Source organism: Ahaetulla prasina, chromosome 10 (assembly GCF_028640845.1).
Source record: "Ahaetulla prasina isolate Xishuangbanna chromosome 10, ASM2864084v1, whole genome shotgun sequence".
Classification (NCBI taxonomy): domain Eukaryota; kingdom Metazoa; phylum Chordata; class Lepidosauria; order Squamata; family Colubridae; genus Ahaetulla; species Ahaetulla prasina.
In genome coordinates, this window is record NC_080548.1 from 1,500,318 (window position 1) to 1,644,496 (window position 144,179).

The 144,179-nt window shown below is 44.4% G+C and overlaps 1 long non-coding RNA gene across 2 annotated transcripts; it reads right to left on the reverse strand.

Annotated features, from left to right (window-relative positions):
- Nucleotides 1-3,192: 3,192 nt before the first annotated feature.
- On the reverse strand, nt 3,193-114,711 carry LOC131204690 (uncharacterized). 2 transcript variants are annotated; one of them, XR_009156621.1, is made up of 3 exons: nt 114,614-114,711; nt 98,900-99,005; nt 3,193-3,346 (listed from the first exon to the last, which is right to left on the reverse strand). It is a non-coding gene; the product is annotated as an uncharacterized LOC131204690 (long non-coding RNA). The 2 variants fall into 2 exon arrangements; XR_009156622.1 differs by lacking the exon at nt 3,193-3,346 and adding an exon at nt 32,435-32,977.
- Nucleotides 114,712-144,179: the final 29,468 nt, after the last annotated feature.

Sequence of the window (144,179 nt, forward strand, 5' to 3'; positions counted from 1 at the left end):
ATAGCTCCGAGTTGCCAGGACCCAGGCTCTGCCTGCCCACCTCAAATGGCTGTTCCTGCAAGATAACCTAGCACTGCAATATTCGTATTTTGGGGGAGAAAACGAGGGGGAAGTAGGCAAAGGACAGAGGATGTATACGAATCTTCCTCTTGGGGAATGTCTGAGGCTGAATATTTCTCAGTCAACAGACATGAATAAGAAACGAGCAGAGTTTCTTGGGATGAAATGGACCTGGAGCTCATCCAACAGCCTCTCCGTAACATTGGTGGGATGTCTTTCAAATTTCAGCTTTTTCCTAAGGGATGGGACTCAGTGCCTTGGGTCTCCTGCTCAAGCAGGGGATTGGACCTCCAAGAGCTCCGAGGCCCTTTCCAGCCCTCTTCTAGGTCTTATCAGAAGCCAAATATTTTAATATTTTAAGCCATGTAATAATAGCTTCCAATGTACATGTTTCTTCTTTATATCAGTCATATTTACAGCAATTGTCATTCACAGCAACAATGACTCTAACTGTGAGCAAAAGAACATGACCTCTGGAACAGGCACTGGACAGGAGGCAGACAAAATTTGCATGCATTTTTAGAAAATTAAACATTTAGATGAACATCAGTATACAGAGGTAGCAACTAAAACCATCCCAAAGAAAAAGAAAGGCAAGAAAGCAAAATGGCTGTCTGAGGAAGTTTTGCAAATAGCTGAGGAAAGAAGGGAAGCAAAAAGCAAGGGAGAAAGAGAAAGATACACCCAACTGAATGTAGAATTCCAGAGAATAGCTAGAAGAGATAAGAATACATTCTTAAATGAACAGTGCGAAGAAATAAAGAAAACAATACAATAGGAAGGACTAGAGATCTCTTCAAGAAAATTGGAGATATGAAGGAAACGTTTCATGCAAAGATGGGCATGATAAAGGACTAAAATGGCAGTGACCTAACAGAGGCAGAAGAGATTAAGAAGAGGTGGCAAAATTACACAAAAGATACAAGAACTATACAAGAATGAGCTTAACATTCCTGATAACCACGATGGGGTGGTCACCGACCTCGAGCCCGACATCCTAGAATGTGAAGTCAAATGGGCCTTAGGAAATCTGAGCAACAGCAAAGCTAGCGGAGGTGACAGTATTCCAGCTGAGCTATTCAAAATCTTAAAGGATGGTGCCGTAAAAGTGCTACACTCAATTTGCCAGCAAACTTGGAAAACTCAACAGTGGCCACAGGATTGGAAAAGGTCAGTTTACATTCCAATTCCAAAGAAAGGCAATGCCAAAGAATGTTCAAACTATCGCACCATTGCACTCATTTCACATGCTAGTGAGCTTATGCTTAAAATCCTACAAGCTAGGCTCCAGCAGTATGTGGATTGAGAACTACCAGAAGTACAGGCAGGATTTTGAAGAGGCAGAGGAACTAGAGATCAAATTGCCAACATACGCTGGATCATGGAGAAAGCTAGGGAGTTCCAGAAAAACATCTACTTCTGCTTCATTGACTATGTTAAAGCCTTTGATTGTGTGGATCACAACAAATTGTGGCAAGTTCTTAAAGAGATGGGAGTACCAGACCATCTTATTTGTCTCTTGAGAAACCTGTATGCGGGTCAAGAAGCAACAGTGAGAACTGGACACTTCACTGATTGGTTCAAAATTGGGAAAGGAGTCCAGCAAGGCTGTATATTTAACTTATATGCAGAGTACATTATGAGAAAGGCGGGGCTAGATGAATCAAAAGTTGGAATTAAGATTGCCGGGAGAAATATCAACAACCTCAGATATGCAGATGATACCACTCTAATGGCAGAAAGCAAAGAGGAACTAAAAAGCCTCTTGATGCGGGTGAAGGAGGAGAGTGCAAAAATTGCCTTGAAACTCAACATTAAGAAAACTAAGATCATGGAATCCAGCCCTCTCAATTCCTGGTAAATACATGGGGAAGAAATGGAGGTAGTGACAGATTTTATTTTCCTGGGCTCCAAAATCACCGCAGATGGGGACTGCATCCAAGAAATTAAAAGACGCTTGCTCCTGGGGAGGAAAGCTACAGCAAATCTAGACAGCGTACTAAAAAGCAGAGACATCACCCTGCCAACAAAAGTGCGTATAGTCAAGGCGATGGTTTTCCCAGTTGCAATAGATGGCTGTGAAGGTTGGACCATAAGAAAGGCTGAGCGCCAAAGAATGGAGGCCTTTGAACTCTGGTGCTGGAGAAGACTCCTGCAAGTCCCTTGGACTTCAAGGCGAACAAACAAGTCAGTCCTAGAGGAGATCAACCCTGACTGCTCTTTAGAAGGCCAGATCCTGAAGATGAAACTGAAATACTTTGGCCACCTAATGAGAAAGAAGGACTCACTGGAGAAGAGCCTAATTCTGGGAAAGATTGAGGGCAAAAGAAGAAGGGGACGACAGAGAACGAGGTGGCTGGATGGAGTCACTGAAGCAGTCAGCGTGAGCTTAAATGGACTCCAGAGGATGGTAGAGGACAGGAAGGCCTGGAGGAATGTTGTCCATGGGGTCGCGATGGGTCGGACATGACTTCACAACTAACAACAACAAATGTTAATTGTGATGCTTCTGATAGAAACAAACAAACAATACTATTTAAAAAATCAACGTAGCTAAAAAGATGGGGAGGGAGAGAGGGAGTATGATGAGAAGGTGGCTGTGGCATAATTCACACTCACACCAGTTAAATAGCAATGTGTCCAAAAAAAGAGGGAGGGAAGCAAATATATCTTGAACTTTCAAACTTTTCGCATGTATGTCAGAATCTGAGTTTCAAGGGGCAACTCTTCATACAGGGACAGGAGAATCTTGAGGACCGTCAACTGGTGGACAGAGCCAGTCCCCACTGTGTTCCCCATCAATGTATGTTCCCAGCGCTATCCTTGTTCCTCCTTACTTCAAGGGGGGATTCACTCTGATGAGGATCAGAGCCCCACAATGATTAGCAGGAGGGAGAGACAGCAGGAGGGAGAGACGTCTCAGTTGACTGTGGAGATGGTTTCCAATTCCTCTCTGCAGAAAGTATCCCAGAATGAAGGGAAAATATTGATTGCCCATTTTGGGACAGTGACACTTGTTTAATTAGTACATTATTTCTTTTTGCACAACATGAAGCAATGATTTATTAGGCTGTAACTAGTTACAGAATTTAGTACTTTGGAGGTTAAAAAAATGTAAACAGTTTCTTTGTGTTCATGTAACTTTTCACTGTGAAAGTTTGGTGATGTGATCTTTTAATCCAATTGAAACTCACTCGTAAGAGCTCTTTGGGACCCAGAGTTCCTAAGGCTGCTCCTCAACATCCAGATCTTTGGTGAGGCAGAGTAGAATCATGGAATCATAGGGCTGTAAATAAGGAATGTAGAATTATAATGGCTGAATCCTTCATACATCAAAAAAAAAAAAAATACAAAGCTAAGGGATAAACAAATAAAAAACAGATTTGAAAAAAGAAAAGGCTCAGGAAAGAAAAAGAGTGAAAGTGTAAGAAAGAAAGAGGAAAAGAAGGAAACCTGAAAAAGAATGACTTCCAACTTTCTTTGGTACAGATATAAGTACAAAATATATCAAACTCTTACTCTAAGATTAACATTTGTCTACATTATTTCCATAACCCCATATCTAAACATCAAAGCCTTACTGGGCCGGAATAGCTCAGGCTGTAAGGAGCCTGTTATTAGAACACAGCAGCCTGCAATTACTGCAGGTTCGAGCCCGGCCCAAGGTTGACTCAGCCTTCCATCCTTTATAAGGTAGGTAAAATGAGGACCCAGATTGTTGGGGGGGCAATAAGTTGACTTTGTAAAAATATACAAATAGAATGAGACTATTGCCTTATACACTGTAAGCCGCCCTGAGTCTTCGGAGAAGGGCGGGATATAAATGTAAATTAAAAAAAAAAAAGCCTCAGATCAACTTTTAATTTCAGTTTCTCACAAAAAGTTCAGTAATGGTTCATATCTCTTTAATCACTATTTGTTAAGGAAAACATAACTTACTTATTTAATTGCACCAAACTCTAAAATCCTAAAATTTAGGAATATCCTAAATTCTAGTTTGGACCCATGCTTTTCAACTTTGCCAATTTTATAGTGCAATGGAGTTCAATTCCCAGAATTCCCCAGGCAGCATGAAGTTAGTCCATCTTTAACTTGCCACGACTGAGAAATGCTTTTCTACAGGTGAGGATTTTTCCATTCCTCTTTTACTGGTTCTTACTTACTTATAAGCAATCATCATGCAAAATCCTCACTCCCACTCCATCCCAAAGCAAAGAATGAATCAAGCAGTTCAGCTTATCACCGTTTTTGCCACCTTCTCCCATTAGTGGACCGATTATTTCCTTGATTTTTTTTCTTGTTTTTTACATGTTGAAAGAAGCTTGTTTTATTATTTTTGACATTTGTTACAAGTTTGTTCTGTTTTGACATTTGTTAGTTTGTTCTGTGCCTGTTAGGTTCATCGGGAATCTGTTCGAATTCCCATTTGTTGCAGAGTTTGTCTCCCAGTTGAGGTCAGCATAGTTAACTCCACCTGCTCTTTTATTAGGTCTGAGGTTCTTTCAGTGGTGGGATTCAAACAGTTCGCACCACTTCTGGAGAACCAGTTGTTAACTTTCTGAGCAGTTTGGCAGACTGGTTGTTGGAAGAAATCATTAGGGCAGAGAACCGGTTGTTAAATTACCTGAATCCTATCACTGGGTTCTTTGAATAGTTTAAATCCCTCTACTTGTACATTTCAGTCATGGATTTCATCCCACCAAGTTTCAGGAATGGCAATGATGTTGCATCTGCCCTCATATACAAGAGTGATTTCAAATTCTCCCTGTTAATTCCTCATACTTTGGGCACTGGCGTATAGTCACTGGAGTCCCTTCTGACTGACCATGTATTTGGTTTCTACATCTCCTGCTTTATATATGAGCTCCTTCCTTCCTTCCTTCCTTCCTTCCTTCCTTCCTTCCTTCCTTCCTTCCTTCCTTCCTTCCTTCCTTCCTTCCTTCCTTCCCATTTGGTTGATTGCTCTGATGTTTGTGCTTGTGCTCCAGCAAGTCTCATTTAAAAATGCTTCATGTTTACTCTCGGAAGTGAATTCTTTAAAATAAATAATGTCCCACTTCAGTTTTTTCTTTCTAAGTAGTTGCCAAGTCTCAGATGCATTCAGCTTCTTCATTTGCAGCAGGTACATTTCAATTTCATCGATGAGATCAAGCTTTCTCCTTGCTAGACCTTGACTGAGTCAGGCAGTTCTGCCTGTCTTCTCTAATTTCTGCTGCTTTCATGCAGAGGAATTTGGGAGGTGCTGGAAAGCAGGTTGAAGCCTCCTCTAAGCTGCTGGAAGCTCAGAGTGTTGCTTTGAGAATGGACTCCTTATTCAGAATCAGTGAGCAGCTGATGCAGCCTGAGAAACTGGCTGCATCAGGAAAACTGATGGCAGAAAAAGACGAGCGGTCCATCAAGTCTGCCCTTTGAGGTTTTTTGATTAATTGATATATTTATTCTTTTATTTAGTTTCCTTTCCCACAAAGAGCTTCCAGCCTCTCCCCATAAATAGGTCAGACTTCTAAAGCAGCTCCCAGGTTTCTCTTGCTTACTTTAACAGAGCCTGGAAAGACCCTGAAACACGGACAACAACTACCCAATTTCAGACTGACCAAGATCTTGGCAATATAAGAGTCCAGCGTAACTCACCCTCCAAGCAGCCCCCTGGCTACTGAGTACCAGAGAGTCCAAAGCTGTGGGGATGCTGCACGCCTCCACTCCATGACAGTGATATTGGAAACAGTCATTTGATTTATGCCTTCATACAAACTTCCCCTGTTTTGCAGATTCAAATCTATGCATGAACTGAAACTTAAGATTGTTGGACGAGCAGGCTCAAAAACAGCCAGGGAAGTGATTGAAGCCTGAGAAATAGGCCCCTTGTCAGTCAACAGGAGTTGATAGCTCAGCGTCTTAGCCACCTCTTCAAATTTTACAAAGTTTCTACCAACTAATCAAAAAGCAAACAAAAAACAAATCACAATAGAAAAATGCTGCATAAGAAAGTATACCATTCATTTCCTTTTCATTCTATTCCTACTATGGAGCTAGTGGAATTTATATTAAAAAATGCAACGTGTTAGAGAAATTGCTTTAAAATATGTAGGGAGAAGAGAAACAAAAATGCATGGCAGCAAAAAAATGTACATAAATATAATAACAATTTATTATAAAATCACCCGCCATTCTTTGGAACCCTGATGTATTCGTCAGCGGAACTTCTTGGTCTGCGAGACTCCCCCTTCTCGCAGATGTGGCCCTCCACTCTATCGAGGGCCTACCTCGATGATGGAATTTGGAATCCCGAGAGATGGCATGTTGCAAAGAAGGGACTTAGGGGTTTTTTAAAATCGTTTTTTATTATTCTTTCAAATGATTTAAGTAAAGGATTTTTAAGGGGAGGGAGGGTTAGGATGGGCTTTGGGGAAACCCATTAGGGCCAAGGCTGGACCCTGCGAGGGCTCACGGTATAGACGCTACAGGTTCGGAGGCGAAGAAGGAGGCTGGAGCTCAACTCTATGAGGGCTATTCCATCTGCACGGTAAATGGGAGGGGCAGATATGGCGGAAGCGGGGGCCCGCACCATGTTCGGGGAGCACGCGCTCGCTGTTTGCGAGCGTCATGCACTCCGGTCCCCCTGACTTTCCTCGTTCCCCGAGTAGCTTGAATCCCCAGAGCCTGGACCTTCGGTTGATGTTATGTAATGCCAGGTCCGTGGTAAATAAAGCCCCCCTTATTTTCGATCTTATACAAGAAGGGGGTGCGGACCTGATGGGCATCTTGGAGACCTGGTTAGGCACGGAAGGGGGGATGCCCCTTGTTGAAATGTGCCCACCGGGCTTCCTTGCATTCCATCAGCCGAGGGCCCAGGGTAGGGGTGGGGGGATGGCGGTTATTATTAACGAAGGTCTAGAACCGAGGGAGGTCACTGTACCACAGATAGCCGGATGTGAGTCCCTCTTTGTGAAGTGGGGCCAGGGGATACAGGTGGGCTTGCTGATTACGTACCTGGCTCCTTGCTGTGTGACAGCAGCCCTGCCCGAGCTGCTGGATGTGATAGCCGGGATGGCAGTTGACACCCCCAGACTTATAGTTATGGGGGATTTCAACTTGCCATCGGTCGGTGAAACATCAGCAGCGGCTGAGGAGTTCATGGCTTCCATGAGGGCCTTGGACCTGACCCAGTTAGTTAATGGTCCCACTCACAACGGGGGAAACACTCTGGACCTGATTTTTGTCTCTGGGCAGTGGTTGAATGATCTAGAATTAGGGGATTTAGTCATCAAACCCCTGTCATGGTCAGATCATTCGCTCCTTCGACTTGACTTTCGAACCACCAACCCACACCGCAGGGAGACGGGGCCGATTTGTTGGTTCCATCCCAGGCGCCTTATGGACCCGGAAAGGTTCCTGATGGAGCTTGGGCCATTTCCTGAGGATCTAGCTCACAGCTCATCTGAAGAACTAGTGGCCGCCTGGGAAAGGGCGGCGGCAGGGGCTTTGGACCGTGTTGTGCCTTTGCGGCCTCTGACCCGGCACCGATCTCAACTGGCTCCTTGGTATTCTGAGGAGCTGAGAGAGATGAAGCGCCGGAAAAGATGCCTAGAGAATGGTTGGAGGGCCAGTCGTTCTGAATCTGACTGAACACTAGTAATGTTGTGTCTTGCCCGCCCTCAGAGCAGCCGGGGCCTTCTTACCTGCTCCCGAACACTGAGGAATGTATGCCTCCCGGCTCAAGTCCTGGCTCCATGCCCACACAAACTGCAGAAGAAGGAGCATCTCCCTCCACCAGCCCTGACTCCATGCCCAGGCAAACGGAGCAGCTAGACCCCGACCCCTCCTCCACAGCAGGTGAGCCTGAGGAGGGTTTACTCCCAACAACAGCTGATTGGAGTGACCCTCGCATCAGAAGATTGGAGAGGCGGAGGCAACAGAAGGAAGGGAGGGGCAGGCCTTAATGAGTGCTGAGTCATGGAGCCACACCCCATGGCCTATATAAAGGATCTACTTTCTGGCAGTCTCTGAGTCAGGCAAAAGTCGAACTTATCTTGCTGAAGTCACTTACTGGTCTCCTGCCTGCTCTGAGGACTTTGCTAGGACTTTGGGCAGAGCTGCAGAGGCAAGCCTGATTCGGATTTCCCTGACCCAGCCGTCAGCGGAGGAGTGGGACACGACAAGTAAGGTCTCATATTTAGACCTATCTAGTGGTGATAAGAACGGCAAAACGTGAGTATTTTTCCACTCTTATTGCATCGGCAGATAACCGCCCAGCCACCCTGTTTAGAGTAACCCGCTCCCTCTTCCATCAGGGAGCACGGTAGGACCCCTTGCAAGGGCGTGCTGAGGATTTTGGACAATATCTGCACAATAAAATCGCTCAGATCCGGGATGGTCTTGAGGACGTTATCTGGGAAGAGTTTGATACTGTGGCTCCTGAGGACATGGACAGGATACTCGGGAGGCTGAATGCGACCACATGTTTATTGGACCCGTGTCCCTCCTGGCTGGTACTGGCCACCCGGGAGGTTACACGAGGCTGGCTTCAGGGAATTGTCAACGCTTCTTTGATGGAGGATGTCTTCCCTACCGCCTTGAAAGAGGCGGTGGTGAGGCCCCTCCTCAAGAAGCCCTCCCTGGATCCAGCCGTTTTAGCGAACTATTGTCCTGTCTCCAACCTTCGTTTTGTGGCGAAGGTTGTTGAGAGTGTGGTGGCGTGACAGCTCCCCCAGTACCTGGATGAAACTGTCTATCTTGACCCATCCCAGTCCAGCTTCCATCCTGGGTACAGCACACAGACAGCATTGGTCGCATTGGTAGATGATCTCTGGAGGGCTCAGGACATGGGTTGTTCCTCTGCCCTGGTCCTATTAGATCTCTCAGCGGCTTTTGATACCATTGACCATGGTATCTTGCTGTGACGGCTGGAGGGTTTAGGAGTGGGGGGCACCGTTTTCTGGTGGTTCTCCTCCTATCTTTCTGACCGGTCGCAGACAGTGTTGGCAGGAGGGCAGAGATCGGCCGCAAGGTGCCTCATGTGTGGGGTGCCACAGGGGTTGGTTCTCTCGCCCCTTCTGTTCAATGTCTACATGAAGCCGCTAGGTGAGATCATCCATGGTTTGGGGATGCGATGTCATCTGTACGCTGATGATACTCAGCTGTACATTTCCACCACTAACCACCCCAATGAGGCCGTTGAAGTGATGTCCCGGTGTCTGGAGGCCATGTGGGTCTGGATGGGGAAGAACAGGCTTTGACTCAACCCTTCCAAGACTGAGTGGCTGTGGATGCTGGCATCCCGGTACAGCCAGCTGACTCCATCGCTGACTGTTGGGGGCGAGTCATTGGCCCCCATGGAGAGGGTTCACCATTTAGGCATCCTCATGGATGTACGGTTGTCCTTAGAAGAGCATATGACGGCCGTCGCCAGGGGAGCTTTTTATCAGGTTTGCCTGATACACCAGTTGCGTCCCTTCCTAGACTGGGCTTCCCTATGCACAGTCACTCACACCCTCGTCACTTCCCGCCTGGACTACTGTAACGTTCTCTACATGGGGCTCCCTTTGAAGAGCACCCAGAGGCTCCAACTGGTCCAGAATGTGGCTGCGTGGGTAATAGAGGGAGTACCTCGAGGCTCCCATGTAATAACTCTCCCGCGCAAGTTGCACTGGCTTCCGGTGGTCTTCCGGGTGCAATTCAAGGTGTTGGTTACTACCTTTAAAGCGCTCCATGGCATAGGACCGGGTTATTTACGGGACCGCCTGCTGCTACCAATAGCCTCCCACCGACCCGTGCACTCCCATAGGGAGGGTCTCCTCAGGGTGCCATCGGTCAGACAATGTCGACTGGCGGCCCCCAGGGAGAGGGCCTTCTCTGTGGGGGCTCCTGTCCTCTGGAATGAGCTGCCTCCAGGGATACGTCAACTCCCTGACCTCCGGACCTTTTGAAGCGAGCGAAAGACCTTTTTCTTTCATTGCGCGGGGCTGGCTTAATGTAGTTTAATGTGGGTTTTATTATAGTTTTAATCTGTTTCGGCCTAATTGAATTAGCTTTTTAAAATGTTTTTAAATTTTTGTGAAATCTGTCTTTTATTTGGTTGTAAACGGCCCTGAGTCCTTCGGGAGAAGGGCGGTATATAAAATAAATAAATAAATAAATAAATAAATAAATAAATAAATAAATAAATAAATAAATAAATAAATAAATAAATAAATAAATAAATTTCAAAGTTTTTATTAACCTCACCACCCTGACACTAAAGAAATAGGATGCACTACATTTAAGGATGGAAAAAAAGAAAAGGAGAGCTATTGAAACAGAGCTGGTCATCTTCTTTAATCTCCTTTTGCTGAACTGTCCAGATTTTCTTCTCAGCAACGTGCAGACCCCTAAGCCCCCCCAGAGCCCCCAATTTGCCTCAACTGTCAGACATTGTGGGTTTAATCTGGGTTGGTCACCGGGACCAGAGGTTTTGTCTTCCGAGCTTTCAGACATTATGATTTCTTTTGTGGGGAGTCAAAATATATTGGATTTGGCAATATATTTGCCGTATCGTAACCTCACCCACCCCCAAAGGATTTTGTATTAAAGGAATTTGTAGCTTTGCGTCTACATTGTTCTTCCTGCCAGCTTTTAAGCTGGCTTTTCAGTGTGAAAAATGAGGAACAGGGGAAAACCAAGATAGCCGTCTATTTACATTTAATTTGAGCCCGAAGCTCTTAGCTTGAGAAGGTTGGAAGTTGGCATCTATCTCTCAGGAGTGAAAAGCAAAGTACATAAGCGGTGGTAATTATAAACCAAAGGTTTGGTGTAATATCAGACTTTTATGCTCCCTTCCTTAGTCATTAAGGTACACAAACATTTCTGAGGGCTTGGCTGATTTCAATAAAATTATGGGTTGAAAGTTTATTGAAAGAGGATGCTTGACAAACCGTACACCAACTGTAACTTTATATGAGAAGAATTATTTGGGGCTCTTCAGTGTGAATACAGATTGTGTAGCCTCCCGCCCGCCTGCCCGCCCGCCACCTCCGTCCCCTCCCCAATATTCTCCGGCTGCTCTAGTGTGGTTGTGGAGCAGGGGCTTCAACACAAATTGAGCTGCCTGATTTGGCATAGAATACCCTGAGTAAAAACTAAAAGGAAGATGCTTGTTCATAGGAGACATTGTACATCTAAAGGCCACGGACTGGAATATTTCATTGTGCCAAAGAGAAACCATTCCTCTTCAGACACAGGTGCGTAGAAGCCCAAGCACCACTCTGGGAGATGCAGAATCATTGTGTGCTGGATCACTGCTGACACCTTGCCCCAGTGGATTTTTTTCATTGATGGGGGTTTGTCAGAGGTCATGTTGGAAGGATGGTTGAGGGGCCACAGCTGGCTGCCAGGCTAGCCGGGTTGGTGGAGGGAGGCCTGGGCATTTCTTGCAGTTGCTCAGGGATGCTGAGAAATTCTCAGGAATCTTGGGGGCAATCATGGGGGAAGGAGTGGGGCTCAGGATGGAGTAGCTGCAATTTGCCATTTTTATGGGCCCTTGGATTTTAAAAGTTTTTAAAAGAACTGCTGCATGTTTAATTGTAGGCAGGAAGTTTGCTGCTTGAGATCTTTTCCAGCCTTGCCCAGCCTGTAATCTCTAACCGGTGGGCCTTTCTCCCTGTCCAGTGGGCACTTTCCTTGGTCTCCCAGTCAGAACCGAGGAGCGAGAGAGCCATTGAGAAAAGGAGTGAGGAGATGGAGGGGCTGCTACTGATTTACAGAGTTCTCTCTACTCAATCCACAAGTATTTGCTGGAGGAAAGTAATCGGATGAAGTGCCCCAGCAGGACCCATAAACTTTATGCACAGAGCTTTAACTCAGAGGAAAAGAGACTCAAAGGATGGAGCAACAACCAGGGCGGAAACTGCAAAGCCAAAGCTGTGGGCCCCAGGGCCACCTTTGCTCCATGGTGTCGTCTGCACTTGGGATATTTGGTAAACCAAAAAGGGCCTTTTTCCCACGATGCCCTGGATGCTCAACAGACAGTTCAGCTTTTATATGTAATATCCTTTTCCCTGCTACCAACAGAACAGAGAAGGGTCAAAAAGTCAAATATAGAGATGATGTGGAAGAATTCAGCAATGTTAATAAATGTTTTGGCCCAGGGCTCCTGAGCATAGCAAGAGGTTCAAGCAGTGCAGCTCTTGTTTCGCAACCAATCAAGCTTTTAGCAGAGTGTCTTGAGAGGAAGTTGATCAGGCAGCTGAAGCAGTCTGAGATTCAGTGGGTGAAACCAGCAGAATTAGGGAATCTACTTGGGTCTTTTGCCTTTTTATAACCAATTTGCCACCAGTTGTGCCTCTGGGAGTCAGTAGCCTGTTTCTCTTATTCCACTCTAGAGCTGCCTATTGTTGTTGCCTGAGATCAGAAGGGCCAATGTTAGAGAGAATTCAAAGATAAAGGTTTTCTGTCCGGTTGTGTCCGACTCTCAGGAGCGGGACTCATCTCTGTTTCTTATCTGAGGGAGTCCGCATTGTTTGAAGGCGCTTCCGTGGTCATGTGGCCAGCATGACTATATGCCGAGGAACACAGAATGCTGTTACCTTCCCCCCCAAATGGCACCTATTAATCTATTCACATTGGCATGCTTTTAGACTGCTGGGTGGGGAGGAGCTGGTACAAGGAACATGAGTTCACCCCATTGCCCAGCGCTCAGGTCTTGAACCTGGTCTGTCAGCTTTTCAGCTGGCAAGCTTAGTGTCTTTCACCGCTGAGCCATCCCAGTTAAATATCAGTAATAAAATTACCGCATGCCGGGCTTAAGTCTTGGAAATCAGTTTGGGATAACCCACCACAATTTTATGATCTAGATGAAGAATGGCAGTTTAAAAAAGGCACCTGCAATCACTAGAACCAAACAGATCCAACAAAACCACTTCCAGGAACAAAAAATATGGAGCCACTTGAATAGAATCGGGACAGGCCGTGCCAAAACTAAGGCGAAGATCTTGAAGTGGGGAATGGCGGAGAGCCCACAATGGGACTGTGGTGCATCAGAACAAACTATAACACCCGTAGCTCAAGACGGGAAATTTCCTCAGGAAATTTCAAGGCACCTGGGATGATCCCACCACAGCTACTCCAGAGTCAATGACAGATTTTCCTCCCACAATAGCAACCGCAACCACGTCCTCAAAGCCTTGACCTTTTTTTATAATGCATGTTATGATGACTCCCTTGTTGCAGACACAGCTGGAGGTAATACCAATAAACACAGTGTGTTTGTCTTCAACAATGGAATCAGAGTTGCACTTTAGCTTTAGTTTTATTTTTCCCATTTGGGCAAGGGAATTCATGTGCTAAAGTGTGTACAAAAATCTTGGGAAATTCCTTCCTTCCTTCTGACTTTTCCTAGACTTTCAGGAAAGTCTGTTCCTCCATTTTGTTCAGCAGACCACGTTTTTAAACATAACTTTCTCTTTAATGACAGATATTGAGGCTCCTAGATTTTTAAAAAATCATCTCCATCTGGCACTATCAATAATACCTAGGACCGGGATACCTACGGGACCGTCTACTGCCAACGTCTATCTCCCAACGACCGGTGCGCTCTCACAGAGAGGGGCTCCTCAGGGTGCCGTCAGCCAAGCAATGTCGGCTGGCGGCCCCCAGGGGAAGGGCCTTCTCTGTGGGGGCTCCTACCCTATGGAACGAGCTTCCCCCTGGACTCAGACAAATACCTGATCTTAGGACCTTCCGCCGCGAACTCAAAACCTACTTATTTCGTCTTGCTGGACTCGCTTAAATTTTATATTATTAAATTGATTTATGGGTTTTTAAAATTTTTTAGTAAATTTTAGTGGGATTATTTTTTATCTATAAGTAGCCAAATTAAATAGGTTTTTTAAGGGTTGTTTTTAGTTTTGTATTGTTGTTTTCTTTCTGTATTTTACTTGTGGCTGTACACCGCCCTGAGTCCTTCGGGAGAAGGGCGGTCTATAAATAAAATTATTATTATTATTATTATTATTATTATTATTATTATTATTATTATTATTATTATTATTATTATTATTATTAATTTGGTTCATTCAGCACCATGTTTTATTGCTGTTCTTTCTTGAATTAAAAAGACTGCAGCAAAGGTCAGTGACTTGGCCTGGGAAAAATAGCTTCCCAGAGGCTTTGTGCGTCAAACAGTGAACATGAAAACGTGTAAATTAATCAAATGACTTAACACAATACACCCATTTAATATTTAATTTTTGTCAGGTTAACAAAATTCCACTGCTTTGTTCCCATAAAGAATATGGCCAAGCAAAAAAAACCAAAGTATTGTTTAATGTGATGATATGGTACACCTAAAGTGCTAAGAAGAGGGATGACTTCCCAAGACATAAGCTGAGCCATATGCTGCACCACCCTGTTTTAACCTGAACTGACATGTTGTGTGAACCTGGCCATATTGTTGACATACACGAGGCCTGAGCCCCTATGCTTATGGAGATCTCAGCAGCCCAATAGGAGGAGCTAAAATAGAGCACAACATGAATGAGATATGGAGAGCGAAAGACTTTTCTCATTGTACACAAAGAAATGTCTAATTTCTAGCCTGGCCTGTTTATGGCAGCAAAGAGAAGAAACAGCAAGAATAATTCCTGGCCTTCGGCTATAAATACAACTATGTGTTTGTGGAGGTCCTGGATTCACGGATATCTGCTTATTACTTCATTGAAAATATAATGTTGAAAAGTGATGGAAAGAAGAAATGCCAGGAGAGAAGAGGGAATAAAGGTCACAAGAACAAAAGAATAATGGCAGCAGGGAGAACAAAGAATTAAAATAACATTTTAGTTTTGAACCATCAAATGGTAGTTTTAAAAAAAGTCAGAAATCTGAAATTACATTTTTTTTTAAAAAAAATGTTCCTGGTGATTCCATTTATGCATGAACCCTAAGTCTTTTCCCATCATGTTTAAAGCAACCTTGAGAGACACCTCCTCCTCCTCCTCCCTAGGGGTAGTGGATTTTACGCTTTCTGTTCCTGAAGTGTTTCCTTTTTCTTTCCCTGCCCTGAAAAAGGACGATAAGCTATTGATTGGACTTGCTGAGAGACGATGAAGCCTCTTTAATTACTTCATTAGTTCTCTGCATGTTGAGAGGTGGATTAATGAACAATTAAGTCCAGGCTAATCACAAGAGTTTATTCCTTGCCAAAAGTTTGCCAACCAGAGTAAACCACAATCAAACCAGTTTTTAGAGTTCAGGATGAGAAGCCGGACAAATTTTTAGAAGAAAAGGAAAGAAATAGTTCCAAGATCTGCTGCTGATTGCTTAATGCTCAGCAAGGGCCCTTCATATTCTGCTAAACAACTATAGTTGCAGTCAATTTACGACCACAATTGAGCCCAATTGAATCAAAATTTCTTTTGCTAAGCGAGACAGTTGTTAAGTGAGTGTTGCTCCATCGGTAGGTGAATCTGGCATCCCTAATGCTTGTCAGAAGGTTGGATGACCCCAGGATACAGCAACCATCATAAATATGAGTCATCTGAATTTTGGTCACTTGACCATGGAAATGCCACAAAGGTTGTAAGAATAAAAAATATTCATGTCACGTTTTTTCAGTTCCACTGTAACTTTGAACAGTCATTAAACAAATTGTGCTAAGTCGAGGACTACCCGTAACACAACACGGGAAGGACTTCAAGCTACTGTATAACTGTCTATGATCTTCTGATGAGAACTTCCTGGCCTTCTTCCTACAAGCCAAAGTATTTCCTTCCTCACACCCAGGACTTTTGCAACTGGCCCAGCACCAGAAGCCCAGCAGCAGGATCCTGCTTTTCTGGTCATCAGACTGGAGGACTGGAATCATACTGGAGCATGGTTGGAGCTGGAGGTAGGGCTCTGCCTGGCAATGACTCAGAAACCGTGGAAAAAAAAGTGGTTTCTATAGATCATCTTCCTGCCAGCCCCAGTTGAGTGGGGCAAACAGAGGGGAGAACTGTGGGGAGACGCAGAGGGCAGTGGATAGGCTGGGGGAGAGTGGGAACACAGCAGAGTGCCAGGACTGAGATAAGGGCAGAAGAAGAGAAGCATCATGGATACATGGGAATGTGGGTGTGGCAGGCAGAAACGCTGGGCTCACCTAAATGCCAGGTTCTTAAACACAGGTTCACACATCATGCACTACCCAAGAAATCATGGTAAACTTTCTCAGGAGGGCTTGGTTCACCCAAGATGCCAAGACCAAGGCTGGATTCCCACCCTCCCTGAATCACAGCCTTCTCAGACCAATGTCAGCAAACTCAAGCTTTGGGTGGGGGGTAGTGTGTGGGCAACAGAAAGAGAATCCAGTTGGAGGGTTCCCCCTATGCAAAAAAATGAAGAGGGAGGATCCTGGCGGGGCGGGGCGGAGAAAAGCCAGCAAAACAACATTTGGGAGGGGATTGGTTGGCTATCTAAGCAGAGACAAAAGAACAGACTGGGGAAATCAAATATTCTCAAACAAAGGGAGAGAGAAATAATGTAGTTTGGTTGGATTGGCAAGAGAAGACACTAAATTAATTGAGTTTTCAAGCAAAACCGTTTTCTAATAATTGAATAAATATGCAAAATTTGCAGGAATATATTTACTGGTGATGTGAAGAAAATTAATGATTTGCTTTTTATGAAATTAGCATACTGTTGGAGCACTCATTCAAGAGTGGCAGTGTGTTGTGAGGCTGAGACCACACCTTCCTACTCTGCTCTGTTTCCATAGCAAGTCAGCAGTCTTGCCCTGGGACCAGTCTCTTCTGTAAAAATGTCATTTCTGCAGAATGTGGGTTCAAAATATTCGGTCTTTGGGGCTCAGACCACCCTCTGCCTTGTATTCAGTTATCACTCAATCCTTGATCTGACAGGTCAATAGTAGTCATTTTAACTTATTAGTGTCCAGGAGATGCCAATCCCCCTAAAACAAGGCCTACATACCTCCTCAAGTTTCTACGGTTCCTATCAGTGGGAGGGAATCCCCACAATGACTGCCTGGCAGAGTGGAGCCATCATGGAGCATCTAGGACCGTGATAGTGAACGTATGGCATGCATGCCACAGTGTTCTGTCCCCCTTGCCTCAGTCCGAGTGATGACTTAATTAGCCGGCAACTATCAGCTTCTGGCAGCAAACTAGGGAGCGTCTGCCAAGTGTCTCTGTTATCTCTCTTGATGCCGATGAGTCAACCAGGAACAAACAGTACTTCAGCTCTAGTTAAGCAGTTGATTTGCTCGCCACGAAGTGGTATAGCAGCCCTTGCTGTTTTTATATCCTGTGGGGTGTAGCTCCATGACTCAGCACTTCCTAGGCCTGCCCCACTCCTGCTTCTGTTGTTCCCGCATCTCCTGCCTACGAAACCTAGGGTCCAGCCAGGCCTGATTGTCATCAGCTGGGTCTGGAGGCGTGGCCTGGGAGGGGAAAGAGTCAGGGGACAGAGGCCTTGTTATCTCCTCCACCTGGCCTGCCTCTGGCTCCTGGAGCTGAGCCAGGGAAGCCGGTGCTCCAGAGGTAAGTCCTGATGGCCCTTCCCCCTCACTTTCCAAGTCACTTTCTGGCAGGGAGCCTGGCTCGGGGGGCGCAGATACAACACTTTGATTCTAGAAAACATAGGGGAAAAGTACAGTATTTGGTGGCCTGGAAACATTTCCCTTGCCCTAGTTCAGCTCCAGTGTGTGCCAGATGATTTTTGGGCTTTCCAGGCCCACCGGAAGTTGAGAAACAGGCTGTTTCCGGTCTCAGGAGGGCCTCTGGGGGTATGGGGGGGGAAGGCCGTTTTCACCCTGCCCAGGTTCCTAGAAAGGCTCTGGAGTCTGGGGAGAGCAAAAAATGGGTCTTCCGATCCCACTGTGCCAACACGTGCCAAAAGCAGGGGGAGCAGGGGGTGTCATGCAGGGGGGCGCATTGAATTATTGGTGTGGACATGCGCACACACAGCACCCCCATGCTCCCCACACTTTTGTCATGCGACGGAAAAAGGTTCAGCATCACTGATCTAGGATCTTGTGTATGAAGAACAAGTACTTTGCCATGAACTGAAGAAACTTCTTGAACGAGAAATGAAACATTTTCAAGGGAAAAAAACAAGAAAGCCTTTTTGAAAAAGCATCTTTGGGACAACCACAACCTGGATGATTGAGAATTTCCATAGACTCTGAGTCTCACATTTATTCAGTCAGATCTGGACAAAGGTGGGTCCTCCCATAGAGCTGTAAAAGATTCTGAGTGAATTCTTTGCCAGACATTTATACTGTACCTAAGCCGGAAATTCACATTTGTATGGAAATAGATAAAGTAAAATGGTTAGTAAAATATCTGTGCCCTCATCCTATAGCAATGATATTTTGAGCAAGCCTTATTTTAAGGACCTTTTGTCGTGTCCCACCCCCACTCCGATGAACAAGTCAAGGAAGTCCGTAACAAACTTGGCAACAAAGCCGCTGCAGCTTGCCAAGTGCCTTCGAGGTTTATCAGGGCAGGCAGGAGTCCAAGTTGTGACTTCAGCGATAGGGTCCGGTATCAGCAAACTAGATAAGACTTTGCTTGACTCAAGGTTGGAATGCCAAAAGCAAGTCCTTTATATAGGCTGTGGGGTGCGGCTCCATGACTCAGCATTTATCCAGGCCTGCCCCACCCTTCCTTCTGCTGGCGTCGCCTCTCAGATCTCCGGAAGCAAGGGTCCACCCACTCTGAATTGTCTTCAGCTGGATCTGCTGTCAGCGTCTAGGAAAGGGAGGGGTCAGAGGGAGTAGGCCCGGGTAATTCCACCACCTGGTTGGCTTCCTGCTCTGAAGGCTGAGCCAAAGGAACAAACGCTGTATGAGTGAGGTTTATTGGGCTTCTCCTTTCACTCCTGGAATCCTCTCCGGGCATGGGGCCAGGGCCGGGGGCTGGAGTCATGACAGGCCGTTCATCTTCATTAACAGACTCGGAGTCTGATAAAAGGCCCGGTTGGAGATGGGAGGGGCCCAGCTGAGGAGAGGACGGAGGACAAGTCACAACACCTTTGTGGTTTCCCTATCATCCTTCCCCATTCTAGAACGTGTGTTTATTACTGCATCTACTCTGCAACAAGCAGGAAAGCTAATTAAAGCACCCATGAGGAGCAGCTCTCCACCTTAGCAGTCTCATCTGCTGCCATGGTTGTGTCTGCACATACTTTGCAGAGGATGAAGGGCCGAGATCGCACATCTCTCAATTCTTACCACGTCTTCTCTTTCACCCGCTCCACTTCTGACCCTGTGCAGAAATGCATTGCTTTAGCCAGGAACAGCTCTTTCTTTCTTTTGTTTTTCTGGGGCCCCCCCTGCAGGGTTTTGCTTTTGGAAAATTAATTTGGCATCCTGCGACAACGTCTGCCTCTTTCTCGCCTTGCTTTTTGCAGGCTGAAGTAATCCAGCCAAGAGCAGGACTGGTAAATCTCAAGTGTCATTAGGTGGGTAAAAGTTTAATAATGTCTCTTAGCGTTTTTTCTGCCTCCAGCCATCGTGTAAATTATGGAGTAATAAACCAGCAGGAAAGCTCTAATCAAAGGCCCGGCAAAGGGAGCCCAGATTAAAACTCCCACCCCCACCTGGGAGGCCCAGATCCGTCTTTTCTCTCCTGTCAAGCTCAGCTCCTCTCCCAGCTCCTGGTAGGGCTCTTTTCATCTGATCGTTTGAGATTCATCTGCTCCTTCGCCCTGCCTTTCTTTTCCAAGGAAAACCCAGCACAGTGAGTCTGCAGCAGTTAGTCTCAGCCTTGGGGGAACCCACCTTCAAAGACCTGTCAGTCACAAAGCTTCCTGCTGCCCTTGGTTGAGTCAGCCTCACCTTTTGCAAGGATAAATGAGGATGGTGGGAGCAGAACTTCAAATTGAAGACCCCCTTCCCCGACAAAGGGCAGAATCCCCAGACGTGCAGGTAAAGGCCACGTGCCAAAGAAAGCGTTCTGAGTTTTCACCGCAACAAGAAAAATAAAATAGCTGAGTGGCTAATCAGCATGGTCCCTCCATGCATAATATTTTTCTGCATTATCCAGCCTTTCAGCAAAGAAGGCAGCCCTGAATGTCACAACAGGGGGGCTCTCATTTTCACACCCCTCAGCCCTGGCACCAATGTGCTCCACTGATATTTTTGGAGGAGATTTTTCTCATCTTCTCAGCCCACAGTGGAGGCAGCTTAGTGTTGTCTTTCATACCTGTTTTGTCACGGACACAACCTGCCATGCTTAATCAACGATGTGACTGATCACAGGTAAGGGGCTGGGATCAGCTGCCCAGCTTTTATTTATTTAGATTCATTTATTAAATTTATTTTTTTTAATTTGCATTTATATCCCGCCCTTCTCCGAAGACTCAGGGTGGCTTACAGTGTGTAAGGCAATAGTCTCATTCTATTTGTATATTTATATACAAAGTCAACTTATTGCCCTCCCAACAATCTGGGTCCTCATTTTACCTACCTTATAAAGGATGGAAGGCTGAGTCAACCTTGGGCTGGTGGGACTAGAACCTGCAGTAATTGCAAGCAGCTGTGTTAATAACAGACTTGTCTTAGCAGTCTGAGCCACCAGACTTGCCACCCATATGTTATCAAAATGACAATAAAACCAAACTTTTATTGGTTGCTTAAATCAGCTGCTGCCACGCACATTCCTCCCCTCCCAGGTCTGGGTATCTACAGAGTATCTGGGAGCTTTCAAAATGCATTAGCCTATTTTTAAAACATGGGTTTGGCACTCTTTTGAAAGGACACCAGATCTGCAGTGTGTGTGTGTGTAAATCCTGTGCCTCACAGAAGCTTAATTTTCTAAACTGAGAAAGAGGGCTGGGTTCTGTGGCTGGTTGCTGATTCGATCAAGATGCGCATGGCAGATTTTTGGCTTGTTTTGCCACAAAGTGTTTCCTGTGGCAGACATTTTGGCATGGAAGAGAGGTACATATATGTTGAAACAGGAGCCGCACTCCCAGAACAGCTTTCAAAAAAGAGCTTAGCCACCAAAAAATTGCTGGAAGAATAAAATCAGGCCTCAAAAACAGGAGATTAAGAGAACAACAGAAGTCGAAATGCCTCGGAGAGTCAAGCCCACCTGCTAGTCCACCTATATAAATGTCTAGATGTTAGATGTGACATAAAGCAAATAAAACAGGTGGTAAACTGGGTGCAGAACTTCAAAGAAACAGTTCTAATTCAAAAATGGGAAGAACTGTGGAACAAATCTATAAAATTTATCACATGCTATGGTTTGAGAGAGGACTGGTATAAAATATTTTACACAGGGTATACAGTTAGTCGATTTTTATTTCAGTCACAGATCACCATATAGCTAATAGATAACAATTACACTGTTCACCGCCCTGAGTCCTTCGGGAGAAGGCGGTATACAAATTAAAACATTATTATTATTATTATTATTATTATTATTATTATTATTATTATTATTATTATTATTATTATTATTATTAAATAGAAATAAAAATGAAAAGTCGTATTGATTGAGTAAATAAGATACATATAAAACAATGTTTTAAAATTACAATTAAATTTTACAATGAATAAAGTAAATGCTATAAAGGATGTAAATAATATTAGAAGATATAAAAAACTATAAGAATGTAAGGTTGTGCTAACTTATTCAGGTAACCCTTGACATATGACCACAGTTGGGACTGAAACTTCTGTTGCTGAGCAAAGTAATTGTTAAGTGAGACAGGCACAATTTTATGACTTTTTTGCTTCAGTCATTAAGTGAATCACCATAATTGTTAAGTGGACCAAATGGCTGTTAAACAAATCCAGCTTCCCCCATTGACTTTGCTTGTTGTAGAAAAGTCACAAATGGCAATCACATGCAACCATCATAGCTACATGCTTGTTGCCAAGCCCCCAATTTTGATCATGAAACTGTGCTGGTGCTGTGGCAGTTGTAAGTCAAGGTTGTAAGTCACTTTTTTTAGTACTGTTGAGACTTCAGATGGCCACTAAAGGAATGGTTTTAAGTCAAGAACAACCTGCATTAAGTCTAGAGCCTGTTGGAATCAAGAGCATTATGTTTCAACCAATTATAACAAAGAAATAGCAAAATGAAGCAAAGAGTGATATATGCGTATTTAAAATGAGAAATAGGGAGAAGAGAGGGAGGAGAAAAAATATATTTAGTTATAGAAGCCTAGTTAAGGCTCAGCATCACCTCACTTGGAGGAGTTTTTCATGTTTAATCATAGCTGTCATAAAACTGGCATCAAAAATCCTTGCTGCCCAATCCGCTATTAAGAGACCAAGGCAGCCTCTGGTGTGTCTGGATGTTGTCTGGATACATGGGGAACTATACAGTTCTTGCAGATTCCTATTTTTTTTAAAAAGGCAATGCAGTGAGACACATGGCCCACCGTTTCCATCTCCCCCTCCCCAGGAGTACTGAGCTGCAGCTCTCTTCATATTTTTCACAGAGAAGAGGGAAGGACATTCTCGCAAGCAAGAGCAAAAGCTCTTCAGGTGTTTTGGGTGAGAACATTGTAGATATTATAACACTCAAGAAAAAAATTTTTATATGGGTTCACTGAATTAATATATGATGGAGCCTGTCTGAGATAATTTTGCAGTCATATCTCTGTGTCACGTTGCTTGATAGATGCCCTGGCCTGCTCAGATCCTGTTGGAATCAATACATTGCTGGGGAATACACAATGGCTTAGGCTGACACCAAGTAATTTTCACCAAGAAACCTGGAATTTGTCTTGAAAAATCAAAGAAGCCAATAATGCAACAATCCAAGCCAATAACTAACTTATACCGTTCAGGTAGGAGCATTACAGAATAATAAGAGTGTGAAGGGACCTTGGAGGTCTTCTAATCCAGGGGTCTCCAACCTTGTTCCCTTTAAGACTTGTGGACTTAAAGCTGGCTGAGGGACTCTGGGAGTTGAAATCCACAAGTCTTAAAGGGAACAAGGTTGGAGACCCCGCTTCTAATCCAATCCCCTGCTCAAACCATTAATTCAGTTAATGGTTAATTTTATTAATTTTTACATTAATGTTTCCATTTATTGAATTAAGTTAGGACACAAGCAACCAAATACAGATTCCTTAAGCCCGATTCTCATTGTTCTTATTATATGCACATATTTGGAAGTCATTGGACAACGGTGACATGATTTTAGGTCCAAAAATAGTATATAGTATATAATATCATGCCAAAAACTCTTAATATGTCAGCTTTATTTCTTCTGAACTTCTCTATTAGGGCCTGAGCATGGAGCCTTCATGAGCTGGTGGCATGAAAAATAATTTCTAGGTATCTGAAAGTCTCAACTTGTTCAATATCATTACTGTTTATTTGCCACCTCTGGTTGGGTCTAGAACAGAGTTCCTCAACGTTTCTGGCTTTGTGAACCGGCGGGGGAGGGGGGGAGGGGATGGTTCCGTGCAAGCGGCCAGCAAGCGCGCACACACACACACACAGAGAGAGAGAGAGAGAGAGAGAGAGCTTCATTTGCACAAGCAGCGTGCACCTGGGCCTGCTAGTCACACAACTGGAGCACACTCACCCACTGCTCGCGCAAGTGAGGATGTGTGTGCGCACACACTTCCCAGCTGTTTCCACAGCCTGATTGCAATGCCCTTACAGCCCACTAGTGGGCGCAGCCCACAGGTTGGGGACCCCTGGTCTAGAAGGCGTCTTTGAAAAGACTATTTTTCATTATTAATAATTAAATCATTATTTATACAATAGAAGGCACCTTATTTTAGCTGAAGTAGAAATGGCGGCCTATAGCTCCCTCAATAACTGCCAAAAGGGAGATGTTATATAGCAGTAACTGGCAGCAATACCACAAAAACAAAATCCAAAGGTGTTGGAAACACTACAAGCAAGGTCACCAAGGATGAAGGTCATTCCAGCTAAAGCAAGCCGGCACCTATATCAGGTAGCAGTAATATAGGCAGGCACCAGAGACATTTTACCACTTTATTGACAATGGCAACAGTTCACCTTGGCAAACCACTCCTGTATTTTTACCAAGAAAACCACATGGATGGAAAATACAAAATGACTGATGATGTAGCACCACTTGATGGATCCCTTGGGAAGATGGTGCTCAAGCTGCTACTGCAGAAGAATTGAGGATCTTTTGGACTAGTAATGGTCTTTATGACATGGTTAGATGAAAACCCCTTGCTCAAGCAGGAGACCCTATACCATTTCAGGGAAATGGTTTTCCTGTCTCTTCTTAAAAACCTCCAGTGATGGAGCACCCACAACTTCTGGAGGGAAGCCGTTCCCCTGATTAATTGTTCTTACTGTCAGGAAGTTTCTCCATAGTTCTAGATTGCTTCTCTCCTTGATCAGTTTCCATTCATTGCTTCTTGTCCTACCCTCAGTGCTTTGGAAAATAAATTGACCCCCTCTTCCTTGTGGCAGCCCCTCAAATATTGGAAGAGTGCTATCATGTCACCTCTAGTCCTTCTTTTCACCAAACTAAATATATCCAATGTCTAGTTGCTGATACTAATTGCCATACAAGAAAAGTACTGGTAAATCCAAAGCTGCAAAATTAGAATTGCAGTCGGAATGCGGCATGTAACAGACATAGGACAACTCAACACAGTGAAAGATGAAATGAAATGACTACAAATTGACACTTAGACATCAGCAAATTGAGATGGACTGGCCAATTTCACTCAGAAGATCACACAATGTATTACTCAGGACATGGAAAACAAAGAAGGAGTTTTGTTGCTTTTAAGGATATAGCAAGAACAATCACACGGTTACCATGCAATCAACGACCAAATGATATCAATTAGACTTTGTGGACAATCCTTTGATCATCCACATTTACATTCCTATCACTGATATAGAAAAAGAGGAGATCAATGAATTTTATGATCTAGTTCAATTTGAAATTGGCCAGACATGCAAGGAAGAGATGCTACTTGGGACTGAAAAATGGAATGTCAAAGTTAGAAACCTTCACAAGGAAAATGTAGTTTGAATGAATGGCTTAGGAACCTGAAATGAAGCAAGATAGTGATTTATCAGTTTCTGCCACTTTCAATGACTTTTTTCAGAGCTAAGACTGTTTTCAAACAGCCAAAACAAGGCTTCGACACATGGACATTGCCAGGTGGGGTATAAAGAAATCAAACTAAATAATAATCAAAAAAATCAAAAAAAATCAAAAAAATCAAAATAATAATAATAATAATAAACTGACTGTTTTATTGGTAAGAAGAGTTGGAGGAGCTCAGCTCTAGCATCAAAGACATGACCAAGTGCTGACTGTGTAGCAGGTCATGAACTGATCAGCTGCAGGTTCCAAGTTAAGCCAAATGTCTACGGAGATTCTCAGTCATCCAGTTCATGTTTGTCTCAAAGGAGCTTTTTTAAAAGGCAACTGGACTTTGGTGTTGTTTTTTTTTCTGTTTTTTTCCTTGAGAAGAAAACAACTTTTCGCTTCTTGGATGAGAAGCGAAATGTCTTCAAAGAAGAAGTTTTATGGTTAGCAAAGGCACATAACAAGAGTGTCTGTTCTTCTATTTAGTATTTCTGATTGCTCTGGAGGTCTTAGACAACAAGATCCATAATTATCAAATGCTGATGGTCCTCGCTTAATGATCACTTTTCGGTGACTGTTCAGACTTAGGGTCGTCCCTATTTGCAACCTTCGTGCCAGCCTCTGGCAAGTAAAGTCAAAGCCATTGGGAGGCTGCAAATAGTGGCCACATGCACTTGTGTGCTTAACAAAGGGTGAGATTTGTTTAATGACGGCAAAAGCTACTGCTAGGTGGTATGGTCATGTGTTGCTTAGCAATGGAAATGCTGGATCTAATTTCCTTTGTTAACTGAGGAGTGCCTGCAATCAAGATCAAAATTCAGGAATATAAAATGAAGCCTTAGTAGCTGATACTGCCTTTTCAAAAACAAATGATGTCAGACTGATTAGTGTGTAATTTTCTCCATCTATTTTTTTCTTATTTTTTGAAGGCTCTGCTTTTGATAGGTTGGGCTATTTTTTTCCCTTTCGTGTAAAGACAGATGCAAAGAATGAATTAAGCAATTCCGCTTTCTCTCTACTGCCATCAGTTCCTTGCCATCTTATTGCATTAGTGAACTGATCTTTTCATTGACTTTTTTTGTTTTTGCTTTTTCATGTTGAAAGAAACTTTTTTATTATTTTTGACATTTGGTGCATGTTTTGAGCCTTAGTTTTCCTGACTTCATTTTTTCAAATGCGGGTTATTTGCTGATATGCTGCTTTGCTCTTTTTCCTTCCTTTGAATCAGTTACTATATTTCCATTGGCATCCTTTAGCAATAGTACCAATCTGAGGTTGGAATCTCCTTCTGAATTCAGAGATATTTTGAAAGGCTTTCCTTGGTTTTCAGTGTCTGTTTCCTTCTTCAGTGTTATTGTAATACTGTTTCTTGCCTTTTGTCATTTCTACAGATTGAAAAATAATCTGATCTCCCTACCTTCATAGGCTGGCTCAGGCAACTTGACATGTAGCTAAACCTTTCTTTAAGCAACTACCTCCCCACCCCCCAGACACACACTTTGCCCGTCCTTCCCCCAAAGCACGGTTGCTTTTCTTACGGGCAGAGGATGTTCCTTGAGCCCATCTTCTGTTCTTTGTCTGTCCTGCTCAAATGGGTCAGAACAGCCTGCCTGGCTCTTGGGGCAGGGAGGGTCCAGCCGCTTCTGCCGATGGTCCTTCTACACAGCCTGGTAGCTCTAATAGCCCATTAAAGGTTTTATGCTCTTCTCCGCCAAGCATTGAGATGCAGGGGAAACATATTATCTTCCCAGGCCCTGCTTAAAACCAAGATTCAGCTCTTTGGTGACAGTTTGAGATAATTGTTTCAAAGGAGGAAGGAAATAGTTTAAAACAACTTTAGAATCAATAACTGTTTTAATTTGCACCATACAGCTCGTATGCTGACAAATATCCTAGCAGGGTGACTGAATAATATGGCTTCAATTATATTTCTTATTTTGTGCCATGGTGCTGCCAAGCTAATTCAGTTTTCTGCTGCTAAAGCCAGTGCTTGGTCCTTTTTACCTGCAATCTATAAAATTATGAAAAAGCCTAAAACTCGCTGGGTGCGAATGGCATCTCTTCCGAGACAATGAAGGAGGATCGGTCTTGCCTTCCCTAGGCAAAACCTAACAGATTAACAGAGTTGGAAGGGACCTTGTAGGTTATCTAGTCCAACCCTCCCCCTCAAACAGGAGACCCTACACCATTTCTGATAAGTGGCAGTCCAATCTTTCCTTGAAAGTCTCCAGTGATGAATCTCCCACAACTTCCAAAGGCAAATTCTGTTTCATGGGTTGATTGTTCTCACATCAGAAAGTTCCTCCTCATTTCTAGGTTGAATCTCTCCTTGGTCAGTTTCCATCCAGTATTCCTTGTCTGACCTTCAGGTGCCTTGGAAAATAGCTTGACTCCCTCCTCTCTGTGGCAGCCCCTCAAGTATTGGAACACTGCTATCCTGTCTCCCCTGGTCCTTCTCTTCACTAGACTAGCCATGCCCAGTTCCTGCAACATTCATCGTATGTTTTAGCCTCCAGTCCCCTCATCATCCTGGTTGCTCTCCTCTGTACTTTTTTTAGAGTCTCAACATCTTTTTTAGTGTGGTGACCAAAACTGGATGCAGTATTCTAGGTGTGGTCTTACTAGGGCTTTACAGAGTGGTATTAGTACCACACTTGATCTTGATTGTATCCCTCTGTTAATGCAATTTAGGATTGCACTGGCTTTTTTAGCTGCCACTGCACACTGCTGGCTCATATTTAGCTGATTGTCCACTAATGCTCCAAGATCCCTCTCACAGTCACTGCTATTAAGCCTGGTTTCCCCCAGTTTATATGTGTACTTTGGGTTTTCTTATCTAAGTGTAAGATCTTACTTTTCTCTACATTGAATTTTATTTTGTAAGATATGGCCCAGTGTTCAAGTCTGTCAAGATCCATCTGGATCTTGAGCCTATTTTCTAGGGTGTTAGCTATTCCTGCCAGCTAAACATCACTCTGCTAAACAAATAATTCCCTCAACACTGTCAAACTATTTACTAAATCTGCACTACTATTAATCTTCTCACAGTTCCCATCACCCATCTCTTTCCACTTATGACTGTACGACTGTAACTTTGTTGCTGGCAATCCTTATGATTTATATTGATATATTGACCATCAATTGTGTTGTAAATGTTGTACCTTGATGAACGTATCTTTTCTTTTATGTACACTGAGAGCATATGCACCAAGACAAATTCCTTGTGTGTCCAATCACACTTGGCCAATAAAAAATTCTATTCTACAAAAAATTCTATTCTGTTCTGTTCTTAGTATCATCTGCAAGTTTGGTAAGTTCCCCTTCTATTCCCTCATCCAAGTCATTTATGAAGATATTGAAGAGTCCTGGGCCTAAGACGGAACCTTGTGGCACCCCACTGCTTACTTCTCTCCATGTAGACTTAGACTTATTAAGGACGGTTGTATAGTTTGTCAGCCAAGTTGTGAATCCATCTGGTGGTGAAGCTATCTATCCCACTTTCTTTTAGCTTACCGAGAAGTAGGTTTTGGTCTACTTTTTTGAATGCATTACTAAGTCTATTATGTCCACAGTATTTCACTGGTCTACTAATTTAGTCACTATGTTGAAGAATGAGATAAGATTGATTTGACATGATCTGTTTTTAACAAACCCGTGCTGACTGCTAGTTATTACTTTACTCGTTTCTAGTACTTTACTCGTGTTGGCAGATCTGTTTTTTTATTATCTTTTCCAGTATCTTCCCAGGTATTGATGTTAGGCTGATTGGTCTGTAGTTTCCTGGGTCTGTTTTTTTCCCTTTTTTTTTTCCCCAGTCCTCTGGTAGTTTCCCACTGCTCCAGGATTTTTGAAAGATGTGGTGCAATGGTTCTGAGATGACATCTGCCAGCTCCTTTAGAACTCTGGGATGTAATCCATCAGGTTCTGGTAATTTGTATTCATCAAGATCAGGCAGGTGTTCTCTTACTATTTTTTTTTTTAGTTATTTTCACTTTTATTTCCAGTCTAGTTTCTTTTTGTGTGAAGACCAATGCAAACCCTGCAAAAACAGTCAAGAAATCAATATGGGAGACCCCAGGGAGAAAGGTAGAAGTGCCCGCATAGTAAGACATGGAGTGGAAGGATCTTGCAAGCAAACCTGCTCTCTCCTTCACTCTCCCCCTTCCCCACCATGGTACAAAGCCTTGTGAAGGGACAGAGAGAAGCAGGGAAATGCTCTCATTCACAAGTTATCTCCTTTCTTGATTTGGCAGCTGGTCAATACATGTGAACTGAATCTTCATGCTTCCTTTTTCCCCCTTTATTTGAATCTCATAAGCATCTTCAACTTGACATAATGTTCTCTTTGTCAATGTTCGTTTCATCAAGGAAATGACAAATTCAACCAAGTAACCAAGAGGAAGTAACAAGCAGCAGTGGCCCATAAAATATATAGTATATATGCTGACACATGCCTGTGCATACAACACACATATAAAAATAAGAAAACTAAATAAAGCCATAACTGGGATCAAAGCTTTCATATCGCAATTGTGGCATTATTTTAGGATGTAGAAGCTCCACAGTTGGAGGACAAATGGTTGGAAGCTTGCAATATTTGCCTGATTCAATTTTAATATGCCACTGGGAGCACATACATTTTATCTATATGTAAAGTTTTATTAAATGTAACAGGAAAAGGGACTGTAAATATATGGAAAACTAACATCCAGTCGAAGTCTCTGGCCCCTTATATTGGTTTATCATTCCTTCCCCACCACCACACACACAGCCTCACCCCAGATAAAAGTAAAGGTTCCCCTCGCACATATGAGCTAGCTGGAACGAACTTCCCCCTGGACTTCGACAATTACCTGACCTCCGGACCTTTCATCGCGAACTTAAAACTTATTTGTTTCGTCTTGCTGGACTGGCTTGAATTTTTAAAATTTTTAATTGATTTTATGGGTTTTAAATTTTATAAATCTTACAGGGTTGATATTGTATTTTAAATGGGGACAATTGAATAAGTTTTTTAAGGGTTGTTTTTAGCATTGTATGTGTTGTTTTTGTATTTTATTGTGGCTGTAAACCGCCCTGAGTAAATATTATTATTATTATTATTATTATTATTATTATTATTATTATTATTATTATTATTATTATTATTATTATTCCCGACTCTAGGGGGCAATGCCCATCTCCATTTCAAAGACAAAGAGCCAGCGCTGTCCAAAGACGTCTCCATGGTCATGTGGCCGGCATGACTAAACGCCAAAGGCACACAGAATGTTGTTACCTTCCCACCAAAGGTGGTCCCTATTTTTCTACTTGCATTTTTATGTGCTAGGTTGGCAGAAGCTGGGAGAAGTAAAAGGAGCTCACCCCATTAGGCAGCATTAGAAATTTGAACCGCTGGTGACCTTTTGATCGAAAAGCTCAGCGTCTTAGTCACCGCATTCCTAGTATAGGAATTGTGTGTGTGTGTGTGTGTGTGTGTGTGTGTGTGTGTGTGTGTAGGTCTTGGCGTATTCAGGTCTTTTCCCGTGTAAGGTTGAGAGTATCTTGGCGACGTTTCGATGAGGTCTCACTCGTCATCTTCAGGCTGGTGCGGCACAGCTGATCATTGGAAATACCAGTTTGGATGAACCGGTAGCTTCTTTTTACTAACGGTTCACCAAACCAGTAGCTTTTATTACTATCAGTTCGCCCAAACCAGTAGCTTTTATTACTACTGGTTCACCTGAACCGGTGCAAACCAGTAGCATTTCACCCATAGACTGGAGGCTAAAATATATGAAGAATGGTTGCACGAACTGGGGCTGTCTAGTCTAACAAAGAGACTTTCAATTTCAGACATTTTTCTTTGCCTCCCTCATTCTTAAAACCAGATTTCATCCTTCTAGCAGTTTTTAAATACATCAGCCATGGTGTATTCCAGCCTTCACTGAGTAATTCTTGCTGTGTCTTTAATCTGTTCATGGAGTCTGAATTAATCATATCTCCACACAATATGGAATTACAGTTTTCTTACAATAGTTATCTCCAACATGGAAAGCCTTTGAAGGCAAGACTAACAGTGGCATTGTAGAGCTTATTATTTCCCCTATGGCATTCCATGCTTTTATGAAACTTTGTGTAATAATATGTCCTTTCAGATTTTTGTCCTTTTTTGTATCTCTGAAACATAAATAAATCCATTGGTTAAGGAAGTATTAATGTTTTACTATTTGGGAATTTTATGTGTCCTATTAAACATGACAGGCAACTTTCTTTATGATGCAGTAAAAAGGCCAAGATCACATCTGTTTTAACAGAATAGCAGAATTAACAGAGCAACAGTATGGGAAAGGACTTTGGAGGTTTTCTAGTCCATACCATTCCAGACAAGTGGCTGTCCAGTCTCTTCTTAAAAGACTCCACTGACGGAGCAGTTTTCTGCATCTTGTAAATTTTTTAACTTAATTCTGACAACAAATTTACTGACAATTTGTTGCAATTCTTGCAAAGTTTTCTTTGAAAATGCATTTGGCACCATTTAAAATAAATAATTTATCTTAGGTAAAGCATTTTTTAATAATTGCAATTGGTCATAACCAAGATGGCTTTAGATTTTTCCACCTTTCAAGATCTCTTCTGAGTTCTTGCCAAAAGGTAGGGAAATATTTGGGCTTGTTTTCTGATTATTTCTCAGTGGATAAGACACTGAGCTTGTCGATCAAAAGGTCGGCAGTTCAGTGGTTCAAATCCCTAGTGCCGCGTAATGGGGTGAGCTCCAGTTACTTGTCCCAGCTTCTGCCAACCTAGCAGTTCAAAAGTGTTAAGTTCGGGCAATGATGAGGCAGGAGACGATACAAGTGACAACAGCTCTTTGGTTTATTGTGATCCCAGCAAAAACCAACAGGCAAAACCCCTCTTTAAATAGTATTTTGGCTGAGGCATCAGCCAATCAGCATCGTGCAATTTCCCGCCCAAATTTCCCTCCTGAAATTCAAATACATTACACTCTTCCCCTCCCAGAACACATTGTACCATATTTACATAGTTTTTTGCATAACATTTGCAAGCCCCAAAAATGCTTGTAATTCCGTTTTGTTTTTTGGGGTTGGGGCCTTTCTAATGGCTCGCACTTTGCTCTCAGTTGGGTGGATGCTTTCCTTATCTATCCGGTAACCCAAGAATTCTACAGATTCAACTCCTATCTGGCATTTGTTGAGTTTAACCTTAAGCCCCGCAGACCTGAAAATGCCCCAAACCCTCCGTAATTTGACCCCTAATTCTTCCAAGTTTTCTGCTGATACCAGTACATCGTCGAAATATGGAACTACTCCCAGTAGACCTTGTAGGAGTCGTTCCATTAGGTTTTGGAATAACCCGGGGGCTACACTAACTCCGAACTGAAGTCGAGTGCATTTAAAAGCGCCCCGATGTGTGACAATCGTCTGTGCTTTGGCCGTTTCGCCGTCAACTGGTAATTGTTGGTAGGCTTGGGCCAGATTGAGTTTGGCAAAAACCTGTCCCTGTCCTAACGAGTGCAACAGATGTTGCACTACGGGAACGGGGTAAGCACTCTTTTGCAATGCTTTGTTAAGCATTGCCTTATAGTCAGCGCAAATCCGGACTGATCCGTCCGGTTTGACTGGGGTCACTATTGGTGTCTCCCATTTTGCATGGTCGACGGGGACTAGTATTCCCTGGCTTACTAATTTGTCTAGTTCCGTGTCAATCTTGGGTTTTAGGGTGAACGGGACCCTCCTAGCTTTTAATCTAATGGGAGCCACCTGGGGGTCCAAATTGAATGAAATGGGGGTCCCCACGTACTTGCCCAGGCAGCCTTGGAAAACGTCCTCGAACTCTCTCAACAATTCGTCCTTTAGGTTGACTCCATGTCAGGCTGCCTCTGATTATATCTAGGAAAGAATACACCTTGACTTCATTTGCAAATAAAGAAAAGTACTTTTACTAGGTACATCCGGACAGCAGCAGTATAAAATTGAATCTGAGACAAAATATGGCTAACAATCTATATCCCCCCTGTTTCTCCCTCCTCTTCCCCAAGAGGTCATCAGGTCTGGTCCAATGCCAGCTCCTTCTCGGGGTCCCGTGGTAATCTTCTTTCGCAGGTCTCTGGCTGTCAATCATATCAGGAATGCAATGTCCGTTAGAGTTCGCGCTCAAACATTCCTGCTGAATTCAAAACATTAATCTCCCCTCCCCCCTTAATTATGTCAGACCGACACTCTTAAAGGGCCCTCTCTACTTAACTTGAATCTAAGAGCTATTTACATTAGAAATAAAATCCCATGCTATCTAACAACTGAATATAAGGAGTACAAAAAGATGTGAAGATTGGAGTGGAGGCTGACATTCGGCTCTCCTGCAACAAGGACGTCAGTCCTAGAAAGAAAAAGAGAAAAGTTAGGGTTTGTCAAGATATTTTTTATAGAATTGAGCTATTTTTTCTGAAGCACGAACATCTTCCTTGTTCACCCATTCGGCTTGGGACAAAGGGAAGTGCTTCCAAGCAATGAGATATTGAATTTTATTTCTATGTTTTCTTGAATCCAAGATTTCTTTTACTTCAAAATGTTGTTCGCCCTCTATGAGAATTGGTATAGGAGGGGGTGTATGGTTCGCACGGAAAGTAGACATGTGTTCTGGTTTCAACAAGCTTACATGGAAAACAGGGTGGATTCTTCTAAGTGTTTTTGGTAATTCTAGCTGTACAGTCAGGGGTTGATGATTTTCACTATGGGGAAAGGTCCCACATACTTAGGTCCCAGTTTTTTAGATTTTTGAGTGGTTTGTAAATATTTGGTGGAGAGATAAACTCTATCTCCAACTTGGTATTTGTTCTCAGGGGATCTTTTTTTATCCACTTGTTTTTTATGTGCACGGTGAGCGTCATCGATTGCCTTGCGAGACATTTTCCATGTGCTTTGTATTTGATCTATCCATTCTGACAAGGAAGAAACCGTGGTTTTTTCCTTTGGAAGTTCTGAGATGGGAACAAAGTCTTGGCCTGAAGCTATTTTAAAAGGAGTAAATCCCGTGCTACTATGAATTGTGTTATTGTAGGCTACTTCAGCAAAAGGTAGTAGGTCTGCCCAATTGTCTTGTTGATAGTTAATGTAACAATGTAAATATTGTTCTAGTACCGAGTTTGAGCGTTCACAACTTCCATTAGTCTGGGGATGATGGGAGGAGCTTAATCCTTGGGCAGAGCCAATCAGTCGCAAAAATTCTTTCTAAAATTGAGAAGTGAATTGAACTCCTCGATCTGAGATGATGCGTTCAGGAACTCCGTGGAGTCTATAAATGTGTTGTACAAACAACTTTGCCAGAGTCTTTGAGGAGGGTATTTTGGAACATGGAATAAAATGGACTTGTTTGGAGAAAAGGTCTGTGACTACCCAGATTACAGTATTGCCTGCACTTTCGGGTAGCTCCACTATGAAATCCATGGAGATTTTCTTCCACGGGGCTCTTGGCCAGGCTACTGTTTGAAGTAATCCAGAAGGTTTTCCTGGAGGCCTTTTAGGTGATGCGCAAACAGGGCAACTTGCTATATACGATTGAATGTCCTTTTTAAGACTTGGCCACCAAAATTGTCTTTTAAGAAGATGCAAGGTTTTCACAAATCCAAATGGCATTTTGGCATCATGGCATAGTTGTAGGATGGTTTCTCTGAGTGATAGAGGAACATATAGTTTTGTTCCAATCCAAGCCAGTCCATCACGGAGCGTGCATTCATGCGAATGCGCCAAGAACCAGTTATCGGAGTTCAAAGCTTCCTTAAACAACTTAGTTAGTTCATCTGGCAGTGATGTCTCGGTTTTGGTATGGCTTCGAGTTATAGCCGGAGCAACTAACTGCTGAATGGGAAGTATTGGGCGAACCACCTTGGAGCGTGTACCATTGTATTGGGGCAAACGTGAAAGAGCATCTGCCAAAAAGTTTTTTCCTCCAGGAATGTAATGTAAGGTGAAATTAAAGCGGTTAAAATATTGAGCCCAACAGGCTTGTTTAGGCGAAAGTTTTCTAGGAGTTTTTAGCGCTTCTAGGTTTTTGTGATCAGTCCAAACTTCAAAAGGATGATTAGAACCTTCTAAGAATTGTCTCCCAGTGCGAAGAGCCAAATGAACTGCAAATGCTTCTTTTTCCCAAATAGCCCACCATCTTTCAGTTTCAGTCAATTTTCAAGAAATGAAAGCACAAGGCTGTAGTTTACCATCGGCATTGTTTTGGAGTAAAACGGCTCTGACTGCTACATCACTAGCATCTGCTTGTATCACAAAAGGAACATCCATGTCGGGGTGTTTTAAAATAGGTTCAGCGGCAAACAGTCGTTTCGATTTCTCAAATGCTGTTTGATATTCCATTGTCCATTCGAGAAGTAATGATGGTTTGGGTTTTGTATCTCCTTTAGTTTTTAAAAGGTTGGTGATTGGCAAAGCAATTTGAGCAAAGGAGGGGATGAATTGACGATAAAAGTTCGCAAATCCCAAAAAACTTTGTAGCTGTTTGCGTGTGCATGGGGGGGCCCATTCCAAGACAGCTTTCACTTTCTCTGGGTCCATTTCTAATCCATCCGCCGATATGCGGTACCCTAAGTAGTCTATTTTTGTTTGATGGAAATCACATTTGGATAGCTTGCAATAAAGTTCTGCAGATAATAACTTTTTGAGAACAGCTCTTACTAGTTTAATATGTTCTTCCATTGTTTCTGTATAGATAAGTATGTTGTCAAGGTAGACAAGAACCCCTTTAAACAAATGCTGATGGAGTATTTCATTTATTAGTTGCATGAAAACTGCGGGGGCCCCCTGCAGTCCAAACGGCAGTACTCGAAACTGGAAACACCCTAGAAGACAGTTGAAAGCGGTTTTCCATTCATCCCCCTCCTTTATATGAACTCTGTAGTAAGCCTCTGGTAGGTCTAATTTGGTGAAAAACTTTCCTTTCGCTAGATGCGCTAACATATCTTTCATGAGCGGCATGGGGTATACGTTTTCGGCGCATACCGCGTTAAGATTTCTATAGTCAACAATAAGACGAAAAGAGCCATCTTTCTTTTCTCGGAACATCACTGGTGCGGCCACACGGGGCCTAGCCAGTTGGATAAACCCCCGCTCTAAGTTTTTGTCTATAAATTTACGTAGCTCCCCCAATTCTTTTTGGGTCATGGGATAAGCTTTTGGTTTTGGAAGCTTTACCCCTGGAAGTATGTCTATTGCACAGTCAGTAGGCCTATGGGGAGGTAGAACATCTGATGCTTTCTCACTAAAGACTTCTCGCAAGTCCCAGTATTCCTTAGGTATCCTCTCCTCCCCTTCTATTCGCTCTGTCATTGCCCCCATCACGTCATGGGACATGGCCACGGTAGATCCCTCCTTGGTTACTCTTTTCTCCCCTCTTAGTGTCCTAGGCGGCGTAAGACTCCGTCTTCCAGTTAATATGGGGTTCCACTTCCCTAGCCATGACAACTCTAGCAACAGGGGTTGGTCCATCCCCAGGGCTACTATGAAGTTTAGGACCTCACGATGGTCTCCTATTATCATTTCTATGGGTTCTGTTACAAAATGGGCGGGTCCTCCCCCTGCCACAGAGCCATCCAATTGGGGAAAGGCTATGGGCCTACGTAGGGTTCTCAGTTTTAGTTCCATTTTCTCTACTACCTCGGGACTAATGATGCACCTAGTACATCCAGAGTCTAGTAGCGCTAGCATTTCCCCCTTATTACCCGAAGAGGGGACATGCAGTTTGACTGGGATGTCCAAGGGACCCCGTGTCCAACTCACCAGAAGATCTTCATTTATTCTAAATTTTTAATCTCGGCCAATTGAATAAGTTTTTTAATTGTATTTTAATTGTATTTATTATTTCCACTGCTTTAGTGGACATCTCGTGTGCCCTGGCCTCATCCAGGGCTATCGCCAGGGTTAGGTTGCTTTTCGACAGCAGCTGCCTCTGTAGTCAGATGTCCCTGAACCCACAAATGAGTTGTTCTAATAAAGAGTCCTCCAAGTCTCTATATTCACAGTGGTTTGCGGCTTTCCTTAATGCGGCCATGTACACGCTTATCAATTCGCCCTCTCGCTGAACTCTTTGCCTCAACTCGAACCGTTGTACAAACTTCGATGGCACCGGCGCGTAGTGTGCTCGTAGCGTCGTCTGTAGCGTTTGCCATGGCACCGACTGTACCGGCGTTGGTTCCGACAGCGATTCAGCGGTATCGAAGACTTCTGGCCCACAGTGGCTCAGGAAGTATGCTCGCTTCCGATTATCCGATACTCCTTGCAGTTCGTTAGCTTCAAGGAAACACTCGAAACGAGCCATGTACGACCCCCATTTCTCCTTGGCTGGGTCGAATGGCGCTGGCGCGTATAGCTAGACATCGCTATGTATCCGCCCTTGATACTGGCTGGGTTTGAAGTTACGTTGCTCCTTCAGCTCTTTTCCTAGTCTCACTGCCTTCAAAATCCCACCCTTGTCGCCAATGTTAAGTTCGGGCAATGATGAGGCAGGAGACGATACAAGTGACAACAGCTCTTTGGTTTATTGTGATCCCAGCAAAAACCCCTCTTTAAATAGTATTTTGGCTGAGGCATCAGCCAATCAGCAACGTGCAATTTCCCGCCCAAATTTCCCTCCTGAAATTCAAATACATTACAGAAAGCATGTAAAAAATGTAAGTAGAAAAATAGGGACCACCTTTGGTGGGAAGGGAACAGCGTTCCGTGCACCTTCAGCATTTAGTCATGCCGGCCACATGACCACGGAGAAGTCTTCGGACAGCACTGGCTTTTCGGCTTTGAAACAGAGAGGAGTAGCACCTCCTAGAGTCAGGAATGACTAGCACATATGTGCGAGGGGAACCTTTACCTTTAAGCCTTTCCTAACTTTTTGTGATACTGGGCCAGTCGCTCATCTGAGCTGGTGCTACAACTGATTTTAATTTTCTTTATAGCTTTTTAATCTCTTGATAACATAGATAAATATTTATTTGATAAATATTTATTTAAGTTCTTCAGTATATTCTTTAGGCTCTAGTGTTTCAATATTTAGTTTCAATTTTTTAAATCAATTCTGAGCCTGGAATAGTATCCCTTTTAAAAAATTGCAAGTTCTTTTGTTATTTCCAGTACAGGTAGTCCTCAATTTACGACCACAACTGATCCCAAATTTTTTGTTGCTAAGTGAGAAATTTGTTAAGTGTGTTTTGCCCCATTTTATTTCTTGCCACATTTGTTAAGTGATTCACTGCAATTGTTAAATTAGTAACACAGTTGTTAAGTGAATCTGGCTTCCCTTGTCAGAAGTTTGCAAAAGGTGATCAGGTGCCCAAACACTGCAACTTTCATAAACCTGAGTCGGTTGTCAAGCATCTGCCTGTAAATCACGTGACCATGGGAGGCTGCAACGGTCATAAATGTGAAAAATGGTCATAAGTCCATTTTTTCAGTGCTATTGTAACTTCAAATGGTCACTAAGTGAACTGTTGTAAATCTAGGACTACTTGTATATAAGTTGTCTTTCTCTACTGTGTTTCCATACTTTTCTTTTTTCTTTTCTGATCTGATATACCAGGAGTTTCAGGACCAGGAGCTTGTTTGCATTTTCACTTATTTTATCTGATATCATAATTCTGCCATTTCCACTAAATCTAATTGTTATTTACTTTTATTAAACCTTTTCAGTGCTTTAACAGGGTTGGCTTTATGAATCTATTTTAATTCCTTTCTTTTCTCTTCTAATTGTAATTTATATTCAGTTTTTTCCATTTGTCATAGTTGAGCCATCTAGTCAACAATCTTCTAAAGACAATCTTAGAGCAAGAAATAAGATGTCACTAACCCAATTAAAGGATCAGACTTATCCTCCCTCTGAAGCATTCCTAAATCTTGTTTCTAAAGTCATGATCAAATGTGATCAAATCTTCTTGCTTTAATACTAGTCTTTCTGGTTGGCATGCAGTGATCTGGCAGTAGTGGGCATGACAGCTTCTGCTGAAGATATGATACACATTTGAGTTACGTTGCAATACAAGGTGTCTTTGATTCAACATCTGCTGGTTATTTACTGAAGCAGTGATCTTCCCATTGAGATTGGGAGTCCCTTTAAGGCAGTGTTTATTCTCAGGAATGCCAGCTATATTTCAACATCTCACGAGGCTCTTTGGAGACCAAACCAAAAAGAGGGGTCACTCAGTTTTGTAATGAATGTCAAAACTATTAACCTGAAAAAGAAGTGCAGATATAATCAGGAAATCATAATAAGAAATCCTGCATCCTGCAAAACTTTTAAAAAATATAACATTTTTTATAAGAAAATGATTTTCACAAGGTTTGCATATAGCCTGGAAGCAAATAGGACCTAGAATCATAGGCTACAGGTGGACCTCACAGATCTTCTAGTCTGGAAGACCTCATACAATCCCAGTCAAATGGCTGTCCAATCTCTTCTTAAAAGCTTCCATTGATGGAGCACTCACAGCTCCAGGAAGCAAGCTGTTCCACTGATTAATTGTTCTCACTGTCAGGAAATTTCTCATTTCTAGCCTAGACTTCTCTTTAACCATCTTCCACCTATTACTTCTTGTCCTGCCCTCAGATGCTTTGGAGAATAAGTCAGTGCCCTCTTGTTTGTGATAGCCCCACAAGTACTACAAGATAGTTTTCATCCCCCCCTCCACCAAGACTTCTCTTTGACAGGCTAGACCCATGATGGGGAACCTATGGCACGTGTTAGCAAAATGGCTCAAAAAATGGTCAAAAACCAGGCCTTTTTTGGGCCATTCTCAGGCCACTTTTCGGTCCATTTTCTGGGCCATTTTCAGGCTGTTTTTTTGGATCGTTTTCAGGCAGATTTCGGTGACATTTTTTGGGCCAAATACAGACTGAAAAAGAGCCTGGAATGTCCAGCTGATCTTCAAGTTTCCGGTGCTCTGGTGTGTGGCCGGCTCATATGCGCCTGCCAGAAACCTGAAGGCCAGTTGGCCAGCGCACGCATGCGCTCCGGGAGCTGGTCTCCAGCACACGCATATACACACTCATTCCAGTTTGGGCACTCGGTGCCAAAAAGGTTTGCCATCACTGGCCTAGACATACCTAGCTCCCTCAACAGTACATCATATAATTTAGCCTCCAGAACCTTTCCAGGGTCTCAGCATCTTTTTTGTGTTGTGGGGACCAGAACTGGACACAATAATGCAAGTGTGGTTTTACCAGTGCAGCGTAAAGCACTATTATCACTTCTCATGATCTTGATGTCATCTCTCTGTTGATGTCAGCCCTGGAGGCCATCTTTCTCTTTGGATCTTCAGGGCTGCCACATTCAGTGCCTACGCCTGACATAGGATTGGCGTTTTTGGCAGCTGCAGCAAACTGCTGGCTCATAGTATGAGGACATCTAGGACACGTAGCTCCTTCTCACAGTTACTACGGTTTGGTATTCTACCTGTGCGTGTGGTTCTTCCTGCCTAAGTGAATTACATCTTGTTGGATATGTCCTTGTGTTCAAGTTTGTCAAGGTCCCTTTGGATTTTGAGTCTATCTTCCAAAAAGTTAGCAATTCCCTCCCCTCCCAGTTTTGTATCATCTGCAAACTTGATGAGCTCCCTTTCTGTCCCCTTGTCTAGTTCAATTATGAATATGTTGAAGGGCACTGGGCCTGTGACACAACCTTGTGGTACCCCATTGCATGTTTCCCTCCATTCAGATGTAGCTCTATTGAGGACTACGTGCAGATGGTTAGCCATGTATAGAAAGTAATGAAAGCCACAAGATCCCATGAAATCCATGCCTGCACAGGCTTGTTTGTTGAGCTTGAAACAAATGGTGGGTTTTTTGGGGGGAGGGACTTTGTTGCTCAGCTCCCTCCTTTGATCAGAAGTGACTGGATTCAGTACCTCCCAGTCCGTCCAATGTTGGCAAGAAGAAAACCCCACCCATTCCACATCCTCAGAGAGGAGGAATAATAGAATAACAGAGTTGGAAAGGACCTGGGAGGTCTTCTAGTCCAACCCCTTGCTCAAGCAAGAGACCCTTTATCATTTCAGACAAATTTTACATTCTGTCGTGGTGTCAGACCCTCAAGGCCCCCATCTCCTCCATCCTGACACTCAGGCTACCTGGGATTTGAGGAGTTAGTCCAATACAGCCAGATGACCCGAGATCAATTCTGGGGAGGTCAATTTGCACTGACTAGGAGTAACTCTCCAAAGTCACAAGCAGAGATAATGCTAAAAAAAAAATAGATTCAATTCTGGGAATGCTGCACAGCATGAGCTCTGGCTTTTCCAGAAGAGAGCAATTTCCCCATAGTAATAAAATTTATTAAAGAAAACGGTCACAAATTTAATGCCATGCTATAAATCAATGAGGCAGATTCTGCAGCCAAAACGGAATGTCTGTTATACCTTGTTTTTAAATCTCCCTCTCTCCCTCCCCTCCCCCCCCATCTGTCCTCATCTGTCCTCTATTATAGCCAACTAAAAACTGAAAAAGTGTAGAAAAGATCTGGTGCAGTTCCTCCGTGTGGGATTTTTGTATGCACAGATACAGAGAGATCTTCAGATTCCCACAAAGGATGAATGGATGATGAAGTTAACAGGGCTGGCTGAGATGATGAAACTAACTACTTTGAGTAAAGAAAATACTTTTTTTTCTATTTTTGACTTTTTGCTTGAAAATGGAAGAAATGAAATTTTAATGTTGGGATTTGACAATTAGAATTGTTTATGAATATAGAAATACAGTATACTATTAATTTTAGAGCAAAAGGTTAACTTTTTTATATTTGTAACTGTATCGAAGAAAGTGGGAAATTATTTTTTCCATTTTCTGTACTTTTTATTCCTTGCACTTCTCCACCACCACTTCTTTCCTTTTAATTTTTTTTCTGTTTTATATTTTCTGTTCTGTAAAAATTCAATAAAATACATATTAAAACGAAGAGAGAGCATGAAGTGATGCAGCCAGGGTCATTTCAAAGGCCACATGGCAGGAGAGCAAAGGAAAGGGGTTGTTGTTTTTTAAATTATTATTTGCACATTATGGTATGTAGTAAGCACTAGTCGTTTAGGCAGTTGTAAAGTAAGTTTAGTGAAATAAAAAGTAAATAGCTATGAAATGAAAACTATCCCAGTAGGAGAGGGAGCAGCCTTTATAGCCATCCATAGCTGGAAACTGCTTGGCTTTATGTATATTTACTGCAGACATTTTAAACTGCTATGGAAGTTTTTGTTGATTATTTTGTAAAACTGCCACCAGTCTGTATTGATTTGGCAGTATACAAGTAGAATTACCATATTTTTTGGAGTATAGGACGCACTTCCCCTCCCCTAAAAGAGGCTCAAAATTTGGGTGCGTCTTATACGTCCAAAGGTAGCCCTGCCCACCCACCGGCCCCCGTCCTTCAGATGTTTTCGGCCTCTGTGCTTCATGTTTTCAGGCGGTTCCAGGCGTGGGGGGGGGATCGGCGGCATCCTCACTGCCACTTGGATTAAGATAACGAGCAGCACAGAACTTTTTATCCATTTAAAACAAACCCGATCACCTATGCGCATTTAACTGGAGGGGGTGAGGTGGGGTGGGGTATGATTTTCATGGAAGCAGAAGAGGGACTTGGCACCGATGGTTCCACTCCCAAGATGCCCCCGTCTTCCTATCTATAGCCATAGGCCTTAAAAGCCTGGCTTTCTCACAGCAAGGAGACTGCGCCCCGACAGAGACGCAGCTCTTCAGTCCTCCTGGACGCTGCCATCTCGTAAACATGGTGCTGGGCTTTCCGGCAAGCCCCCGGTGCCTTTGCTGCCTCAGTCGGAGCCTGATTCTGCAAAGGGCCTGGGAAGCGCAAAGGTTGGGACTCGTTTGGTGAAGTGGGGGCTTCTCTGTGAGAGGCGTAAAGCAAGTAGGCTCGCCACCCGGCCTGCCCATTCTCTAGATGACCCAGGGCTTCTGCTCCTGGCCCAGGAGATGGATCACCTTCTGCTCCTGGTCCGGGAGACAAATCTGACCAGGAGGCAAGAGAAGGTGAGTCTGTGGAAAAGGAGGAGGAGGGTGCACGGCTCTGTGAATTGCATCGGGGAATCGGGGAGGAAAATGCCAGAAAACGCGATGGAGGCAGTGCTCTTTTTCCTCCCTGGTAGGCAGAGGCAGAATTCTTTTTTTCTTAAGGTGCGTCTTACAGTCTGGTGTGTCTTATACTCTGAAAAATACGGTAATAAATGGACAAACCAAGATAATAACTGGTGGAAATAGAAGTATTCTGTGAAAAGCAAGGATAACAGACCTGATAACTATATTGAGAAATCAATTGATTTCCTGGATTGAATACATTAAGGGGTTAGGCCAGTGGTTCTCAACCTTTATAGTGCTGCGACCCCTTTAATACAATTCCCCACAATATGGCGACCCCAACCGTAAAATTATTATTTTTTAGGCAGAGATCTCAGCGTGCCTCAGCAGCCGCAGAAGGGGGGGAAAGCAGCAAACTGTTTTTTTTAATTTATCACTCCTGAATTTATCGCTAGTATTGGCTAGCGATCTGAACTGCTTGCGATTGCCTTGAGGACAGAGGCATTAAAGCGGAGACTCCTCCCCTATTAAGTTTATCGCACCTGAAGTCAGATTAGGCTAGCGATTGGGAGTGATTGCAGCTGGCTTGAGAGGGAGACATCAGAGCAAAGATTTCCCTCTTTTTTAATTCATCGCGCCTGAAGCCGAATTCACGATTCTTCGACTCGCAAGTATACTTCCCATATTTCCGATGGTCTTAGGTGACCCCTGGCAAATTGTCATTCAACCCCCAATGGAGTTGCGACCCACAGGTTGAGAACTGCTGGGTTAGGCAAACTGGTAACTATGCCTGGGAAAGGCCTTGTACACTATATACTGCCTTGGTAAAACCACACTTGGAGTATTGGATCCAGTTCTGGTCACCACAATACAGAAAAGATGCTGATAGTCTGAAAAGAATAGAGCAACAAATAAGATTAGGAAGCTGAAACATATGAAGAACGGTTGCAAAAATTGGGTATGTATAGCCTAACAAAGAGAAACGCTAACTATATTTGAGAGGCTGTCACAAAGAAAAGGGGGTCAATCTATTCTACAAAGTCCCTGAAGGCAAGACAAGAAGTAACAGATGGAAACTGATCAAAGAGAGTTCTAACCTAGAACCAAGAAATTTCCTGTCAGTGGAACGGCTTCCCTCCAGAAGTTGTGGGTCCTCCATCACTGGAGGCTTTCAAGAAGAGACTGGATAGCCACTTGTGAGAAATGGTACAGGGCAGGGGTCCCCAACCCCCGGGCTGCGGCCCACTACTGGACCATGAGCCATTCAGAACCAGGCAGGCGAGTGTGCACGTATCCCCACTTGTGCAAGCAATGGGCAACCTCGTGCACACGCTCCATTTACATGAGTGGTGGGCATGGATGCCTGCTGTTTGCACAAATGAAGCTGTGTGCACACACGCGCATACATGCCAGCCACTCACACAGAATCATCCCTTCCCCCCCTTCGGTTCGTCCACAAAGCCAGAAAGGTTGGGGAACTCCGGTATGGGGTCTCATGCTTGAACAGGAGGTTGGGTTAGAAGACCTCCAGGGCCTCTTCCGTGGTTAGCAGTCATAAAACAGACAGTGATAGCCAAAGAGGGGACAGAGTAAACTCCCCATCTATGCCCCCTTGTGAACATGAGGTATGGGGAGAACCAAGGAAAATGCTAGACTAGGAGTTGGGAGATGCACCCTCATCCCTTGGCATCTCTCTCTCCTCATTTCTACCCTTCAGGGTTTGTCGCTGGGGGAAAACCTGGCAGCTGGCAGGATGTCCTGGACAGTTTTAAGCACCTGGACAAAAAGAGGCCAATCAAGCCATTGGATTCGGACCCCTTTGAATAAGGAGACCCAGGAGGCGGGGTTGCCTTCCTGTCATTTGGACTGGGGAGAAGAGGGGGCTGCAGTCAGATCTTGCCAGGGTCATCTTTCTTTTCTTGATCCATCTTTTGAAAAAATAGTCAAGGTGACGGGATGAGCGAGCTGGGCAAGCTTCAGCCTGCAGTTCAGTGACTCCAATATGGTAAAAGAATCTGGAGAAATGCTCTAAGAAATGGCGCCACCACAGCTAGGACCAAGCATGACGTTAAGATACAGTTAATGACCACAATTCAGCCCAATTCTCTTGCACAGTAAAATGGTTATTAAGTGAGTTTTACCCCATTTTATGAACTTTCTTGCCACAATTGTTAAGTGAATTGCTGTAGTCATTAAGTTAGGGCCACGGTTGTTAAGTGAATTGACTTTGCTTGTCAGAAGGCCGGAAAAGACCCAGCAACTGTCATAAACACATGTCAGCTGGCAGGCGTTCAAATTTTGATCACGTGACCATAGGGATGCTGCAATGGTCATAAGTCACTTTTTTCAGTGCACTTTTAAACTGAAACAGTCACTAAATGAATGGTTGTAAGTCGAGGACAACCTAAACACCAGGATCAAATGGGAATAAGAAGAATTGTTGGCCTAGAAATGAGATGTATCAATCAGTCCAACATTTGGTTGGAGAAGAAAAGAGGAGATAAGGTCATTTAAGTTACTGCTCAGTTCATGCAGAAATTATTAAAAATGGAAAAACTGGTTAATGTTTTCAGAATCTATCTAGAAAGTGACTGTTTTTTGTTTAAAATAGCTGTCAGGGCAAAGGAGGAAAGCAACCCTATTGCTCGACCTCCCAGATGTAGCTGGGAGGACAGCCTTCCTAGGAGAGAAGTGATTTGAGGAAGCCCTTGAAGAAGAGATGGGAGTGTGTACACACACAGGTGCGTACCTGTATGCTCTGAAGGTAGACAGGTGATGACCAGCTCAAAGGGACAGATGGAGAGAGGGCTCTGGGCCATTTAGAAACCCAGCTATAAGGGTCTTTCTTTCGTCTGTGTGCTGGCACTGGCAGGCATCCCTTCTAGACCAGAGTATGGGACCCTCTCAGAGATGTCCTTGAACAGGGTTGCTCAACCTTGGCAACTTTTAAGATGTGTGGATTTCAGCTCCCAGAGTTCCCCAGCCAGCTCTGGGAGTTGAAGTCCACACATCTTAATGCTGCCAAGGTTGAGAAGCACAGTCCTTGAAAATTCTTTCCAAGATCACCAATCACTGCAAGGATTAAGGGGAACATAGTCCTGGAAGTACTCATTTAGAAATTCCCAATGTCCAAAATGAAGACAAGAAGCAGCACTGTCAGATGGATGAAGGCAGTGGCAGCCTCTTTGATGGATGACATGCTACAAGGGCTTCCGTATCTGAAGTTATTGCAAAAAAGAAAAACACAGGCTTTGGAGTATTATCCCATTTTACTCATCTCACAAAGCTGTTTCAAGTCTGTTGCATCGTCTTTATCACTGCATAGAACTTGCCAGCTGTGGGGACCTCCCCTTAGGAGGAAATTGAAGGTCAAATGCAGGGAGACAATACGGGGGAGGAGTAGCAGAGTGAAGGGATAGGGCAGGAGGCTGAGCTGGACCAGCAGCCGGTGCTTTGCAACCTGCTGTTTGAGATGGGGGGTCTCAATCAATCAATCAGTCAGTCAGTCAGTCAATCAAAATAGAGCTGGAAGGGACCTTGGAGGTCCAACCCCCTGCTCAAGCAGAAGACCCTATATCATTTCAGACAAGAGACTGTGCAGTTTCTTCTTAAAAGCCTCCAGTGATGAGCCCCCACAACTTCTGAAGGCAACTTCTGTTCCACTGGTTAATTGTTCTCACTGTTAGGAAGTTTATCCTTAATTCCAGGTTGCTTCTCTCCTTGACTAGCTTCCCTCCATTGTTTCTTGTCCTGCCTTTAGGTTCTTTGGAAAATAAGTTGACCCCCTCTTCTTTGTGGCAACCCCTTGAATACTGGAATACTGCTATCACGTCATCCCTAATTCTATTCTTCTCTAGACTAGCCAACCCCAAAGAAGAGTTGCAGGAACTGAGCCTGGCCAGTCTAGAGAAAAGAAGGACTAGGGGTGACATGAGAGATCCAGAATTTCAGGGGCTGCTCCAAGAAGACGGGATCAACCTATTTTCCAAAGCACTAGAAGGAAAGACAATGGATGGAAGCTAAGGGGGCGTGCATAAGCGCACTAGCGTGCCTATCGTCCTGTCCAACTGTTCCCATTTATATGTAATCATTTTATGTGTTTATAGCTATGTTTTGCCTATTTATATCCATTTGTGCCATTTTTTTCATGTGTCCATGTCTATGTCTATACTGATACTTGTTTCCTTGTACTTGTTGACAATCAATTAAATAAATAAATAAATAAAATATTTAAGGAGAGAAGCCACCTGGACTCAAGAACAAACTTCCTAACAGGGAGCACAATTAACCAGTGGAACAGAAGTTGCCTTCAGAAGTTGTGAGTGCTCTGTCACTGGAGGCTTTTAAGAAGAGACTGGACAGCCATTTGTCTGAAATAGTATAAGATCTCCTGTTTGAGCAAGGGGTTGGACTAGAAGACCACCAAGGTCCCTTCCAGTTCTATTCTGAATTGAAGTCCTTTCATACCCACAAGAGATCTAAGTCCAGCCCACCTTGATTCCACTGACTCTTATCTACTGCCAATTTTCCTATTAGTAGTTCAGATTCTTATTGAGGAATAGCATGAAATAAACTTGCACTCCTTTGAACAATCCTGGTTTTTTGCACCTGACACTTGCTCTGCAATCTGTGACCCAAAAGACAACATCAGCTCCAGTTTCAAAAGGCAAAGTTACAACAACCATTTTTAGAAGTTGCAGTGGTGCAGTAGTTAGAATGCACTATTGCAGGTTCACGGCCAGGAGTTTGATCCTGGCTGGGTCAAGGTCAAATAGAATGAGACTATTGCCTTATACACTGTAAGCCGCCCTGAGTCTTCGGAGAAGGGCGGGGTATAAATGTAAACAAAAAAAAAAAAAGGTCAATTCAGCCTTCCGTCCTTCAGAGGTTAATAAAATGAGGACCCAGATTGTTGGGGGCAAGAGGCTGTCTCTGTAAACCACTTAGAGAGGGCTGTAAAGCACTATGAAGCGGTATATAAGTCTAAGGGCTATTGCTATTGCTAAGTGAAAGGCAAGCTGATGTAGGAGATGACCAGACTGAACACAAAGGAGGGGTCAGGAGTGTCATCACACACTTCATGCCCACAAGAGTTTTAAGTCCAGCCTATCTTGAATGCTGTTGTTATCTACCCCAATTTGCTTTGATTGTTAGTAGTTCAGATTCTTGTAGAGAGTTAGCATGCAATAAACCTGTATTCATTTGAACTGCCTTGTTTCCTTATTTCCTGTGCTTGACAGATACTTTCAGACTTGCAAGATTCTATTAAGGTAACCTTACAGTAAAGGCAGAGTTTGAATTCACAGCTGTGCTTCTCTTGCAGGGCTGTCACTTGCTCCTTCAGGCTGCCAATATTTAGGGGTCAAGGATTGGCTCAGTGGGGTCTACAACAACTCACCATGGCCAACTGGCTAGGAGACAACTCGCCATGCCCCATATTACAATGTTACACAATATTATACAATATTGAAGAAATAGTGGAATAGAATCATTAAAGAAAAGATGCTGAAGGAGGGACAAAATGAAACGTGAATCACAAATATTAAAATACGTTTAAATTATTTTAAATAATTAAATTGAATTGTCCCACAGCGAGTTGTCCCATGGCAAGTTGCCCCGTGGTGAGTTGGCTCGGGCAAATTGGCTGCAGCGAGTTGCCCCATTCCAGACTCAATATAACCTTGGCCCAACTTCTCCCAACTGAGCTGCTGTTTTGCCACTCATTCAAGATCTCTGTAGAATTCCATTTTACAGCTAGTCTTTGATTAACGACTGCAACTGAGCCCAACATTTATGTCGCTAAGCGAAACAGCTTTAAGTGAGTTTTGCTCCATGTCTTGCCACAGTAGTTGAGTGAATCCCTGCAGTTGTTAAGTGAATCCGGCTTCCCCACTGACTTGGCTTGTCAGAAGGTGGCAAAGGCTCCTGGGTGCTGGAACTGTCATAAATATAAGCCGGTTACTGAGAGTCTGAATTTTGATCACATGACCGTGGGGATGATACAACAATTGTAAGCGAGACAAACAATCCTAAGTCACTTTTTCCAGCATCTTTGTAACTTCAGCCACTAACCGAATGGTTGTAAATCGAGGACTGCTTGTATTCTGATGTCTCAAAAAAACAGCAAGGAAGTTCAAGGGCCTGTTTTTTTTCTCCGGAGAGCCGGAATCTGACTGAAGCAAGGACTGGGAACCAGATTTTATCACCTTAACGGAAAGGAGATCTGTTTACAGGAAACTGATGATGTATGTAGAGAAAGGCCATTCCTCCAGGAAGAGAGCCCCAAAACAGGGAAGAAGGGCTGAAGGGATCAGCAGCCTCTTGGACACAGAGCAGGCAGAGGAATCGGCAAGGAAGTGATCTGCTGCTTGCTTGGGATGAGAAGGGCCTGAGGTCCCAGGAGCCCCTCCTTTTCCTCACAAAAGTCCTGAGATACAAGTAAGCTCAGGTAATGTCGTTCTCTGAGCCTGTTTGGTGTTGGGGTAAAGGTGCTGATCTAAAAACCAAGAGACTGTGAGTTCTAGTTCTGCCTTGGGCATGAAAGCCAGCTGGATGATTCTGTGTCAGTCTCTTTCTCTAGGCCCAACCCACCTTGCAGGGTGGTGGTTGTTGTTGTGGGGAAAATTGGAGGACGGAGAAGTACCATATTAGATATTGCTGCTTTTATTCATAAAAATAATAAGGGTGGGATAAAAATCAGATGGATAGATAGATATGAGAGAGAGAGAGAGAGAGAGAGTCAGACAGACAGACAGACAGACAGACAGACAGACAGACAGACAGACAGTCCAACGGCTACAGCCACGAATAGATTCCTATAATCTGCCATTCATGTTGGTGGGCGGTAGGGTGATGCACGACAATGTGGCTCTTATTTTCTCTTTCTTGTTCATGTTCCTAGACGGGTCTCCAGCCTTTGTTGGATGTGCCCAGAGTTCAAGACGTCCCTTCCTCATGAGAAGCCAATGACCGGGCTAAAAAATGCTGAAAATATATTAACGGAGGCTGGATTGGAAAAAGAACGTGCTTTTAAAACTGGAAGAAGATACATCTGCATTATGATGGCTCTAGTTAGGTGGCTGAAAATGCAAATAAACTGGCAGCTCTACTGAAGTGCCAGCTCCAAAGTGAAGCTGCTTTTTAGAATCAGCTGTCAAGAGCAGAGGAAACTGTAGGCAAGAAACATGCTGCAGACTAGCCCTAGTTGAAGAGAAATGAAGATCCTTGTGGTGGGGGAGGGGGTGCAAGATGATTGTCCATTACCTATCCTTCCACCCCCCCCATCAGAACTGATGAAGCTTCTTGGATGAGAAGCAAAACGTTGCCTTCTTCTTTCTCAAGGAAAAAACAGTCCAGTTGCCTTTTGAAGGGGAAAAAACCAAACACATTTGGGACAATTATCTCAAACAAATTTCCTGGAAATTTGGCAGCTTCCTCCTCCGTACACAAATACCAATCCCTCTCAGGCCTGCCCAATCCTCCCCCCCCCACCATGTTCTTGCCCCAGCAGGCAGATGGCCAACCCATTTCTTTCCCTGCTACTTCCAACGGGCCATCGGGGGAGCTTGAGGTTCCTTCCCAGATCTTGGAATGTGGCTTCCCATTCAGGCAGGGAAGGATGTCAGCATTATTACTGCCAGTTCATCTGTAATTCTAATATAAATGCAAGAGGATTCCAGTCAGGCCCTGCGAATGACTGACAGGCAAGCTTTAGCTGAAATGCACTTTGTTTCAATAACCTGTCTTGAAAGGAAAACAATTGTACCTGTCACATCACCTGTGATAACCTTCACTGGCAGGAATGTTCCCTTTTTGTCGTGGCGATAAAGCTGGTGTTGATATGTAATATACTGAGCCCATCAAAAGCCGTGCAGATTGTCTCTCCATTTGTTAATTAATTTTATCAGCCTCGTCATCTTTTCGCTCAAGCCCAGGCAATCCTAAGCCGCACAGAATTGATTCTTTTTTTCTTGGCAGAGAAGAGGTGCAAAGGTGGTTTTGTGCTCAGCTAGCAGCAGATTTGGCTCTGGTCTGCCTGAACTATTGAGCCAGGTGGAAGGAGATGTTTCAGTCACTGGGCTCCCTCTCCCTCCTGCCCCTCCCCTCCCTCTCTTTCCACCACAACCACCCTTGCGGGGGTAGGGGGGGAAGGGGAAGCAACAGATTCCTAAAGATTTCTGGAATCACAGCATTCTGGTAGAAGCAAGGTAAAAAATACGGAAAGGCATGATGAATGGACGGTGTTGGGGGAGACATTTTTCTTTTATATCCTGCCTTCAATTTGTTTGGCCCACTACATTTTCTGTTTTTCTTAGTTAGTGTCAAGACTAATTCACACTTTCACCTACATTTCTTCTTCGCTCACAGCGTGACAATAACAGGGAGCGGATGTTGGGAATGCATCCCAAGGACACATCGAGCAGATGCCCCTGGTTGCTTCCCATAAAAAAAAATGAAGAGATGCCATTGGAGGACATTTTGGACTGTGGGTGGCCCGTAGGGAAAAGGAGGAATTAATGAAGCTTGTTTTTGCATGGGAAAACCAGAGCTGGTTTTGCTTCTCCTGTGCCAGTATGGTTTATTCAGTAAAGTTTATGCTCTCGGTAAAAATAATGTCCCAGGAATTTCTTTTTTTGGATTTGGATTTGGATTTTTTTGGAGTTAACATTGAACCAGATCTCAATGTAGCAGCCTATTTGGACTCCACCAGGAGGTTAACAGCTTTAAGATATCGGCAACCGACAAAGAAACGGATGGGGAGTGAAGCTAGAGGAAACCCCTCTTGAGAGGCCCCAGCAATGACTCAAGTTGGGAGCCAGGATGTATGGGCCAGCACACACCCCAAACAGAGGGCTGAGAAGCTGGAGCAACGGTCCATACTCACAGAGGAAGGAGAGATGGAGGGACTCTATCTGGGCACCAAGGGCCAGTGAGTGAGCCGCATGGTGAAGGGTCCCCTGGAGTCACGGTGACCTAGGGAAGCAAGTGGAAAGCCAGGCAAGTGGTTGAATGGGATGACCCAACTGGGAGGAAGTTTCCAGCCATAGTGAACAGTCCCAGCGGTGGGGCAGGGGCCAGCACCTGCAGCCCCAGTGGCGGCTGGGATACCCACTCAGGCACCTCCCCGGTAGCAATGAGGTTGCCACCTGCCTATATCCTGGTGTAAGAGGACCGACCTCTGCTTTCCCTAGCAGTCCAGTTTGAGGGTCGACCAACAACCTGGCCTATTTCAGGTTTGGAGTTATATGGAGAAACATAGAGCAATGTACTCGAAGGGCACCCTGGTCAATCCAATCTGGAGGGGGCTGCCTGGGGAGCGGCTGGTGCCTCTCCATGCTGAAGGGGCTCCTGAGCTGCAAAACCTGGACGCTTTCATGCAGATGCTGAGAGACAGGTTCAAGGACCCCACAGCAGCCCGGTGGGCAGAGAACCACATCTACTCCCTGCAGCAGGGTGAGACACACGGGCAGAGTACGTCCAGGATGTTCAGAGCCTGGCTCATCTGATATTGGCCCCCAGCGAATGCTGATCCACCAATTCCGAGAGAGGTTGAACAAGGAGCTGTATCACAACTGCCTATTCCGAGGAATGCCCTGTGACCTGTGACCTTTTCATTAGGTTTTCATAAAATTTCCCATGACAATTTAAATTTCTGAAAATATACTATTTGTATCACCCGCGCATAAGTTTAGTTCACGTTATATAAGTGAAACTAAATGGCGCTACAGGGCAACCACAAACAAAAGAGCCTCGTCCCAGAATAGCTCACGCATCTCCCCCCACACCACCCAGCTGTAACAGACAAGCAGAGCTGGTAGCCGGTGCCCCCCCCAAACCTAATCCACGATGCGTGAGAGGCATGCGCAGACAAAGATACATGGCGCATTACTGTGGAACCGGTGGGCGGTTAGAAAATTTTACTACTAACAAAGATACAAAAGTGGGCGATAGGTATAAAAAGGTTGACTACCCCTGTTCTAAACAATGTCTAAAAGGTTTGCATAGCAAGGGGAAACAGTAAAGTAAAATAAAAGATTTACATAGGATGTAAAAGAAAGAGGAGGAATGGGGTACATAATCTTAAATTGTACTTTGCTGATTGTTGTTTCATTTGGTTGAATGAATGGATATTGTTAAGAAATAAAAGAATGGTGCAGTTGGAAGATGATAATTTGAGGTTTGGGGGACATGTTTCTTATCCAATGACAAACTGAAAGTAAATGTAGATTTTCATAATCATTACCTGATAACAGACTATTAGAATATTAAATAAATACAAACCCAGACTGTGTCCAAAGATACAATTTTTGACATCCATAGAATTAATTTTTATAGAAGAGAAACAACAGAAAAAGAACAATAGTGAGGATTTATTAATAAACGATAAGAAATTAAGAAAAGACAAGAGAACAATTAACAACAGGAGGACATTCTTCTCAATATAAAGATATGACAATATAAAGATATGACATATAAGTTTAATATGACCAAAAAGACAATTAGAATCGAGAAGAGGAAAACTGAATTTGAAACACAGTAGAGTTAAGTACAAATGATCATCATATATATAACAGCTAAAATGTATAAGATTGTGTGGTGAAATGGCCTGCAAATTTTGATTACAATATAAATATGGTTATATGGGAGAAAATTTGGGAAGCTGGTATCATATTTTCACTCTGTCATAATTTAAGAGAGGATGTTTATAAAATTCTATATCAATGGTACATGACACCAACTAAACTCAGTAAAGGAATATAAAACCAGTGCTGGAGATGTGAAAAGGAAGAAGAAACTTTTTATCATGCATGGTGAACTTGTAAAAAAGCAAAAATAAATAAATAACAGAGTGATGCAAAACATATTGCGAATTAACATTACAATGTAACCAGAATTATCTTTATTGGGTTTTATGGATGCTGGAATAGAAAAGAAATATGTGAAACAAAAGTTGTATATAGTAACTAGAATGAGATTATTGCATGGACAAAGACTGTAAAACTGGTTGAGCTTGTAAGAGTAATATATACAAATAGAATGAGACTATTGCCTTATACATTGTAAGCCGCCCTGAGTCTTCGGAGAAGGGCGGGGTATAAATGTAAACAAATAATAATAATAATAATAATAATAATAATAATAATAATAATAATAATAATAATAATAATAATAATAATAATAATAATAATAATAAAGCTGACCAATTTGTTCAGAAAAAAACAATCAAGATTTTTTAGACTGGAAGACTGGAAGCCTGATACGGACTTTTTGTTGCTAGAAGAAAGGATTGAATTGATGATTTATGGATCTGGGGATGAAAAAAATATCAAAAAGAGGAAAGAATAAAATGGCAATCTCTCAACAGAAAGAAGCACCATTTACATTGCTATTTCCTATTTATTATCCTAGTTTCTCCACAGCTCTGTGAGGTGAGTTGGACTAAGAGAGAGACTGGCTGGCCCAAAGTCACCCAACCAGCTTTTATGCCTAAAGTGGGACTAGAACTCACCCTCTCCCGCTTTCTAGCATGGTGCCTTCACCACCAGACCAAACTGGTTCCTCTTTCAGGCTAGCAGTAAACTCAGTAAATGAGGTTTTTAAAAGGATCAAGTTGTGGGGGGGGGGGGAGAGAAAGACCAACAAGTCTGTCCCTCCCAGGTACTACTATTACTACTATTCATCATCATCATCATCATCATCATCATCATGTTGTTGTTATTGCCATATTATTATTATTGGGAATAGGGTTTTAAAAGGATGTTAAAGAAGAAAATATAATATATATATATATATATATATATATATATATATATATATATATATACATACATATATATATATATACATATATATATATATATATATATGTGTGTGTGTGTGTGTGTTTTCTGAGGTTTTCGCGGGTGTTTGTATGTAGGTCTTTGGTTATTCAGGTTTTCTCCCGCGTAAAATTGGAAGTGTCTTGGCGACGTTTCGACGAAGTCTCATTCGTCATCTTCAGGCTTCAGCTTCGTGCTTCTGGGAGCAATGTGTGATTGCAGCTGTTTCTTCCTTTTTAACTGCTAGTGGGGTTTGAACTGATTGGGTGGGAGCTTGGCTGGTTTTTTGTGCTCTGATTGGCTGGGGTGTCCTGTTTGGGTGGGGGCTTGGTTGTGCTCAGATTAGTCTGAGTTGCAGGGGATTTGAGCTGGTGAGCTGCACTGCTGCTGTTTGGCTTCGTGTTCGTGGTCGTGCTACATCTTCAGTGGGTGTCAGTCTGCTGCATGTATGGATTGGAGGGGTTTGAAATGGCTAATGTTGCAGCTGCGGTCTGGCTTCTGGTCCTTGGTCGTGCTTCCTGATCAGTGTGGGTTTGGGTCTGCTTTCTGGGTGGATGTGGTGGTGACATCCTGTGTGGACCTCGTGAGTGTGAGTCTGGTGTCATTCCTCGTGTTAGGGACTCGTTTGTCAATAAGGGCAGGTTTCCAAATGGCTGGTAGGCGGGAGGTATCATCTCGTTTGTTCATGCTGTGTGGGCGTTTTTCTATCTCAATGGCTTCTCTGATTATTCTGTTGTTAAAGTGTTCAGTTTTGGCGATAGTTCTGGTCTTTTTAAAGTCAATATCGTGTCCTGGGACTTTAAAGTGTTGGACCAGGGAAGAAGTTGGTTCCTCTTTTTTGAATGAGTTCTTGTGTTCTTCAATGCGTGCACTTATTCTTCTGTTGGTTTGTCCAATGTATGTGGTGGGGCAGGTGGTGCATGGGATTTCATATACTCCTTGATTTTCTAACTCAATTTTGTCTTTGGGGTTTCTTAGGATGGTGGATATTTTTTGGTTTGTGCAGAATGCTGTCTTGAAGTTGTGTCTGTGGAGGATCTTGCTGATTCTGTCTGTGGTGCCTTTTATATATGGGAGGAGGGCTGTGCCGTTTTCTTGTTCTCTGTCTTGGGTTTTAGTGGGGGGTTCTTTTTGGATTAGTTTGGTAATCTTATTTCTCTGGAATCCATTGGATGTTAGTACGTTTGTGAGAGTGTGTAGTTCGGTTTTTAGGTGTTGTTCGTCAGCCAAGCGTTTTGTTCTAGAGATGAGTGTCTTGGCTACGGAGTTGATCTGTGCTGGGTGGTGGTGTGAGAGTGCGTGCAGATAGCGGTTTGTGTGTGTTTTCTTCTGGTAGATGGTGTGTCCTAGGGAGCCATTGAGTCTCTTGTAAACTAAGACATCTAGGAAGGGAAGTTGGTTGTTAACTTCTGTTTCCATGGTGAACTGTATTTTGGGGTGTAGGCTATTGAGGTGTGTGAGGAAGTTGTCAAGTTTTTCTTTCCCGTGTGGCCAGATTATGAAGGTGTCGTCTACGTATCTGAGCCAGAGTTTGGGTTTGTGATCCGATTTTTCTAGTGCTTGGGTTTCAAAGTGTTCCATGTAGAGGTTGGCAATGACAGGTGAGAGGGGTGATCCCATGGATGCGCCTTCTATTTGTTTGTATTTTTGTCCGTTATAGATGAAGTATGTGTTGGATAGGCAGTGGTTGGTCAGATCTAGGATGTGCTTGGGGGGGTTATATTTGTTTTGGATAGCTGTCAAGGCTTCTTTGATTGGCACTTGGGTGAAGAGGGATATGACATCAAAGCTCACGAGTAGGTCGCTGGGCTGTAAGTTTTGTTTCTTTATGATATCTATGAACTGGAATGAGTTTTTTACGTGTGAGGCGATGGATTCAGCATCGTAAGCTTTGATGTCATATCAAAACGCTTAGCTGACGAACAACACCTAAAAACCGAACTACACACTCTCACAAACGTACTAACATCCAATGGATTCCAGAGAAATAAGATTACCAAACTAATCCAAAAAGAACCCCCCACTAAAACCCAAGACAGAGAACAAGAAAACGGCACAGCCCTCCTCCCATATATAAAAGGCACCACAGACAGAATCAGCAAGATCCTCCACAAACACAACATCAAGACAGCATTCTGCACAAACCAAAAAATATCCACCATCCTAAGAAACCCCAAAGACAAAACTGAGTTAGAAAATCAAGGAGTATATGAAATCCCATGCACCACCTGCCCCACCACATACATCGGACAAACCAACAGAAGAATAAGTGCACGCATTGAAGAACACAAGAACTCAGTCAAAAAAGAGGAACCAACTTCTTCCCTGGTCCAACACTTTAAAGTCACAGGACATGATATTGAATTTAAAAAGACCAGAACTATCGCCAAAACTGAACACTTTAACAACAGAATAATCAGAGAAGCCATTGAGATAGAAAAACGCCCACACAGCATGAACAAACGAGATGATACCTCCCGCCTACCAGCCATTTGGAAACCCGCCCTTATTGACAAACGAGTCCCTAACACGAGGAATGACACCAGACCCACACTCACGAGGTCCACACAGGATGTCACCACCGCACATCCACCCAGAAAGCAGACCCAAACCCACACTGATCATGAAGGAAGACCAAGGACCAGAAGCCAGACCGCAGCTGCAACATTAGCCATTTCAAACCCCTCCAATCCATACATGCAGCAGACTGACACCCACTATGAAGATGTAGCACCACCACAAAGCCAAACAACAGCTATGCAGCTCACTAGCTCAAATCCCCCTGCAACACAGACTAAATTGAGCACAACCAAGCCCCCACCCAAACAGGACACACCCCCAGCCAATCAGAGCACAAAAAAACCTCCATCCAATCAGAACACAGCCAAGCTCCCACCCAATCAGTTCAAACCCCCACTAGCAGTTAAAAGGAAGAAACAGCTGCGATCACACATTGCTCCCAGAAGCACGAAGCTGAAGCCTGAAGATGATGAATGAGACTTCGTCGAAACGTTGCCAAGACATTTCCAATGCTTCCAGGAGGCCTGGGGAGCAGGAACAAGCACTGAGGGGTCCCAGTGGAGTGGGATGAGCCGTGGAATGTGCCTGAGGTCAGTCATAAGGACAAATGACCAAAGGGACACTGCATCCGCCGTACCTTTGAAACACTGTCCTGTGTAGCTTTTGGGAGGGGGGCGGATGGGTCTGCTGTAACTTCAAATGGCCATTAAGTGGCTGGTCGTCTCTCAAGGACTACATGTATTACAGGGAATGCCTGACTGATGGACAACGGGGCCCTAGCCAGTCAAGCTATGCTCATAAAAGAGAGTACAACGTCATTCTTGGAGTGTAGGTGGATATTCATGGGTGCCAGCATTGTAGACTAGCAGGGAAGCTGGTTTATAAAGCATAAATATTTTTTCATCGCTTGTAATTCAGTTCAGTTGCTCTTCCATGCTCTCCTATATTCTTGCATACCCCACAAATGTTTTTGTTTTGTTGTTGTTGTTGTGATACTCTGCGATGTTTCTTGCTGATATTTTTATTTATTTATTTATTTATTTTATTTTGTCACAACAATATATGTAGGTATCATACAAAAAGATTATATAGTAAATAAACACAAATATGGGTAAATATAAGGAGGTATAAGCATATATATAGGAAGAAGAAAAGAAAAACAATAGGACAGGAACGGTAGGCACGTTTGTGCGCTTATGCACGCCCCTTATGGTCCTCTTAGGAATGGGGTGAGGTCAATAGTAGAAAGTTTTTGGATAAAACTTTTAGGATTATGGGAAGAGTCAGGTAAAGTATTCCAAGCACTGATGATTCTGTTACAGAAGTCATATTTTCTGCAATCTAGATTAAAGCGGTTGACATTAAGTTTAAATCTATTAGTTGCTCTAGTATTATTGCAATTAAAGCTGAAGTAGTCTTTAACAGGAAGGACATTACAATAGATGATTCTGTGAGTTAAGCTTAGGTCTTGTCGAAGGCGATATTCTGCAGCACCAAAATGTTTAACATCCCCCCTCCCACCCCCAGCCTTTCTGTTAGACAGAAAGAGGGAGAGCTGCCCCACAGCTCCATTTAAGGTCTGCTAGCCCACCAATTATTACCCAGCCTTTCTGGGCCAGGAGAGGACAGAAGTTTTTGTTTTTCGGAGTGCCTTCCCAGAAATCATGCAGGGCTAGCATTTTTATTTTGTAAGGCTGTCCACCAAATATCACCAGGACGAGTAAAGAAAAATTACACCTGAGGCTGACGTAAGGCAAAGGCTCACTTTCTGTGTACTGATTTCTCAATGCAGAACTATAAATTACAAGCATGGCTGCGCACAAACGCGCCTACCGTTCCTGTCCTATTGTTTTTCTTTTCTTCTTCCTATATATATATTGATGCTTATACCTCCTAATATTTACTCATATATATGTTTATATACTATATAATCCTTTTTATATGATGTTGTGACAAAATAAATAAATAAAATAAATAAATAAATAAATAAATAAAAAGGGGTCTGTGGGCACGGAGGCTCTGGGAGAGCGGCCACCAAGAACCACTTCTCCAAAGCAGCTGAAGGCAGGTCAAGAAGCAACGGATGGAAACTTATCAAAGAGAGGTCCAACCTGGAACTAAGGAGAAACTTCCAGACACAACAATGAACCAGTGGAAAGGCTTGCCGTCAGGAGCTGTGGCTGCTCCATCGCTGGAGGCTTTTTAAAAAAGACCCGACATCCGTTTGCCTGAAATGCTCTTGGGTCTCCTGCTCGGGCAGGGGGTTGGACTAGAAGACCTCAAAAGTCCCTTTCAACTATTATTGTTATTCCACAAGAAAGAGCGCCAGAGGCCCCGAGATGGCCGTGCCCAGCAGGCTCCCACACCCAACCGGCAAACTGTGGGACTGGCTCACCCAAGATCCCAAGCCAAAGGAGCAAAGCGAGCCGCCGCCGATGACGAGCCCCTCGCCCGCCTGCCTCACCTCCGCCCCTCCCCTCCCCTCCCCTCCCTGCAGCAGGAGGGAGCCGCCCGTCTGTTCCGCTCCCCCGCAGGGCTACGGGCCAGCTCGCCTCTGCCTTGGCAGCCGGCTAATGAGTCATTTCCGAAGCGGCCGCCTCGCTGCTTTTGTCGGCTAATTACAGGCAAACAGATGCAGGCTCCCATTTCCAATGACGCGGATGAAGCCCGCATTAAAGCAGCAAGCAGAGCAAGGCCGGCTCTCCCTCCTGCGCGGCTTGCAAACCGCAGAGGCCAAGGAAGCTAAGCGGGCACCCGCGAGTCAGGAGGCAAGGCCGCTTGGCAAGAGCCGTTCGCCCCGTTGCAGGACGCGGCGGCCCGGCTAAGGCTAGACGCCTTTCTTAAAGGGAAGCGGCGGCGGTGGCGGCAGCAACAGCAACGGGAGAGCGCCTCGCTACCCTTGCATCTCCCCAAGCCGAGGAGATCCTTGTTCTGCCACAAGCTGGAAGGGGGGGGGGGACTGGGAAGCTCACGGGGCAGTCCGCAGGACATGGTCAAAAATGGCCATAAGACTAGAACAAGCTCATGCTTTTGTGTGTGTGTGTTTTTAATTTATTTTATTTATATAACGAATAAAAATTCAATTTCCCTCGAACTGTGTGTGATCTGGGTACAATTGTTTTAAGCAGCCATAATCCCCATAATTGTTATAGTATTCTTCACAATAATATTGATAATGTAATAACATAATAGCAGTAATACTTAACATTATCTTCCTTAACAACCCTCAGTTTTAAAATTTTCACTATTTAGGTCTCCTCTTTTCTAACTTCTGCTTCTATTGTCTAACCATTGATAAAATATGTCCCATATCAAAACATATTCAGTTTCTTCTTTATTCTTAATAGTAAGCGTTAAATCTATCCATTTCTGAGCATTCTAGTATTTTCTTAATTACATTCTCATCTGACAGAATCTCATCCTTTTTCCACTGCTGTGCAAATAAAATTCTGGCTGCAGTTTGTATATGTAAAACCAGATATATAATCCTTTTATATTTTTCCGGTAGGATGGCCAACAAAAATATCTCTGGTTTCAAGTCTATATGCTGCTTTATCGTTTTTTTCCAACCGAGTATGTATTTTCGTCCAATATTTTTTAGCTTTTGGGCATTTCCACCACATATTACACTTCCAGCATTTAGCGGATCTATCTTTATACATTTTTGCCAGTCTTGATGGTGCAAAATGCCATCCATAAAACGTTTTATACAAATTTTCTTTATATGCAGTTGACATAGTCAATTTAATATTTCTATCCAACAGTTTCTGCCATTTATCTAATTCTATTGCATGTCCAAAGTTTTTAGCCCAAGCAATCATTGGCTCCTTTACCTGCTCGCTTTCAAGTTTAATACTTAATAAATACCAATATAATTTATCAGTTTTTCATCTGTTCCAGTTAGGATCTGGTCTAGTTCTGTTAACTCTTTGTTAAAACCATAGGTTTTAGCATCTTTCTCTAGCGAAATTGTATCTGCATGTGTGGCCCCCATACAATGTCCATCCCTTGACTACTAAGTTCGTGCTTGGTTTTTAATTCCCCTTTTTCATTCAAAGTATCTTTGTATCTTACAATTGTTTACATGTTAATAACATTAGGATGTACCAATGCTTCCATAGTGGAAAGCCAGACTGGTATTTTCAAATAGTGTTGTTCTTTTATTTTGTAGTGTAGGAATTTAGCACCCACCCCCCTCCTAGAAGAATGAAATATTTTAGAAAATATTTAAAAAGGCAGAATATATTTCCCTGGATGAGAAATGGAGAAACATGTTTTAAAGACAAAGCAGCTCCCTGCAACTTCCTGCCACCCGCCACCTTTGTCAACCACCATCTGCATCATAATAGAACCCATATAGAACAGAAACTCACCACATGGCAAGGCTCAGGCAAGCTTGAGGGAAAACCTACAATGTTAACTAAGACCCCTAGACCACCTGGGAGTTTGACAACCAATCAGGATACTCTTCCTGTGCCCCAGAAAGTTCAAAGCTCAGAAAAAGCATAAAGCCAGGGAGCACACAGGATCTCAGCCCTTTTCTGTTCAGGATCTCAAGCCATGTGATCCTGGTCACCATTAAACCATCTTTCCAAGTAGTCTCCGTGTTTCCAGTGTCTTTGTCCCCACTTGGAACTGAACCCAGATGGATATTTCTTCCAACAACAGGAAGATAGCACCCAGTCCTTTCCTAGGAAAATGAAATATTCTAGGAAATATTAAAAAGGCAGAATATTATATTTCCCTGGATGAGAAATGGAGAAACATGTTTTTAGGCAGGAAACAGACTCACTCTTAATAGCCCCCACCATCTTTAATAGCCCACAGCAGATGTCCACACTTAAGAGATTAAGGTCTATTCATAGACCTCACCCAAGATCCAACAAAGGTAGGATTAGCCCTCTACCCATCTAGTAACAGAACTCACCACACGGCACCTGGGAAGATTACATCACTCAAGGCTCAACCAATCCTGGGACACAGGACAGCCTACAGGGTTGCCCCTGCATGGCCCCATGGGAGTCTGACAACCAATCAGAACACAAGCTCAAATTCAAAGCCCAACAGGGCATAAAACCAAGGCGCACTCAGCATCTCGGCCCTTTTTCTGCTCAGGAACTCAAGCCATGTCATCCTGTTCATCAATAAACCTTCTTTCCAAGCAACTTCCATGAATCCAGTGTCTTTTTCCCCACTTGGAACTTAACCCAGAAGGATATTTCTTCCAACAATTTTAAACCAAATTAATAACAATGCATAGTGTCTTTGAAAATAACCATGTATCTTATTCTTCCCATGCCATAAGAAAGTGTACCAACCTAGTTGCAGGTCGTGACCATCTAAGGTTAATAATCTTGTATGCCTCAGGCTAATCCATTCTTTCACTCATGTGAGTACCCAGGCCTGATAGTACAATTCCCAGTCTGGTAACCCAAAGCCCCCTCTTTTTTGGCTTTCTGCCACATTTTCAAGCCTATTCTTGCTTTTTTCCCTAGCCAAATGAATCTTAATATCATTTTATTTAATTCTTCAAAATATTTTTCTCCAGTTTTATTGGTATTGTTTGGAATAGATATGATAGTTATCACCGGCTATGTCACCGGACATATCACTGGCTATGGCAAACCTCCTTCCCAGGCTGAAGGTAATCAACAACTGGCAGATGACCTGAATGAGTTTTACTGCAGGTTTAAAAGGAAACTACAGCCACCTATCTCCACAACCCCCATCTCAGACACACCAACAACAGCCAAGCCTCCTACAACTGACCCCATTTCATTGGGTTCACAACCCCTAGTGATCACAGAAAAGGAAGTGCAGGACCTATTTCACAGACAAAAGCCAGGAAAAGCTCCAGGCCCAGACAAGATAACTCCTTCTTGCTTAAAAGTCTGTGCTGACCAATTGGCCCCCATCTTCACCCATATTTTCAATAAATCACTAGAGATGTGTTATGTTCCTTCTTGCTTCAAACGCTCTACCATCATCCCAGTGCCGAAGAAGGCCACCATCAAGGAACTGAATGACTACAGACCAGTTGCTTTAACATCTGTAATCATGAAAACCTTTGAAAGGCTAGTGCTTTCCTACCTGAAATCCATCACGGATCCGCTGTTAGATCCCTTGCAATTTGCATACAGAGCAAATAGATCAACAGATGATGCTGTTAATATGGCTCTGCACTACATCCTACAACATCTTGAGTCTCCAAAGACCTATGCAAGGGTCCTTTTTGTAGACTTTAGTTCAGCATTCAATACCATCATTCCAGACATTCTTCTAAGTAAGCTAAACCAGCTACAGGTACCGGAACAGGCTTGTAAGTGGATCACAAGCTTCCTAACAAACAGGAAGCAGCAGGTGAAGCTAAGCAAGATCATATCAAATACCTGTACAATTAGCACAGGGGCCCCCCAAGGCTGTGTGCTCTCCCCACTTCTCTTCTCTCTGTATACCAATGACTGCATCTCCAATGATCCATCTGTTAAGCTACTGAAGTTTGCAGATGACACAACAGTGATTGGTCTCATTCGAGACAATGATGAATCCGCATATTAGACGAGAGGTCGAACGATTAGCCTTGTGGTGCAACCAAAACAATCTGGAACTGAACACACTCAAAACCGTAGAAATGGTGGTAGACTTTAGGGAAAACCCTTCCATACTTCCACCTCTCACAATACTTGGCAACACAGTATCAACAGTAGAAACCTTCAAATTTCTGGGTTCTATCATATCGCAAGATCTCAAATGGACAGCTAACATCAAAAACATCATTAAAAAAGGACAACAAAGAATGTTCTTTCTGCGCCAACTCAGTAAGCTCAAACTGCCCAAGGAGCTGCTGATCCAATTCTACAGAGGAATTATTGAGTCTGTCATTTGCACCTCTATAACTGTCTGGTTCGGTTCTGCAACCCAACAAGAAAAACACAGACTTCAGAGGATAATTAGAACTGCAGAAAAATAATTGCTACCAACCTGCCTTCCATTGAGGACCTGTATACTGCACGAATCAAGAAGAGGGCCGTGAAAATATTTGCAGATCCCTCGCATCCTGGACATAAACTGTTTCAACTCCTACCCTCAAAACGACGCTATAGAGCACTGCACACCAGAACAACTAGACACAAGAACAGTTTTTCCCGAAGGCCATCACTCTGCTAAACAAATAATTCCCTCAACACTGTCAGACTATTTACTGAATCTGCACTACTATTAATCGTTTCATAGTTCCCATCACCAATCTCTTTCCACTTATGACTGTATGACTATAATTTGTTGCTGGCAATCCTTATGATTTATATTGATATATTGATCATCAATTGTGTTGTAAATGTTGTACCTTGATGAACGTATCTTTTCTTTTATGTACACTGAGAGCATATGCACCAAGACAAATTCCTTGTGTGTCCAATCACACTTGGCCAATAAAAATTCTATTCTATTCTATTCTATTCTATTCTATTCTATTCTATTCTATTCTATTCTATTCTATTCTATTCTATTCTAGTTTTGATAAAATATTCATTTTTATAGTAGCTGTTCTTCCTGTTAATGAAAGTTGCAGATCTTTCCATTTCTCCAGGTCTATTTTAATTTGCCTCATCAGTTCCATATAATTATCTTGTTTAATTGTTGCACATTTTGCTGTATTCCTAAGTATTTTTACTATCTGTATATTAATTCTTTCCATCAACACTTTTTTTGTGTATCTGTAAGATTCTTAACAAAAATTATTGTCTTATCCTTGTTTATTTTCAGTCCTGCTATTTCCCCATATTCTTCTATTTTTCTAATTAGCTTCGGTCCAGTTTCTAAGGGGTCTTCTATAAAGACCAAGTCATCTGCAAATGCCTGTAGTTTGTATTTCTCTTTTTTATTTCCATTCCTTTTATTTCTTCATCTTGCTGAATGTTCCTGGTTAACATTTCCAAAGTCAATATAAATAGCAGCAGGGACAGCGGACATTCCTGTCTAGTGCCTTTCTTGATGTCAAAGTTCTCTGTCGTGTCTCCACTTACTATCACCTTGGCTGATTGTTTACAGTATATTGCTTTGATCATATCAATAAATCTCTCCCCAAAGTCCATATATTTTAGTTGTAATAATATAAATTGCCAATTAACTTTATCTAATGCTTTCTTTGCATCTAAAAACAACAATGCCATTTGTTTTCCAGGGTGCATTTCATAATACTCCAATGTATTTAGAATCATTCTCATATTGTTTTTTAAACTGTCTCTTTGGCAGAAATCCACTCATGCTTACAGCTCTGGGTTTGTGGCTGTCTATAACAATTGGGCAGTTGGTCATCCCTCCCAGTTAGTAGAACCCAGTTCAATGTAGAACACACTGCCACACTTCCAATTCTGCCCACACCACTCTTGCATCATTTCCCAGGCACTGCATCCCTTTGCTTCCCTCCAAGGCTGATGGGCGACCTGGCACAACCAATTCTGCACAGCTGTAAGCACCTTGCGATGGGCCTGAAGGAATGAGGGAAACAGGATGTGATCAGTGGTACAGCAGAGGATGCCTGCCTTGCTCGTGGGCAGAGATGGGAACAAAGCTGTGACTTGGGGACCCTGACCATGCATCTCACCAGCCTTTGGGTTCTAACCAGTGTCCAGGAGACACTGAAATCTGGTTGTTGTTTCAGAAATGAAATGGCCCCAACTGCTTTCTCTGGGGAGGAAGAATATCCCAGTCTGAACCTGGGACATGAGCCTGGCTGAGTGGAACAGAGATAAAATTGCAAGGCACTGAGAGGCCCTTGCTTCCTAGGGAAGACTTGCCAGATGCTGCCTGCAGAAGGGCTGCCCAGCCTCTCACCAATTGCCCCTCCTCTATGGAGAGGGGGCTAAAAAGAGTGCAAGAGAGACAAGATTCCCTTGGAGAACAAGTTGCCCCCCTCTTCTTTGTGACAGACTTTCAAATATTGGTAGGCTACTATCAGGTCACCCCTTCTTTTCATTAGACTAGACATACCCAGCTCCTGCAACTGTTTTTCATATTTTTAGCCTCCAGTCCCCTAATCAACTTTGTTGCTCTTCTCTTTCTAGAGTCTCAGCATCTTTTTTACATCGTGGTGACCAAAATTAGATGCCGCATACCAAGTGTGGTCTTACCAGTGCAGCATACAGTGGTAGTTGTACCTCACCTGAACTTGAGACTACTCTTCTGTTGATGCAGCCCAGGACTGCATTGGCTTTTTTGGTAGCTGCAGCACATTCCTGGCTCATACTTAAGTGGATAATCCACTAGGGCGGGGTGTCAAATTCAAGGCCAGATTCAGCCAGCAGGGTACTTAAATCTGGCCCGCAGAACCAGCCTGGAAATATCAGGACCGGCCCACGGTGCTTCTGCTGGTCAAAATGGGCTGCATGCAGCACTCTGCCAGCCAAAAATGAGCCTCGCAAGGCCTCCGTGTGCCCCATTTTTGGCTGCTGGAGGCTGAAAATGGGCCACATGGGGGCCTTGAGAGGCCTCCGCACAGTCCCTTTTGGCCAGCAGGGTGCTGGAGGAGGCATCCATCCCATTTCCTCCCCCACTCCCCACCACCCACCCACCCACCCACCAGCCGCAGAGAACTACAGCGCTGATCCAGCCTTCGAAGAAATCCAGTTTGACCCTCCTGCACTAGGACATAAGATTGTAGAACGTTACCACAGACTTCAGCTGAGAGTGTAGCCTCAGAGTGTAGATGTCAGGAGCCTCAACCCTCACTTTAAAACGAAGTTGGGGTTGGGGATGATTCTGGTGACCGTATCTACCACGTCCCCAAAATTTCCTTATTGAAACCCGAGTTGAGACTGAAATCTGGGCTGCAAGTCACAAGCATCAGGTAATCTTTGGAAACTACTTTTAAATGCTATTTATTTTCCTAGAATGAAATTAATGTTGCTTTTTACTAATACGATTTGGGTAACTGTTAGCCTTCTGTGCTATATTAAATTTGTATGGATGGGAAAAACAGAAGACTAAAGTAGTTTGCTTCTCATAAAAAAAGTGTCCCTCTGAATTGTAATTTTTGTGATTTTCTGTCACTTGTACAAGTGAGAAGCATAACACTGCAATAATAGTGCTTGGGGGTGAGCAGGAATTCTTGTATTTGAGCCTGTACAGAATACTTCCAGCTTTTATCACAGCTCCCTAAATAACGTTTGTTTAAAGCTCCACAACTGGACATATTTATTTAATTTGAGCATTCAGTCCCTGTATTTCCCCCAGCCTTTGCTTTGGGGATCGCTGCAATTTGCATCTACCAATACTGGCACTCAACTTAAACAAATTACTTTCTTTCCGAACTGCCTCGGAAGTATCTGAACTTAATGGACTATAACATTTATGAACATCTGAGTTCTTTTCTCAGCAGCTGTACGGGGTTATTGATGATCTAATTGAAATGCTGGCAAATATATTCCAACAGTAGATGGGAAGCAACAGACTACCCAGGGAGGCCCTGGAGCCTAGCAAACCGTATGGTGTGCGTGCAGATTATAAGATGCACGCAAGAGAACCTTGCCTATGTCAAAACCGTGACAAGCTAGTTTTAATAAGAAACTGCAAGGCCCAGTCTGTCAGATGCCCACATCGGCGTGAATCAGGCTGCTTCCTCCTGCACTCTTGCTTGCTCATTGAGAATTTTTGTTGTTGCTGCTGCTGCTTGCTAACCCATTGGTGAGCTCGCAAAAACACTGAGGTGGAGCCAAAAGGCAAAGTAATAAAGATCACGCAAAGATAAGCCGATCACAGAGTTCCTGCTATTACTATGATAGCCAAAGCTGATCACAGGGCCAACAACTGAGATACAAGGGGTGGGTTTTCAAGAAGCAGCTTCTGGCTTTTTCTGGATTGCCAGGCCTTGAGTTCTTGCGGTCTTTCTTTACCCACAACCATCCACAGCAAAGTGGGCTCCCAAGATGTCAAAGGGTGTCTGGTTATCATTAGATTGCCATCAGAACTTCCCAAATGATCGCCCCAAAGGTGTTTTTTTCCCTCCAAAAGGCAACTGGATTTCCTTCATTTTTTTTCTTTGAAAATGTTTCACTTCTCATCCAAGAACTGAAGAAGCTTTTAAGATGAGAAGTTTTCAAAGAAAAACAAACACGAAAGTCCAGTTGTCTTTTGAAAAAAAAAAAAAAAGAACCTTTGGGGCAACCATGACCTGGATGATGGAAGAATCTCCATAGAGATCTCCCAAATGATCAGAAGATTAAGGGCAGAATGGGTTCCGCACATTGACCACAAGCCCTCTTTGACTTTGGGTTCCCCCCATGACTGTTAGTGGCCGCCCACGCAGGCTTTCCAAGGAGCTGGCTTAAAAGGATCCTGACCACCCCAAGCACAACCTGGCAGGGCCTGTCTGTTCTCAGAGGCAGCGTTGTGCTTTGGCACCAAAGACTTTGATTTGACTCATTTTGAACACCTGAAGCGGCATTATTTATGGTGCACTGCAGTCATAATGTTCACTCGCTGTTAATTCTGATATTGAGAGATAGCAACATAAACGTAGGACTGTGAAAATATCTGGGGCAAGACTTGTACAAATGCACATAAAAGCCATGCAGAAGTGGCTACTGGTAGTCTACTCTGTTTAAAAGGAAAAGCTTTAGGGGATATTTTGCATAACTCTCAAGAGAGACAAAGCTGAAAAGAACAGCTTTGTCTGTTTAGCTCCCCAATTCAGTCTGCATTGCTGAATCCTTTCCCCTCTCCCAGCCTGGTGGAGTGAAACAGACACAAAAATGTAAATTAAGTTTTGACACCTTACTGGACATTTTTAAATTAAGGGTGTCATTCAAGAGACAATCTCTGTGACACTTTTAGAAACAAATCACACATCGAGTATCTTGCACATGTCAGAGTATCCAAAATAATTCCAAAGCTTGGTTGCCTGGTATATAACTCAGAGAGAGAACTCCACTCTAACTGGGTCAGGGCCCTTCCAGCTCTGACCCTTCTTTGCATGGTCACAACCTGAGCCTCGGTGGTCCTTGCCTATAGGTTTATCTGGACCAGCACTCAAAGCAAGAGCGGTCTTATGGCACCACAGTGAAGGTGGGATCAGGCAACACAGCTGCTTGGGCTCATGCTTGCTATGTGGACACTGATTCCAGTCTGGGTTCCTTCACGGTCAAGTGGAAGCTCACAGGAGCCACCAATCCCGAGAAGGTGTGGAGGTTCTGTGTCTTCAACCACTCTCTATCCCACCCTGTCTTCCAGGACAGCTGCTTAAGCAGCCTTTCTTTCCCACCTGCCGATGGTGCAACTCTACCAAACGCACAATAGCTTTCCATCCATCAAACCCTTTGAAAGGCTCCCTCCCACAGCTGACGGCCTCTTCAATCAATGCAAATTGCCCTCATCAGCCAAGGGGTCTGAGGGAAAGGCAACTCCCCTCCACTTGGGCCTGACAGTTTGCTGAGCTCTTGCTCCCATTAATCAAGGAGAAGGGAAGGCTTTGGCCCAGAAGAAAGCAGATGCCTTAGAAGAATTCTCCTATGCAAAACAGAGGCATTAAGGTGGAGCCACCAAGTCCAAAGAAGGGACCTGGTGAAAGAGAAGAGGCTTTCCATGAGAAGTTCCAGTTTTGAGCATTTTACAGAAAACTGAAGAACAGCAAAAAACACTGACCTCTTTGCTTTTGTCGGGCAGATGGAATGGCCCAACTGTTTTGGCTGTCTTATTCACAATGTGAGATCCAGCTTGGTGTGGTAAAGGCACCAGGCTAGAAACCAGGAGACCCAGAGTTCTAGTCCCATCTTAGGCCAGCCTTTCCATCAACCCTAGGAAGGAGGCAAGAAAGGGCAAACCACTTCTGAAAAACCTTGCCCAAAAAACAGGAGGACTCTTCTGGGCATTCTCCAAGAATTGGACATGATTGAAGGGAGGGAGAAACAATTCACAGAGTAAAGAAACTCTTAGAAAGGTTTCATCCAATACACTTCACCTAATGACTGCATTAAGCCAGTCTGACTCATGAACAAACCAGATAGGCCAATTCATCTGACACTGCCTACAACAGTCCAGGAACTCTTGAGATGAACATACATTACCTTGATCTTTGAAAGGTTTTTGTCTGAATACAAACGTTTTGGATACCCTGTGAGACCTGGAGAAGAGACAGGAGCGAACAGCCCTCATCACATTCCTAGTCAGCAGATTGCAAGAACCTCAAGCACATCATTGAGTGGGGGCGGGGGTGTGAGATTAAAGACATAGGTATTGCCAGAATGGGGGAGGGACAATATTTGGCCCTTCTTGCCCTTAGAAGTTAGGGGAGGTTCTCAGGTGGGCCCTGGGGGAGCACTGTGCCCCAGAGTGGCTGATGACACCAGTCCGGGCCCTGATCCGCACTGCAATAGATTTAGAGAGAGAAAACTGCTGTGTTAATTGCTGGTCAGCTTCCAGGCCCAGATCAAAAGTGCTGATCCTTCCCTTGAAAGGCCTCCATGGCACAGCACTGAGATCCATCTTGCCAGGCTTGATCCCCCATCCAGCCTGGCGGGGATGGATCAAATGCCAGACCTTCCTTTGGCAGCCCCCACTCTTAGGGACCAACCTCTCACTACGGTTCTACAAGCAAGCAAAAGCTCACGGATTTAAATTTATCCGTTGCCCTGTGTCAGGGTTCCAAGTAACACCCCCAACGAAAGAGGCTTGAAATTCCTCAAAGCTACATTTTATTAGAGATCTCATACTGGCACATCTGGGAAAACCCAAATCTGAAAGCTTCCAGGTTTTCCCCACCCAAAGGAAAGTCCAAGTCCCTGCCTAGCACCCACATGTCCATCACATGGGCCAATCAAAGCACCTTCCCAGCTGGATATGCCTCCCAGTCACGCCACTCCAGGTGCAGGGCAAGATGTCCTTGACTCTCTGAGAAAGGAATGCTCTTATGACTATATATCACTTCTGCTCCATACAATCCCCCCTCCCAGTTTCCCACAGTAGTAAATGTGGCAGGCCTGAAGATCCAATGCAAAACATGGCTTCCAGGCCTGAAGTACGACCCAGAACCAGGCGGATTGAAGACTCAGGGAAGATGGAGGAAAACAAGACAGTCACAGAGGTGTTGTGACCTAGGCCCAAGTAGTTATTACCAGATACAATCAGTACTAAACAAACATATTTTATTAGAACAGCTGAAATTACTTCATTCTCAGCTTAGTCCAAATTAATTCCAAAACAAATCCTTCAGAAAAAGTCCTTCGGCCTTATCACAAACCTTTGTCTTCTTTGGCACCCTGCTAAAGGCTTTTCTTGGCAAAGCCCCACGGAGTTCAGAAACAAGAGATACTGACTAGAAACAAATGTAGCAACATTGCTTTCCTACAAAGAGCCCAAGAGCCATTGCTGCTCTTTTAAGCCTTATGGGAGGGGCCAATCATCTCCTGGCCACTCCCAAGTTGTCCTTTGTGCTTTAGCTGCTCTTGCCTTCTGGCAGCTCTTCGCATACATGCACTAGGAACAGGCTCCTTCTGTTCCTCTGCCTCTCTGCTGTCCAGCTCTGGAGGCTCCAGAATCCGTGTATCACTCCCAGATGGTCCTGGCTTCATCTCAGCCTTCGATGCAGAACCCTCATCCGGGCCTTCCCCTGACTTCAGGACTGGCCCATTGTTGTCCCCAGCCTCCTCACTGTCTGACTCCACTGCCAGCTCAGCAGGCTGCTGGTAGACCACAACAGGAGGGAGCCATGGGGAATGGTTCGACGAGTTATGTCGAGACCATCTACCCCCCTTCCCAAGCTGTGTTGGAAATGGAGGAGGCTGCAGAAAGAGAACACCAGCTGGGTGCCCAGCCCAAAGAGCCAGTACCTGAGCAAGCAGCACAACAGAATCTAACCCTGTGGGGCAAGGCTGCGGGAGCCGCACCTCTCCAGATGATGACCAGGGCAATGCTGTTAAAACCACAGATGAGTGAAAGCAGAGCGGAACAGATCCCAACCCTTGAGTGGAGGATACCGGAGCAAGTGTGCCACAAGCACTCCCAGGAATGGGGATTCCTGCCACCGTCACGCAGCCAGTCGCTAACTGGCCTCCCACAGTAGTTTGGCCAACTCAGCATGGGCGGTGCTGCTCAACCACTTGGGACCAAGAAGCCCAGATGGTCTCTGGCTCAGCCTGCATTCACCTTCCCAGGCTCGGAAGCCACAGCATCACTGAACGGGACGCCCACCTCCTTTCACTCAGCCCGGAGCAGTTCGTTCCATAGCTTCATGCATTGGGCCCGGTCTACTGGGGTGACAGCCACCACCAGAATGGGAATGGCGCAGCAACAAACCTCACTGAGCCAGCCTAACCCGGTGCTACAGGGACCACAGCCGGGTCTATTGGGACCAAGAACTCTGCCTCCAGCAGACCAGATCCCTCCAGGGTAGGCATTTTACCCCGCCCAGGGGTGGGAGCAATATCAGTGGACACCTGCCCTGATCCTGCAGTCCATGCCCATCCATCAGCCAGTGCACTTCCAGCCACCTGTTATGGCCCCGGTACCAGCCCAGCCACTGCTGCAGCTCCAACAACCAGTCATGGCCCCACAGCAGATTCCGGCCCCGCAGCCCATGCTGGCTCAGCAACCGGCCCCACCAGCCACTCCCCCTGCATAGTTCAGAGTGACATTTGACAGGTGCCCAGGAGAGGCTAGCCCATTTTCTCAATCGAATCTGGGCTTACATCAACCAATATGGGAATCAATACCATCAGATCGGGAATTGATTTCAGCTATTGCAGATGGCATGAATGGGGGAGAAGCAGCGGAGTGGATAGTGGAACTCCATGATGAGGAAGCCCCCAAGCTGGAAGATGAGGACAAGTTTGAGGACAGGGCCCACAGAGTAAAAGCTGAGGCCGAAATTAAGGCTGAAGCAAGCTGGCCGGCCTCCCATGGAGCTAATTTGAGAGTTTCAAAGACTGGCCGGGAAGCTGCCAGTGTGGTCAGTACAGGCACTGGGTTTCCAAATGCTTGGCTCCAGCCCTGGTTCCCCAAGCCTGGACTCCAGCCACACCCCTGGCAAGGAGAACCCCGCAGAAACTGCCCGATAAGGAGAGAACCGCCAAGCAGACTGTAGAGTTCTACTCCTTCCTAACAAAGTCGAGGGAACTTCAGCCAGGGAAGCCCCTCCAAGCTTTGCCGAAGGGAGCAGCAGCAATAACGACCCAATGTGAAGTGAAGCCATCCACCCCTTTACTATCAAAAGCAGGATAGTAGCGCCAGAAACGGGGGCCCAAGGGTAAGGGGAATAGACACTGGCTGCACCAAATACCTAATCAGCCACCCCAGAGTTGAACAGGTAAGCATATGCATGAGAACCCTAGAGCGCCCATCCGCTTTGAACAGATTGATGGGACACTAATCTGTGGAGCCCCTGCCACATTAGTCACGGAACTCATCAGACTAGAAATGAGTCATCACCGAGAACTTACTCAATTCATCATAGCTCCAAAAATGATTGAATCAATCATATTAGGGCTCACATGGCTAGACAAATGGGACTGACCATCACATGGCAGGATGGCTATAGAAGGCTAAACATAGGTATTGGACCATTACTGCCCATAAAAACAGATCAGTGCCAAAATGCCACAAATCCCAACGACATCAGCGAACTTGAAGCCACACCCCCCACCACAGATGGACTGCCCGGCAGCCCACAGGTGCCAAAAGAGTACCAAGACCTATCGGGAGTCTTTAGTGAGGAAGATGTCAACTTCTTCCCCTCTCACCACGCAACATTGTGCAATCGAATTTGTGCCAGGAGCCAAGCTGCCCAAGCCAAAGATGTACTCCATGACTCCTAGAGAGATGGACCCAGAAAAAGTGAAAGTGGTGCTAGACTGGCTTCCTGGGGTTCGCAAACTTCTACAGACAATTTATCCCAGCCTTCGCAGAAGCCGCCTTGCCCCTAACGGAACTGTTAAAAACGGGGCCTCCTCCTGCAGCACCATGGCCGAACCAACCGCTCATCTGGTCAATGGACTGTCAAAGAGCCTTCGAAAAATTAAAATGGCTCTTTGCGAGGGGCCAATCCTCCAACACCTGGACCCAGAATGACAGTTCATCATCCAAGCGGACGCCAGCAACATAGCTGTGGCAGCCGTGCTCCTACAGAAGGACCCACAAGGACAGCTCCTACCCTGTGCCTACATGTCCAAGAAGCTCACCAAGACCGAAAGGAGGTGGGCTATTTGGGAGAAAGAAGTCTACGCAGTCCACTGGGCTCTCCTCTCCTGGAGCCATTTTCTAGAATGGGGTAAAGTGCCCTTCAAGGTCTGGACTGATCATAAAAATCTCGAAGCTCTAAAAAAACCCAGGAAACTATCTCCCAAACAAATCCACTGGCACAGTACTTTAGGCCACTGGTGAAATTCAAGTTTTTTTTACTACCGGTTCTGTGGGCATGACTTGGTGAGCCTGGCAGTGGAAGGATACAGCAAAATCTCCATTCCCACCTCACTCCAGGGGAAGGATATTGCAAAATTTCCACTCCTAACCCACTCTGGAGGCAGCCAGAGATGGTATTTGCCGGTTCTCTGAACTACTCAAAATTTCCGCTACCAGTTCTCCAGAACCTGTCAGAACCTTCTGGATTTCACACCTGCTTCAGATGGTTTAAATTCGAGCTGAAGTACATCCCAGTGGGAAACAATCTGCTAGCTGATGCCCTATCGAGAAAACCCCAGTTCGACAGCCGCAGGGAAGAAGTCGTCCACGCCATCATTCCCCCCTTGCAATCAGCTGCACAAGTCAGAGGTCAAACGAGAGGACAACCCAATCCCAGCTAGGACAAGCTGCCTGAAGGACTCTCGGGGCTGAGGGGGCTGCCAAACCGAGGTCATCCGAGCTGCTGGGATCATCTGCCAATCCACAGCACAATTCCATGCAGTAATCAGGCTGAAAAGGTTTTAGCCAGCTGGCGGTGGTGATTGGCTATCCATCCTTCTGAATCTGCGCTCTTAATTCTTATATCCTGATAGTTCTTCATAGCACGTTGCACATGAAGAAAGATTAGTCCCTGAAATTCTTCAAAGTGCAAACTACTCTGTTTTGGATTGAACGATTCAGCTACATTAGGTGTGACATTCTTGCAAACGTTTGTCTCTCCAGACAATGCCAGATCTTCTGGGAAGTTGTTGTGGTCTTGCCACCTTGTAGCTTCTCTATTTGCTTCCCTGCTTCCCAAAGACTTTTACAAAATAAGAAGAATGAGGGGTCCTGGTGGCCCCTGAGCTTGCTTGTTTTCTTGCAGATGTTTCATTACCCAAACTAGGTAGCATCATCAGGGCTTTATTGATAAGAAGAATGTAGATTGGCCCATGCTGCACCACTGCTTTGCCAGCTGCACTGGCTGCTCGGTTGGTCCCGGGTGCAATTGGTTATGAGTTTGTTCTAGTGGTTAAAGCAGCAGGCTAGAGAGTGGAAGATCGTGAATTCAAGTCATGAAAGTCAGCTGCGTGACTTTGGGGCCGGTCCCTTTCTCTCAGCCTCAACCCACTTGGCAGGGTAATTGTTGTGGGGGAAACAGGAGGAGGAAGGCGTGTTGGATACGTTCACCACCTTGACTTATCTATAAAAATAATAAAGGTGTGATATAAATAATAAAAAGAAATAAATAAAATAAAATAGCCATCTAAGTCATAGGTCCACTTGACTCATCAAGTGGACCAATGGCCATCTCGTCCTGCTAAGACAAGCCCACCCTCCTTGTGCCGCCAAAGGAGGCCTGGTGTGGATCCCATCGGTCAAGTAACTCTGACTCATGATCCAGGCGAAGAAGAGCCTTCTCTGTGGCAGGCCTGGCCCCCCTGGAACATCCTGCCCCCAACCCTCCTATCCTTCCACAGGATCCTAAAGACCTGGCTCTGCCCACTGGCCTGGGGAGTTCCACACGGGAGGGGGCTGCTGGACTAATTAGCTGACCACCCCACTCCACCCCTGTGCTTCCTGCTCCCTAATCTCTTTAATTCACATTGTTGTACTTTTATTTTTTATTCTTATTGTTTCATTGTATACACTTTCCTGCTTGAGCAGGGGGTATGGCTAGAAGACCTCCAAGGTGCCTTCCACTCCGTTATTCTGTTATTCTTTGCTACTGTTACATTTACATTTTGTTGTATCATTTTTGTTGTTGTTTTACCATTGTAAGCCATCCAGAGTGGCCCCACAGCAAGATGGATGACAAATAAATTGAACAAATAAATAAGGTTCTACGTTTAGGCAAGAAAAACAAAATGCACAGGTACAGTATATGTGGTACCTTGTGAGAGGGATCTTGGAGTACAAGTGGACAACCATTTAATGTGCAGCAGCTGCCAAAAAAGCCAACACAGTTCTAGGCTGCATTAACAGAGGGATAGTAAAATCAGGATCACGTGAAGTGTTAATACCACTTTATAATGCCTTGGAAAGGCCACACTTGGAATACTGCATTCAGTTTTGCTTGCCACAATGTAAAAAAGATATTGAGACTCTAGAAAGAGTGCAGAGAAGAGCAACAAAGAGGATTAGGGGACTGGTAGCTAAAACATATCAAGAACGGTTGCTGGAACAGGGGCTGCCCCAAAGAAGAGGGAGTCAACCTATTCTCCAAAGCACCAGAAGGCAGGACAAGAAGCAATGGGTGGAAACTGATCAAGGAGAGAAGCAACCTAAAACTAAGGAGAAATTTCGTGACAGTTAGAACAATTAATCAGTGGAACAACTTGCCTCCAGAAATTGTGAATATTCCAGCACTGGAAGTTTTTAAGATGATGTTGGATAAGCATTTGTCTGAAGTGGTGTAAGCAGAGGGTTGGATTAGAAGACCTCCAAGGTCCCTTGAACTCTGTTATTCTAATTATGAAATAAAAAGCAGCTCGGTAGAAACCAGTTTCTGTTTTAAAATGTCACATCAGGATTGTGACAAGTTCAAATAGGTGGATGTACTTTGTTGAAGCTTTAACCTCATGCAAGAAAACAGTCCCGGCAGTCCTTAGTCACAGCAACTGGGACTGGACTTTCCATTACTAAGCAATTACTAAGCATTATTAAGCATAACTAAGCAATTCCATTTAGCAATTATTAAAGAGTGACATCTCGTGACCACATTGCTTAGCGACCTCCATTCCCATCATTAAGCAGAGCTCAGATTGAACACGGTTTGGTTCTTCTTTTTTTTGTTTGTTTGTTTGTTTCAAAAGTCCTCAACTAGCTGGACTAAGATCAACAGAGAAGATGCTGCTGGATTAGCAACCTTAAAATATTGGTTGAAGTGGAAAAAGTCAAAATATTCCAGGGATCACCCAAGAAGGGTCCTTGAATTTTGGAGAAAGATACAGACCCCTACCCCACAATTCTTTGCTTAACACACAAAAACACACACATTTGCCTCAGTTGTAGTTGTGCATCCTTCAGAAGCCAACCAAGCCATCAGGGACTTGTCCAGCCTTGAGGGGAGGGGAGGTGTGAGTTTCGCAGCCAACCTTAGGGACAGTTTTTACAAACCATTAGCTCCTGCCGGGACTCTGGTTTCCTCTCGCCTCCCGAATTGGCCCTTGGCTACCTACCCGGCTGCCCTTCTGCGGACCCAACAAGTGTCGCCCATGGAGCCTGTCCTTTCCTGAGCTGCTTTCTCTTCGGAGGGTGGGGGGGGTGTCCAGTATCCCATCTGCTGAAGAGACCAGCCTGCGTGTCAAGAAGCTGCAGGAAGGCAGGCCCTCTCTGCAGAAATGCTGGAGCCGGCTTGTCTTTCTTTTCCAGTGGGAAGAGACGTGAGTGCCGTGCCCCTCCCCCTGCCCCAGGTCTCCTTTCTACCAAATTTCAGAAAACAGAAATAATTTGTACAAGTCAGCAGCAGCCAGTAAGAGGAAAACAGCAAAGAGCTTTACAGATCAGGAAGACTTGGCATCACTCTGCAGTTGTCTCCATCAATTCTCCAGCTTTAATTGCTCTCCTTTGCTTCCCAAAGAATTTAGTAAAATTCTTCCTTTGGTCATTCTGCAGATGAAGGGATGCATCAGGGAAGAAATTCTCCAACGTGAAAAAAAGCAGAGTTTTCCCTCTCCTATTCTTGGACTTGTGTCTACCAAAATGCGTAGAGACGCCAGCCAGCTACGGGTCTGGCAGCTGCATCTTCTTAGTTACATTTAAAGATGGGTAACTTATGTGAATATGTCTGTTGTTGGGGTTTTGAACCTGGACCCTAAACTTGGATACAGATGTCTAGATTTGTCCCTGCACACGGAGGAAGAGATTGTAGACCCGGGAAAGAGACAGAAGAAGCCGAGTATCTGGACTGGAGCAGCTCCACAGAGGAAAGAACATCACCCCAGCCAGTGCTTTGAATTCAGGGGCAAAGAGAATCCCCTTCTCAGATTGCAAAGAGGAAGTACAGGTAGTCCTCGGCTTACGACCACTCAAAGTTACAATGGCATTGAAAAAAGGGACCGACGACCAGTTGTCATATGAACATTGCAGCATTCCTCACAGTCATGTGATCAAATTCAGCCACTCGGCCACTGGCATGCATTTATCACGGTCGCCACAACCCGGGGTCACATGACCCCCTTTTGCAAGCAAAGCCAATGGGGAAGCCAGATTCACTTAACAACCATGTCACTAACTTAAGAACCACAGTGATTCACTTGACAACTGCAGCAAGAAAGGTTTAAATGGACAACTCACTTAACTCAGCAACAGAAAATCGAATTGTGATCGTAAGTCGAAGGCTGCTGTACATGGAAGGTCAGACCCCACTGGACAACGATGAGAAACGAACTGTTCAGGAAGCAAGATTTAAAGCAAATCAGAAGACGCCAAGGCCTCCGTGATAAACCAAGTCTACTCGGGAGTAAGATCCTCAAACTGGTATCCTAAAGCAGAATCTAAAGCAGTTAGTCCAGAATGCGGCTGCGCGGGTGATAGAGGGAGCCCCTCGTGGCTCCCATGTGACACCTCTCCTGCGCAGACTGCACTGGCTACCTGTGGCCTTTCGGGTGCGCTTCAAGGTTTTGGTAACTATCTTCAAAGCGCTCCATGGCATAGGGCCGGGCTATCTACGGGACCGTCTGCTGCCACCGATTGCCTCCCACCGACCCGTGCGCTCTCACAGGGAGGGACTCCTTAGGGTGCCGTCAGCCAGGCAGTGCCGACTGGCGACACCCAGAGGGAGAGCCTTTTCTGTGGGGGCTCCCACCCTCTGGAACGAACTTCCCCCAGGTCTTCGTCAACTTTCCGACCTTCGAACCTTTCGCCGCGAGCTTAAGACACATCTATTTATTTGCGCAGGACTGGACTAGAATTTTAAATTTTAATTTGGTTTTAATAGGGTTTTATTATTTTTATTGCAATTTTTAATATTCGGCCTTATTTAATAAGTTTTTTAAATTGGTGTTTTATTTTGTATTCATATGTATGTTTTTATTAGGCTGTAAACCGCCCTGAGTCCCTCGGGAGATAGGGCGGTATACAAATGTGATTAAATAAATAAATAAATAAATAAATAAATAGAATCCAGACCAGACTTTCTTGGTCTTTTTTTCAGTTCTGTGACTGTAACTTTTTTTTTTTTTTTTTTTTTTTTTGTTTACATTTATACCCCGCCCTTCTCCGAAGACTCAGGGCGGCTTACAATGTATAGGGCAATAGTCTCATTCTATTTGTATATATTTTACAAAGTCAACTTATTGCCCCCCCAACAATCTGGGTCCTCATTTTACCTACCTTATAAAGGATGGAAGGCTGAGTCAACCTTGGGCCGGGCTCGAACCTGCAGTAATTGCAGGCTTTGTGTTCTTAATAACAGGCCTTACCAGGCAGAGCTAAACCGGCCCCCTAAACTTTACTAAGACTAAACCTGAATCTGAGCCCCCTTCAGTTTTATGTTCCTGACATCCAATAATTATTTTTTCATTTGAGAGATTTTAGTTTTTAAGTGAACACTGCATAGTTTATGATCTGCATTTCTCCGCTTTGATCATGCTTTCAGCAGATCAGCTCTCGTGTCCCAAGGTGAAGAGAAATTAAGAATAACTGCAAATGCTCTGCCTTGTGAGAGGTGGTGGAGACCCCTGGTGAATCACTTTGGTAGCCCCCACCCCCACCCTTGGTACAATATTCTCACCTTTAATACCCCTCCGGGAGTTTGGCTTTACAAATAAGGCCCAGATCTCATCAGGGAAGCAGCACATTGTCATTCTAAATGGATTGAAGTGTGGTCCTCGACTTACAACAGTTTGTTTAGTGACTGTTCAAAATTAAACAGCCTGGAAAAAATGACAAATGACTGGCTTTCACACTTTTTAGCGTTGCAGCATCCCCCTCGTCACGTGATCAGAATTTGGACGCCTGGCACGGATTTATGACAGTTGCAGTCAGGATCTCCATCGTCAACCTGGCGCCTTTCTGGGTTCCTGCCATCAAAGAGGAAAGGAGGGTGGAGGCATTTGGGGCAACGCACACCTGTGTACCAAATGGTGGGAATCGGGGAGATGGTGGTGAGAAATGGGGAAAGTGACAACAGAAGAAGACCAGATCACCAAGCCAGCTTATACCAGGATCTTCAAGGCCGATTGTCCTGAGAATGGAATGTTACCAGTTTCAGACCTCAGAGTTTATTTATTTATTAATTTAATTAATATACCGCCCTTCTCCCGAAGGACTCAGGGTGGTTTCTCAGAACATAACACCAGTACCTGATTGGCTGGCTGGGGGGGATTGGTCATGGGGGGGAGGGATTGGGGGTTGGAAAGAATAGCTTTGTATTTTGCGTGGGAACACCAGATTCCGCCTCGCTTTGCTGCAACCAACTTCTTTCAGTAAAAGTTCCTCTGCCTCAATCAAATGGGGGTCACGAGTCCTATTTTCCGGAGAGAGCAGACTGGGGCAGGCCTGACAGTCCTGGGGTCATGTGATCTTCTTTTGCAACCGTCTGACAAGAAAAGTCAGATTTGCTTAACAGCCATGTTACTAACCTAACAATCGCAGTCATCCACTTGACAAGAAAGGTCATAAAATAGGGCAAAACTCGCTTAACAACAGAAATTTTGGCCTCAGTTGTGGTCGTAAATTGAGGAGTATCTATATTTACAGAGAAAGCTATCCGGTATGATATACTGTATTCATTGAGCCTCCTGGGCAATTTAAAATAATTTAATAATTTAAGATAATTTAAACTGCAGTAATTATACTGCAGTTTCCTTAAGTAAAAAAATAGTCACGCTATTCAAGGCTGCCCCTCCAATCTTCTCAGGAGGAACGGGAAGTAAACATGGCCCTGAGGCAGCATCGCGGAGAGAGACGAGACGACCTGTTTGAAGTGTGGAAACGCCACGTTCAGAGCCCCGTGCACAACACGTGTCTGCTTGCCAGCTCCTCTGCCCAGGCCCTGCATGTTGAGTCTGTGCTAAAGGACTGACGCTGCATGAATTCTTCCCAGCCCCCAGCCCCCAGCCCCCCACCCCCGTCTATCATCACTGCAGAAAGTACACAGGCTTGCCTGGAGGGACGTTTTCAAGAACGGAGCTGAAGGAAATGATGACTAAAATAAAGCGACTGGCAGAAAATGAACAAGTCCTAAACTTGGCAACAGTCTTTCGTTTTGCTTCAAAATTCTTTTTGAAAAGAACCCAAATGCGGAATTGCTGACTTTGCAAAAAATTTGCAAGATATTACGAAGAATCAAAGGAAACTAAGGAAACATCACCTTTGGAGGAAAGGCCCTGGGAAATTAAAAACTGCGTAGCCCAATTCCTAGACTAGTCCAATCGGTGACAACTAAAAGAGCTGCCCTTCCAAAAGCAGCAGAGCTTTATCCAGCTGGGAGCACTTCACTTGGCACCAAAAGACTGCAGGGCCCATTCAAGGCACCTGCAGACAAACACGATTATACTAATGAAGGAGAATATTTGAAATTCAGAACTGAAATGAGGGGTCCTTGGTGCTTTCTGAGCTTGGTGATTTTCTTGCAGAGATTTCATTATCAGACTAGGTAACATCATCAGTTCTAATAAAGAGTGGGTTTGCTCTCCATTTATATTCTAGTGGCTTGCCCTGTCACTATGGTCTTGGAAGTTCTTTGATTGGGCGTTTACTGTTAGCTTGTTTGTCAGTTCCTTGATTGGGGTATCGTTTACTTCTTGAATGATTGATTGATTGTTAGTCTGATGTGAAGCTTAATATTAATCTATGCTCACTTGAGTGTTGATTGCTGGGGGGGGGTGTTTCGGTCTTTTTAGCAGAAAAACAGAGTTGGAAGGGGTCTTTAAGTCTTCTAGTCCAAACTTCTGAACAAGCAGGAGACCCTAATACCATTGCAAACAAATGGCTGTCCTGTCTTTTCTTAAAAACTTCCAGAGATGGAGCAGTCACAACTTCTGAAGGCAAACTTTTCCACTGGTTAATTGTTCTCACAGTTAGGAAATTTCCTCCTTAATTCTAGGTTGCTTCTCTCCTTGATTAGTTTCCATCTGTTGCTTCTTGTCCTGCCTTGAGATGCTTTGGAAAATAGGTTGGCCTCGTCTTCTTTATGGCAGCTCCACAAATATTGGAAGACTGCTACCGTGTGTCCCCTTCTTTTCACTAGATTAGGCATACCCAATTCCTGCAACCGTTCATCATGTTTTAGCCTCCAGCCCCTTAATCATCTTTGCTGCTCTTCTCTGTACTCTTTCTAGAGTTTCATTTTCTTTAATATTGTGGCTACCAGAACTGGATGCAATATTCTAAGTGCAATATTCTAAATACCAAGGCATTATAAATCAGTACTAACACTTAACACGATCTTGATTCTATCCCTCTGCTGATGCAGCCTAGGATTGTATTGGCTTTTTTAGCGGCAGCTGCACACTGCTGGCTCCTATTTAAATGATTGTCCACCAAGACTCCAAGATTGCTCTCACAGTTACTACTCTGAAGCCAGATACGACTAAGTTTTCCCTTTTTGTTCCCTTTTTGGCTTGCTGAATGTCTATTGAGAGAAAAACCCCACTCCTTACTACCACTGATGTTACTTCGTTGGATAACGAAATGCCTGTAAACAAAAAACAATCCAGCTCAGACAGCATCAAGAACCCCTCTAACATAATTATTTATTTAAGATAAAATTCAATGCATTTCTGAGAACTAAGTCTGTGCCCTCCCCCCAAGTCAGACTACAGCTTTCTGGCAAGTGAAACGTTAGTTGCTCCACTGGCATCTAAACCATGTAATCCAGCCTCCCCTCTCCAAAGCATGAATACCAAATACCTTCTATCGAGAGAGTTCAAAAGTAAGGTTATTCATTCCTCAACAAAAATGATATTTTTCTGCAGAAAAAAAAAAAACTGCAGATGTTAAGTGCCATAACTCTGTTCTCTACATATTTCATGGCTCTCAAGCTCCAGTGTCCTGTAACATGACTAACACATGATTAGATTCAGAATTATGGCTAGCACTGCACAGCAAACATAGGCAGCTTTTCTTCTAAGATTGGTATTTTCTGGCTTCTGCTTGTATCTCCTTAAAAATTACATAGTAGGCCCAACCCAAAGTAGTAGTAATTTGGGCATAGTAGTCCCAAATTCTGAGGATTAAATAAGCAACAAACATTACTCAATAGAATCCCACTGGTCAGACCTCCGGCTGACATCACAATGGGAATGGACTGGAAAATAGCGGGCTCTGATGAGCTGCACGAAATCCAGCCGGACGAACTGCTGCCGGGAGGCTTTCGAGCCATAGCTGCCTTGCAGGGAGAGTGAAGAAAGGAGAGGCGTTTCGTGGATCGCGAGGAATTGGCAATTTCCTCACTGAAACAGAAACAGCTCTTCCAAAGTGGCAGCGGGGGTGGCGGCCATTTTATGGTGACCGTCTTGAAGCTGGGACAACTGGAACGAAGAATTGTGCAGGAGTGGCGATTGGATGGAGTGCCAGAAATGGGGAAGATAAATGCCAACTTATATTTAAAAAGTGAAAATTGAAGTTTTAAAAGCTTTCCTGAGCTTGAATAGCGGCTATCGGGCTCTTGGGGAGGGTGGGAAACACACACACGAGAAGGCGTAGATAGTGATATAAAGAAGCTAAGAGAAAGTTTTGGATATAGAAAATTGGGAAAAGCAAAGACTGTTAAAAGGAAATTATGATTTTTGGAAGAAAATAATGATTTATAAGAGAACTTTGAAAAAATTATTGGACATTTTGACAAATAAATGGATAAAAGAGTCTGTTTTGTAAGGGAGTAAAAACGGAAAATGCCATCTGCTGGAGGAAAGAAAAAGCTTTGTAATATTCTATTCAAATAGAAGAGATAGCAGCTGGAAATTTCAACCTTGGCCATATAGAATTGGATACTGTGTGAAAAATTGAGGAGTGACTGTGTTTTACATCTGGGTGGTGATTTTACTTTCCTTCTCTGCTGGATTTGACTGTTGCTTTATTGGGATAATAATTAACAATTGAGAAGAACACTTTCAACTGTAAAGAATAAAGGAATAATTGAAGCAAAGAAGAAGAAAAGGAGAAATAAGAAAATTATATAGACTTAAAATTTTGACTAAGGGTATAGATATATAATCGGGGAACGTATTAGTAATCTTTTAAATTGTCATAAAATGGAGTTGCAGATGTATGAAGAGTTATTTTTGATGCTCAAAAGCGAGTGTGAATCTCTAATAGGCAAAAAAGAAATGGAAAATCCATTTAAATATATAGAAAAAGAAAATGAAGAGAAGCTGGAAGAGGGAAATTTGAATGAGAAACAAGGAACTAATAATGGTGAAGAGAAAATATTAAAAAATAGAAATCAGATTGAGACCATTATAGAAATAGTTGAGAATGCAAAAAGAGGAGAGAGGAAAGGAGGAAAATGCCTCCTAAAAAAGAAATGGGCAAAAGGAAAGAAGGGGAAAATTTGGAAGAGAGAAGGGAAATCTTTGGGGAGGGAGGTTCAAACAATATAACAAAAAAAGATAAATGGAAGCCAGAAAATGAAATGTAACATGTATAAAAAAATAAAAAAGAGACTTGAGAAGTTAGAGTGAGATAAAGGGTCATGCAAAAAAATTATTAGAAAAGAGGATGCTAAAAAGATTTAGAGATGATGGTTAAAGATGAAGAATGATGGGGTAAAAATAGGCAAATATAAATGATGTAGATTAATAAATGGTAAGGGGAAAGAAGACAATATAATAATAATAGTATTTTTGATAGTATTTTAAATTAGAATGGAATTTTAATTGTCATAGTTGTGGTAAAAGAGAAGAATTTTAGGATATCCTGGGATATTAGCTAGATGAAAGCATTGAAAATGAAATGATAAAGAGATATGTAAGAATAATATGGTAGCAGTAGAAAAAATAAGATATGGTGGAAAAGGATTATAAGTGAGTATATGATAAAGATGAATGAATAGTTTGTCTACATTAAATTTTAATAGATAGAAATGATGATAATAAGTAATTTGACAATATTAATTTTGATATCAATGCAAAAAATGTTAATTGTAAAGAGAAAAACAAGGCTGAAATCATGAAAGTGACTATGCAAAAAAGAAGGAATAGGACATGTTTGTGACAAACCACAGCAGATGGAAACATGAAAATAAGTAATATAAGAATATTATTAATTTTGATAACAATGTATTAAGATGACTATTTTATTGCTCATGTTTGGGCAGGGAATTAGAGTTATTTCCAGAAATGAAGGAAGAATGTTAAACTGAAGTGATTGTAATAGAGAAGAAGCATAAGGCATAAAGTGATGTTATTTAAAAATAAAATTGAACAGGATACAAAATGATGGAAAGAAAATAACATGGCAAAAGTTGAAATAAGTAGAGATAGAGAAAAATGATAAATTGGTGATAAAGGATGCATAAGAGAGATAAATATTGGGAAAAATGGGAAGATTAAGATATATTATAATGATGATTTTGATTATATATAAGATGTATGAGATGTGACCTGGTCAGCACTCTGTTCATAAAATATGTATGATGAAAAGAAAAATTTTCAATAAAACATTGTCTTAAAAAAAAGAAGAATCCATTTAAGCTGGAAATATGAATTATATTTGGGATAGTTTTTTAAATTAGAATGGAATTTTAATTGTCATAGTTGTGGTAAAAGAGAAGAATTTTAGGATATCCTGGGATATTAGCTAGATGAAAGCATTGAAAATGAAATGATAAAGAGATATGTAAGAATAATATGGTAGCAGTAGAAAAAATAAGATATGGTGGAAAAGGATTATAAGTGAGTATATGATAAAGATGAATGAATAGTTTGTCTACATTAAATTTTAATAGATAGAAATGATGATAATAAGTAATTTGACAATATTAATTTTGATATCAATGCAAAAAATGTTAATTGTAAAGAGAAAAACAAGGCTGAAATCATGAAAGTGACTATGCAAAAAAGAAGGAATAGGACATGTTTGTGACAAACCACAGCAGATGGAAACATGAAAATAAGTAATATAAGAATATTATTAATTTTGATAACAATGTATTAAGATGACTATTTTATTGCTCATGTTTGGGCAGGGAATTAGAGTTATTTCCAGAAATGAAGGAAGAATGTTAAACTGAAGTGATTGTAATAGAGAAGAAGCATAAGGCATAAAGTGATGTTATTTAAAAATAAAATTGAACAGGATACAAAATGATGGAAAGAAAATAACATGGCAAAAGTTGAAATAAGTAGAGATAGAGAAAAATGATAAATTGGTGATAAAGGATGCATAAGAGAGATAAATATTGGGAAAAATGGGAAGATTAAGATATATTATAATGATGATTTTGATTATATATAAGATGTATGAGATGTGACCTGGTCAGCACTCTGTTCATAAAATATGTATGATGAAAAGAAAAATTTTCAATAAAACATTGTCTTAAAAAAAAGAAGAATCCATTTAAGCTGGAAATATGAATTATATTTGGGACACTGTTTAAGGAAGAAAGGTATATTATAGAAGAATTTCTGATGAATACTGGAAGATGGAATATCGTTTTGGTCTTGATCGATGAAGATTGGATATTAAAAACTATAAGATTCTGAAGACTTCAGGAGTGGAATGGATTGATATATATTTGGTGTTAATTGATGAAGATTGGATATTAAAAACTATGTATTTTATTGATGAACTGGAAATACTAATTTAATTGGAAGATTCTGAAGATTTTAGGAGTGGAATGGACTGATATATAATGGACTGGAAGAAGAATGTACTTTTTTGTTTCTGGAAGGGGAGTTAAGGTCTTAGAGAGAGGAGTGACTATGGATTTGACTTATGTTGTATTTTAATTTATGATTGTTAATTTTATACCCTGTACTTTGTTCTGGGAAGTCTCGGGGGGGGGAGGGGGGAGGGAGGGGAAGGGAGGGGGGGAGGGGGGAGATGAAGGATCAATGTAAAGGAATGATTGAAGATATGTAATTAAGAAATAGAAATAATTTGAAATGAAAGCGGGGCTGCTCAGCTGCCATTTCAGAAGGGAATGGAAAGGGAGAGGAGAGAGTGAAGGAAGAAAGTAGGTAGGAAAGAGAGAGGTAGAAAAGGGGGAAAGGAGAGAAAGAAGAAAGGGGAAAGAGAGAGGGTTAGAAAGGGTGGAAGAGAAGAGTAGGGAAGGAGGAGAGGATGTAGAAAGCGAAGGAGAGGAAGGATGAAGAAAGTAGGAGAAAGTAGAGAAGGGAGGAGGAAAGGTTTGTTAAGGAAGGAAGTGGTAGCTGGGCAGGTCCGAATAAGTAACAAATGAAAGTTAATGACTAATGTTGAATAAGAGGCTGTATATTGAATAGGTTGTTGGAAAATGGAAATAAAACTTTTTATAAAAAAAAAGAAGAAGAAGAAGAAGAAGAATCCCATTGGTCAGAAGATACTTTGAAAAGGGTTGTGTGACTCATTGTCTTCTTTGCCATTTTCTCAGACTATGAAACTGGATCATGAACTACACCAGGATCTCTCGATGGGGGAGGGGGAACTGGCGAACACCTTGATCATCATTTAGAATCTCTCTTTTCCTGCTATGTTTTCTGCTAACAGAAAAAGCAGGAAAGGGTCCATTGGTTCAGTCCAAATCGAAAAAGGAAGAAACCAAAAATGGACATTTTTTTAATTTGCTTCTGGTGGAGGGGAGGAGGTGGGTCAGCCCTTTACCATAACAGCTTTGTATGTTTACCTTTTCCATCGGTGTCTCCAAAAACTGCAGAATGGAGGGACTCAACCAACCAATGTTGCAGAAATTTTGCACAGCCCAACCATAGTGCAGTTGCACCACCAGTGATAAAATGAGTGGCCGATAAATTTAATAAATAAATAAAAATGCCATCCTTTTAAGGATGGTCTTTTGGTTTATGAGGGAAAATCATAAAAGCATCTCACTCTCTTTGAGTTTGCCTCGATTCCCTTCCTTCCTTCAGCCTTCTTGCTGGGCTGCTCTAGGCCTCCCACCAGATCTCCTTCCCATTCCAGAAATGATGGGCAGACCCTTAGAAATAACTCTCCCCCCCCCCAGCCACCTCGCCCGATGTCAGAGCTTCCTGCTGAACTTCAGATAACAAGCAGGCAGCCTTTCAATAATGCATTTTCCTCTTAGCTGCTTTTGCTATCGAACCAGTTCCTCTGAAAAGAAAGCTCAAACAACAAAGTTTCTCAAACATGAAACTCCTGAACTGAGAACAAAAATAATGCTGGAGAGAGCCAATAAATCAATGCAGGCATTTCACAGGCCTTTGTTGTCCCTCTGCTGTGGGTTGGCTTGAGCTCCTCGGGGATGTCTTAGAGACCCGAAGGGAATGGCTACCCCATTCCTCCCTCGATCAGCAAGAGAAGCTGCTGGCCTACGAACCCCATTATTATAAAACAAAGATTGCAGTTATCTGAATTAACATTTGATTGAATGGAAACGACTTGTGTGCATCTGCTTCAGAGAGGGTCTGGAAGTTAAAGCAAGCCTGAATAGAGTTTGGGGTCTTCCCACAGCCTTGCTGTAACCTAAATCCTTATAGTGATGCACTCTATAGGCTCTTGGCCATGTACAATATCCTCAGATAGAAAGCATCCAGAGTATAGAATAAAATATTCACCTTTAACATCAGCAATTAGTAAAAAATAAAACAAACCAACCATTTTTTAAAAGCAACCTGAGCAGCATTCAATCTATTCTACTATTGAGAGTTATCACCACATGTAATGCAAAAAAAGGCTCACAGGAGACCTTCACCAGGTTTTCAAAGGGAACCAACTCATGGGTGTGCCTAGCTTCTAAGGAAAGCCTGTTTCACACCATGGGCACAGTGGCAGAAAGCACCAACTCTGGATTCCGTCCCCCAATGTCATGGGAGGGAGTAAAACCAGTGGTTTTCCACAGACACACAGGTATGATAGATTGATGAAGGTAAGTCCTCTCAACACCAACCCGTATCAGACTTCAGGGGTTACAATCACATTTCAAATCAGCAGCCATCACAAGGCCCAAAACAAGGCTATCCAGCCATCCTGGGTAGACCAGCATTGCATTTGAGGTCCCTATTGCCAATCCTTACCCTGCCGTAGCAATAATGTCATCAAATGATTGTGTCCTTATTTGCTTGGGAGAGGGCAAGTTAAGATGGATTTCTTGACTGCACGAGAGGACCAGGCTGAGCCGGAGGGAGGGAGGAGTCAAATGCATCATCAGTCTTCAGTCCCTTCATGCCCACAAGATACCTTAATCCAGGTCACCTTGAATTCCTTTGACTCTTACCTACCACAAATTTGCTTTGACCATTAGTAGTTCAGATTCTTTTTGCAAGGGTGGTGAACTATGGCCCTTTTATGACTTGTGGACTTCAACATCCAGAATTCCTGAGCCAGCCAGAGGAAGCATGGAATGAACTTGTACTGGTTTTGGATCTAACCCTGATTCCCAATTTATTGTGCCTGGCATTGTCTTTGCTTCCCATATGCCTGCTAATGGCATCAATGAGTAGGAAAACAATCCATCAATCCCTCTTCAAATGACCGGGGATGAGGCAGTTTGGACAGATGTCTGGAACCAGAGTTTTAGCTAGCTGTCAAAATGCTGTGGAAAGGTGGCTGCCTGAAAAACAGCTGGCAGGTCCTGGAGGGTAGTGGAGTTAGCATGAGAGATGGCATGAGCACTTGGCCCACCCCAACCGATCAATGGTCTTTCAAACTCGTGCCATCACTCTGTTGAACACTTAATTCCCACAGTTCTATCTTATGTCTAAGTATGTTGTGCCTGCAGTATGGCTTTTATCCTTCTCATTTGTTCCAATACCTTCTCTATTGGTATCATTATCATTATCATTATTATTATTATTATTATTATTATTATTATTATTATTATTATTATTATTATTATTATTATTATTATTATTATTATTATTATTACTTTGCTGTTTTGCATGTACATGCACCAGAGACAAATTCCTCATGTGTCCAATTGTTCTTGGCCAATAAAGAATTCTATCCTATCCTATCCTATCCTATCCTATCCTATCCTATCCTATCCTATCTCTATATACACTACACTACTTTATTCTATTCTTATTCTCTATGTACGTGAATGCGAGTCTCCAATTAATTTTTTTAAAATCAGCTAAACAGACGATGTTTATAAAACATTAAACCCCATGCCTTATTTACTAAAATCAAAAGCTGAGATTTTTTTTCCTTTCTTTTATTGTGACCTTCAAGATCCAACATTTGCTTGCAAGCTAGAAAAGGAAGATAAGAAAAGAAATGTGCTCACATCTGCTGGTGATGTCAATATTCTGACAAAAGAGGAAGAAATGGATGCCCGGGACAACCTGCCGGTGCTCTGAGCATCCTCTTGCCTAGTGCTGGGCTGGACAGCAGCTGCAATCCTGCACTTTTGGAGGGTGCCTGGTTGAAGAAGATGGCTTTAAAAGCGCCAAGAAAAAAGAAAGGAGGGGCTGACTGGCTTAAAATAAAACAGAACTGCTGAGGATGACATTTCTTATGGCTGGGAAGTTCAACATGTAGAAAAGTACCAAAAGGGCGTTTTTTAAAAAATGGAAAAGGGGTTTTCAAAATCCACTTGAGCCTTTTAGAATTTGTCCTGGAAGCCTGTCTGCTGGCCATTTAGTGAATGACAATAAATTGCAAGTACTAATTTTACCACCATAATGGTGCTCATTCTCACTGCTGCAAATGGGCCCAATAAGAGTGTTGAAATCTGAATTCTGAATGGGTCTCTCTGGGGTGCATAATTGAAATGGCTCTCTAGCATGAATAGAGCACAGAGGAAGGACACCTCCTTTTGTAAAAATAAATGGCTGGCAGATGACACGTTGAAAAATTATTCATCCTGTTGAGCACAATCCTATTGTGTTAATTAGTGGCCTTGTGACGAAGTAACTTTCGAATGGGGCCTGATATATTCAGATGGGTGCACTCACAACTTGAGACAGTAGGTGGGATTTAAATCATTTAACTGGGTGAAAGAACCCGGTGCCCACACCTGCAGCAATCTCGAGAGAGGAAGTTTTCAAGAGACAAAATCGGAAGACTTGCAGGAGGACTGGACTGCTATTTGAAGCCTCTGATTTATCTACAAAGGAAAAAATATTGTTTGTTGCTGGGCATCAGCTTTGTATCCGAGTCTGCCACTTTGATAGAATAATGCTTTAAAAAAAGAAAGTGTGGCAAGATCAGCAGGAAAGGCACATCGGGGCCAAGGGAAGAGTTATTTATATCTTTTTTATATATATAATTTCAATTCCAATCAAACAAGGCTGTGGGCGACTTACAAGAGTTAAAACCACTTATATGAATCATATAAAATTATCATAAAGATCACCTGACCTGACTGGGGGATAAAAACCACACCATTTTAGTCATTTTTTATATTTATTTATTTATTTATTTATTTATTATAGAATAGAATAGAATAGAATAGAATAGAATAGAATAGAATAGAATAGAATAGAATTTTTTATTTGCCAAGTGTGATTGGACACACAAGGAATTTGTCTTGGTGCATACGCTCTCAGTGTACATAAAAGAAAAGATAATTCCTTGTGTGTCCAATCACACTTGGCCAATAAAATTCTATTCTATTCTATTCTATCAAGGTACAACATTTACAACACAATTGATGGTCAATATATCAATATAAATCATAAGGATTGCCAGCAACAAGTTATAGTCATACAGTCATAAATGGAAAGAGATTGGTGATGGGAACTATGAGAAGATTAATAGTAGTGCAGATTCAGTAAATAGTTTGACAGTGTTGATGGAATTATTTGTTTAGCAGAGTAATGGCCTTCGGGAAAAAACTGTTCTTGTGTCTAGTTGTTCTGGTGTGCAGTGCTCTATAGCGTCGTTTTGAGGGTAGGAGTTGAAACAGTTTATGTCCAGGATGCGAGGGGTCTGTAAATATTTTCACGGCCCTCTTCTTGATTCGTGCAGTATACAGGTCCTCAATGGAAGGCAGGTTGGTAGCAATTATTTTTTCTGCAGTTCTAATTATCCTCTGAAGTCTGTGTTTTTCTTGTTGGGTTGCAGAACCGAACCAGACAGTTATAGAGGTGCAAATGACAGACTCAATAATTCCTCTATAGAACTGAATCAGCAGCTCCTTGGGCAGTTTGAGCTTACTGAGTTGGTGCAGAAAGAACATTCTTTGTTGTCCTTTTTTAATGATGTTTTTGATGTTAGCTGTCCATTTTAGATCTTGCGATATGATAGAACCTAGAAATTTGAAGGTTTCTACTGTTGATACTGTGTTGTCAAGTATTGTGAGAGGTGGAAGTATGGAAGGGTTTCTCCTAAAGTCTACCACCATTTCTACGGTTTTGAGTGTGTTCAGTTCCAGATTGTTTTGGTTGCACCACAAGGCTAGTCGTTCGACCTCTTGTCTATATGCGGATTCGTCATTGTCTCGAATGAGACCAATCACTGTTGTGTCATCTGCGAACTTCAGTAGCTTAACAGATGGATCATTGGAGATGCAGTCATTGGTATACAGAGAGAAGTGGGGAGAGCACACAGCCTTGGGGGCCCCCTGTGCTAATTGTACAGGTATTTGATGTGATCTTGCTTAGCTTCACCTGCTGCTTCCTGTTTGTTAGGAAGCTTGTGATCCACTTACAAGTCTGTTCCGGTACCTGTAGCTGGTTTAGCTTAGTTAGAAGAATGTCTGGAATGATGGTATTGAATGCTGAACTAAAGTCTACAAAAAGGACCCTTGCATAGGTCTTTGGAGACTCAAGATGTTGTAGGATGTAGTGCAGAGCCATATTAACAGCATCATCTGTTGATCTATTTGCTCGGTATGCAAATTGCAAGGGTCTAACAGCAGATCCATGATGGTTTTCAGGTAGGAAAGCACTAGCCTTTCAAAGGTTTTCATGACTACAGATGTTAAAGCAACTGGTCTGTAGTCATTCAGTTCCTTGATGGTGGGCTTCTTCGGCACTGGGATGATGGTAGAGCGTTTGAAGTGAGAAGGAACATAACACATCTCTAGTGATTTATTGAAAATATGGGTGAAGATGGGGGCCAATTGGCCAGCACAGACTTTTAAGCAAGAAGGAGTTATCTTGTCTGGGCCTGGAGCTTTTCCTGGCTTTTGTCTGTGAAATAGGTCCTGCACTTCCTTTTCTGTGATCACTAGGGGTTGTGAACCCAATGAAATGGGGTCAGTTGTAGGAGGCTTGGCTGTTGTTGGTGTGTCTGAGATGGGGGTTGTGGAGATAGGTGGCTGTAGTTTCCTTTCAAACCTGCAGTAAAACTCATTCAGGTCATCTGCCAGTTGTTGATTACCTTCAGCCTGGGAAGGAGGTTTGCCATAGCCGGTGATATTTTTAAGAGTTTTCCACATGTTTGCTGGTTCATTTGCTGAAAACTGATTCTTTAGCTTTTCAGAGTAGCTTCTTTTTGCTGCTCTGATCTCCCTTGTTAGTGCATTTCTGGCCTGATTATACAGCATTTTATCACCTTTTCTGTAGGCCTCCTCTTTGGAATGTCGTAGCTGCTTAAGTTTAGGTGTGAACCAAGGTTTGTTTTTACTGTATATTCGCAAGTTCCTTGTAGGTACACATAGGTCTTCACAGAAGCTGACATATGATGTTACAGTATCTGTGAGTTCATCCAGGTCTGCAGAGGTATCTTTAAAAATATTCCAATCAGTGCAGTCAAAACATGCCTGTAGCTTTAATTTTGATTCCTCCATCCAGGTCTTCACTGATTTAATTATTGGTTTTGTGACTTTAAGTCTTTGCCTGTAAGCAGGTACAAGGTGAATCATGCAATGATCAGAGTGTCCTACAGCTGCACGTGGTAAAGACCGATAAGCATCTTTTAGTGTTGTGTAGCAATGGTCTAGAGTATTCTTGCCTCTGGTGGGACAATTGACATGCTGAAAGTATTTTGGTAGCTCTTTTCTTAAGTTTGCCTTGTTTAGATCTCCCAAAACAATGGCATAAATAATTTATTTATTTATAATTGAATTTGTATACCGCCCTTCTCCCGAAGGACTCAGGGCGGTTAACAGCCAGTTTAAAAACACAATATAATACAAGTTAAAAACAATATAAAATTAATATAATTTATGGCCAAAATACTAAAAACTAACAATACCAATAAAACTAAAACCCCATTAAAACCCCTATATTTTTAGACTAGCCCTGCTCAATGGAATAAAAAAGTCTTCAGCTCGCGGCGGAAGGTCCAGAGGTCGGGGAGTTGACGAAGCCCCGGAGGCAACTCGTTCCAGAGGGCAGGAGCCCCCACAGAGAAGGTCCTCCCCCTGGGGGCTGCCAGTCGACATTGTTTAACTGACGGTACCCCGAGGAGGCCCTCCCTGTGGGAGCGCACAGGTCGATGGGAGGCTGTTGGTGGCAGTAGGCGGTCCCATAAATAGCCCGGTCCTAAGCCATGGAGCGCTTTAAAGGTGGTAACTAACACCTTGAATTGCACTCGAAAGACCACCGGAAGCCAGACTGCGCAGGAGAGGTGTCACATGGGAGCCACGAGGTGCTCCCTCTATCACCCGCGCGGCCGCATTTTGGACCAGTTGGAGCTTCCGGGTGCTCTTCAAGGGGAGCCCCATGTAGAGAGCATTGCAGTAGTCCAGGAGGGATGTAACGAGGGCATGGGTGACTGTGCAAAGGGAAACCCTGTCTAGAAAGGGATGCAACTGGCGAATCAGGCGGACCTGATAAAAAGCCCCCCTGGCAATGGCCGTTAAATGATCTTCTAGAGACAGCCGTGCATCCAGGAGGACGCCTAAATTGCGAACCCTCTCTGTGTGGGCCAACGACTCACCCCCAACAGTCAGCAATGGAGTAAGCTGGCTGTACCGGGAAGCCGGCATCCACAGCCACTCGGTCTTGGTGGGGTTGAGCCAAAGCCTGTTTCTCCCCATCCAGACCCGTACGGCTTCCAGACACCGGGACATCACTTTGATGGCCTCGTTGGGGTGGTCTGGGGTGGAAATGTACAGCTGGGTGTCATCAGCGTACAGGTGACATCGCACCCCAAAACCACGGATGATCTCACCCAGCAGCTTCATATAGATGTTGAACAGAAGAGGCGAAAGGACCGACCTCTGTGGCACCCCACATAAGAGGCACCTCAGGGTCAACCTCTGCCCCCCTGCCAACACCGTCTGCGACGGGTCGGAGAAATGGGAGGAGAACCAGTGATAAACGGTGCCCCCTATTCCCAGCCCCCCGAGCCACTGCAGCAAGATACCATGGTCGATGGTATCGAAAGCCGCCGAGTGATCTAATAGGACTAGTTATAAAGACAGTTTCGATTCAATAGTGAGCTCATGTAACCTTCTGGCCCAGAACCTGCAGGACAATAAACTGGGGCTGCAGAGACCTCGGAGCGAATGTCCTCCAGAGGGCAGAGGTAGTGATGGGGGAAGGATGCTGCCTAGCTCCCAAATGATGACACTGCTCCACCAAATGTCCCCAAAGCACACCTAGCCTGAAGATCTCCCCAGTCAGAGAGAGACAACTGGAGACAGGCAGTCCAATAACTTATTTAGGTATGATAATAATACAACAAAGAGAAGTAAATGGGGATATGGCAGCGGCTTCATTACTGGATGTCCAGCTATGCAGCTGATGGGTCTCTGGAGCGCTGCTTCAGTTGGAACTTCTTGGGAACCACAGAACACACATCGCCGGCAGTCTTGCACAATGCGTTTAATAATTTGCATATCAGCACCACAATCACAACAAGGGGATCTGTCTCCACTGATAGAGGGCAGAGGCATTTCCTCCAATATTACACAGAATTCTATTCAATTTTCAATAAATAAGTAAAATTAAGTTAAATAAATTTATAGTTAAATAAATTCAATCCCATAAACAAACAAACAAACAAACAGGCCACTCTACCACACAGGATTTTTACTGGCACCAACCAGCACCCAGAAACCACCAGATAAATTTACGTAACAGAAGTGTTACACGAACATGCCTAGGAACTATCTCCTCTGGTCCCACCATTGTATTCTGGACCATCAGTAGCTTTTGAGAGGTCTTCAAGAGTAGCTCCCACATGATTTATGTGCGAGTTGATCAAAACATGGATGACCATGAATAGGGACTCCTGATTCAGGAAAAGGCATCCATTTGAGACAGTAGGTGGGATGTTTTCCGCTTAAATCATTTAACTCACTGAAAAGGGCTGGTGCACACCAGCAATGGCAAAAGACAGACTTTTCTGTGGACAAAATTGGAAGGCTTGCAGAAGGACTGAACTGTTGTCTGAAGCGTCTTATTTATCTACAGAGAAAAAATATGTCCTTTATCATTGGGCATCTGCCTGTATCTGAGCCTGCCACTTTGATAGAAAAAGCAGAAAAATCTGAACAAAAGCATCTCTGGTCACAGCTGCCACATGCTCCTTGAAGAGAATTTATGAGTCCTGCTATCTACACACACACACCAAAGATCTTTTGCCCTTGTTCCACCCAAGGAATTGCAACACTGTCAAGAGCTAAACCAGAGCCCATTTGGGGTTGGGAAATAACCACAAATCAAATCAAACAATAACCAATTGATAATCCATAGATCAAATCCCAGAATCAGATGCGCCATCAATTTCACATCCACTCAGGCTTGCTAGAGTTGAGCTCCAGCCTTCCCAGTTCAAAGCCCAGGCTTCCCAGCATGGAGGGCAACACCTGCTGGCCCCAAAGAACTTCCAGCTCTATTCTGATTGATTGATTGATTGATTGATCCTTGATCTGAATTGGGCACATTCTGATTGAGGGATTCTCTTACAAAACAAGGAGACTCCAAAACCAATGGAAAGCTGCCATTCCCCCACAAACTGCAGTCTTCTTTCAAGCAACCCCACCCCCACCCCGCTTCCCCTTAAAGTCCACTGATTTCCTCTTGACAGTTGAATCAGAGGTTGTCTAGTTTATTGAACAGGCTTCAGAGAAATAATTCAAAACATTGCATTCAACTTTGCTGGCAAAGGCTGACACCTTGCAAGAACTCTTGAGGGTATTTTCTGCTGTTCTGCAAGCTAAAGCTTTGGCTTTTCAGGCAGGCAGGCAGGGAGGGAGGGAGGGGAATCCTTTGCTCTACCATGAATTCCGCAGTGCCTCTTCTCATGAATCTGTGTGTGCACTGCAGCAATGAGATAATACAGGAATAGGAAAGACGCTGCCATGAAGAGATGGGAGATTTCAAACCCTGTCATGTATTCTTGCAGAAATACCTTCCTCTCGATTTACTAAACATCACTTTCAGAAAACGCTCCACCATTTCATTACGTCTACAAAGATAACGTCCTGGAAGTACAGAGGTCTGTTGTTGTTTTTATTTGTAAGTCATATGAATAGTGCAAGTCGATAATAAGTGCTCACCGATTATTCTTAGGAATACAATTTTGAGACTCAAATTCTGGTTCAGGACCCCAGCTTGCCTTCTTACACCCCCAGGTCAAATGCAAACTTTTTTTTCTCCATTTAATCCATGCATAAAACACGAAGATCACCCTTTGCTATTAAATTAGATTTACTTGATCAGATGGGAAAACTATCTGTTCATGTTGCAAACAAGGATTTCCCTTAGATTTATATTTTTACATGTTTCAAAGACAGCCCTGACATTTTAGATGTAAGCCAGAACTACGACCTGATGGTACGAATCTAATCAGCAATGTGAAAAATGCCATGTAAGAAAGAAACAATAAGTTAGCAGATCATCAGAGCGTCATCAAAACTGGGCAGGCAGGTAACCCAGAAAAGAAAATGCTTCCATGCTGTTGTAGTTTTGAGATTAGTGCCACACTGAATTGATGTAACTGTAAACAAAACCACAGTACTGTTGCTAGTAATTAATTATTATAATAATGAAGAAGGCACTGCAAGGAAAGGCAGCAAGTAACTGTATAATCTTGCGTATAGAAATGACCTTGAAAGAATCTCAAAACACAAGATACTGACCATAGAAAAATGGTCCCCAAAACCATCATGACTCCCAAACTCTCTTCCTTCTCTTCAGTGTGTCATGGGATCTCATGTATCGCTCCCTTCTACGTCCAAACTGGCCCTAAAAACGAGGATGACAAAATTTTGAACCTGAATTTAAACAAGCACCTGATTCTTTCTCATTCTTGGAATAGAAAGTGCATCAGTACACAATACTTCTTTGTGTTCTTCTAAACCACAGACTTAAACATGAGTAGACTACACATTTGGAGATATACAACTCTTTAAGCGAATAGATCTTTGAATGCAGGTGGTCTGGTTCTCACCAATTACTTATTTCTGGGATGCAACCACCACTTCTACTTCCTTTTCCAATATTCCAGACATTCAACTATTATTGGTCCCAATTATAGGTTTCCAACATCAGAATTTCTTTAGCCACTACATGTAATTAGGCAAAGAAAAGCAGGAAAGTTAAAAAGGGAAAACTTCTCCACAAAGGGCTGTTGGCAGCATTATATAGTCCAGTGAGTTGGCCCTGGAAGATGGAAGAAGCAATCTGTTTACTGTGCTGAGGGCAGAAGGCTGAAGTATTTTGCTTGGCAGGACCTGTGATCGAAAGCTTTGGCTTTGTCAAGTTGCAACACAAACCTCAGCCACTTCCTTGCAGCTGAACAGCTGGAAGAAGCTCTGCTTTACTGGACCAGCTGTCCAGGGGAAGCTTTTAGGAGAACAGGCAAGCGATGGGGAAACCAGTCCTGCCAGAGAGAGACTGTGGGGCTAACTTTGTAAGCCTCCTTTCTGGCTAAACTAAATGTGGAAAGATACTCACCAACAAATCTCCTCTCTCTCTCTCAGTAATAAGAAGACTGGAAGCACAATGGACAAATCATCCATGTCTAAGTAAGGTGTGCTGCTTTTATTTTAGTTATCATATGGCACATTCATAATGCATTTTGATTAAAAAACTGAAGAGATAAAATTGAAAACATTATAAACGTATGTCTAGATTATATTCAATTTTTTGCTTCATTTGTCAGTTAGGAAATCAGCACAGTCTCCCTTATAGGCTTCATTTTGACACTCTTTGTTGGATGGGTTTTTTTCAGGCCCACGAGCACAATTCGAGAATGGCACTTCCCCCAACTTACAGAGGGCATCTGTGCATCTACCGTGGCCAGTGTGGATTCAGTTGTGTTGTCGATATCACACAGCACTGGGCAAATCCAAGTGGTTTTCCCAAGAGCACAAGGCAAACTTTGACCTTCTGGGGGGCAATTTTCTATCCTATGTTGTTTCCACATATTGTGTATGTTGTACAACAGACATGCTGCTACCATTTGCAGGTGGGGTAGTGGTAGTTCTGGTTTCTAAAATTCAGATGGTGGAAATGGAACCCAGACATTTCACTGCGAGATGAAACCATGAGGGCTTCCTGTGGGAAGAAGTCCCCAGGACTGCTGCCACGAGCAGCTCTGAGTTTCAGCGCTTCTGATACTTGCAGGTAGCCCCCCCCCTTTCTCCTCATCCTCTGCTCTGCAGCAGGGCTGATTTCTTCTGGGGTCCAGACCAGCAAAGGAGTATCCCCTCCACACCTGCCCGCCACAGGTTTGTGGAGAATTGCAAGAAGTGTGCAGAAAAAGGCAGGTGACAGCAGTTCCAAGGTAAGAAGGTTTGAATCAGTTAATAGATCAGTAAACTTGAGTTCGTCAATTTGATTTGGTCAGAAGTAAAGCCTAATAGAAGGCAGTTTTCCACAAAAGAACAGGCAGTCCTTAACACAGCGGTTCTCAACCTGTGGGTCGGGACCCCATTGGGGGTCGAATGACGATTTGCCAGGGGTCACCTAAGACCATCGGAAATATGGGAAGTATACTTGCGAGTCTAAGAATCGCGCTCCAATGGTTGACTCCACAAGCCAGCTGCAGGCTCTTCAAATCGCTAGCCGAATTCAGCTTCAGGCGCGATGAATTAAAAAAGAGGAAAATCTTTGCTCTGATGTCTCCCCCTCAAGCCAGCTGCAATCACTCCCAATCGCTAGCCTAATCTGGCTTCAGGCGCGATAAACTTAATAGGGGAGGAGTCGCCACTTTAATGCCTCCGTCCTCAAGGCAATCGCAAGCAGTTCAGATCGTTAGCCAATACGGCTTCAGGTGCAATAAATTCAAAACGAACTTAATTTTACGGTTGGGGGTCGCCACATTGTGGGGAATTGTATTAAAGGGGTCGCCACATCATGGGGAATTGTATTAAAGGGGTCGCAGCACTATAAAGGTTGAGAACCACTGCCTTAACAGAACAGAACAGAACAGAACAGAACAGAACAGAACAGAATAGAATAGATTTTTTTATTGGCCAAGTGTGATCGGACACACAAGGAATTTGTCTTGGTGCATACGCTCTCTGAGTACATAAAAGAAAAGATACGTTTGCCAAGAATCATAAGGTGCAGCAGTTAGGGTACAAATATGCAATCAAATCAATTAGGAAACAGTCAATATAAATCATAAGGATACCAGCAACAAAGTTACAGTCATAGAGTCATAAGTGGAAGGAGATGTAACGATGAGAAGATTAATAGTACTGCAGCCTTAGTGAATAGTTTTACAGTGCTGAGGGAATTATTTGTTTAGCAGAGTGATGGCGTTCAGGAAAAAACTGTTCTTGTGTCTAGTTGTTCTGGTGTGCAGTGCTCTGTAGCATCGTTTGAGGGTAGGAGTTGAAACAGTTCATGTCCAGGATGTGAGGGGTCTGTAAATATTTTCACGGCCCTCTTTTTGACTCGTGCAGTATACAGGTCCTCAATCGATGTACAAGATGACTGCAAGGAATACAAATCCTTCCATTCCCCACCTTTCAATTAGAACCGAAGAAGCTTCTTGGACGAGAAGCGAAACCTCTTCAAGGAAAAAGAACAAAAGTCCACTTGCTTCTTGCAAAAGCAGCTTTGGGACAACCATGACCTGGATGCCTGAGAATCTCCATGGACGTTGATTTACAACAGTTCATTTAGTGACTGGTTTAAGTTACAACGGCACTGAAAAAAGAGACAGGTTTTTCACACTTAACAACCGTTTCAGCATCCCCAGGGTCATGTGATCAAAATTCAGATACTTGGCAACTGATTCATACTCATCCTGGTTGCAGTGTCCCAGGGTGATGTCATTGCCTTTGGCAATCTTCTGACAAGCAAAGTCAACGGAGAAGCAAGATTCAGTGAACAACCATGTTACCAATTTAACAAGTGCAGCACTTAATTGTCTCATTTAGGAACTGAAATGTTGGCCTCAACCGTGGTCATAAGTCAAGGAATGTCTGTGCCATAACAAGAGCTCATCCTCATATCCTTCTATTAGTATTCTACCATTTTTATGTATCATTTGTTCACAATATCCCCATTTCTGAAGTATGGCAGCTTAATGTTGGATTTAGCCATTTCAGGAGTATTTTCCCTCTTGTCTAGATACAACCTTTGCTGTGGATCTGGTGGATCCACTTCCTGACGGCATAGTCAGATCTACCCAGATTCTATGATGCACGTGAAGGACATCTGGAGAGAGTTTTCCCTTAGATTCATGGGCACAGTTGCCACTTCCTTCCTGTGCCTGGGAAAGCTTGAACTGAGATAACTGAAAGGGTCCGGAGACGGTGGGCTTAGGGAACCTGGTGGTCTCCTTCCTTCTAAGCCACACTCTGCAGCTTCTGTGTTGCATGCACAATGAAAGTCTCTTTTCTCCCCCAGCTCCACTCTTCTTCTCTGTTTTGCTGCTCATATATGCCCAATATGTTTGAGCAAGAAACAAAACTAAACTACAGATGATTTTTTTTAAAAAACTATCCCGAACATATGCAGCTTTGCATTTTAAATTCATTTAAATCACAGCATCACCATAGCAAGGAAAATAAAATGGAACAGCTGAACATAATGACTTGGGAATAAGTACCATTTTGTTATGGAAAAGAAAGAAATGTTGAGAGAAAGAGAGAGCATTTAAAATGATGTATATGCCCAACATGTCACCTGCTTGTAATTTTTTTTAATAAAAAATATATAAAGTAAGAAAGGAGGTAGCAAAACAAAACAAAACCCATCCCCTTGGTAGATCAGCTGAGATGCCGACTGTGATCTATTTGGTTGCTGCTGCAGCTCCATCATTTTCAAGGCTGCAAATCCCTCCCCCCCCCCACTCATACACACCCTTCCAAGAAAGGCCTGATCCGCCTGTCCTGGAAACACCTGCTTCTTCCCATCCCTTCACAACACCCCGTCTCCTTCTCCATTGATGTCACATTGTGGGTGTACAGACTGATTTACAGGTACTACTACAATATTGAACTCAAAATTTTCTTCTGCTAAGTGAGACAGCTGCTAAGTGAGTTTTGCCCCCATTTTACAACCTTTTTTGCTGGTTGTTAAATGAATAGCTATTTTTTAAGTTAGTAACACAATTGTTAAGTGAATCTGACTTCCCCATGGACTTCAATTTTCAAAAGGTTGCAAAAGGTGATCACGTGACCCCGGGACATGGCAACGGTCATAAACATGAGTTTCCAAGCATCTGAATTTTGATCATGTGACCATGGGAATGCAACAGTCATGTGGAAAATGGTCATAAATCACTTTTTGCAGTGCTACTGTAACTTTGGTCATTAAAAGAACTGTAAGCCAAGAATCTGGATTCTTTGAGATAGCCCTTCTGGCTCCTTAAATATCATGATCAGATGGTCCATGGGAATCTGCTGGTCACCCTGGGTGAAAGAGAAAAGAGGGCCCCCAAGAAAGGCTGCAAGATGCCAGCAGAAGGAAGAGATGCCCACCATTCACTGGCAGAGCCAACGCCCCTTTGGAAGAAGGCCTGGAGATGAAGCTGTCATGTGGGGTACCGTTTTCTTGCAGACCTTTCATTACCCAAACTAGGTAACACCATCAGTGCTACAAGCCACAAACCCTCCGGCACTGATGATGATGTAACTTAGCTGAGTCTCTGAGAAAACAACCAAGGAGCCCACCATCCTCCTCCTCCCTCCACACCCCTCTCCCTTCCAGCACCAAGGAGGTTTCCTAGTTTGGGTAATGAAACTTCTCCCAAGAAAAGCAGCCTGCACAGAGAGCACCCAGAACCCCCATTGCAGCCCCCCAGCTACAAAGACTCTCCTTTAGGAAGCTGTCAGGCAAACCACTGGAGACCAGACAGGGGAACCTCCTGCATTCATTTCATCCCAGCTTTCCCACACTGAATCTCACATATAGAGATATATAGAGGTATATAGGCTTGAGGCTGGTTGATAAATGATAAAGCAAATATTAAGGTGGGGTTGTATATATAAAATGATAAATTATATACAAGAACCCCACCCTTATACTTGCTTTATAATTCATCAACCAGCCGCAGGCCCCGGGAATCACGGCTGAAGAGCAACCCTGACACGGCTTTCACAGACTTCCAGGGGAGACGAAAAGAGGCGGCTTGAATTAAGGGGGAAACTTTCGAAGGCGACCCAGGCACGAAAGCCGGGAGCCTCTGGATTAAGCGCGGGGACCCGAGTTTGAAGACGCGGGGCGATAAGCGCCGCGAACAAGGTGGAAAGGAAAGATAAAGCCGACGGGCTCGGCTCAAAGAGGCTCGGCGCGTCTGGGGAGCCACAACGGAATGGAGCCGATAACGGGGACAGTTTCTGGATCGAGCAACGAGGGTTTTGTTTTTCGTTTTTGCTCTGAAGAAGAAGAAGAAGAAAAAAAAGCGGGGCGAACCTTCTTTAATTGAAATATGCCCGTGAGCCCCGCGCAAGGGGAGGCAAAGCACAGCCCCCGCCCGCTGCCGCTCCTGCCACCGAAGCCGTTTGGAGACCCTGCCCAGTTGCTAAGAAACGGCTCGGCGAGGAGGGAGAGCGGAGGGGGGGGACAAAGAGAAAGACCCGGTCCCCCCGCGGCCCCCACCCCGGTCTTGCCGGGCTCTAGACGCGCGTTGGAGCCGGGAGCCGAGCTGGAGGCGGCGGCGGCGTCTCGCGGATGGCTGGCCAGCTAGACAACGCTGCCCTCTATGGGCCTCCTGTGGGTACTACAGGTCGTTCCTCGAAGTGGCGGCGGGTGCTCGGAAGGTCTGCAGGTCCCGGAGCCGCCACGTGCCTTCCGCAACCCGCGTCTAGCTCTGGCCCTCTCCCGAAGAAGGGAGCGCCGGGGACCCTAAGCAGAAAAGGGGGACAGGCAGACGAAACGTTAACGGCAGAGGGGGAGATATCTGTAGCTCAGGGTGGAGAGGAGGCGCCCTCGGTGCTCTCTGAGCGCGGTACTTTTCCTGCAGCCGTTTCATTCCCCGAACTAGGTAACCTCCCGGTCTTCCCGCTCCTCTTCCTCTCTGCACAGCCGCCCCCGCTTCTAGCCCTGGAGAGGTCGCCTACTTTGGGAAATGAAACGGCTGCAAGAAAAGCGCCCGGCTCAGAGAGGACCGAGGAGCCCTCCCGCACAAGCCTCTTCCTCCCTGGAAGGCGGGCGTCAGGGCAAGGGAGCCGCCACAGGGCCCAACCGGTTCTTCCACCACATTTCGGCACAAATAAAAAGGGGGGGACGGAGAAGGACTCACCGGTGAAGTTCATCCTGCCCTGAAGCCCGGCTGAAATGCCCGTGGGTCTTGGGTGGGCTAGCATGCGGTAAGAAGCAGGCTAAAATGCAAATCCCGAAATAGGGATTAATCATTTGGACTCTGGTGGGACTTTTTTTCACGTGGGGATTTTAGGAATCAGGACACGGGGGCTGGAACCGGAAACCCACGGAGTGTACCGTTGTGCAAGCTTGGGTTCAAAATGGTTTGTGTGGAACAGCATGGCAGAGCCTGCTGGGCCAGGCATTTGCTACAAATATTCGATTGCAAATTCAGTTGGAAAGCAGTTTGACTGAATCTTGAAACCGAACTGACTTTTTGAATTGACTTTATGAATTGCATCGCTAAATTGAATCAGGTACCAAATTGAATTGGCAGTCCAAACAGAATTGGTATCATTTGATGATCTAAATCAAATCGGCACAGCTGTGCAAAACAATTTAACCATTCAAATTGAATCAGCTCAATGCTCTGAATTATCTCCAAAAATTTGAATACAATCTGACATTATTTGCACAGGTCTAGATTTTAGTTACGTCTCGGTAGAGTGACGAGGACAGAGGGTGGAGACAGCCAACAAAGAGAAGATTGCAGTCCAGAGAATCTTTGTGGCACTTGAAATGAGAACGAGAGAGAGGGAGAAAATGGAATTTAGAAAAGCAGCTGGCATAATACCATGTTATCCCTTTTATATTCAGAAAAAAGCAAACAAGAAATATCTGTGAACATGCCCAGATTACTGTCCAGGAAAGCACAGATTACATTGAGAACCACATTTCAGTTTCTTGAACGTGGCAGAAAGAGCCATGAATATTCACCGTTTAACCACTATTTTATCCATTCCCTCTTCTAACCCTGAGCTGGGCTGCTCAGCATTTTCGAAGAAGCTGAACGGACTGACCTTCCTCCGATTTATTTACGCCACAAAACACCCACAGATATCCAAGCAGAAACACTGGCTTTTCCCTGCTTTCTTTTTTTTCCCCCCTAAAATGAAAAGTCTCCAGCAAAGTGAAACGCCTAATCTTCGGAACATCTGCTCCAAACAGGCAGGAATCCTGGAAATGCCACCAGCGCACTTGCGGAGTCTTCTCTTCGGGGGGTCTTGGGGAGGGGGGGATTTCACAGACACGGCGCACTTCCCACGGGTTCCGGCAGATGATCATAATACAAATGATATTTGCATGCTATGATACTCCTTTAGCACAGCCCCGGGAGATGCAACAAAAAGCCAACACAATCACATCTATTAATCTCCTGCAGCTTTAAGTTCCCCTTCACTTGGAAAATTCATTTCTCCACCCATCAAATAGCCAGTGTGGGGTGATTAGACATTTAGGATGGGGGGGGGCGAAACTCTGGTTATTGGAACCCAATCCCCACTCCCCTCCCCGTAGTGCATTTCTTCAAGAAGTCTCTGAATTTGCTGGCACGTTGGAGCATTTGAGAGCAATTCCCTCGCAGGGTTTCGATAGTAAGAAAGGGGAGAAAATGCCCAGTCATTCGAGCCAAGACAGTAAACAATCTGGTTCTTTTAAAATTCCCCTTCCCTGTTGTTGTTTTTCACTGTTTCTGCTGTAATTTTTTTGTATCCATGATCAAGAGGGATACATAATCACAGGGAAGGCTTTACAAAATTCTCCCCCCACCCCCCCCAGCTATTATCCCATGCAATCCTTGGCTTGCAGAGCTCGCAAACCAGTCTGCAGACCCCGGGGGCACCGAAGCCTCCCCGTCCTCATTCTGGATGGAGATTTTGTGAGGCAGAGCCCAGCGGGGGAAATCAAATCTGGTTTTTTAGGCAAACAGGATGCAATTTGCAAGAAAGTTGAGAGTAAGGAGGAGCGAGAAAAGCACGGCGCACATCGTAGAAGGTGTGCAGGGGACATCTGAGCTCAATGACTTTAAAAGAACGATTGTATTTTTTTTAAAAAAGGAAAAAAATAAAAATCATGGAAGAAGAAAATAAAAGAAAGCAATCCGATAACAAACAGCCATTATATGCGGAAGGGTGTCGATACGCGTACGGCTTTTTCGGAATAGTTCCAAAAAAAAGGGAAAACACATTTCATCCAAAAGGAGAAATCCTTTTATTTTTTTTTTAAGTGTCCGGAATGTTATTGTTGCTTTGCATACAGAATGAAATCACCGCAAACCAAATCGGCTGCAAGGAGATGAACTACGCCGAAGTCGAGAGAAACCGGCGCTCCTTTCGATCGCGGCGTCACAATAAAGGTATCCAGGGGTTTATTCTAAGCCCTCCGTCTACAAGCCAGAAAGGCGCGCAGAGGAAGCGGGTGGCATCGGGGGAAGGAGGCCACTCACCGCTCGGGGAAGCCCAGGAGCCGCCCGGAGCGAGCCAGGCGCAGCGGCGAAAGGCGACGCGCAGCTCAAAGTGGCAACGGCCGCGGGAGCAGCTCAGCCGCCGCCTGCCAGCCACTGACCGCCCTCGCAGCCCTCCCGAAGGAAGAGGAGACGGAGTCGGTGGGTGGCGGGTACTCCGCCGGTGGAGCTCCGGGCCGGAAGGCGCCCCTGAACCCCCGGGAGCCGTGCCCGAAGGAGCTGAGCGCCGGCTGGGCCCAGAGCCCGAAGGGCAAATGAGGTCTCCGAGGAAGCTTTCCCAGCAAATTCCTCCCATCCCCGCCTTCCCCCTTACTCCGCCCAGTTGTCTCTTCGCTGCTATCTGCAGGTAGTCCTCGACTTGCATACATTCCTATTGTGACAGTTCAAAGTTACAACAACATTGAAAAAATGACTCTTGGCCGTTTTTCACACTTAGGACAGTTCCACCATTCCATTGCGGCACCTGATCAAAATTCAGAGGCCTCACAGTGGGCAGGTATTTATAATGGATGTGATATCCTGGAGGTCGCATGATCCCTTTTGCGACCTTCGAATGAGCAGTCAGTGGGGAAGCCAGACCCACTTAAGAGCAATCTTACAAACTTAACAGTTGTAGTTATTTGCTTAACAACTGTGGCAAGAAAGGTTGTAAAACGGGGCACATCTCACTTAGCAGCAGAAATTTTTATGTTCAGTTGTCATAAGTCAAACCCTACCTGTGAAACAAACAAGCGGTGTGAATTTATAGTTTCAGATTCTTAAAATACTGCAGAAGTGACAATGCAGAGGATACAGCAGAAGAGGCAGAGGTTTTCTTGGGTGGTAAAAATTGCAGGCTGGTTTCGTCAGGCTTCTTTTCTTCATGCCTGCCCACCCCGTGTGTCCGCCAGATGAGCTGTGAGGCTTGCAGGAGCTCCTGCTATGAACTTCCCTCCCTCCCTTGCAGAGCCCCCTTTTTAATGCTTTGGAAAAGGGCCTCCCCACCACCTACCAGCCGTGCAAAGGTGTCACTTTGCAGCTCCATTAGTAGATATGAGAATGGCAAGGTTACCTCTGTGTGAGCCCTGCAGGAGGTGGGCAGCTACAGCCAAGAAATCGCTTTCCTAGTGGTGCGGACTGAAAAAGTGGCAAGAGATGGGCTGCACCTAGGCTGAAGCCACGGGCAGGCCCCCTTCCCAAGGTGAGAACAGGAAGGTCGTGTGCAGATTGCCAAGAGAAGACCTCCGAGAAATGATCCTTTCGTCAACATGGAAACTAAGATGCTTAATATATTATAATATTAAATAACATTATTTTTAGGTCATCCAGATGTTTAGACTGGATTTGGCATTGTTATCCACCTCCTGAGTCCTTCCCAAAGGACCTGGGATAGGCAGATGTTGTTTGAGGGTTTTAAAAAGTATCGTGGCAGGATGTTAGCTGTTCCATGTAAAGCTGTCTTTTGCAATTGACAGATGAGGATTATTTTTATTTAGGCACTGCCAGACTCTATAATGACTCTGGAAAGCTCACAACATAACAGGAAGAATAAAGTACAAAGTACTGATATATAAGGGGGGGGGGAATCATCCAGGGTTTCAAGATTGAGGTCAGCTCTTCCCAAAGGCCAAATCCCACAGATTTGGGACTTCCTGGGGTTAAACCACGCTTGTGTGCGCACTATTGAAAATGTTTCCGCATAGTTTCTCCAAGGTCATCTCTCTCCATCGCTCTCTCTTTCTCTCTTTCTAGCTCTCTTTATGGGTGGCTACCCCCCCCCTCCCAAGTGACATTCCTTAGCATGCCATGCTGTAAAAGAGGAAGACCTTTCAGAGATAATTGCCAGCACAAGAGCATTGAAGTGACCTCCTTAGGACTTCAAGCAGGCATGAAGATATTGCTGGAGAATGTGGAGAGGCTCGAGGCTTTTGTTTTGGGTATGTTTGGGGGTTTGCTTTCTCCCTTGCCCTCTTCAAGCTGTGCGGTGGCTTGAACCATCTGGCAAAGTAAAATGCGGCATATTAAAGACTCGGCACAAGAATTGAACAATTCTTTCACGCTTTTCCTCAGGCTGCACAGTAGCTTTCCATAGATTTTTAGGAACAGGCTGAGGCTGCTGTTCCCCATTATTGCTTCCCCCCACCTCTTTCATTTCAAGCAAAAGAGGAGGTAGCTGCAGTCATATTATTGCCAATACAAAATTGTATTGATAAATACAATACAGTAATGGCTGTACACCACCCTGAGTCCTTCGGGAGAAGGGCGGTGTAAAAATCGAATAAAATAAATAAAATAAATAAATACAAAACTGAAGCCAAAGACTTAAACTGGGAAGATAAAGCGGGCTGCAGCTCTTCACATGAATTAACCTAATGCTCCAAATCTTGGGGTTCATTAACAGGAGCACAGTCCAGATTGGGGGTGCAAGTGAAACACTACTTTGCCAAGGTCTGAGCCAAGCATTTGGAGCCCTGCCCCCAGTTCTGAACACCTCTCCCAAGCTCATTTGAAACATGCTGGCTCTTCCACTCCACAGTTGCCTCTGGGTCACTTGCAGGCCTTAAGAATGGTTTGCTACCTCTGGATGAAGAAGGTCAGAGCTACCAAGAGATTCTCCAGCTGCACCAGATGGGCAACAGCCAGACACATCTGCCGTCTACGCCTTTGCCCAGGCCCCAGGGTGTCAGATTTAGGGTTTTGTCACACGATTTGGGGGTTCCTCAAAGAAACTCATTTCCTCCTCCAGCCTGGCCTGTCTTGGGTGAAGGGAGAAGGGCAGACTTTCCAGATGGCACATTCTCCCTTCGCACTGAATTATATGGATGGCAACTCGGCAGGCTTATTTTGCCACACAGGGCAATATGTCCGATCATTTTCCACAATGGCTTGTCAATGTGGAAACTCTTACAGTGTCATCAATTTCGTTGTCTTTCCTCAATTCTTTGATTTCAACAAATGCTGCAAAAGCAACAGAAGTGGAAATGAGGACAGCCTCGTGCAGTGGCCCCCATCACCCTCCGGCCCGAGAGAGAAGTGATGTGGAGCTTTTAGCAGGACCCTCCTAAGTTCCGAAGGGGTGGGCAGCCCTCAGGCCATGATATCCGCCCCAAGGCTGATGGAGAGGAATGGCCCACAGCCTGTGGACTCCAAGTAGGGAGCCTTTGTACCCTGAGCTCTGCTCCATTGGAGCAGTCAGCTGCTTTCCTTGTCTGCACAAAGGTTGGCCTGTGGCCGGTAAAGCTCCTGCGGCAAACAGGATCCTGAAGCCAGCTTGAGTATCTAATGAATTCCTAGGGTGCCAGTGAAAAGGCTGCCTTCGTCTTGAATATATCAGTGTATGTAGAATGTATTTTGGGGGGTGGGGGAGGTTGTAATTGCTTGCCGTATAAATTTGGCTAGTTTTGGTATCTCAGGTTCCCAGGCATCCCCTCATCAGACACCTCCTTAATCCATGCAGAGGCGCAGGCAGGAGATGTCGGCCGTTTGAGGGTGACATATGCAGAGATTCTCTAAAATGGAAGTGTGCTACATGTAGAAATTAATCTATAGCATGTACACCATTTTCTATTTTAGAACCATGCATTTGAAATGTCTCTGCAATTTATAAAAATCTACCTTGCGTGGTTGCAATGAAATTAATCTTTCTGTCTTTCTTTCTGTGTGGTCTGTTTAAAAATTGGATTTTCAAGACCTGTTTCCCAGCTCCTAGACTTCATTCAGTTGCCCCATTACTCTTCCAGAATGCTCTCAGATGAGAGTTTTATAGGGCAACCTCCTTTGCTGGCTTCACATAATTTTGTGGGGATTCAGATAATAATATCACCAAGCCCTGGCTCCCGGGAGTTTTGCAAGGATTGGTCGCTGGAGTGCTTTTGAAGTAGATGAAAAGCAGGATGAAGCTATTTAAATGTCTGGTTTTCCTTTGTACAGAGAAGCATTTAAGAAAGCAGGAGCAAAACGGATTGGAAGATTTTTCTTACATCACTGGAATGTCTCCCGTTCCTCTTCCGGAGCCCTTTGTGACCTTTCAGGGCAAGGCTTTGTGTCTTGTCCTCTGTTTTGCTTCCTATCCTGTTTGCCTTGGTATGACGACACTTTGAATCTTGCATCCAGTTTTGGTTGCCACAATATAAAAAAGATGTTGATACTTTGGAAAAAGTGCAGAGAAGAGCAACAAAGATGATGAGAAGACAAGCGGCTGAAACATATGAAGAACGATTGCAGGAATTGGGTATGTCTAGTCTAATGAAGAGAAGGACTAGGGATGAGATGGTAGCAGACTTCCAGTAATGGCAAATAGCAGACTTCTAATATTTGAGGAGCCTGTCCAAAGCTCCTGAAGGTAAGACAAGTAACAGATAGAAACCTATCAGAGAGATCCAACCTAGAATTAAGGATAAATTGCCTGTCAATGAGAACAATTAACCAGTGGAATGGGTTGCCTTCAGAAGTTGTAGGTGCTCCGTCACTGGAGGCTTTTAAGAGGAGATTGGGCAGCCATTTTTCTGGAATGCTATAGGGTCTCCTGCTTGTGCAAGGGGTTGGACTAGAAGGCCTCCAAGATCCCTTCCAACTCTGTTATTCTATTCTCCTCTCTGTTGATTTAAATCTTTGTTCATGAAAATTACAGCATGTTGTGTTGCTCCTGATTTCTCTGCACTGAAAGATGGATGGAATTGGGCTTTTCTGCTAGACTGAACAGCCTCCACCCCTGTCCACTGACTTCAGTACAAAGCAGTGGATTCTCGGGGCCTTTTTCTGTCCTTGTTGGGCATGTTTGCACAATTACCATTTTATGAAATCAAAGCACAGGGAGAAATTTAAGAGTGGGGGATTCTGGGGAGTATAAGCTTTTTTAAATTCATACCTGAATGTGAAACTGAATGTAATAGCACTTAGACTTATATACCGCTTCACAGTGCTTTACAGCCCTCTCTAAGCAGTGTACAGAGTCAGCCTAGGTAAAGGTAAAGGTTCCCCTTGCACATACATGCTAGTCATTCCCGACTTTAGGGGGTGGTGCTCATCTCCGTTTCAAAGCCAAAGAGCCAGCGATGTCCGAAGATGTCTCCGTGGTCATGTGGCCGGCATGACTCAACGCCAGAGGCGCACGGAACACTGTTACCTTCCCACCAAAGGTGGTCCTTATTTTTTCTACTTGCATTTTTATGTGCTTTTGAAACTGCTAGGTTGGCAGAAGCTGGGACAAGTAACGGGAGCTCACCCTGTTACAAGGCAGCACTAGGGATTCGAACTGCTGAGCTGCCGACCTTTCGATTGACAAGCTCAACGTCCTAGCCCCTGAGCCACCACGGCCCTATTTCTCCCAGCAATCTGGGTCCTCATTTTACCGACTTTGGAAGGATGGAAGGCTAAGTCAACCTTGAGCCTGGTGAGAATCGAACTTCTGGAGTGAGCAGGAGTTAGCCCTGCAGTACTACATTCTAACCACTGTGCCAATGCACCACCATAAGTATGGAAGAGACGGGCTGCATGTGTCATCCTTGCCCACCATGACATTCCTACCCCTGCCCATCTTTTTAAGGGCCAGATTGGTTGGAAAGGAACTGCCTTGGCTTCAATGACATGCTGCAAGTGAGCACCAGCCCTTTGAGGTAGGCCAAGTCAAGGAAAAGCTAGTGCAAGAAATGCTAGAACTCTACGGACTTGGGCTGTGACACCAAAGCCTTGAGAGCCTGGCGGCATTTTCTCACGCCTCCCTCTTAGTCAGGGAGGGGCAGGTCTTGAGTTTCTTTCTGCCACCTTCCTGTTTTCCCAGGCTCAGCTCATGTTTTACTGATGGTGCCACATACAGGTAGTCCTTGACTTACAACAGTTCATTTAGTGACCATTCAAAATTCCAACTGCGCTGAAAAAAGGGACTTACAACCATTTTTCACACAAGTGTTGCAGCATCCTCATGGTCAAAGTTCAGCCGCTTGGCGACTGATTCACATTTATGACGGTTGCAGTGTCCTGGGGCCACGTGATCCCCTTTTGCGACTTCTGACAAGCAAAGTCAATGGGGACAGATTCACTTAACAACCATGTTACTATCTTAACAACTGCGGGGATTCACTTAACAACTGCGGCAAGAAAGGTCATAAATGGGGTAAACCTCACTTAACTGTCTTGCTGAGCAGTGGAAATTCTGGGCTCAGTTGTGTTAAGTTGAGGACCCCCTGCATTTTTCCAAGGTCATCTCTGGGCTCCTTTGCTGTGAGGCTCTGCTGAGAGGACGGGGAGATCTAGTGAGCCCTCAGGCCCGGAAACACCCCCCCCCCCCACACACACACACTATACTTATAATTTCCTGGAGCCCTAACATGCAGGGAAACCACACTGCCTGCTTGCTTTTCTTGTGGGTCATAAGCAAGACTATGGGACCTCGCAAAATGCCGTAGAGAAGAGCCGTTCTCCAAGGAGATCAGTGGCCTTTATATCCGTGTTGACTCAGAAGAAAGCTTAGCTAGAATCTTGCAGCCTTGTGCCCTGGCATTAGTACTGTATTCTTTAAGCCTGGGAAATACTGTAGCTGCTCTTTAATGCTCAATGAATTAACAATTGAAGGAAATGTGAAAGCATTTGTAGGCTTCTTTGCAAACAATGACAAAGAAAGAAAATCTTCCTCTGTCTACTGCATCATTTTATCACCAAGTCAGATTGCCTCAGGGTAATTTGCTAGAATCGAAAGCCTCTGATAAGACAATCACAAAAATAAAACCCCATTTCTCATCACTCCATAAGGCCAGCACAGCAGTGCAGAAAATCCTCATATTTTAAAAGCCAGACAAATAACAAAAATTACCTTCTCTCCAAGGCAATGGATCCTTTAGTTTCTGAGGAGAAACCAATTTTAAGGCCTTTCCAAGAAACCAAGCAGGGCACAAAGAATCCTTAGAGAAATGCCGTTTTGGAATTTCCAGGCAGTCCCACATCCTGTTGGCCTCCCACTCAGAATGATGTCAGAGGAAAGGCTGGGACCCTTTTGGAGGAAAGCCAAACCATGAGAGCTTTATCCAATTAGTATCAGCCCTTTGAACGAACCTGGAAGCCCTGTGGGCACCAAAAACTAGCACAACGCTTCCAGATCTACTCGTTGGGAGCACTATATTCTGAACCAACCACAGATTCCAAGTAATCTGCAGCGCCAACCCTAGGTGGCAAAATTGCCTTGTGAACAGCAAAATTGCCTTGTGATCAGTGGTGGGCTGCTGCCGGTTTAGACTGGTTCAGGCAAACCGGTAGTTCTGATGAACAAGTGGTCCTGCCCCTACCTTATCCTGTCCTATATTTCCTACTTTCTGGCTCGGCTGATTCACACAGCACAGCTTATTTCTGCACCTCTGCTGTTCTACTTACCGGGGCTGCCTTAGAAGGTAAGCAGTTGAGCTTCAAATTGTTGTATTTTGAACGCTGCGCATAAGTGTGTTAGGTGTTACCAAACCAGTCATTAAACCACAACTGCTGCTGATGAAGACAAAACTCATTTCCATCAGACTTCCCTGAACGAGAAACAATTGCAATTAACATACCAGCCAGAGCTGGACAGAAATCTTGCTCATGAGTCCAGGAGGATCCCCAAATTATGGATCTATTCCTCTTTCAGAGCTCAACTCTAAGTCTGTCACAAAGAAGCAATACTCCGGGACCCCAATTCCCTTGATCTTTGATAAATGGGGACCATCATCATCCCTTCTTATGATGTATATGCAGGACAAGCTAAGTATAAATGATAGCAACATCGACTGCATTCTAGTGACCATGCTCCTTTAGGCTGTATAGGTCAGTACCAGCCCTTTAAATTAGATCTGGAAATTTATTGGTAGCATTGCAGTGGCCAAAGCGCTGGTATTATGCTGCTAAACCGCTGCACACTCAGCAGCACCCAAGCCACCAACTAGTTTCTGAAACCTTCAAAGACAGCTCCAAGTGGACCATGTCTAGCCACAAAGTGATAAGTCAAAACTCAACTTACAACAGTTTGTTTAGTGACTGTTCAAAATTAAACAGCCTGGAAAAAATGACAAATGACTGGTTTTCACACTTTTCAGTGTTGCAGCATCCTCCTGGTCACGTGATCAAAATTTGGACGCTTGGCAACTGGCAGGAATTATGAGTCCAGGAGGACTCTAAAGTCACAGGCCTGCTCCTCAGAGGGAGCAAGACAGCATGCAAAGCTAATGCTAGATCTATCAACATCTATTGATAAATCGATGGATTACCCATGAACAGTATCTCTGTCTTCCTGGGGTGTCAAGCTCCTGTAAATGTTTTGGTCTTCTGGATGCACTTAATCTGTGCTATTATTGTTAGAGTTTTTCTGGTTTGAAATGTGTAAGCCACCCAGTGTCTTGTGGAGTCGGATAACTTTCAAATGCATAAATTGAATGCTGCTAAGAATTCTAAGGGGATCGAGGAGCACATTATTTATCTCCAGGTTCAGGTGGTGCAGTCCTGATCTCATTCCTGAAACTGGATCCTGACTGAATCTCAATCTCCCTCCCCCCACCCACTTCCCTGCAGCAGCACATATCCCTCCACTATGCACTCTGCCAGCTTCTCAAAGGAGCCACATCAGGAATGGATCCAGTCCAGAAATGGCAGAATTCATGCTGCCAAGAATCCTCTCTATTTCTTTACATTACAGAAGCTCAAAAGAGCCCTTTATGATCTCACAAGACATCACCCCGGTCTTCTCATTAGACTCTGTTCAAGTGGCAGCCAACAAATGTGAACAATTTTATCCACAAAGAATCTTACTAAATGTGTCACAGCAGCCTGCAGGAGATCTCTCCACCTCATTACTTAGGCTACTGGGTGAGAATCTACAGAAGGAAAAAAAGCAGACAAATATAAATGCTCCACTGTTCATATCCTCATGGTATTTCCTGAACCTTATTAGATGACTTTCACTCTTCATTTTCTGCTAGAGTCATTCAGGGAACTTGAGGTATGTGCCAAGGAAGCTTCAGCCACTAGGCAGAGGTCAACCCCGCCAAGCGCTCTTGCCATCTGCATTCCAGAATGGAGATTAGTCCAGAACGGTATGAGGTCTCCTATTCAAGCAGGAGGTTGGATTAGAAGACCTCCAAGGGCCCTTCCAACCCTGTTAGTCGGTGTTCTAGCTTCCACTGTTCTCTATAACTGGCTGCCCAGTTCCACTTTGCATGCAGACAAGCACCCAAACTGGAACAGATTCTCACAAGCTAACATGGGAGCTAGGTCTACTAGAGGGCCAGATGTCTCCTTTGCATCTGTCTATGATCATTGCCCATGATTCCAACTTCTCCCTCCATAGGAATATGGTCTTTACTCATTTCCTTTCTTTATGCTTTAACTTATAAAACAGAGCTGTTGTACTCTGTAGGGGGGGAAAGTTAAAAATAATGGCAGGAAATTAAAAATGAATAAGCTTCTTAGAGCAGGAATGGGAAAAAAGGAGCAGGCCATTAATGAGAGTGTGATCCTAAGGCCCTGGATGAACTCGGCAGGAAAGAAAAGGGAGAGTTTAGGAACACCTTTGCTCATCTACGCCAGGCAAGCTGTGTCCCAACTGCATTTTTGCTTTTAAAGATGCCAGCAGCCATGTCTAGAAAACCAGGACAGAATGACCACCATGACTACAAAGCAAGACTGCAAAAGAGCAGCCACGTTGGTAGCAACAATTTAATCAGCATCACCCACCGAAAAGGCAAGTGCTGCATCAAGGCTGGTTTGCTGTGAGTGGCAGGCATTTAAAGGTTTTTCCTTGATATTCTGAGAGGCTGCATGCTGGAAACCACAAAGAATTGCTGCTTCTGGTTGGTAGCAGAGAGGAACCAACACTTTGGCCACCCATGTTACAGAAACCCTTGGCATTTCCTTGGGGTCCTCTGATACTTGCTGTTGTGTAGGACTTTTTTCTTTCTTTCTGATCTTTCCTTCCTGGAATTTTCCCAATTCATCAAGGATTGCATCCTAAATGAGAGGTTTTATTCCTGAGCACAGTTGAAACCATTTTCTGGAGTGATTTCATCACCCCCTCCTCTCATCTGACAGGGGAAACCCTTCCTAGGTGAAAAAAGGAGAAAGCTGACAGGGAAGCCGTGATGATCCTTGAGGGGACAGCAAAATCTTGTGAATGTTCAAACCAGAGAGAGGGAGAGAAGGGAGGAGGAGGAGGAGGAGGTGGGCTGGTTGGTGCACAGCTCTCCTTTAAGAGTCTCTGATCTGCCGTTTCTGAAAATCAAAGGCATGCAGGCTTCCAATGCATGATTCATAACTTCCTCCTCACAGTCAGCTGTCATGTAGAACAATAAACGAAACCATTTTGTCATTTAGCAACTTTACTGAGATTTAAAATTATACAATTCATAAATCAAGTTATAATTCTTGCAAAAACAATATTCCAACCTTATAGCATTGATCCATAATAAAATAAAATTTAAGAGTATTAAATAAAGAATGAAACAAGGAGGAAGTAGATATGATGGGATTAAGAAACAACCTAATTCAATTTAGGTTAATTCAAAGTTCACCAGGCCAACTAGTCATGCCATAATTAATTGTAATGATTTACTACATATTGATTTAATGTTGAAATGGCAACCTAAAGCCATCTCGATTAGCCCTGATGGACTATATGCCTGCTTCTTAAAAAAGCTTTCCACTGCCATAGCTGAACCTCTAAGCATAATCTATGAGGTATCTTTCAGCACCAGCTCCATGCCCTACCTATGGTCACTAGCCACTATCATCCCTATTTTTAAAAAGGGACCCTAGTCTAGTAGAAAATTACAGACAATCTCGTGTTGCATCACCAGTAAAGTCATGGAATCAATTATAAACCAATCCATCACCCTCTACCAGAGAAACAACCTGCTTTCTAACAAGCAATTTGGTTTCAGGAAAAGTTTGTCCTGTAATCTGCAACTCCTACACCGCAGAAACATTTGGACCACACATCGTGACCAGGGTAAAGCAATAGATGCAATTTACATAGACTTCTGTAAAGCCTTTGACTCAGTGGTGCATTGCAAACTACTGTTAAAGCTAAGTTCTTACGGCATTTCTGTATCCCTGCACAAATGGATAGCCGCGTTCCTATAAACAGGTAACAAGTAGTCAAAATAGGGAGGGCCCTATCAAATCCAGCACCAGTTAACAGCGGTGTCCCCCAAGGCAGCATTTTAGGACCCACACTCTTTCTGCTTTACATCAATGACCTATGCGATCATATTAAAAGCAGCTGCATCCTCTTCACTGATGACATAAAATTATTTAACACCACTGACAATGCTGCTGCCCTACAAAGCAACCTTGACCACGTGTCAGAATGGTCGTGCAATTGGCAACTCCAAATCTCAACTAATAAATGCTCTGTCCTACACATTGGCAATAAAAATCAGAACACCAAACACAAGTTGGGTGGAAATGACCTCGTAGATGACCCTCACTTTGTCAAGGACCTAGGAGTACTCACGTCAAACGATCTAAGCCCCAGAGTTCACTGTAACAGCATTGCCAAAAAGGCATTAAGAATTGTTATTGCTAACATTGTATTGGTAACTAGGACATACAAAACCTTTGCCAGACCAGTTCTCAAATACAGCTCGTCTGCCTGGAATCCACGCTGTATATCAGACATTAATATGATTGAGCAGGTCCAGAGGTATTTCAGGAGAAGAATACTCCATATCTCTACTCATAATAGAATCCCTTATGCCACCAGGCTTGAAATTCTGTCCTTGGACAATCTGGAACTGCACCGCCTGCTGTCTGATCTAAGCATAGTACACACAATTGACAGCTACAACATCTTACCTGTCAACGACTTATTCAGCTTCAACCACAATAATGCATGGGCAAACAATTGATACAAACTCAAGGTAAACTGCTTCAAACTCAATTGCAGAAAATACGACTTCAGCAACAGAGTGGTCAACGCCTGGAATGCTCTACCCGACTCCATTGTTACATCCTCAAAGTCTCACAGCTTCAACCTCAAACTGTCTACCGTGGACCTCACCCCATTCCTAAGAAGTCTGTAAAGGGGGGGTACATACCAGGGTCTACCGTCCCTGTCATACTGTCCCCATTTATTTGTATTCATTTCCTTCGTTCTTGTCCATGTTTACACTTATACCTGCTATCTTGTATGTTTGACAAACAAATAAATAAATAAATAAAACTCTAGGCTATGTCAGGATAATACTTAGAATTTCCATGAAAAGTTTTTAACACTGATTAATATTGGGAATCCACAAATGTTTTTCCCCCTTTTTAACAGAATTTGATGAAGTTATCAAGCGCCATGAAGGTTGAAAAAAGAGTGTTTGTGCTAAAATGAAGACAACCTAATGATAGCTTTTTATACTCAAGTAAATGTTGAATAATTAAACAGGCAGCCTGCAAATTTCACAGAAGCAGGTGGAAGAGGCTTGTGTTGCTTCCCATAATTTGATGAGCCATTTCTGTATAAAGAGCAGAGAGGCACCTGTCTAATCACAGAAGGATGGGCAGGCCTGCTTTTTTTTCCCAAGGTCCATTGAAGCTGGTAATTAAAAGGAGGAAAGCAGGAAGTGTATCGGATGCACTGTGGTTGGAGTTACAGTAGCAGTTAAAGAAGCATTGCCTAAAAGTTGTTTAGTGACAAAATGGAGTAGCAAAGAAAGATGTCTAGGAAAGAACAAATCAAATTTTGAAAAGGAAGGATATTTTAAAAGAAGAGTTTCTGTCTGCTGCAGCCTGGGAGTGGAGAAAGGCAACTTGCTGAAAAATCATTTCTTTTCTTTTTGAAAGAAAGGGCTGCCACAAGAAGAAAGGGTCCACCCATCCTCCAAAGCACCAGAAGACAGGACAAGAAGCAATGGATGGAAACTAACCAAGCAGAGAAGCAATCTAGAACTAAGGAGGAATTTCCTGATGGCAGGAACAATTAACCAGTGGAACAACTTGTCTTTAGAAGTTGTGGGTTCTCCATCACTGGAAGTTTGCAGGAAGAGATGTTGAGACTCTGGAAAGAGTGCAGAAAAGAGTAACAAAAATGGTTAGAGGGCTGGAGGCTAAACTATATGAAGAACAGTTGCAGGAATTGGATATGTCTAGTTTAATGAGTGGCGCTAAGACGCACCACTGAATTTGTTGATCAGAAGGTCGGCAATTCAGCGGTTCGAATCCCTAGTGCCGCATAACGGAGTGAGCTCCCGTTACTTGTCCCAGCTTCTACCAACTTAGCAGTTCGAAAACATAAAAAACTCAAGTAGAAAAATAGGAACCACTTCAGTGGGTAGGTAATAGTACTCCGTGCGCCTTCAGCATATAGTCATGCCGGCCACATGACTATGGAGATGTCTTCAGACAACGCTGGCTCCTCAGCTTAGAAACAGAGATGAGCACCGCCTCCTAGAGTCGGAAATGACTATTATGCAGGTGTGGGGGAACCTTTACCTTAGTTTAATGAGAAGGACTAGGAGTGACATGATAGCTGTCTTCCAATATTTGAGGAGGGGTCAACCTATTTTCCAGAAGGCAAGGCAAGAAACGATGGAAACTAATTTAGGAGAGAAACAACCTGGAATTGAGGTGAAATTTCCTGACAGAACAATTTAACCAGTGGAACAACTTGCCTTCAGAAGTTGTGGCTAATCCAACACTGGAGGCTTTTCAAAAGAGACAGAATTGAATTTATTTTTTTAGCATTATCTCTGCTTGTGACTTTGGAGAGTTACTCCTAGTCAGTGCAAATTGACCTCCCCAGATCTCTGGTCATCTGGCTGTATTGGACTAACTCCTCAAATCCCAGGTAGCCTGAATGTCAGGATGGAGGAGATGGGGGCCTTGAGGGTCTGACACCATGACGGAATGTAAAAGAGGCTGAGCAGACTATTGCCCTATACATTGTAAGCCGCCCTGAGTCTTCGGAGAAGGGCGGGGTATAAATGTAAACAAAAAAAAAAAAAAAAAAAAATTTGTCTGAAATGATAAAGGGTCTCTTGCTTGAGCAAGGGGTTGGACTAGAAGACCTCCAAGGACTTCTTCCTGCCCTAGGATTTTGTTCTGTTCGGTTCTTTACCCAACTGAATCTGGGCTGGAAGTCATTTCTGTGGCCAAATGTTGTTATATTGTATGCAAAATTAGGCAGGCTATAACTGCTCACGGATAATTCACCACGAATCCTAATATATTATGCCTGGTTTTTTATATTTTTCTATTATTGTTTTTAATGCTTTTATTTATAATGATGGTCTGTGACTGTACTAAAATTGATGGATTGAATCTGGGCTTGCCATTGGTGACCGGGGACGTTTTCATTGACAGACTCATTTTGCCTATCGAAACAGCTTGCTATCCAAAAATCTAAGGGGAAATATGAAAGACAACTTAAGAAGCATTTAAAAGTCATTTATTTATTTATTTATTTATTATTTAAATTTGTATACCGCCCTTCTCCCGAAGGACTCAGGGCGGTTCACAGCCAAGTAAAAATACAATACTATAAATACAAATTAAAATACAGTTAAAAAACTTATTAAAATTGGCCACAATTAAAATTTAGAACTAAAACCCATTAAAACCCATTAAAACACTAACCCAGTCCAGCGCAGATGAATAAGTAGGTTTTAAGCTCGCGGCAAAAGGTTCGGAGGTCCGGAAGTTGACGAAGTCCTGGGGGGAGTTCGTTCCAGAGGGCGGGAGCCCCCACAGAGAAGGCCCTTCCCCTGGGTGTCGCCAGACGACACTGTCGCGCCGATGGCACCCTGAGGAGCCCCTCTCTGTGAGAGCGCACGGGTCGGTGAGAGGTATTCGGTAGCAGCAGGCGGTCCCGTAAGTAACCCGGCCCTATGCCATGGAGCGCTTTAAAGACATTCACCAACACCTTGAAGCGCACCCGGAAGGCCACAGGTAGCCAGTGCAACCTGCGCAGGATAGGTGTCACTCGGGAGCCACGAGGGGCTCCCTCAATCACCCGCGCAGCTGCATTCTGGACTAACTGTAGCCTCCGGATGCCCCTCAGGGGGAGCCCCATGTAGAGAGCATTGCAGTAGTCCAGACGAGACGTCACAAGGGCGTGAGTGACTGTGCACAAGGCATCCCGGTCTAGAAAGGGGCGCAACTGGCGCACCAGGCGGACCTGGTGGAAAGCTCTCCTGGAGACGGCCGTCAAATGATCTTCAAAAGACAGCCATTCATCCAGGAGAACGCCCAAGTTGCGCACCCTCTCCATCGGAGCCAATGACTCGCTCCCGACAGTCAGCCGCGGACTCAGCTGACTGTACCGGGATGCCGGCATCCACAGCCACTCCGTCTTGGAGGGATTGAGCCTGAGCCTGTTCCTCCCCATCCAGACCCGTACGGCTTCCAAACACCGGGACAGCACTTCGATAGCTTCATTGGGGTGGCCCGGTGTGGAAAAGTACAGCTGGGTGTCATCAGCGTACAGCTGGTACCTCACACCGAAGCCACTGATGATCTCACCCAGCGGCTTCATATAGATGTTGAACAGAAGGGGCGAGAGAATCGGCCCTGCGGCACCCACAAGTGAGGCGCCGCGGGTCGACCTCTGCCCGTCAACACCGTCTGCAACCGGTCGGAGAGATAGGAGGAGAACCACCGATAAACGGTGCCTCCCACTCCCAATCCCCCAACCGCGCAGCAGGATACCATGGTCGATGGTATCGAAAGCCGCTGAGAGGTCTAATAGGACCAGGGCAGAGGAATAACCCCTATCCTGGCCCTCCAGAGATCATCCACCAACGCGACCAAAGCTGTCTCAGTGCTGTAACCGGGCGGAAGCCGGACTGGAGCAGGTCCAGATAGACAGTTTCCTCCAGGTGCAGGGGAACTGATATGCCACCATACTCTCTACAACCTTCGCGGCGGGTTGGAGACCGGACGATAATTACCTAAAACAGCGGGTCAGGAAGGCTTCTTGAGGAGGGGCCTCACCACCGCCTCTTTCAAGGCGGCCGGAAAGACTCCCTCCAACAAAGAAGCACTCGTAATCCCCTGGAGCCAGCCTTGTGTCACCTCCTGAGTGGCCAGCACCAGCCAGGAGGGGCACGGGTCCAGTAAACACGTGGTGGCATTCAATCTACCCAGCAACCTGTCCATGTCCTCGGGAGTCACAGGGTCAAACTCATCCCAAACAACATCACCAAGACCGCCCTCAGACGTCCCGTCCGAATCGGCACAATTTTGGTCCAGACCATCCTTCAGCTGAACGATTTTATCGTATAGATAACCGTTAAACTCCTCAGCACGTCCCTGCAGCGGGTCATCCCGCTCCCCCTGGTGAAGGAGGGAGCGGGTCACCCGAAACAGGGCAGCTGGGCGGTTATCTGCCGACGCAATGAGGGAGGAGGCGTAGCAACGCCTCGCTTCCCTCAGTGCCACTAGGTAGGTCCTAGTATAGGATCTAACTAGTGTCCGATCAGCCTCTGAACGGCTGGACCTCCAGGAACTCTCTAGGCGTCTTCTCCGGCGTTTCATCCCCCTCAGCTCCTCGACTTGAACCTTTCAAGTGTTTCTTATTGCAGATGGCGTGCCCGATCCCTAACCTTTGCGACTTGGTGGCCTGGCTTTGGGGAGGGGGAAGAGGGGGGAACCAGGCTTCACAAGTGGCAGGCAGGCCGGCACACACATGAATATGCACAGCTCAGTTTGAGCAAGTTGAGCTGCATGTATTTGCGCACACACATCAGCCCACCACTGGTGCAGCCCGGTTCCAAATAGCCAGCAGCCCTCAATCTTTGCGGCTTGGCGGCCCAGGTTTGGGAGGGGGAAGAGGAGAACCAAGCCATGCGAGTGGCAGGTCGGCACCCACACATGCACTCAGATCAACTTGCACACACACACGTGCATGCCAGACCACCACCCACACGGCCCGGTCCCGAATATCCCACAGCCTGGTACTGGGCTGCGTCTCGGGGGTTGGGGGCCCTGTAATGTGAAAAATGGGGAGGAAAAAAGACAGACAACAGAAATTATTGAGGATTATTTTGGTACTCTGAATACTCTGGATCAATTTTTTAGACTTTTTCCCTCTCAGCTTATTGTACCGTCTGACTGTCACTGGGTGTTGTGCCCTGTCATTCTTGATGAGTGTATCTTGTCTTTTTATGTACATTGAGAGCCTGTGCACCAAAGACAAATTCCTTGTGTGTCCAATCACACTTGGCCAATAAAGAATTCTCTTCTATTCTAAATAAAGGAAACATTCCTGATAAAATTACATTGACTGATTAAAAACACCTGACAGGATGACTATTTTGTTTAAACTCTGAATATTAAAGAGCTGAAGGACACCATTTGTTCAACTTAGGGAGGAGGCCTGAACAGACAGGCATGAAGTAATATACATTTTTCTTAAAGTTGGAATCATTTATCATCGCCGAGGTCTACTGTTTCAAGCAAGGCACATTTGCTGCAAGAGAGACTCATTAAAAACATGTTAAAGATTAAGGAACAATCTAAACAGAAAATAGAATTTCTTAAAGCAACTTCTCCACCCTTACATTGCTTTATTCTACTGGAGAAAAAAAAAAACTATTTCTAATCTAAACGATGGGAAAAATGCCATTAAGACAGAAGAGATATTGTAGGGTTGTCCACTATATGTTGCAAACAACAGACTGATCAGTAGATGCCATCAAATAGACCCCAAAGAACTGTAGCTCTTTGCTGCCATTTACTGATCTTGTGGAATTTTGCAGACCAGATATGATGGCCCTGTAAACATAAAACAAGTTAACAAAAAGAACCTTGTGAATTTCATTAGGAAATCACAGACCTGATCCTTAAAAGCAGGATGAGCAACAGTGTCAGACCTGTCTCATTTCGATCGCTGAGGAAAGTAAAACTCTCGACTCCATTTGGTTGAAGTGAAAAGGCACTTTTACTAGGAGATGCTGATGGCAGTAGAGTCAGGCAGAATCTGAAGTTCCCATGCATTAATATAAAACTTACCCCTTGGTTTCCCCAGCCCTCCTCCCATGGTCCGTCCTTGTGCAGCCAAACTGGCATCGCCAAGATGTTTTGCGAAGCCCTGAGGTGTACGCGGCCTTAAAAACACTGGCACAGACCAGATTCCAAAGCCCTCTGCTCTACCTCAACTGTCAATCCCCCCTCCCGATTTACCATCACCATACAGCTTTATTGCCCATTTGCTCTCCCTCCCTTCCCCAGTTAAGGGCAGAATGCCAGCCAAAGATAATGGATCTGACAAACAAACTTCAACCAAGAACATTCAATCCAGGGGTGAAATGCTCCTGGTTTGGACCAGATCGCGCGATCCGCTAGCGATGGGGACAGGTAATTCGGAGAACCGGCAGCAAAAATCCCTGTCCCTCCCCACGGCCCATGCCTCACTGTTCCTCTTCTCTATCCCTGAAGCTCTCAGTGGTGATATAGCTGCAAACGGCCTTAAATGACTGCTGTGGTGCTTCAAAGGGCTGCATTACAGCTGATCAGTGCTGTAGGCGGCTAGTAGACTGGTGCCTCTATTTTTAAAGAAGGTAGACCGGAGTTCGTTCCAGAGGGTGGGAGCCCCCACAGAGAAGGCCCTTCCCCTGGGTGTCGCCAGACGGCACTGCCTAGCTGACGGCACCCTGAGGAGTCCCTCTCTGTGAGAGCGCACGGGTCGGTGAGAGGTATTCGGTAGCAGTAGGCGGTCCCGTAAATAGCCTGGCCCTATGCCATGGAGCGCTTTAAAGATTGTCACCAGCACCTTGAAGCGCACCCGGAAGGCCACAGGTAGCCAGTGCAGTCTGCGCAGGATAGGTGTAACACGGGAGCCACGAGGGGCTCCCTCTATCACCCGCGCAGCTGCATTCTGAACTAACTGGAGCCTCCGGATGCCCCTCAAGGGGAGCCCCATGTAGAGAGCATTGCAATAATCCAGGCGAGACGTCACGAGGGCGTGAGTGACCATGCATAAGGCATCCCGGTCTAGAAAGGGGCACAACTGGCGCACCAGGCGAACCTGGTGGAAAGCTCTCCTGGAGACGGCCGTCAAATGATCTTCAAAAGACAGCCGTTCATCCAGGAGAACGCCCAGATTGCGCACCCTCTCCATCGGGGCCAGTGACTCGCCCCCAACAGTCAGCCGAGGACTCAGCTGACTGTACCGGGATGCCGGCATCCACAGCCACTCTGTCTTGGAAGGATTGAGCTTGAGCCTGTTTCTCCCCATCCAGACCCGTACGGCTTCCAAACACCGGGACAGCACTTCGATAGCTTCATTGGGGTGGCCCGGTGTGGAGAAGTACAGCTGGGTGTCATCAGCGTACAGCTGGTACCTCACACCGAAGCCACTGATGATCTCACCCAGCGGCTTCATATAGATGTTGAACAGAAGGGGCGAGAGAATCGACCCCTGCGGCACCCCACAAGTGAGGCGCCTCGGGGCCGACCTCTGCCCCCCTGTCAACACCGTCTGCGACCGGTCGGAGAGATAGGAGGAGAACCACCGATAAACGGTGCCTCCCACTCCCAATCCCTCCAACCGGCGCAGCAGGATACCATGGTCGATGGTATCGAAAGCCGCTGAGAGGTCTAATAGGACCAGGACAGAGGAACAACCCTGGCCCTCCAGAGATCATCCACCAACGCGACCAAAGCCGTCTCCGTGCTGTAGCCGGGCCGGAAACCGGACTGGAACGGGTCTAGATAGACAGTTTCATCCAGGTGCAGGGGAAACTGATATGCCACCATACTCTCTACAACCTTCGCCGCGAAGCGAAGGTTGGAGACCGGACGATAATTACCTAAGACAGCCGGGTCCAGGGAGGGCTTCTTGAGGAGGGGCCTCACCACCACCTCTTTCAAGGCGGCCGGAAAGACTCCCTCCAACAAGGAGGCACTCGTAATCGCCTGGAGCCAGCCTCGTGTCACCTCCTGAGTGGCCAGCACCAGCCAGGAGGGGCACGGGTCCAGTAAACACGTGGTGGCATTCAGCCTACCCAACAACCTGTCCATGTCCTCGGGAGCCACAGGGTCAAACTCATCCCAGAAAATGTCACCAAGACCACCCTCAGACGCCTCATCTGAATCATCGCAGTTTTGGTTATCTGCCGACGCAATGAGGGAGGAGGCGTAGCAACGCCTCGCTTCCCTCAGTGCCACCAGGTAGGTCCTAGTATAGGACCTAACTAGTGTCCGATCAGCCTCTAAACGGCTAGACCTCCAGGAGCTCTCTAGGCGTCTTCTCCGGCGTTTCATCCCCCTCAGTTCCTCGGAGAACCAAGGAGCCGGTTGGGATCTGCGCCGGGTCAGAGGCCGCAGAGGCACGACACGGTCTAAAGCCCCAGCCGCAGCCCGTTGCCAGGCTGCGGCTAGTTCCTCTGCCGTGCCGTGAGCCAGACCCTCAGGAAGTGGCCCAAGCTCCGTCCGGAACCTCTCCGGGTCCATCAGGCGCCTGGGACGGAACCAACGTTGTGGCTCCGTCTCCCTGCGGTGTTGAGTGGCGGTCAGAAAGTCCAGGCGAAGGAGAGAGTGATCTGACCATGACAAAGGTTCTATGACTACATCTCTCAAATCCAGATCCTTCAACCACTGACCAGAGATAAAAATAAGATCCAGAGTGCCACCCCCGATGTGAGTGGGGCCATCCACTACTTGAGTCAGGTCCAAGGCCGTCATGGAAGCCATGAACTCCCGAGCCACTGTCGATGACGAGCCGGCCGATGGCAAGTTAAAGTCCCCCATGACTAAAAGTCTGGGGGTCTCCACTGCCACCCGGCAAGCACCTCCAGGAGCTCGGGCAGGGCAGCTGTCACGCAGCAAGGAGCCAGGCGTGACCAGCAAGCCCATCTGACACCGATGACCCCATCTCACAAGAGGATTCACACCGGCGATCTGAGGTACAGTGGTCTCCTCGGCTCTAGACTCTCTTTAATAGCAACCGCCACCCCCACCCCTACCCTGGGCCCTCGGCTGATGGAATGCACGGAAACCGGTGGGCACATTTCGACCAGGGCACGCCCCTTCAGTGCCCAACCAGGTCTCCGTGCGCCTATAAGATCCGCAGCGCCACCCTGGATAAGATCGTGTATTAGGGGGCCTTATTGGCCACGGACCGTGCGTTGCATAACATAAGGCGAAGGCCCAGGCTCTGAGGGTCTTGACCATCCGGGAACGGGAAAGTCAGAGGATCGGGCACGCGATCGCTTGCAGACATCGAACGTGACCCCTAGACCGATACAATCCCCCTTCCGCCATATCTGCCCCTCCACTTACCGTGCAAATGGAACCACCCTCACGGAAAGGAACACATTCCCCCATAACCTCCGAACCCACTAAATAATCGCCACGAGCACGCGCGAGACTGGTTTCCTCCCGACGGGCTACCCCAATACCCGCCCTAACCCTCCCACCCACCCCCACCCGACACTACCCTCCCCTCCAACCCAAACCCGTCAGTTCCGCCTCCCTTAAAATTCCCTTAAAATTCCCTTAAAACCCGATTAAAATAATTAATTAAAATCCCTGAGTCTCCTATTTTGGCATGCCATCTCTCGGGGTTCCAAAACCCGTCCTCAAGATGGGCCCTCGATAATGTGGGGGCCAGACCATGAGAGAGGGAATCTCGCAGGGCAAGAAGGTCAGCCGCTGTAAATGTCCGCATGATAAAAGTCCGGCAAACAGACCCATCCTGGACCTGTCAAGATGGAAATTGACGCACCAGTAATTCCGAGTGGAAGACAGACGGGATATAGATCTTGGGCGGTAGATAAACAAACCGCCATGATTCAGTCAGAGCTCCAACCCCTCATCTCCAATCCCGAGGGGTGGTCTATGGGCGCGGGGGGGGGGGGAGAAGGATATAGTCCTACAATAGTCAAGCTAGGATTGTCCAGGACCATCCTCAATTCCCCCAGCTGGGGACCAAAGGTCTTCAGAAGATCCCTTTGCAGCCAGCCCATGGGCATCCTCCAAGATGGTAAAAAGGTGCCTACATGTCCCGTGATCGTCCTTCAGGTTGACAAAGAGGCCGAAACACGCGCCTAATGGGCCAAGCTGCTCCACCGACGAGGCATGACCTGGCCAGAGTGTCTTTCTCAAAAACAGGAGAACAGCCCCCCATTATTGATTGTGGCCAAGTGTGGCAGACTGGGAGGCACCTGGGAATTGGTGCCTGCCTGGGGCACTTGCCTGTTATCACTTGCATGGCCTGAATATGAGTTTCCATTTCTTTTTCCTTAAACCTCTGGCTATCTTGTTAGCTCAGGGTGCTTGTGGCCAGTATGACAAATGCCTTTGGGACAGGAGGAGGAGCATCTCCTGGAGAGCGGTCTCCCAGGTTCACCAGGGCACCCCCTGCTGTTCTGTTGGGACCCAGTGGTAGAATCTGAACCCTGCTCTAGGGATTCAGGGAAAGAATACCTTGATTTTCTCCACTGCCTTCCCTGTGTTGATTTGATGCCTCCTACTCTTCATTTATAACTTGCTTCAAGTGTCTACCAATATTAAAAAATCAAAGCAATAAAAAGAAACTAACAGATAGAACAAAATCAATTAATTCTGTATTAAATGCATATATAACAATTATGGTCATTTCTTGGGGCCTCGATAAATTCTGTTTAAGCAAAACATTCCGGCTGAACCTCTTCACATCTCCAACCTTCTCCATTTATTTGTTAAATTATTTACTTGTTAAATTCACTTGCTGTCTATCTTGCCGTGGGGCTGCTCTAGGCCTCTTACAATAATAAATAGCAATAAAAAGTAAAACATTAATTAAAAAAATTATATATTAAACTATAGGACTAATATCCCAGGTCCTTGGGAAAGATTCGATGGATAGACAAAAATGCCAAATCATCCGGCTGACTCCAACAAATCACACAATATTAATAACAATAAATAACAATAAATAATAAATAATAAAAGCACATTTGGCCCTTATAGAGGCAGTCTTCAATTTACAACAGTTTGTTTAGTGACCCTTTGAAGGTACAATGGCACTGCAAAAAGTGATTTATGACCATTTTTCTCATGGCCATTTCAGCATCCCTAAAGTCTTGTGATCACAATTCAGAGGCTTGGCAACTTACTCATATTTATGATGGAGATCCCCTTTTGTGACCTTCCGTCAAGCAAAGTTAATGGGGAAGCCAGAATCACTTAACAACCATGTTACTAAATAGCTGCAGTGATTCACTTAACAACTGTGGTGAGAAAAGTCGTAAAAATGGGGCAAAACTCACTTGACAACTGTCATACTTGGCAACAAAAATTTTCAGCTCAGTTGTGGTGGTAAGTCAACAGATCCTAGTTACATGATGCAACTAGAGGTGGGCTGCTACCGGTTCGCACCAGTTCTCCTGAACAGGGTGTTAATTTTCTGAGCAGTTCGGAGAACCAGTTGTTGGAAGAAATCTTTTCCCACTTTACAGGGCTAATCCTGCAAGGGAGGCAGGAAGGAAACATTCTGGTATTCCTGTATTTCTAGCCTAATTCTTACCTTAATTGCTCTGCTGCTTTAAGCATTTTCAGAAACTGCCTCTGGGTTAAACTTGTTACATTGTAAGCCTTAGGCTTACAGACAGAAAGGCCAGACTTTCTGTCTGTAGACTGAGCTTCTCTGGAATCATCCCCCGTCCACCCCAAGTTTTTTGTGGTACTTTTATTCCTGGGGCTTGATTTTCTTAAAGATTGTTAAAGGGCTGTTTTAAGCTTTTTGGAGTATACTTCTATTTACAGAACAGTTGGCATAGCCATTGAAGAAATCGCCGAGAGGCAGGATGCAAACTTGGCATTCTGTCTGATTTTTTTACTGCCTTTCTGGGGGCATATGATCTTTCCTTATATCTGGATGATTACCTAAGGCTATCTTGTGAGGTGAGTGAGACTAGCCGGTATCTTTAAGTGGTGCAAATGGATCTAATGATTGTTTGTCTTGGGTGGGAAACTGCTTTGTCAGTTCACTGAGCACAGGAATCTCTTGTCTATGGGGATTCTTCAGTCATCCAGGTCAAGATTGTCCCAAAGATGCTTTTTTTAAGAGGCAACTGGACTTTCTTGGTTTCCAGAAAGTCCAGGTTCCTCTTGAGAAAGCACCTTTGGGACAGGAGTCTCTTGCATTGCTTCGGAGTGGCCAAGGCACATGATTGCTCACTGATAATAAGTGGATCCTCCTTCCAATTTGTTTTAGTTTTCTCTCATGATAATATGGCACCAATTGTAGAAAGTTAGCACCCACCCCTCTCCTAGAAGAATGAAATATTTTGAGAAATATTAAAAAGGAATAATATATTTCCCTAAATGAGAAATGGAGAAAAATGTTTTCTTAGAGGGAGAAAGCAGCTCCCCCCTTTCTTAATAGCCCACAGAAGGTGTCAGCACTTAAGAGATAAAGAGATAGATAAATAGCTGTATTGATAGGCGAAAATTCCATGCAGCAAGATCTGAAGAAAGGCAGAATGGGATTAGCCCTCACTCAAAATGTTAATTTGTTAATTTGTCTCTTTAGCTCAGCATTTTGTAGCCCAAATATGCCCACCTGCTGGCTCAGGAATTCTGGTAGTTGAGGTCCATAAGTCGTGAAGGGGTCATAGTTGCCCACCCCTGCTCAAAACTATTGTATATTATAATCTTCCATTAAAGAGCACTTTTGAAGAATTCTCCAGTAAGAATTCCTAGAAAAATGCTGTCAGGCTGAGATTGGTTGCAGCAATGAAAGCTCTTGCCCCAAGGGAATAATTATGCCTGTGGGTCTTCTCAGCAAGCTTAGATCATAGTAAAAATGCAGCATGATTTGCACTAAGTGCAGATATTTTTAAAAATGGAGATCCTAAGGCTTAAGACAAGTCTGACTCCACTTCTCTGAGAAACTGATTTCATAGTCAAATCCTTAGGAAATGTAATGGTAATGTTCAGTTAGAATCTGCATTTCTGTAACTTGAATCCATTAGTTCAAGTCAGGGATTTTAAAACTGGAGAAAGCCAATTTTGATCTTCTTCTGGTTGGCATCCTTTGGCATATTTCAAGAAAACCCTGTCTAATCTCTTCAGGATTATATAAATCCCCATTTTCAACAGTTTGTTCTCAGATTCCAGCATACTAGTCATCCCCTCTGGGCCTGTTCCAGTTTTTCTGAATCCCTTTTCTTGGGTCCCGGAACTGGATCTAATATTTGAAGACTAATTAATAAAATTAAATTTCTTTTTTTTTAAAAAATGTTTATTGAATTTCCAAAAGTTAAAATACACAATACAAAAAAAAGCACAATACACAAAAACAAAACATAAAACACAAAGACAAACGCATCAAAATTATATTACTCATAACAGCTTTTCCTACATTGGTATCTTTTATCCTATTTAGCCTCTATACACTAAGAGCAAATGCACCAAGACAAATTCCTTGTGTGTCCAATCACACTTAGCCAATAAAAAATTCTATTCTATTAAAAAAAAAATTATATTCTATATACAGATTCTACTTCTAAGTATCTCTATAAGCCAACATTCTTATTTACATTATCTTAACCTCTATTCAGAATTCAGTCTCATGACAAAAATCTCCCTTAAATTTTATGCTTACTCTCCAGCCAGGAATACCATCTATTCCATATTCAATAGTTCCCTCTCCTTCATTTCCATCGATAATCTTTCCATTTCTGCACATTCATATATATTTCTTATTATAATTTGATCCAGTGGGATATCCGGATGTTTCCAATTCTGTGCTATCACAATTCTACATGGCGTCAATATGTGTAATATGATATATTTTATATTTTTTTAAATTTTAAATTAAATTAAAATTCTTATTATAAAATAAAAGGAACCATTCCTTCACACATGATTTGGAAATACTTCAGATTGTTGCTGTCTAAAATTGTTTTGTTTCGTTCTTAAGTGTTGAATTTGTACCCTATGACAATCATTAAGTGTTGTAAGTGTTGTACCTTGATGAAGGTATCTTTTATGTACACTGAGAGCCTATGCACCAAGACAAATTCCTTGTGTGTCCAATCACACTTGGCCAATAAAAATTCTGTTCTATTCTATTCTTCTGTTCTTTAACCATTTCACATTACTGGCTACCTCGTATCTGGTTTGTGATAACAATTATTCCAATATTGTTATTATTATTATTATTATTATTATTATTATTATTATTATTATTATTATTATTATTAGTAGTAGTAGTAGTAGTAGTAGTAGTAGTAGTAGTAGTAGTAGTAGTATTTATTTATTTATTTATTTATTTATTTATTTATTTATTTATTTAATCAAATTTTTATACCGCCCTATCTCCCGAAGGACTCAGGGCAGTTTACAGCCTGATAAAAACACAAGAATAAATACAAGATAAAAAACAATATTTAAAAAACTTATTGAATTAGGCCAGATTTAAAATTATAATTAAAATAGTAAAAAAACCCATTTAAAAGCTAAATTTAAAAATTAAAACTCTAGGCCAGTCCTGCGCAGATAAATAGATGTGTCTTAAGCTCACGGCGGAAGGTTCGAAGGTCAGGAAGTTGGCGGAGTCCTGGGGGAAGTTCATTCCAGAGGGTGGGAGCCCCCACAGAGAAGGCCCTTCCCCTGGGTGTCGCCAGTCGGCACTGCCTGGCGGACGGCACCCTAAGGAGTCCCTCTCTGTGAGAGCGCACGGGTCGGTGGGAGGCAATTGGTGGCAGTAGACGGTCCCGTAAGTAACCCGGCCCTATGCCATGGAGCGCTTTAAAGATAGTAACCAAAACCTTGAAGCGCACCCGAAAGGCCACAGGTAGCCAGTGCAGCCTGCGCAGGAGTGGTGTCACATGGGAGCCACGAGACCGGTGCGCTCCCAAAAAAAGGCAATTAGTAGACCGGTGCCTCTATTTTTAAAGAGATTTCTGAGATTTCTGTCTTTCTGTAGTGTTTCACTCTAACTACACAAACACACAAAATCTCACAAAGCTGTATGTGGCATTTTGTGTGTGTGTGTGTGTGAGTCAGTTGTGTTGTGTTGTGTGTGCGTGTAAAGTATGAAAGTTGGTTTTTGAGCTTTTTGTGGCTGTGTGAGGTTCCTGCTTGTTGCAGGGGCCATTTTGGGTGAGGTGCAGCTGCTTCTACATTGTGTGTGAGTCAGTTGTGTTGTATTGTGTGTATGTAAAGTGTGAAAGTTGGTTTTTGATACCTCTTATTGTTTTGTATACTTTGTTTATTATTTTTATTATTTATTGTTATTGGCCACACCCACCCAGCCATCTTACCACCAAGCCACGCCCACCAATTAAGCCACGCCCACAGAACCGGTAGGAAAAAAAATTAGATTTCACCACTGATTCAGACGGATAACCTCAAAATGACCTGGCCAGAGTGTCTTTCTCAAAAACAGGAGAACAGCCCCCCATTATTGATTGTGGCCAAGTGTGGCAGACTGGGAGGCACCTGGGAATTGGTGCCTGCCTGGGGCACTTGCCTGTTATCACTTGCATGGCCTGAATATGAGTTTCCATTTCTTTTTCCTTAAACCTCTGGCTATCTTGTTAGCTCAGGGTGCTTGTGGCCAGTATGACAAATGCCTTTGGGACAGGAGGAGGAGCATCTCCTGGAGAGCGGTCTCCCAGGTTCACCAGGGCACCCCCTGCTGTTCTGTTGGGACCCAGTGGCAGAATCTGAACCCTGCTCTAGGGATTCAGGGAAAGAATACCTTGATTTTCTCCACTGTCTTCCCTGTGTTGATTTGATGCCTCCTACTCTTCATTTATAACTTGCTTCAAGTGTCTACCAATATTAAAAAATCAAAGCAATAAAAAGAAACTAACAGATAGAACAAAATCAATTAATTCTGTATTAAATGCATATATAACAATTATGGTCATTTCTTGGGGTCTCGATAAATTCTGTTTAAGCAAAACATTCCGGCTGAACCTCTTCACATCTCCAACCTTCTCCATTTATTGTGACAGGAGTGGTGTCACATGGGAGCCACGAGGGGCTCCCTCTATCACCCACGCAGCTGCATTCTGAACTAACTGGAGCCTCCGGATGCTCTTCAAAGGGAGCCCCATGTAGAGAGCATTGCAGTAATCCAAGCGAGATGTCACGAGCGCATGAGTGACTGTGCATAGGGCATCCCAGTCTAGGCGCAACTGGCGGACCAGGCGAACCTGGTAAAAAGCTCTCCTGGAGACGGCCGTCAAATGGTCTTCAAAAGACAGCCGTCCATCCAGGAGAACGCCCAAGTTGCGCACCCTTTCCATTGGGGCCAATAACTCGCCCCCAAAGCTGCAGCTGACTGTACCGGGGTGCGGGCATCCACAGCCACTCCGTCTTGGAGGGATTGAACTTGAGCCTGTTCCTCCCCATCCAGACCCGTACAGCTTCCAAGCACCGGGACAGCACTTCAACAGCTTCATTGGGGTGGCCCGGGGTGGAAAAGTACAGCTGAGTGTCATCAGCGTACAGTTGATACCTCACCCCAAAACCACTGATGATCTCACCCAGCGGCTTCATATAGATGTTGAACAGGAGATGCTAGAGAATCAACCCCTGCGGCACCCCACAAGTGAGGTGCCTCGGGGTCGATCTCTGCCCCCCTGCCAACACCGTCTGCGACCGATTGGAAAGATAGGAGGAGAACCATCGATAAACGGTGCCTCCCACTCCCAATCCCTCCAACCGGTGCAGCAGGATACCATGGTCGATGGTATCAAAAGCCGCTGAGAGGTCTAATAGGACCAAGGCAGAGGAATAACCCCTATCCCTGGCCCTCCAGAGATCATCAACCAACGCGACCAAAGCCGTCTCCGTGCTGTATCCGGGCCGAAAGCCGGACTGGAACGGGTCTAGATAGACAGTTTCATCCAGGTACCAGGGTAATTGACATGCCACCACACTCTCTACAACCTTCGCCACAAAGCAACGGACGATAATTTCCTAAAACAGCCGGGTCCAGGGAAGGCTTCTTGAGTAGTAGTAGTAGTAGTAACCTTTATTCATTAAACAAGAAACTCAGTCAACTGAACATTTAAAAATGTATCACAAATATCATTGACTGGCTCTGATGGTTGATACGGGTTGCTGCGAGCATCCTAGGTATCAACCAAGGACCTTCTTAAGATGTACGTTGTTCCAAGTCTTTTGCAACTTCACTGGCACTACAGCAGGAAGCTGCAACTTCTTGATGTGTTTTGTAAAATTCTTTGACATGGTACCAAATGCCCCAGTGACAATGGGTATCACTCAGGGGTGAAATGTAAAATTTGTTACTACTGGTTCTGGGTGTGACTTGGTGGCGGGGATAATGTAACTGGGTGGGCATGGCCAACTTTTTTTTTTTTTTTTTTGACAACAGGCAACTCAGCTGGGATCGTCAGAGGAGCCTTTTAAAAGCATTTTTTCTACAACCTCTTCAGCCGAAGAGGTTGTAAAAAATGCTTTTAAAAGCCTCTGATGATCCCAGCTGAGCTGCATGGTCATCAGAGGCTTTTTTTTTACTTTTAAAAGCATTTTTTCGACTGAAGAAAAAATGCTTTTAAAAGTAAAAAAAAAAAACTTTGATGATTGTGCGGCTCAGCTGGGCATGGGGGGAGGTAGGGATTTTTGCTACCAATTCTCTGAACCACCTGCCACCATCACTACCGGATTGGGTGATCCAGTCCGAACCGGCAGGATTTCAACCCTGCTATCACTGTTACATGGTTTCATCCATAGCCATGTAATTTTGATGGCCAGGTCATGATATTTCGTTATTTTTTCCAGTTCTTTTTCTTCGACTCTGGCGTCTTCTGGTACGCTTTGGCCCTCAACAACCATGATATCTGGCATGTTATGTTCCAAATGACAATCCATCTGTTGTTGTTGTTGTTGTTGTTGTTGTTAGAGACCCAAGTATCACATGATGGGGTGAGATCCTATTCCTGCCTACCTAGCAGTTTGAAAACATGCAGATGCGAGTAGATAAATAGGTACCATTTCAGTGGGAAAGTAACTGCTTTCTATGCACCTCGATGTATAATCATGCTGGTTGCATAACCAAGGAAGTGTCTTCGCACAGCACTGGCTACCTGGCTAAGAAACAGAGATGAGCATCATCCCCTAGAGCTGGACATGACTGGACAGGGGAAACCTTTACCTTTCCATTATTCCAAAACTCATAGATTGGGAGTCCCCTTGAACTGCAGTCTGTACAATCCCTCCTGGGAACAAGCCTGACATTATTGAAGCTCTTTAGTGTGCATTGTGAAGAGGAGGGGAATAGGAGGCCAGGCCCACTTTGCAGTCTCCTGCTCCACCCCCACCCCCCCACCCCCCCTACCCCGGTTGGCAAAGGTCCACCTCTCCTGGCCTAGCAGCCCCCAAACAGCTGGCCTTGTGCCTCGGGCTGCCCTTGAGGTATTGACTCTCATGAGGGATGCCTTTGGGTTGGGGCGGGGGGGCAGAATAAGCACTTTAAACTGGGTGGGAGGGGGTTGAGGGTTTTCCTCCTCACCGTATTTAAATGCACAGAAGGCTCTTTGGGACAAATGATTTTTCCAATTCTGTACAACTGGTGCAAGTATGGGAATCTCATTTTCTGTTGCATCTGGCCACCCTATTACATATTTAAAGATAATATAATGAAATGAAGCCCATCCCCAAAAGGAACACCCTGTGCTGAGTCTGGGGTCTCCGTATAGAAATGGGGACCTACAACTCGGTGGTGAAATCTGAACCGGTTTACTACCGGATTACTGGCAGTGCACACCACGCACCAAATGCGACGTGCGCACCCAGTGCGTGCCAAAAGGAGGCATGCAGTAAGTAGAACAGCGCACGGGGGTGATCAGCTGTGGCACACAATCTTTTTTTTTTTTACTTTTAAAAGCAAAAAAAAAAGCCTCTGATGATCGTGCAGCTCAGCTGAGATTGTTAGAGCCTTTCGAAAGCATTTTTTACAACCTCTTTGGCTGAAGAGGTTGTTTAAAAAATTCTTCTAAAAGTAAAAAAAAAAAGGCTCTGATGATCGCGTGGCTCAGCTGAGCATGGACCGGGGGGGGGCAGGGATTTTTGCTACCAGTTCTCTGAACCACCCTCCGCCATTGCTACCGGATCGAGTGATCTGGTATGAACCGGAAGCATTTTACCCCTGCTACAACTCTTCCCAAAATGACAAAACAAGACAGCTACTTAGCCTATGTGTGATTTCCTATGACCTGGTTTTCACTGAATGATTCCTTTATTTTAAGTATTTGTATTTTAGGAGGAAAGATAGCCACAGAGTATCTCGTCCAGAAAAAAATAAAAATCTAGCATAGTAGGATTGCATTACAACAGGACAGTGGATATTTCCTTTCATATCATAGTATTTGTTGAGCCTTGGGAGGTTCAGAATGATATCAAACTAGGTGACAATCAACCTCCCCCCCTCCGAGTATTTCAAACTGGGATTCTATCACTTTGAAAGATTCTCTCCCAAGCAAACACTTACATGGAATTGATAAATGGAAAGCCAAAAGGCCATCTAGCCGAAAGGATATACAAGTTATGAATAACAGTAGTTGTTTAAATCTTAAGTTGTAGTCCTGTAACAAAAGCACATTTTACTAAAGAGCAGGTATCAATATAAAAAGCTCCCCCCTACCACACTTGGCCAATAAAAAATTCTATTCTATTCTATTCTCAGAAAATTTACGATTAGAGCCTCAGGCCATCTTCTCTGGAGGGGCAAGAAGGGACAGCAGGTCAGCCTGAGCACTCTTGGAAGTGGGCTTCAACCTGCCAATGTCCAGGCTCTCTCCAGAGGAGGTTCAAACAGCTCCAGGCCCACTTCTAGGATGGTGAGGCCAGGAACGAGGCTTATTGATTCTTCCCTTTTCATCTTCCTTTGGCTTTGACATCCTATAGCAGGGAATGTCTACTACCTTGACTCTCCCAGACATTAATGAGTAAAGCAGCTTTTCTTCTGATGATGTAGAAAGAATATCTGAGAAGGAATGAGTGGTGTATGGAGATTCTCAGTCATCCAGGTCATGGTTGTCCCAAAGGTACATTTTCCAAAGGGCAACTTGATTTACTTGGTTTTTGGTTTGAAAATGTTTTGCTTCTCATCCAAGAAGTTTAGAATAACAGAATAACCGAGTTGGAAGGGACCTTGGAGCTCTTCTAATCCAACCCCCTGCTCAAACAGGAGACCCTAGACCATTTCAGACAAGTGGCTGTCCAGTCTGTTCCTAAAAACTTCCAGTGATGGAGCACCCAACTTCTGAAAGCAAGCTATTCCACGGGTTAATTGCTCTCACCATCAGGAATTTCTCTTTGGTTCTAAGTTGCTTCTCTCCTTGATTAGTTTCCATCCATTGTTTCTTGTCATCCCTACTGAGTTTGGCCTGCTGATCTCAGCCGGTGGCAGCGGCTCTGACCCGATCCTGGCTGCCAACACTGTGGGCAAGAACCGGACACGCTGATCCCACTTCATGGCCATGTAGACAAAACCGGCACTGGCTGCTGCTTGGAGCTCCAGTGCTGGTCCCCATCCTCCAAGTACCAGGTCGATAGGTTGCTGGACCTGGGACTCATGGCCCAGTGCCGATCTCTGTGTCACCCGCCCTGAGTTTGCTCAGTAGGGATTTGGGGACTAATTGGGCTGGGTGAGTGTGCACAAAATGCTGAGGTGGAGACCGGGACTCCAGGGGTGTGTGTGTGTGTGTGTCGAGGCCAACTTGCTTCACGCAGGAGAGGAGGCACTGTGAGGGAGCCTATTTCTTCTGTTGGCCAGGCAGGGGTTGCCCATGCAGAGGCCGGGCCTTGGGGTGCCACCCTGAGCAGGCACCGAGCTGGAGGCAGGGGAGGGTCAGTCTCCTTACCTGGTTGCCCTCCACTCTGTTTCTCATCAAATGTCTGTGTGTGTGTGTGTGTGAGAGAGAGAGAAATGGTGGAGAGGAAACCTTTTGCCTGCAATTGCCTGCAATTCTTCTTACTCCCCTCTCTCTTTTTCTCTGCCCCCCTCACAACACAGACATACACAGACATTTGATTGCTTGAAAGGGACATAACCATAAGCGTGCACTTCCCACAATCGTCCTTTTCTCAAGCAGCAGCAGCCGCCGGGTGGGGAGGGAGCTGATTCTGACAGACGGCATGGCTTTCTGCCTCATCATAGCAGCAGCCTGAGCAACATCTGAGCTCCAGTCCTGGCTGAGTGCAAACCGTGATCACCACCTGCTCCAGAGCCACAAGGTGAGCTGAGGAAGAAGGGGGCACTCAGCTGCAAGGTTGCCTGGCACCGTGGGCAGGACTGGGGCTAGCAAGAGTGCGCTGGAAACATCTTCAGGTACCCAGAGAGATAGAACTCCCAGCCCTTGCTGGCTCAGCTGATTCACGGGCCACGGTTAAGGGGCCAAGCAGCCACGAGGGGATTGCGCTCGCCGCCTTCTGCACCTCAAAAAACATAAGACCTCCCCGAAAATAAGCCCAAGTGCTTATTTTCAAGCCTAAAAAAAAATAGGTCCTGGGGAAACACGGTAATAAAATAATGTTCAGATTTTTCTGCAGATCACCAACATTTTCTTGCAGACTATCAGTGGTCCACAGACCACCAGTTGGTGACCGCTGGTTTAGATAAGCGCTGCTTGAACAGGATCTGCAGTGTTGTCAGGGATGCTACACGTCCTCTCCATGAGTGGTACTGCTTGTTACCTTAATATAATATAATATAATATAATAATATAATATAATATAATATAATATAATATAATATAATATAATATAATATAATATAATATAATATAATATAATATAATATAATATAATATAATATAATATAATATAATATATAATATAACAACAACTGTCAGCCTCCACTCCAATCTTCATATAGTTTTGAATGATTATATCAGTAGATAGAATGTAAAATGTTTATTTCTGTATTATAAACTGTTAAGGAGATGAGATGTATCATACCTCCGTCCAGGGTGAGGAAAGGAGCCTATTATGAGTGTCGGCTGACATAACAGGGGAGGGATGATTAACTACTGAGTGTTATCAGCGCGCGCTTTTCTAACCGACACTTCATTCCTAAGTTGACTGACATCCAGAGACCTGTGGAAGAAGATTACCACGAGGGGCCGTGAAGGAGTTGGCATTGGACCAGACCAGCCTGACCTCCTGGAGGAGGAGGGACAATTGGGGGGATATGATATGTTAGCCATATTTTGTCTCAGTTCCAGCTTTGCTTGGCTGCTATCAAGACTGTAAAAGTAAAAGTACTTGTTTTCATTCCAAATGGAGTCAAGGTGAATTCTTTCCTATTTACCGTCGGAGGTAGCCTGACATTAAGCTGGAACTCACATCATGTCTACCAACCAGGATTGCAATTGCAATACCGGGGGGGGAGAAAACCCAAATGTGATGGAAGGCCTGCTGCCGGCTGAGCTGGGGGAGGCGTCCAGAGGAATTTTTGCTGACACTTTTAACCCTGAGCTGGAAAATTGCAGAGATCGGTGGATTGAGCAATTAAAACTGGAAGAGGAAGTGGAAACCAAGTGCCGAAAAGTTTCAGTCTGGAGTAACAAAGAGAAAAAAGGAAAAGAAAGACTTTCGGAAACAGAACAAGAGATAAGGGACAAGCTCCAGTTGGAGGAAGCCTTCGTCTTTTCCGTGAAGTGAAAGTAAGACAAACAGCTCGCCAAAGGTATGAATCCCTATTCGGTCCTCCAGGTGGGAGGGAGAAGAGGAGGAAGAGAATACAAAGGGCCAGCTAAGGTGATTTCAGGGTGGTGAGATTTCTGAAGAGCCAGGGCTGGAAACTCTCCCAGAGGAGGCTGAATTGGATGAGGGCAGGCGCCACCTGCTGACCAAGCAAGGCCACGAGGGAAGGAAAAGCCAAAATTCCTCCCATATCAGAGAAATTTGATGGAAATGCGAAGGAGCTGGAACTGTTCCTGGCGATAGTGAATGACCACATGATAGACTGGGGGGAAGATTATTGGTCACAGGCAGCACAAGTGAGAGCTGTGACTCATAATTTGACCGGAAGAGCAGCTGCGTGGTATGTGTCGTTACATACAAACCACTCCCCCTTACTGCAAAACTACGAGCATTTTATGACTGCACTGAGGAGGAGGTTTGAGGACCCCCTGGCAGAGCAAAAGGCCAAAGGTCGGATGAAAACCATCAGGCAAGGGAGGAGACCGGTGGCTGATTATAACCAGGAGTTCAGTGATTTAGTTCCCTTGATGAGAGGGTGGTCGGAGGTGACCCTTGTAGACATTTTCAAAGATGGTCTGAATGGAGATCTCTATGAACTGTGTCGAGCACGAGCCTCTCCAACTACGCTGTATGGCTGGTACACCCTGGCAGCAGAGATGGAAATCGAGCTAGTGAAGGACCGCGGCAGAAGACAGCGCACTGGAGGGCCATCCCTTGGCCGTTTTCCAGAAGGCACCTATAGGGACGTCCCTAGATTGGAGGGAGGAAGACCACGTTCGTCTGCGTGCTACAGATGTGGAAAAGAAGGCCACCGAGCAGCCGACTGTAGGGTTAAGTTGATACCAAGCGCGACCTCTGGTGGTGAAAAGGAACCAGTGAAGCCAGCGGCTAAGGCGCGTAAACCAGCAAAAGTGGGGGAGGGCGTTGCCAAGAAGGGCACGCCCATCAAGGAGGATGGCGAAGTGTCGACTGATACTGACGACAGCAAAACCACGTCAGAGTCCGATGAAGACCTTCTGGTGAGTTGGGCACGGGGCCCCTTGGACATTCCAGTTAATCTACATGTACCCTCTTCGGGTAATAAGGGGGAACTGCTAGCACTACTCGATTCTGGATGCACTAGATGTATGGTCAGTCCCGAACTAGTAGAAAAAATGGAACTAAGGTTGAGAACCTTAAGTAGGCCCATAGCGTTTGCCCAGTTAGATGGCTCTGTGGCAGGGGGAGGACCCGCCCATTTCGTAACGGAACCCATAGAAATGATAATAGGAGACCACCGCGAAATTCTGAACTTCATAGTAGCCCCAGGAATGGACCAACCCCTGTTGTTAGGCTTGTCATGGTTGCGGAAATGGAACCCCCATATTAACTGGAGAACGGGAGTCCTACGTTTCCGTTCCAAAACCTTAAAAGGGGAAAAGGGGAAACCCAAGAAGGGACCTACCGTGACCTTACACCAGGATAAGTTAGGGGCAATGATTGAACGGATAGACGGGGAAGAGAGAATACCCAAGGAATACTGGGACTTGCGAGAAGTCTTTAGTGAGAAAGCATCAGACGTACTTCCTCCCATAGGCCTATTGACTGTGCCATAGACATCCTTCCGGGGGTAAAGCTTCCAAAGCCAAAAGCTTATCCCATGACCCAAAAGGAATTGGGAGAACTACGTAAATTCATAGACAAAAACCTAGAGCGGGGCTTTATCCAACCGGCTAGGCCTCGTGTGGCGGCGCCAGTGATGTTCCGGGAAAAGAAAGATGGCT